General features: G+C 47.1%; 4 protein-coding genes across 11 annotated transcripts; 1 reads left to right on the top strand and 3 right to left on the bottom strand.

Annotated features, from left to right (window-relative positions):
• The first annotated feature begins 67,879 nt into the window (after window positions 1-67,879).
• Window positions 67,880-98,207, top strand: LOC111848818 (lutropin-choriogonadotropic hormone receptor-like). 4 transcript variants are annotated; one of them, XM_072709751.1, is made up of 12 exons: window positions 67,880-68,201; window positions 68,450-68,521; window positions 79,720-79,857; window positions 80,531-80,605; window positions 81,113-81,187; window positions 81,999-82,073; window positions 83,537-83,614; window positions 83,835-83,903; window positions 84,642-84,716; window positions 94,811-94,999; window positions 95,084-95,155; window positions 96,980-98,207. In XM_072709751.1, the coding sequence occupies exons 1-12, from the start codon at window positions 68,032-68,034 to the stop codon at window positions 98,148-98,150; spliced, it is 2,259 nt and encodes a 752-aa protein (XP_072565852.1). In that variant the 5' UTR covers window positions 67,880-68,031; the 3' UTR covers window positions 98,151-98,207. The 4 variants fall into 4 exon arrangements, with proteins under 4 accessions (XP_072565852.1, XP_072565853.1, XP_023676904.2 ...); XM_072709752.1 differs by lacking the exon at window positions 79,720-79,857 and having other exon boundaries at window positions 67,881-68,201; window positions 68,453-68,521; XM_023821136.2 differs by lacking the exon at window positions 79,720-79,857 and having other exon boundaries at window positions 67,882-68,201.
• A 725-nt stretch (window positions 98,208-98,932) lies between these two features.
• On the bottom strand, window positions 98,933-106,724 carry gtf2a1l (general transcription factor IIA, 1-like). The gene is made up of 9 exons (XM_023821144.2): window positions 106,614-106,724; window positions 105,965-106,066; window positions 105,464-105,587; window positions 105,212-105,264; window positions 103,891-103,984; window positions 102,299-102,885; window positions 101,654-101,917; window positions 100,601-100,690; window positions 98,933-99,558 (listed from the first exon to the last, which is right to left on the bottom strand). Exons 1-9 carry the CDS (start codon window positions 106,635-106,637, stop codon window positions 99,451-99,453), a joined length of 1,446 nt encoding a protein of 481 aa, XP_023676912.2. The 5' UTR covers window positions 106,638-106,724; the 3' UTR covers window positions 98,933-99,450.
• ston1 (stonin 1) lies at window positions 106,094-120,018 on the bottom strand. 5 transcript variants are annotated; one of them, XM_023821143.2, is made up of 5 exons: window positions 119,644-120,018; window positions 119,297-119,436; window positions 109,352-111,297; window positions 108,544-108,746; window positions 106,094-108,259 (listed from the first exon to the last, which is right to left on the bottom strand). In XM_023821143.2, the coding sequence occupies exons 3-5, from the start codon at window positions 111,225-111,227 to the stop codon at window positions 108,194-108,196; spliced, it is 2,145 nt and encodes a 714-aa protein (XP_023676911.1). In that variant the 5' UTR covers window positions 111,228-111,297; window positions 119,297-119,436; window positions 119,644-120,018; the 3' UTR covers window positions 106,094-108,193. The 5 variants fall into 5 exon arrangements, with proteins under 5 accessions (XP_023676911.1, XP_023676909.1, XP_023676907.1 ...); XM_023821141.2 differs by lacking the exon at window positions 119,297-119,436 and adding an exon at window positions 115,367-115,553; XM_023821139.2 differs by lacking the exon at window positions 119,297-119,436.
• A 2,759-nt stretch (window positions 120,019-122,777) lies between these two features.
• ppp1r21 (protein phosphatase 1, regulatory subunit 21) lies at window positions 122,778-139,665 on the bottom strand. The gene is made up of 22 exons (XM_072709750.1): window positions 139,173-139,665; window positions 138,296-138,364; window positions 137,709-137,855; window positions 137,479-137,580; window positions 136,896-137,060; window positions 135,853-135,911; window positions 135,602-135,696; window positions 134,972-135,024; window positions 134,242-134,391; window positions 133,953-134,054; window positions 133,685-133,773; window positions 133,389-133,525; window positions 132,411-132,503; window positions 131,635-131,762; window positions 130,894-131,046; window positions 130,230-130,322; window positions 129,885-130,145; window positions 127,434-127,469; window positions 127,006-127,122; window positions 126,007-126,105; window positions 125,800-125,928; window positions 122,778-124,527 (listed from the first exon to the last, which is right to left on the bottom strand). The coding sequence occupies exons 1-22, from the start codon at window positions 139,224-139,226 to the stop codon at window positions 124,498-124,500; spliced, it is 2,361 nt and encodes a 786-aa protein (XP_072565851.1). The 5' UTR covers window positions 139,227-139,665; the 3' UTR covers window positions 122,778-124,497.
• Between the last annotated feature and the right edge of the window lie 4,047 nt (window positions 139,666-143,712).

Genomic DNA, 143,712 nt, shown 5'->3' with positions numbered 1-143,712 from the left:
CCCCCAACCCAGTCTCTGACCTGGGGGAAGTGGATCAGCACCAGACTGCATTGTCCTCTGGGAAAATGATCCATTGGGCTTTTCTCTGTCAGACTGGAGCCCTAGAGAGGTCAGAACAAGCTGCTTGGCAGGATGTCTGTGTATGTGTACCCTGCACACATGTCTGTGTGTGGCTCTGCACACGTCTGTGGGTGCGTGTGCTCTGACATGCGTGTGTCTGTGTGTACCTGTGCCCCTGCAGCCAAATCTGTGTCTTTGCGTGTGCCTCTGTAGGCATATGTGTGTGTGCTCTCCTGCAAGTGTGTGTGACCCTGTGCACGTGCGTCTGTGACCCTGTGCACACGTGTCTGTGTGTGTGTGCTCCTGTGGGTGTGTCTGTGTCTGTGTGTGCGCTCCTGTGTATGTCTGTATGTGTATGCGTGCCCCTGTGGGTGTGTGTGTGTGTCTGTGTGTGTGTCTGCTCCTGTGTATGTCTGTATGTGTATGCGTGCCCCTGTGGGTGTGTGTGTGTGTCTGTGTGTACCTGCGTCTGTGCACACCCCTGCATGTCTGTGTGTGTATGTGTGTGTTTGTGCTTCTCCACACAGGTCTGTGTGCATTTGCATGCCCTGTATGCGCTTATGTGTGTGAATGTGCTCTTGCACGTGTGTGTGTGTGTGTCTGTGTGCCCCTGTTCACGCATGTGTGTGTGCTCCCGTGCACATGTATTTGTGTGTGTCCCCTTGTGCACGTGTGCGTGTGTAAGTGCGTGCCCCTGTGTTCTTGTGTGTGCATCTGTGTGTGTGCATGTGTGTGTGCCCCATGGAAATATGTCTGTGTGTGTGCATGTGTGTGTGCCCTGTGGAAGCATGTCTGTGTGTGTGTGTGCATGTGTGTGTGCCCTGTGGAAGCATGTCTGTGTGTGCATGTGTGTGTGCCCTGTGGAAGCATGTCTGTGTGTGTGCATGTGTGTGTGTGTGCATGTGTGTGTGCCCTGTGGAAGCATGTCTGTGTGTGTGCATGTGCCCTGTGTGCATTTTTGTGTTTGCATGCACTTTTCTGTACAGGTTTCATTGTGTTGCTGACATTTTGACAAAATGCTCACACAAACAGATGCACAGACGTCCCCATAAGTTCCCATTTATGATTTAATCTGTCTTGTTTTTCTGACGGAGATAGCAGTGCCAAAAATGAGGGGTTGGGGGAAGACTTGGTAAAGATGAGGGTTGACATAATGTAGACATATGGACAGTGCATTACAGAATGCCATCTCCAGCTGCAGCATTTAATACAGCAAATGAAGAGACGTACTTCTTAAAAATGGATCATTTGCATCCCTATGCATGTTGCCATAAAACATCAGTCTTGCAGTGAAAGCTTCAGGTCACTGGGGGACTATTCCATTATTGTTTGTTTTTTTGCAATTTTTTTTCCAGGTCAGTGATTCTAACTGGCAATAGTCTTGACACTGGTCACATATTTTTCCACTTTAAAAGAAGCGGCCAGACCCTGTAGCTCGGACTCTGTGTTAAATGGAAGGGCTTCAGATTGCGGGTCCCAGCAGCTGCGTTGCATTCTCACACATCCCTATTGCAGTCCGTGCGTCTGCCGAACAGCTGGAGCAGCTGGAGCAGAAGCCCACCCTCCGCAGCTCCCCCGTCCCCCCGCTGCTGCTCGCTGCTGTTCACTTTTTTGGGGATTTTTCTCCCAGGGTATTAGCAGGGTATCCTGGCCCATCAGTGAACCACGGGGGGGGGGGGATATTTCAGGACCCAGTCAGATAGTCGCCACCGTTCATGTTAGCGACCGGTGCAGGAGGTACTGCAGCCCTTCAGCCCTCTGCCTTGACAGCAACTGCCACCATGTGGCCCCACACAAAATGAACTTGGTCCCACGGCCTAGGCCACACTGGGAGGTGTACACCATCCTCCCCAGGCCTGGAGGTGCCCTTACTGCCTTTTAACTAGAATGGCAATATGCAGGTGAGGTATGTTCACTGAGACACTGAGAGGTTCACTATGGAGCTGCTGTTGTCATTGGCTGCTGTATATTGTCAGTGTCCTGTGTTTACTCTTGCCTTCTCCAGTGTTGCTGCTGTTTGTGTGCTTGCCACTGTTTGCCTTTTTTGTTGCCTTGTTTGGTTACATTGTTTTCTGCTTGTCTGGAGTCCATAGTTACACTTTCACTCTGGACTACTTAATTAGCATCATCATTGTCATCTTTTTTATTTTGAACTATAATCCTTTTGGTGACAACCTTCTAGATTCTAGATTGCCTGCCCATGCTGATTATTCCCCGTGCTGCCCCCATAGCTTCTGCGATTGGCTCTGGATTCCTACAGCCCACCATAAGACAAGTGGGTATGGAAGATGGATATATGGATGGATTCTAGATTGTACCTTTCTGAAAGCCTTTTGGATTACCATCACTTAGACTTTGAGTACTTGTGGCTCTCTCATTTTGGTTTGTAATTATGCATATATTCTTGTCACTGTTAATGTTAGCATTTGCATAATACAGTTTTTTACATGCCCCAAGGGTTCTTTGCACCATTGTGTCACTTGCTGTGGTGATTTGTGCATGTATTGTGAGCCATTTATGTACTTGGCCAACGCACACCTGTTACTGCAGTGATGTTCAGACACTACAAATGGCCAACAGGTCCTGCAGCTCCTTTCCCAGTGGTATCCGCTTTGTGGAATGCTCCAGTCTCCAGGAGTCTGTTGCCTGTTCCCCGCGTTTTCGTGTCCGAGGTCAATGAGAGTGAGCTCAACTCCAGCGACGCTGTCAACGTTGGCTACACGGAGCGGCGAGATGTGGGAATCTTTTGATGTGATATTTGCATCCCTTAATGTGAAATATAAGTGACAGTTTCAGAGCAATGAATATTTATCAGGCCAGTGGTCCCTCAAGGATAGTTATAGCAGCCCTTGAATAATGTTCTTACAACTGGCTGACAATAAGATTAGGCACTGTTTACAAATAGGCCACACAGACTCCATCCCAGCTACTGCTCTGCCCTCAGCCGTACTCTACGAAAATGACCGTCTGGGGAGCAAGTGGTAGCTTGGATGGGAAGCGTACTGACCTGAAGAGCCTTTGAAGAGACAGCGCGCCCATTTAATGGCGTATGATAAGTTGTGAGAGCGCACTCAGCCCATCTCTCGCTCTAACAGTGACTCGTGTAACCTTTACATATTACTAAATCAGGCAGGTAATGAAGCGTTTACCTCATTAGCCTTTGTGAGAAATTGTCAGTCTCTGAGAAGATTTTCCCTTTTAAGAAGTCGTCTACCTTCTATGCACTGGCTTCAGAACACACAAACGCAATTCAATTATCCTTCAATAGGAGGCGAATAAAAAACAAACCGACAAATGTTGGGTGGGAGGTCATATAGTCTCTTCTGCAATGATGGATCAGGAAGTCAGCCTGCCGTTTTGACTGAAGCTTTGTGGATAGACATCACCAATTGTGTTATACGCACCTGCCATGGAACAGACTTTCTGTCCCATTGACTCACACTTGACCTAACAAACTGTACTTGCCCCCCACATTGAAAACACAGTACAGTTTCAGATAGTAAGGACACGGCTGGCCACAACACTGGCCCTTATATGGGTGGGGGGCTCTTTTCAGAAATTTTTCAAAATCTGCACGTTGCTGGGGGTGAAAAAACTCTGATAAGGCAAAGACATAGCATGCCTTTGTGGATCAAATCCATCAGCGCTCACGCTCTGATCCTTGCTGAAAATTTTAAGCCCTAAAGTAAATAATGCATGCAGCTCTTCTCATTTGGAATGTCCTTACCGGGCAGGGATGGTGTCTGAGGTGGTCTCAACCCCTGCTGGTTGGGGGTGGGCTTGAATAAACACTAGCCACTTAGAAGAGCTATCTATCATGGAGCCGCTTGCAGTGGTCAAACCTCAGACTGACAATAAACTCCCATTTGAAAGTCTAACGCATGACAGTGCCCAGAGCAAATACCTCCAGTGTTTTAGGAGGGGAGGGAGCTGGTTCCTGGCTATTTAGAGTCCTTGATGAACGAGGAGAGGCCGTGACTTTGCATGGAGCACCAGGCATTGAGAAGGGTACTTGTTCAGCTATCAGATAAGTGACAGGTCCGCCTCCTATCTGTTCTGCTTCTTTTGGTTGACATTAGGCTTCCTTTAGTGGAAGCTTATGGTAATGAATGCCATGAAAGCTAATAGTTTGTGTTTTAACATGCTAATTTCCCAATTTGCACATCAGTGATTCTCAGAAGCAAATGTGAAGAGTCAAGAATATACAAGGAGCCCGATTTAGGCATCCGTTCAAGATTCTGCTTGATTCAGTTCTGCAAAAATATCACCAACAATAAACTTCAGACGTTTATTGTTCCAACCTTTATCCACTGTTTGTTCACCAGGGAGCCAAGATCACTGTAGGCACGCAAAGCACACTGGGAATACTTATCTTTATTGTCAGGTATTGTTATGTCTTCTCCGTTCACTTCATCTACTGCTGGACTCCAATACTTGTGTCTCCCGACATGAACTTAACCTCAAAATACACAAGATGCACAGGGATGCAACCATCTGTGACTTTGTGGCATGGTGGAAAGACGAACCACAGCAGCTCTCAGGGAAAAGGGGTTTTTATTTCACAAACTGAACACAAAACGGAAAAACCAGAAAACAAAGGAACCATGAGAAGTCAAAATAAAGCAGGAAGAAAAACATTAACTCAGCATATGGGGAACAGGTAGAATACAAGGCAATCAAGACACATAAGAACCAGAGGCAAAGCACGCTGTGAACCAGAGGCAAAGCACGCTGTGAACCAGAGGCAAAGCTCGCTGTGAACCAGAGGCAAAGCACGCTGTGAACCAGAGGCAAAGCTCGCTGTGAACCAGAGGCAAAGCACGCTGTGAACCAGAGGCAAAGCACGCTGTGAACCAGAGGCAAAGCACGCTGTGAACCAGAGGCAAAGCTCGCTGTGAACCAGAGGCAAAGCACGCTGTGAACCAGAGGCAAAGCACGCTGTGAACCAGAGGCAAAGCACGCTGTGAACCAGAGGCAAAGCTCGCTGTGAACCAGAGGCAAAGCACGCTGTGAACCAGAGGCAAAGCACGCTGTGAACCAGAGGCAAAGCACGCTGTGAACCAGAGGCAAAGCACGCTGTGAACCAGCAACAAACCCAAACAAACTCAATGATCAACTAAAGACTAAAGAATGGGCAGGCACTTATATACACAGATAATTAGATTCAACTAGAGATCGATGGGGGCAGTTAACAATCATTAGAAACTAAGAACACTGAGGAACAGGTGTGGGCAATCAGGGACCAATGGCTGAAACACCAAGGGAAACTAGAACAACAAGGGTAACCAAACATTATTGCAAACAGGGAAGTAACAAAAAAAAACAAAACAAGGAACAGTACAGAAATACACCAAAACCAAAATAAACCAAGAACAAAAAACGTGAAATACTGAATATGAACCCACAATAACATGGCAGCCTGGATGACACAGTCACCTGCTTAGCCCATTAAGCCACACAGCAGCCGGCAAGAAGGGAGAACTCAGTGGGAGCTAAGAAAAATTGAGATGGCCAATGATACCTGCTGGCCAAATGGGGAACTAACATATAAGGCGCTTTTCCACTGCACCAGGTACCGTACTTTCGGTACTCCCATAAAGTACCAAAAGTATGGTACTTCTTTTGTGCCGGTTTTCCACTGCCGTAAAAACTGGTACCGGCACCAAATGACATCATCAGTGATCATCCCTGACTGACATCATCACAAAGCGCAACGCTGTATTTCTTTCGCTGAATTCAAACTTGTTATTATGATCCTTCAATTTCCTGTAGTCCTGCTTAAGTTTTTTGATTTTCAATCGGCATTGTTCGGTGTTTCGCGTGTGCCCCATTTCTTCCAAGCGGCTTGGTATTATGACAAATACTTTTTTATTCCGAGTCATGTCATCCAAATCCCGCTGGATCTGTTCATCCGACCATATGGTGATTAAAGCCTGTGTTTCCTCGTTTGTCCATCCTTCTGTCTTACTTTTTTTTATATTTTTGTTTCTACTGCTTTTTATTTAGTTTCTCGCTGTTCGCTGTGTGTATTTTGTGTTTCAGCGCCAGGCTATTTGCATAACCAATCGACAGCAAATAAGTTTGTAAGTCCCACCCCAAAGTACCGAAGTACCAAAGAAGTACCCCAGCTGGTTTGGCACTTTCGGTACTCAAACTTTCGGTACTGGTACTCAACCAGATCAATGGAAAAGCCAAAGTACCGAAAGTATCGTACTTTGTGCGGTGGAAAAGGGCAGGAAAGGGACCGATCCGGACAACATCGCCCTACCATCACACAAAACCATTTGTGATATGAAAGAGCAGATTTTTTTGTGAGTTTTGTGTGATTCCATTACCTGTTTACATTCAGCCATGACTTGTGTGATGTTCTGGTGTGTCAAGTGAAATGTTCCCATCGGTGAATTTGGCACAGTGACCCTTCACAAATGACGGCGCCATTTCCGTTACCACTCAATCACACAGCGTCGGGATGCAGCAGCAGCCAATGGCGGCTCGGCATTCTAATCGCTTTACGACCTTCTGTTTCTGTTTTGTTACAGCGCTCGTCTCATCATCTGTCAAACGCGTCTCATTACAGGGGCTCTTTCTTCACTCATCACGTGTCAAGTTCATTGCAGGCATTTTCTTTCATTTGCAGCCAGCCTTCCTCTGTGAAGATGACACTAATAAACTGAGATATGGAGCTAATATGGTTGATCTGTCTGAAGGTGCAGGAAATGGGCTGCAAAAAGAGGAAGTGACATTATCTGTTCTGTTCCCATTTCCTGTTTTTTGAGTGTGGGGACAAACCACCTACATCTTTAGCATATTATCATTGTGAGAGACTGTGTGTGTGTGTGTGTGTGTGTGTGTGTGAATGATGTTTGCTTGTGTGTTCATATTAAAACAGAAGGAAAAACAGAAGGAAAAGTTTTGGTGATTGTTCTTTCCGGCACAGAATTTATTGCTATGCTGCTTATGAATTATGCGTTTCTAATTTTTCATACTCTGTCATCAATTAGATGTAGTGTCTTCAAAAAAATGAATAGGTTAATAAATAATTGAATAATGTTGTTGAGAGGAAATGATGAAGGGCACCCCCCCCCCCCTGCCCCCCACAGGTCTGGCGAAAGTGAATGGCAGAGCAAATGATTAGATTTAAATGCAAGTTTTAATGCAACCAGCAGCCTCATTATCTGTAGAAGGCCAACATGGTCTTGGCAGATGATTCACAATCAGAGGCGCATGGAGAGAATTTAAAAAGGACTTTATGTCACGCCCCGCTCCGTCCGCTCCCGATGTGTGCCACGCCCACCTCATTACCTTCTGTTTCGCCCTAATTGTTCCCACCTGTAGCTCGTTCTGTTACCTAGTCTTGTGTATTTAGTCCGAGTCTCAGTCTGTATTCCCCAGATCTGTCATCGTTGTATGGTCCGTCGTTGTCTGCACCTGTCCTTTTACCTATAATAAACCCTGCACTGGACCTTCTGGCTTCATTCGCCTGCTTCCGTGCTCGCGTTCCATCCCGAAGCTGACAGAATGACAGATCTCCGCAAGAAAGGATCCCCCCTAGCCGAGGAAGAGTACCTCGGCTTGGTAGACGAGGTCCTATACTGGCTGGCCCAACCCGAGATCCGAGAGGATCCCGCAGCACTCCGGTTAGCTCACCGAAGCCGGGATATCCTGGAGAGGATATCTGTCCCCGGCGACGCGCACCACGCGGACGTGGTGCGCGAAAGCCTCCAGCAGCTTCGGGAGGTAGCGGCTGCAGCCCTGCAAAGGCAGGTGGAGCGGGACAGCGGGCTGATGTACCGCTCACCACCCGCTGATGCGACCCCACTGCTGCCTTCCGGATCCAGAAGGAGAAAGAAGAGGCGAAAGGGAAAGGCTGAAGAAGCCGCCCCAACTCTCTTCTTGGGAGCGTGCTCCCTTCGCCCCGCCTGGGAGGACGCCTGGGTGATAGGTGGGCCCCAAGACGCGGAGGACCTGCCTGCTTTGGAGACTGGGGATGCCTGGCCAGAGCGCTGTCCTGGGAGAGGGAACAGCGCTGTTAGAGACGCCAGTCCCCGGGTCCCTAAAGCGCGAAAAGGGAGGGCGCATACGCGCTCAGCACCCCTCCTTCCTGCACCGGACCGGTTCGGTCCGGACCTGCCGGCGGTTGATGCCGCCGCTCTGCCCGCGGCACCGCCGGCTGCTGACGTCTCCTCTCTGCCAGCGACGTCGCCTGCTGCAGCTGCCGCCGCCCTGCCTGCGGCACCGCTTGCTGCAGCTTCCGCCGATCAGCCAGCAGCACAACCTCTCCGGTCTGCTGCCTCCGTCGATCCGCCTGCGGCTGCGCTGCCTGCTGCCTCCGCCGATCCGCCTGCGGCTGCGCTGCCTGCTGCCTCCGCCGATCCGCCCGCGGCTGCGCTGCCTGCTGCCGCCGCCGATCTGCCTGCGGCTGCGCTGCCTGCTGCCGCCGCCGATCTGCCTGCGGCTGCGCTACCTGCTGCCGCCGCCGATCCGCCCGCGGCTGCGCTGCCTGCTGCCGCCGCCGATCCGCCCGCGGCTGCGCTGCCTGCTGCCGCCGCCGATCTGCCCGCGGCTGAGCTGCCTACAGCCCCGCCTGCTGCAGCCGCCGCGATGCCGGCAGCACCGCTCGACCCGCCAGTCCTGCCTGTCTTCCCTGCTGCAGCTGCCGCCGCTCTGCCTGCGGCACCGCCTGTTGCAGCTTCCGCCGCTTCGTCAGCGGCACCGCCCGTCCTGCCTGTCTACCCTGCTGCAGCTACCGCCGCTCTGCCTGCGGCACCGCCTGTTGCAGCTTCCGCCGCCTTGTCAGCGGCACCTCCTGACCTGCCTGACCCGTCTGTCCCATTGGACCCGCTTGCCCTGCCTGGCTTGCCTACAGTCCCGGTGGCTAGCCACGGGGTGACAGCGCCCGCCGAGGCGCCCCCTGCTGGCCGCGTGGAGGCTGCGCCCGCCGAGGCGCCCCCTGCTGGCCGCGTGCCGGTGGCGTCCGCCGAGGCGCCCCCTGCTGGCCGCGTGCTGGTGGCGCCCGCCGGGGTGTCCCTGTCTGGCGCGCCCGGAGTGCGCGCCTTTGGGGGGGGGTTCTGCCCCGCGGCAGCGCCCCCTGCTGGCCGCGGGAGGGCAGCGCCCAACCTGCCAGCATCTGAACTGCCTGTCCTGCCGGCATCTGAACTGTTTGTCCTGCCGGCACCTGAACTGCCTGTCCTGCCGGCATCTGACCTACCTGTCCTACCGGCACCTGAACTGCCTCAGGTTGCCGCGGTTACGCCCCCTGCTGCCCGCGTGCTGGTGGCGCGCAATGAAGCGCCCCCTGCGGGCCGCACACCCGAGCCCGATTCACCTGACCTGCTCGTCTCGCCTGTCCAGCCGGCCCAGCCCTGCTCGCCTGTCCAGCCGGCCTTCGTTCCAGTCCTGCCCGCGGCGCCGCCTGAGGCCGCCGTTCCGGTCCTGCCCGTGGCCCCGCCTGAGGCCGCCGCTCTGCCTGCGGCCACACCTGAGGCTCCGGCTGCCCCGCCTGTTGCCTCTTTAGAGGCCAAGACACTTGTTTATCCAGACCTGACCTCCCTTGAGACTCCCTCGCCCTTACCCCAGCCAGACCAGCACCGCCCAGGACCCCGCCTGTCAGTGTCCCGTAAGGGACGGGGACACAGGCGTCGGGCCTGGGTCCCGCCCGCCATGCCCCCTGGCTCGCCCGTTCGGCCCCTAGCTCTGGCTCGGTGGCTGCCTGCGGGTCCTGCGCCTCGGGGTCGGCGGTCGCCGCCGGGCCCCCCCCTGGTCCCTGGGTGCCGGTCCTCGGTCCCGCCTCCGGCTCCCGGTCGGCCGCCTCCGGGCCCCCCTGCTCCGGCTTGGCGTCGGACGGCGCCTTCGCTGGCTGCGGCTGCGCCTCCGCCTGCCGCGGCTTCCCCCTCCTGCCTGCCTTCCCTGGTGTTCCCTCCTGCTCCCTCCTGGTCCCCTCCGTCACTCCCTCGTCCCGTCCCCTTGGTCCCTGGGTGGTCCCCTCCTGCTCCCTTCTCCCTCTCCCCTGCGGCCCCTCCGGCCGCTGCCCGTCGCCCGCCTGGGCCTTTTCGTGCTCCCCTTGTTCCTCCTCCCTTTCCGTTCGTCCCGCCTGTTTCTCCTTCTGGTCCCTTTGTCCCTCCTTTTGGCACCCCTGGCCCTTTCGTGTCGCCTGTGGGTGTTCCCCCTGTGTCTCCCTTCTGGGTCTGTCTCTCCGCCTTCCCTGTTCTCTGTCAGGTCCTGTCCTTCGTTTCGTCCCTGTTCGTCTTTTGCGTCTCCGTCCTGTTCCCTGGGTTTGGTTGACGTTCTGTTTTGTCTTTCAGGTCCTGTTCCCTCGTCCCGTCCGTCGCCTCCTCCCTGGCGCGCCCGGTGTGCGCGCCTTTGGGGGGGGGTTATGTCACGCCCCGCTCCGTCCGCTCCCGATGTGTGCCACGCCCACCTCATTACCTTCTGTTTCGCCCTAATTGTTCCCACCTGTAGCTCGTTCTGTTACCTAGTCTTGTGTATTTAGTCCGAGTCTCAGTCTGTATTCCCCAGATCTGTCATCGTTGTATGGTCCGTCGTTGTCTGCACCTGTCCTTTTACCTATAATAAACCCTGCACTGGACCTTCTGGCTTCATTCGCCTGCTTCCGTGCTCGCGTTCCATCCCGAAGCTGACACTTTATAATTGGGGCGAGATTTCAATAAACTTCGGTCTGATACACTGAACAGTACCTGTTTAACCGCCAACTTCCTGCTGTTTGTTTGCTTAGTGTGTAAATAAATAATTGTTAGTGATAATTATGAGGTAACAGACAGAGGAGCATATCATGGAATGAGGGTAGATCTGTTGCATGTATATATAGTGGCATTGTGTGACAACCTGTGCAAATCAAAAACTGAAAACATCATATCTGGACACTTGAACTGGTTAAACCATTCATAAGAAACTTGCCAAAGAATGCTCAAAATATGAAATTGTACCTCCTTACTACTTAAAGATCATTCTAATCCCTTCTAAGTTAATTAATTTAAATCCAGTAATCTTATTCTTAATTAACAAGAAACAGACAACAGATAAGACTTGTCTGAAAATACATTTGAAATGATTATAACGGTAGGAGGTAGTTTTAACACAATACAGTCAGTCCCCACTCTTCTTAATTTCATCCACAGAAGTTCCATTTAAAATGTCTTATAAATTGGCTGCTCACACATTTTTATATTGAGACCTTGTATGTGGTAAAGACAGGTACAAGTTCTAAGTATTATACAAAAGTCTATAGTTTTTTTTTCAGACGTATAAAATATTGAAATTCTGGTTGCCCTGTTAGCAGTGTGAACATTGCCTTACAATTAAATTAATTTGTACTACTCAAAATTTAATCTATAGTAAATTTGCTGCGTATTTAAACCCCTAATCCATTGTGGATTCTTAAACCTGGCAACCTAGTTAATTATATTTTGTTATTTTTGCATTGAGAACTTGATGGCAATTCTTGGTATTTTCACCTGCTATGCAGCCAGTTTAATTAGGAAAACAGAGCCAGCAAAAAACATTCTTTGGTCGTGAGCTGGCGTTGCGTAATCAGCGCTAGAGTGTCAGCATAGCTTCAGCCTGTGGCGATGTCTTTGTTACCTCGCGCTTGTGCGTCAACCAGAAACAAGGGAGGCCTTTCATCCAGCGCCAGGCCCTGTCGACACCTTCAGTTTGCGACGCAGTGCGTCGAATTACACAGTAAATTAACAAAGTCACAGAAAAACAAAGCAAAATAAACAAAGGGTGCTTTATAGATCGGTCCCTTGATCAGCATTCGCTGTACAGGATTAAACCTGCTCACCCAAGCGGTCTTGTCCCACTGGCAGCAGAGACGGTGGCAGGGGACGGGCATGCCGATAAGGTGATAACGAGAAAACGGGCAGTGGCGAAGGAACGGAGACGCACGCGGATGGCCGTCACACGGCAAGGGATTAGGACGACACGTGTCCTGTTTTTGTGACGTTCAGCCACAGGCGGAGGGCAGGGGGGTATCCCCGAGTTTAACGGTGACTAAACGTAAGCGAAGCTGTCGATGTCCCCCCCGAAAATCTGCCGCAATGAGATGCTGCGTCGCCACGCTGCACAGTCTTTCAATTCACTGCAGTGGTTGGAGTTTTTATTTTTTTCCATCCCCATCTGTCTACCTGGTTATTCATGCCACCTTTTGATTCCCCCCAACCGCCACCCCCACCCCCCCCCACCCCCCCATACGCCTTGCTATTTCCGTCGACCCTGGTGCCACCTACCCTCAGCTAGCTAGTTATTTTTTGTGACGAGGGGCTGTGTGAAGGGAAGGAGAGAGCGGAAGAATGAAGCTCGGCCGGGCGATCCGGCAATCAGCAAATCCTCCCTGCTGCAGCAGCTGCCTCGTCAGCGGCGTTTCCTGCGCCCGTTGCATCAGAGCCATGCAAATGGGAGATAAGAGGTCCCCCGTCACCCACCCTCTTCCAAGTCCCTGCCGAATCCGATCTGTTTTTGTTTGGCTTAAATAAAGAAAAAAAAATGCAGTCAAAAGAACAATTTCACCAGTGACCATATGATTGTGGCGCTCCGGGAGTATTGGGACCTCGGGCGTATGGCCAGGGGGGCATGTTGCAGGGGGGGGACCATACCCTGCCTGCGCATTGAGGCTGCTCTGTCGAGTGATGTAATTCCCCTCGGGCTGCTGGGTGTTCCCGCACAGCTGGATTTAAGCAATTTTATTGAACTCATAAAGATGTGAAATTGCTGAAAGCGCCTGCTCTGCCCCCACAGGTCAGCAGAGGAATGACCAGGTAATGGATGAATAGCAAAGTGCAGTGCGTACCAAATGCAGCACCATGCACAGAAAAATACAGACCAATTGCCAGAGATAACTACTTTTACCAACAAACGATTTCACTTTCTGAGAGACATATGTAATTTTTGGCTGCCTAGTAATTCCTTTCACTGGGTGAATGTTGCACTGATCTTACAGTATCTTGATATCTTAATTTGTTTAGCCAGAAAATTATTTTTTGTCACCATTCTGGTTTCCAGCACTGGAATGACTGTGTTATCACTGAAAACGTGGTTATATGTTCATGGTTGATAACAACATGTTTGCATGTATAAATGATGCAGTTTAAGAATCCCTGTATTTTGCATCTTATTTACAGCTTCTAACAAACACACTAAGTCTCTCCACTCATCTTGTGGGGGAAGACGGTTTATTTACTCAAATCATCTTAAGTGGGAGGGAAACTACCAGGGTGTATAATCTCGTTTTCCAGTGTTGGGGAGGCTTGGGGTGATGGGAATGCGTACAGGAGGAGTTTACGTGAGCGCGTGCGTGTGCAAAATGCACACCAGCCAAAAGCGGCCAATGCACCCCGACATGGCGGTCATGCTGTTTACCACTTACTTGGTTGGGTAAGATAAAGCTGTCCTTCATTTCAAAGAGTCACCCCATTAAATCAGCCGCATGGTTGATGACACACTGCAGGTTTTTCCTTTAGAAAGTGTGTCTCTTAAGTGCCTTGCTGAATGATATGCGTTGGCCTTCACTGGGCCCTCTGTGTAACGCAGAGTGCTCTCTGTGCCTGATTTCCCTTCATTTTACTCTTTAGCCTGTTAGCTGTGCCACTTGACTCATCCCTTCCACTGCTGTCTGTGGGGTCGTTTCCCTGGTCTTGGCGCCGGAGGAATCTCAGCAGAAACACTGACGTACATAAGGAAGCCGTTTCCCGCGTCCTCCACGTGCTCCTCCATCTGTCACCGCCGACTGATGTGCGTTATGTGCACGTGTACATTGCTTTAATAAGCCTATGAATGATTTAATTCCTGCAAATCTCTCTAGAATATGAAAAAAACTGAAAATCTATACATCAAGTGTATGCCTATGTCTCCTTGTAGCCACATTTAATGTGTCCTAATATTTCAATGCTGTTTGCGCGTCTCTGTTGATATTTGTCTTTGTCTGTGTCTGCTTGCCCATTCTGTGGCGTAACGTGGAGCTTCTCAGCAGCCTGTGGCTTCTCCCTCCAGCTGCTTGGACTCCCGTCATGTGATGTTGTTTGCATGCCAGAGCCACCGAGGCTCGGGGGATGGGGTCCATGCTCCTTGGGACCAGGGCCAGCCTCCTGCCGGCCGTCTGCTTTGTTTCCAGTGCCCTCAGGGGCTCTGAAAACCATTAGAAACCACTTTGACTATTAGGCTCCTAAATAGCAGGGAAACACACAGGTCACTCTTTGACTGTATTACTAGTACTTATCCCACAGGGTGAAAAATTGGGTAAAATACCTATTTATAATTTATATGGTGGATTATTGAGTTGGAATACATATAATTTAATAACAGCTTGGTTTTTAAACCAAGGTTAGTTTTTAAAAAACCTGTTTTCATTTGAAAGCATGCCTGCAGAGTTTCAAGTACTGTTCTATTTATTCTCTGCTCTGGCAGAAGGTCGGCCTATGTGTTGTATTTTAAGATTATTTTAGGTTTTGTTGTGCTTATTTGGCAAACCTTAAATAAAAAAGGACGTTTTTGTAAATACTGTACAGTTAGCAGTTGTGTCCCAATTAATTCTGGATGGTTGCTCTTCATAAATCGCGGAAAAGTCGTAGATCAAAGACGGCGGACTTGGACGGGTGGATCCCTGATTTAGTGGCTAGCCAGCTGGCCGCAGCAAAGTCGGCCGATGCTCTGGAGAAGTGGGGTGGGGGGGGGGGCGTTTATGTGATGAACGACTCCCACCTTTCGATGGAGACGCACAGTCCCGTGCTCATCTCACTAAACTGGAAGCCTGTCGCTGTGATTAACATTCCCTAATCTTCAGACTGACCCACAGTCCTGGCAAAGGTACGGAATCAATCAGCCGCCAGGAGCAATCGCTCTCCCCGAAGAGGTACAGGAACAGCCGCACGCACACATCTTTCCAAATGGTTTAATAGGTGGGTGTGACGGGCGGCTTTCAGCGCACGCGACGAGGGCCAGCCAGATACTCACATGCTCACCAATGCCATTCTGCTGGCACTTTGCATCGGCAGGAAAGGTGCACCTCGTAGCGGAGAAGCAAAAAGATTTTCAGAGGCACAAGGAGCAGGAGTAGGGGAGGGGAGGGGAGGTGTTACTTACGCATTAGCTGCAGGTGTGTTACTTTTACTGCTGGAGTACTTTGTCATGTGCCGGCCTCTGGGGGGGTCATTGGTGCGGGGAGGTGGGAGGCGACTGATGGAGGATTTGGAAAGTGTCCTGAAGGTTTACCGTGGGGATCCTCTACAGGACCACGGCCGGACAGTTAACATTTTTCAAGCGTAATGGCAAATTGGGTCGTGTATCTTGTGTCAGGCTTTTACCAGGTGTGTGAGTCGTGTGGGTGCGCACACACGCTGGTAGGCAACGCAGAACTACCTGATTTTTTGGAAAGGGCCACATTCATGCCCTCTAGCCTCCCAGAGGAGTGTAGTAACATGGAGAACAGGGTTTAAGATGGGGAGGGGGGGAAGCAGGTGGGACGCGGTGAGCATCTCACAGGAGGCTGCAAGGGTTATGAATGCCATCCTGCAGCTTTGGCGAAAACTCAGCGGCAACTTCTGACTAACAGTGTAGGACCCGTCTAGTAGAGAGCACCGTCTGCTTTTTTCACGGATCCTGTAAGAAGAGGACGGTCTTCCCTCCAAACTGTCAGAGCTGGTCGTCACCACAGAGCCGCTTTAGGGGAGAGGTCGAGCCGGCTGGGGCACTCGCTGTCCTTGGAGCAAGCAGCGGGTGAAAGGGCCCCGATCGATTGACAGACTGCGGCCCAGAAACTGGCCTCGCGTCAGAGCTGCTCCATGAAGATGGGGCTCATGGGAAAGAGAGGAAAAAGAGGTAAAAGAAAAGCCAGAGATTTATCAGGAAGATGGAGTGAGTGGAGGGAGGTTAGTTTAATGTGTAACATGGACTGATATAGAGAGGAGAGAAATTACTATTGATCGTGGGTGTTTTTAATGAAGTCCAAAGGCTCAGCTGAAACCTCTGCCGACTTCATTATTCATTTTCTCATGATGCTACATGTTCTCATATATTTATTTTTCCTGGAGAAATACTAGTTCGGAGGGACACAAATAGAAAACAAGGGGGCTGGTTTTAATCCGGTCAGGAGATTCTCTGGTTGCGATTAATCATGTCTGGCAGGAAGCTTGGTCTAAGCCAGTGGACTACAACTCTTTAACTCGGCTGTTGAGGTTGGTCAGGATATTGCTGGAGCTCCGCAGTGACTCCTCCCTCCACACACATATACACCCGTTCATCAGCTGCAATGCTGTCATATTGCCTGCTAAATACTCGCTTAATTTTAGCTGCACTGTGCAATATCTGAGTATAAATCGCACCTGCCATGCGCCGGCATGTTATTAAAAATTATAAAGGTATTTATTAAAAAAAACCTCTGCTGTGTGATTTTTTTAATCTACCCCAGAATTCTTCAACCCTTTAGAGTTTCTAAAGTTCCTGAGTCCTTTTTCAAAGGAAGGAAATCAAAGTTCAAAAAGTTGTGTAAATCGCACATTAGAAGCAGCCGACGTGAATGATTTAACACATGGTAATAACGTCCATTCTGCTTACGCGGCCGGCTCGGGCTAGCAGAAGGCTCGTAAAAAGAAGATAAATCTGGGCACAGTGATGGTTTCCTTAAAGGTTTGTCCTTAAACTGTTTTGCTCCCTGCATGATATCACAATGTGCCATGGCTTGGCAGACATATCGCAGCATTGCGATAGTGTCAGCCATCTAAGTGTCCTGTGATAAGGTCGCTGAAAATGGACTCGTGAAACAAAAGCTCTGAATGTCCCTTAGCACCATCTCAGAAGTACCTGGAGCTTATACTGCTGTCCCTAACGAAAGTCTTTCTGTCTTATTTATCTGGTATATTTTAGACTTTCTTAACAGTGCCATGGCTTGGCATTTTTAAAATCCAGTTTTTGAGTTTTAAACTGGAAATGGGGGAACAACAGCACTTTCAGATGCGTTCCTCTGGAGATTGCAGGTGCTGATCTCACCCTTCAAACCTCTGTCAACCTCCTGAATTTAATTAAAGAGGATTTTTGAGGCCGCAGATGGTTCAAATATACATTGCTCAGAGAAAGTCTTGGAATACTTGCTTGATTCAGTGAAAATATTGCAAATATATTGGATTCATAACAGAAATCATTATTTTACTCCAAGGGAGTATTTAGACCTATTTTAGGAGGGTTTTGGCCACCCCCCCCCCAAGTAAAGACTCAGACCCCTTTCCGTTCCTCTTTAACTGTACCCCTGCTTTATTCATTTGTTTACAAAAATATATATCACATTAGAAACAACCAGTAGTTTTAAGTAAAACATTAATTTCAAGCAGCAATAAATTGAAACTAAAACTATGCATCTAAAAGAGCTGTTCTGTGTTAAAAAGTCCATTGACAAGCAGTCTCATTGGGTGGTTTTTAATTAGTAACACCTTTGCACTAACATAAAACACCAAATATTTGTGTTTAGTATCCCTTTGGGAGCCAGTAACTACAACTGCAATAAAGCAAAATGGCAAGAACAGAACTGGATGAGTCAGTCAAAAAATTATGACACCAGAGTCAAGGCAAGAAAAGGAGAAGATGGGAAGTACACCTACTCAAGTGCCAGCCCCATAGAAAGTAGATAAATGGTCCAAGGAGCTCCCACAGTCGAAATTGGGGGGGCCTAAAGACGTGGCTGTGCTCCTTCCTGGGACTGTGTGAGTTCAACACGACATGGGTGATCTACTGAAAGCAGGAAAGACTCCAAAGATTATGTCAAGATGAATGAATTCCTGCTGAAGGCATTCCAAGAGCTGGAGGAGTCCAGACACAGGCCAGCCTTTCGTCTTGAGTGTTCACGAGAAGCGCAGTTCTAACACCAGATCACGGTGGCCTTCAGCAACCAGTAGGCTACTATTCGGCGAAATTGGACAACATGTCACTCAGATGGGGGCCATGCCTGAGAGCCATTTGGGCAACATACATGACAGTCATCATTGTGTGCAGCCAGGTATGGTGAGATGCCTACATGCTGTCCACACTCTTCTGACATTAAACACAGCATCACAAGTCACAGCAGCCCAATGGGCTAATTGGTCAACAGTCTTGGAAACACCCAACATTGTGATTGTGATCCAAGCAACCCTGCCACCCTGTTGCCAGAGTGCACAGAAGGGACTGATCACGACTGAGTAGAGTAACTGGCATGGCAGAAGCTGTCAGGTCTGGGAATACTGACACTAAAATTAGTGGCGCCCACTTTGCCTGTCCCCTTTCCCCATCTTCAGCTGGACTACATCACTCTGCTGAAAAGTTACAGTTACTCCTCATCACTGTGGGCAAATTCTCAAGGTGGGTGGAAGCTTTCCCTGCTGAAAAGCCACAGCCGCTCACACCGCAAAGACAATGGTCAAAGACTACATTCCGTGCTGGGATCTACCAATGGCAAATTGACTCTGATCATGGTAGACGCTTCCTCGGAGCAGTCAGGTGGTCGTTCCACTGCTTCCATCATCCGCAGCCATCGGGACAAGTGGAAAGAATGAACAGAGTCATCAAAAACAGGCTGTCCAGATATCGTCAGGAAGGAAAGCGATGACCTCAGATACGGCCAGTCAGTCTCTGCAGCACCAGAGTGACGACCAACAAAAAGTCTGGTCTGAGCTTGTTCGAGATCATCATCCTATGCATCTCACTGACAGCATAGACCTGAAAAAAGCAGACCTCCACCTTGCTAGTGATAGCCCGGTTGATTATCGCATTTAGCTCACCAATACCTTGCAGTCTGCCTTTCAGCCAGTCTCCGATGCATGGGAACAGCCGGTGGACGGAGCTCATACTCTGGTTCCTGGCGAGTGGGTGCTGATCAAGAAACCTCAGAAAGAACCGCTTGGGGTAAGTGGGAGGGCCCTTATCGGGGACTGTTAACCACGAATGCAGCAAAGTGTGTGGTAAAGCAGACAGATTCGTGCTGGCCACTGCGAAGGCCTCTACGGCACTCCCGAGACCTGACGCGCTATGGTGATGTAGGTACCTCTCCCTTAGTAGCCTACGCTGGGTGACAAAGTCACAGACTTACACCAGCCAGAAGATCGACAACAAGACTACGGATTGCCGAAAGACGAGCACACACACACGTATTGTCGATTGTGAGGCTTTTCATTTGTTTTTCTGCTAGAGTGCGAATCTGTTCTTGTCGACATTGTTACCAAATATGACATTTATGGTCCTCGTTATTTTCTGTGATATTTTCCAATGAGAGTGATTGATTAATTTTGGTTGATATTATGATTTGGTCTTTTGCTACCTTTTGCAAAGTACCTCACATGGTTTTTAGGACCTACAGTAGATTCAAGGCTTTGTGCTGAATATATTATTCATAATGGCTCAATATGTTTTGTTTTCCACAGAATCGTAGGGGAGACCCCTGGCTCCAGGAGTCTGTGCGAAGACCATAGATAAAGGGCCTGCTGCCCTCAGGGGGGGCAGAGACAGACACAGACAGACACTGAACCGGCCGTGTGACAACATTGTCATTCTGTCTTAATAAACTACTTAAGCTTAAGGAACCTGCCTCATCATTCGACTCAGAAAGAACCAGAGGTTTCACTGAAGAAATCTATCATTAATAAAAACAACATGTCTGTGTGGAAAACACATGCAGAAATGTTAAACGTTGCTTATAAATGGACTTTTGTTATGCAACCAATAAATTTGCTACTGTGACAAAATTAAGCAAGACTTTCTGTGCGCACTGTATATTTTGAAAAAATATGTAAAGATAAAAAAATGAAAGTAATAGTGATACAATCTGTAATACTTAACATAAAAATGTAATGTAGTATTACTAAAGGATACTGGATCTGGATGGATACGTGCTATGAAATTACTTAATCAGTGTCAGTATGCCAGAGATACATGAAATTTGCCCGCTGGTCCTGCCTAGATCTGAATGGAGTAAAGTTTGAGGAACATGGTAAGTCCTGTATCCCTCAGGCCATTTCAGTCTTCTTGTTCCCACTTATTCAAAGATGTCTTCGCAGATGACAGTAAAACAGCATTGGTAAGTCACATGTGGTACGGTGACTCTGCGGGTAGCACAGGTGGTACAGTGACTCTGCGGGTAGTACAGGTGGTACGGTGACTCTGCAGGTTGCATAGGTGGTATGGTGACTCTGCGGGTAGCATAGGTGGTACAGTGACTCTGCGGGTAGTACAGGTGGTACGGTGACTCTGCAGGTTGCATAGGTGGTATGGTGACTCTGCGGGTAGCACAGGTGGTACGGTGACTCTGCGGGTAGTACAGGTGGTACGGTGACTCTGCAGGTTGCATAGGTGGTACGGTGACTCTGCGGGTAGCATAGGTGGTACAGTGACTCTGCGGGTAGTACAGGTGGTACGGTGACTCTGCAGGTTGCATAGGTGGTATGGTGACTCTGCGGGTAGCACAGGTGGTACGGTGACTCTGTGGGTAGCATAGGTGGTACGGTGACTCTGCGGGTAGTACAGGTGGTACGGTGACTCTGCAGGTTGCATAGGTGGTACAGTGACTCTGCGGGTAGCACAGGTGATACGGTGACTCTGCGGGTAGCACAGGTGGTACAGTGACTCTGCGGGTAGCACAGGTGGTACAGTGACTCTGTGGGTTTGATTCACAGCTTAGTTCTGTGCATGGGGTATGCATGTCCTCCTCTTGTGTCCATGTGTGTTTCCCCTGGGTTCTCCTTGTGTCAGAGTCTGCCCTGCCAGGGACCAACATCCAATCTAGGCTTTCGCTGCCTTCTCTATTGTCTAAACACAGAATGTGTGACCTGTGGTTTACTGTTTAGTTAATGAACTGCACAGTTTAAATCACATTAAACCAACTCACTATAATTTCAGATTGAACTTGATTTAATTATGGAACACTTTTAATATTTCTGTTTTTGCCTTTTAAATGAATCATTTGTGTTTACTGTTTACAGTAATCAATGATTTCTAATTCATCAAATCAGTTATAGCAAAAATATAACCTCTGTGCTTCATATCTGACTGAGGGGAGCAGTTTAATTTGGACCTTAAATGCTGATTGAGTACATGAAGAACTGAGCCGGGCTGATCGCACAGCAGGTTTCGATCTGAATCATGGCGATGTGTCTCACCCAGCGCAGTCAGTCAAGGCTGATTAATCTGGAAGTCCATCAAACCCTCCACATGCAGGGGCTGCCTGTATGGAGACTGGAGACTGAGGTTGGGGGGGTGCATTTTCTAGCCAAACGTAGTGGTCTTACAAGGAGAGGGCTGTGATTGAGGTTGGGTATGGGATGTAGCCGCTGGTTTTGCAGTGGAGTTGCAGTGTTGCAGTACCTTCAACCAAGGTGCTTCAGCAAAAACATGCTACCATTTAAATCAACTCTTGGAATCGAAGCAGGGCAGTTGAGTGACCCAATGACATGACTATGACTAAACTCACCAGGAGACAAACACTGCCGATCCACCACGGAGCGCAGAGAAATGGCTCCGTTCCTCTCCCATCATGGAATGGCACCCGTGAGCGAGGCCCGGAAGGGCAGCTGACTGCGCTTAGCCGTCAAGTGCAATGAGATATCGGCACAAGCCTGCCGTCGCTGTCTGTCATGCCGACAGCATAGAGCCGTGCGAGCGGGCGGCGTTTAATTTAATGCGTTTGGTCAGCAGATGGGAAAATCCAAGCGCGATCGCCTCAAGTGAATGATTTCATTTCAGGATAGGATCAGAAGGATAGAGTAAAATGGCTTATTAAGAGATTTAAAGCAACAGGAATGCGCTTGTAAGTGGCAAAATGGAATGATTCTGTGTCCTGCTTCACATTGGAGCGTTTTTGCACTAGTATAAGGGGGATTCTGGTTGTTGTTTTTTTTTTTTGGAGGCAGAGTGATCCCAGCAGGCCTCAGACGCACAGAAAAGCAGCCCTGTAGGATAATCGTATCTTTTCTCAGCTTTCGGTATGTGCACCCACAGTAGAAGTGTTTGTTTCCTTTTGCCTCCTGTGGAAAAACGTAATAAAGATGGTGAAGAACAGGCTCCTGAAAATTGCGCTGATCATAGGGGCCACGGTGGAAAGAATTGTGCGCACTCCCCAGGACGGTGAACAGGGAGGCCACACAGGCAGAAAATCCAGGCTACCAGAGTCCCAGACTATGGACTCAACTGCCATTTATCCACCAAACAGCAGCGACGGGGACAAGACAAGCGTAAGGACCCTACAACTTGAATGGTCAATGCAGATGTGTGCAACGTGTCGGGCTACACATGGAGGGGAAGTGGCCCGGTCAGGTTGATTGGAGATGAAATGTCAGCTGATGAAGGCTTCAGAAAAGCATATTTTTGGCACTGGGGGTTTCTGACAGGAGACGGAACCACAGCCTGGGGTCACCGACCCTCTTAAATGAGGGGGGGGTGAGTGTCTCTCAGGCTACATTTCTCTCTGATCGATTCTCAAACACACCTGCCAAAGAGACTCTGCCTGTTGTGTGAAGAGGATTCAATCTGCTCTCCTCCCCTCCAAAGCTTTCCATCCCTTTTCAAATAAGCATCTTTACATCACAGAGGGGCAGCGCCCAGGCCCAAAGGAATGGAACTGGCTTCTCTTTCTGATTATCTTTATAACCAAGAGCCGTCTCTGTCTCGGCGGAGTGCTGTGCAATGAGCAAGTGGGGGCCTGGCCATAGCCTTTCCAAGGTCAAAGGTCAAACCACTATGTGTCGACATAGTGACATCAAAAAATAACGGTCTCTAATAATATCCCGGTCACGTGGTTTTCAAAGGGCAGCATATTTCCCGTTTAAAATCTGGAGTGTGTCTGCACAGACCTGAGCGCCTAGCTGTCGGAACATTTCAGTAAACGAGCAACCAGAGAAACAATTCAAAATGTCCTGCACACCTCAGACAACAAACCCTACAGGTAACTTCACAAAGTCCCATCGTGCAACTAACACCCTTGTTTAACTGGCACTCAATAAATGTCAATGTCCCAGACTAAACGGAGCAGCCCATTCCCAGCATGACTCGAGCTACACCCCTGAAGGACAGCCTCACTGAGGGGGGGAGGGGGGGGGGGGGGGGATTACAGCACACAGGCGTGTTTTACAGCTTTGTCAATATACCCAAGAGCAGCACGCTTGCTGTGATTGTAACAACCTCAAAGCCATTACACACCACTTATTGATTTATTTTTGAATAATATAATAAAATTAAAACTTGCGAAATTACTGAACCAGTGATTTAGGGCGAAAATAATATCTGAATAAAAAAGGCAGGCGAATTCACGCAGGCACTCAGGCCAATGCCTGAGGCAAACCCGCCTGTTTCAGGCACGCTGAAATTACGCGTCACAGAGCTGTCACGGCCGCTCGCGTTGCAGCATCTCATGTTTTTCCCACTAAATGTCCTCCGGGGACATTAAGGTAGATCCTTGGGTTCAGAAAACGGACGCGGTTTTCAGAGACGTAGCTGAAGGATTCTGAAGGTTTTCTGTTTACTTTTTGCATCTCCAGCATCATCGCAAAGAGCTTGCAGTGTACAAATCACTCATATTTTATAAATATTATCTCATTCCATAGCATGTATTCCTCCAGTTTATCTCATTTTCATTGATTTGTTTTGTGTGTTGTGAACGTTATATAAGACATTCAAAGTTCGAAGCCAGAAGTAATCTCTAAAAAAGTATTCTTCAGTTTCACTGTAAAAATAGATCTAAGGGAAGACTTTTTTCTTTATTTTTGCAAGCCAGAATTCAAAATAAAGGACTCTAGCTTTTTCTGTAACATCACCCTATTCCATGAGAAAGTAGAGCAGAAGAAATGTGGATCCGAGGCTGATTCGGGGGGGGGGGGGGGGTTAAATCGCGCATGCTGCGGAGTGGGCCAGACAGGGGGGCGGGGGGTCATAAGAAAAGAGCAAGGGTCAGGAATTTACTGTGCTCCTCCTGTGCACCGCCCCCTTTGTGGCACGGCGTTCAGGTTCCTCCCGTCGCCCCGACGCCTCCGGTCCCCACTGCTCCGACGCGGACCGTCAGGGAGGGTGAGCGCCAGCCGTTAGCGCTGCACCATCAACACCATAATTACAGCGACAATGCAATTGCATGTATTTAGCATCTGTTTCTTTGTTTATCAGTTGTCTCCCCCCACCCCCCGTTAACCCCGCAGCCCAGACACCCGGATCCCATGCAGTCGAGCCAAGCTGCTCGCACCCCGCATGTTACCATGGAAACGCCTTCGCATAAAAATAGACCGGGATGATGAAGCGTGAGGGACACTTCATCTGGCAGAGGCAAGTCGCACTTACGGTTGTGACCAGTAGGGGACAGCGATTGGCAGAGGTGTAAAGAGTTCAATTTTGGTAACCCCACCCCCCCCCCCTACCGAAGTAGCACATCCTGCCATTTCCTATCCAATTATAATTGAGTGACAGCAGGGAAACGGCAGGCGTCAGTGGGAAGTGAGCCTGAGGGGCTGCACCGGCGTTCCGCTTGTGACGGAGGACGCTTGTCGTTCTCCTGTAATCAAGTGGAGGTGAAGCCTGCGGGGGGTCCTTCACCAGAGACTCTGCCCCACGAAGCATACCCCAGCACCAGAAGAGCCTAACATGATTATCCTCATTTTGGAATTTACTTAACATAACTATGGTTTCAGAAACATCTGCATTGCCCCATTCCACCCTCATTCTCCCATCTCAGTCAGCCTTGGAATTTTCCAGATTTTGGCGGTTTTTTTTTGCCTGAATAAGGCAAAATACAGCATATTTATCGACGAGGACCTTAATTATCCGCCTCCTTCCCCCCTTAATCTTCTCTCTCCTCGCTCCATGCGGCCGTGAGGGTCGAGAGGAATGTCCTGGCACACAGCACCGCTTGCTGTGTTTTCCCCTGCAGTTTGGGAAAGAGCGCTTCGTCAATAAAGTCGATCGCGTCTGATAGAAACGCACATCATGCCGTCTTGATGATGGATCACATGACCTTGCGTGTAATCTGTCGGCCACATAAAAATGGAGCGGCCCTCATTTGTAAAGGGATCGATCGACAGCGCACTGGGCCGCGGGGCTCGGGGGGGCAGAGGCTTGCCCCAACATCTCACGCAGCCCTGGTGACTGCAGGACCGTAGCCATGTGATGCTTCTGGTCTTTTGTTGAGGCAAAAGGTGGGGCAACTGGGTTTAACTAAAAAGGTTCTGATCATGAGAATAATTGAAGTCAAAGTGGGTCCAGATTAAGAGAAGCCAAATGACCTAACAAAAATAATTTCCCTAAAACTCAAAGGAACAGGAAAACGCAGAAGTCCCACAGAACAGCCCTCCATGCTGCGCCCCCCCCCCCCCCCGCCCCAGATCTCCACAAGCACTCATCTGCACCCCTTCCCCTCCAGCTGACCCTATAACACCCAAACCAGGTAATTAGCACACCCAGAGTCAGCTGGGTTGTGTTAATTGGGTTACCTGTTGGATCTAGTGATCAGTCATGCTGGAAATGCCAGAGATCACCGGAACGAGGCCCCGGTGCCGTCGCCATGCCCACCCCTGCGGCACCCGCCGACTTGCACTGCCGATGGTTTCCGTCCCCTGCAGGTGTGCACCCCTGCCTTTCACTGCCGTCGTGAGGGTGGTTTCCACGGGAGGGTACCACTGGAAATTTGACCCTGATTCACCAGATCTCCATCCTTCCGGAAGCTCAGAAGAGAGTCAAGCAGACTAGGCCGTGTGTAAGAACCCGGCCAGGGGTCTCATAGCCGGGAGACTCCGGTGAAATCGGTGCAGACTGATAGGCGTCGTGGAGAGGAACGGTAGCTCACTGAAACTCCCAGCTAGTTAGAATAGAATTAGGTGATCAGTGTTGACACACAACAACAAAATGCGTCCTCTATTTTTAACCCATATGTGACACAGCAGGGGGCAGCTAATCCAGCGCACAGTGCTTGGGGAGGGGGAGGGGGGTATCTTTCTCAGGGTACCTCAGTGGTGCCTTGCTGATCAGGGATTCAAACTACCAATCTTTCAATTACAAGTGCGCTTCCCTAACCATTAAGCCACCATTACTCACCAGTTGGGGGCCACATGTACAGTAGACAGCCCTGACACTGCCGGAGCTCACCGATGGCGTGGTCAACATGACTGTCTGACCTAAAGGTAACCAGGTTAGGCTGAGGCTACATGGGGACCATCTGCACACATCCAGCTCCCTGTCCCTCTTCTTCCACGTCTGGGCTATTGTCCAAGGCGCCACACACTCGCTGGTGTCCTGGGCCACCGCTGCTAAACTGTCTATTGACCGTGTTTCGACCAGCGACAAATCACACTCTCCTTATTTAGAACAGCTAATCACGGTTAAATGCGGTCGAATGTGGTCAACATCCCGCGGGGGGACCTCCGATCACGTCCTCGCACCCGGGAGGCTGTGGGAAAGAACAGAAACATGGGAGGGGCAGCCGGCGTGAGACGGACCTTTCGGGATGCGTGCGATTCACGCCCCCGTAACGCACAAGCACGCCGCGCGGCCGGCAGGGTGCGGGAGATGGGTCTGTGTCTCCATCGTACGTGAAAACTGAATGACAGGACAGTGCCCCAAATTTCAGCCTTGTTTTCTTTGGGGGGGAATGTGAGCCTGGCAGACAGGACTGAAATGGAAAAACCTCATCACACTCGATCTTTGGCTAATTGACGTATATATACATATGTATACAGCGCCTTTCCCAGGGTGCTTGGACCTTGTAGTGGGTGATGCATCACTCCCCCTAAAGAATGATTATATACTGTACGTACTAGTTTTGAGATACCAGGTTGCACTTGTTGGGGATTCTGCCATAACATCACTGCTCAAACGTTTCCCTTGGTATACCATAGCATTAAGTGGAAAAAAAAAAACAAATTACTTGTTGACTTTGGCTATTTGTTCATGCAAAGGCAGCACTGTTGTCCCTCCCCCCCCCCCCCACCCCCGCCCCTGAGACTCCACACTGAATAAATAGGCCAACAGCTTGGAATTCTGGTCTACTTTGCAATACAACACATCACCCCCCCGCCCCCCCTATCTTCCCCCATCTCTTCCTCAAGGTGCGCCCGCAGGTCGTTAGTATTATTTTGACATTTTTTTTTTTTTCATAAAGTGATTTTCGATATTGAGGAATGTAAGCAGCAGCAAGCGTCTCCGAAGGAATTCAGGTCAGCCACCTCCCTCACCCACCACTCTCAGGGAACTGCGACCTTCATGTGACATCCTTAAATGCCACGCCCCCTGCTGGCTTGTGTAGGGGTAGGTAAAGGCCTCAGCAGGGGTCCATGCACACGTTTGATGGGGACATAGATGGCACAAGATGGATCGGCATCAGGTGCAACGAGTACGTCAGTGGATGGGGGGAGTCGGGGTCCATCACCCAGGTCTCTCTGTCATCACAGGGATTACCCCACCCTCTTCCCATGATGCACCTGGCTCCACGGCTCTCCACAGGTCTTCCTGTGAAATATGCATAATGTATATTGCATGTATTGTACATTGCTCAGAATGACTGACGCTAATGAATAAGCAATGGTTTGCTTAGAAGGCATGTTTGAATATTCGGGGGCTGATTATTTATTAATGGCGCGAGCCCTACCAGCCGCGCCGGCCTGCTGATTAGGTGCATCCTCCATTTGGGTCCAGTCACTAGTGTATTAGCTTCTGGGCCAACCCCCCCCCCCCCCCCCCCCACATACTCACACACCCTTTTTTCTCATTTCCAGCCTTTTTCTATATAAATATAATGCCCTCCATGTAAATGCCCACAGAGTCGAACCAGCATCAGATCGAACCAGTGGATTCCCCCCCCCCCCCATGCTGACGCACGTCCGGAGTTTCTCTGATAGCCCTGATAAAACCCCACATGCAGCCAGGTGCTGCTGCCTCTTTAACAGGCCGCTGCTTCTAGCTGCCCTGCCGCTTGCTAAATCTTTTCTGTTTGGTCACCTTGGGGTGTCTCCCAGTCACCAGGATCCACATGAATGACACCTGGCCGTCTCCTTGTCCCTTAAACAGTGTGTGATTTATTACCTCACACTGGCCCGGTTCGGAGTGCCGTCCAGCTACAGCAAACCGGTTCCGCGGGCCTCAGCCCGTTTGGGCATTATACATCCCAGGTTTGCCAGGTCTCCAGTGGTTTGGGATTAGGCACGTCCCAGAACCACAGCCCACGAGCCTCGACTCGACACAGTGGGTCGCTCTTGCGCCATCTTGCACAGCCACAATAACCTTGAGCACTGTATTTCCTCATCCCCCCCCCCCCCCCCCCCATCCACCCCACCCCCCATCAGGCAAGCGGCATGAAAGCTGTTTGCCCTCTGAAAGCCTCCTCAGGGGCACACGATACGCTGCTCCAAAATTCAGGGGTGGGGGGACAAAGAGAGAGGGGAAAGCAGGCAGCCAGTTCAAAAGGATGTGAAAGTTCTGGAAGATTCTGAAAACGAAAAGAAAAGTTTTATTCCCCCAATACAGTCTCTCGTTTTTGTTTTTTTTAATTAGGAGGAAAAGGAGTTTCTAGTCTCAGGTTGTTTTTTCTGTCTAGGAAATATTTTAGGATATAATTCCTGTGGCTATTAGACATTGTCATCAGACGTGTTTTTGAAACCTGACCTCTTTCCTGTAGCAGCATCTGACATGTTCACGAAAGCCCTCAGTGACACGTTGGGAGGGGGGGGGTGCTACCTCCGGCTCCCGGGACAGAGAGTGACATCCTGTGAGGGCGCCGAGGTGGAAAAAGCGATCTCCCTCACGTCGCCGCGAAGTGCGGTTTATTTGGCCACTGTTAATTAGCGGGGTCAATCGATGCGGTAAAGAGCAGCGGCTCGTGAAAGAATTCTCCTCGGATGTCGATATTTACGGCCCTCTGGCTCTCACGGCCGAGGATCCCGCAGAACCGGCACCACGCAAATCCACGCTCCAGGGCTGTGGCGTCTCCCTGATGAAATTTCACGAGAGTTTGTAGAACGAAATAACAAATGTCTGCAACATTTTCCTCAGACGAAGGAGGAAACGAGAAAATGGTTTACCGCGGTTCGGAGGGGTTGGATGTCTTTGATGGCCGCAGTCAGGCCGTCAGAGACTTCAAAGGTGCATTTTTTTACCCTGTGGAAAAAAAAACATGACAAGTACGGAGTTAAAGGTCAGGCATTGTTTCCACAAGCAGAATTCATGAATACTATCCCAGCTCTTTGAACTGCATTTTGTGTCAGCGGCTTACACGTCTCGTTGCCAGGAATCAGGCGCTGTTATGGGGTCTACGGATTGCCGCTGGCGGAGACTGACAGCCCGGCATGCCGTGGTCGACACTGCAATCCGGCCCGAACCCGAGCTTGGAAGTTCCGGGGCGAATTGCGGTCAGAACATCTCCTCCTCTGTCATGATGGAATGGTGCACAATAGCACAGGGTCTCTGGGTCTCTGCCGGAGATGAGTGCAGCATCTTCAATGGCACATAGGTCACTAATGAAGCCCAAAAGCAGGCCAACTTGCTATTAATTTTGTCGAGTTTTATTCATTGCTACGTAAATGACTTTCAACTGGAAATTGTTTATTTAAATGGCCCCTGGCTCTTTAAGGAGGAGAGACCTTACTTTGTACTTACTTTGTAACTTAAACGTTCAATTTGCAGGTGTTATCCCCCACAGATGCATTGTGGGAAACCTCTATCTGCCGTCAACTTCCCTGACAAAACTCCTGATTTTCGTACCTCTGAGGAGTCAGCTATGGATCACAAGACACGGGTAAAATTAAAAAGGCCTCATCGTTAAGTGCGCACACACTGGAAATAGTGTGATTACCACTGTATCTGTGCGCTGTCTACCGATCTTTGCGCTCCGACTGCGTTGCGTGTGAGTGCGTCTCCCACTGGATTTCCCGCCCTCTGCACCATTTTCCCGTATCCAGTTTTAAATCTCCTTTCCTGCTCCACGTGCGATTTTCCTCGCGAACGTTCCAGCCGCAGAGTCACCTCTTCTAATTCAGCTGAAGGTTTGATATTTATATATGTCGGCGCAGTGTCGAGTAGCCGCCTCGGCGAGGGGCCTGTGCCGTCAACGCCCAGGCCCCCTCCTGAGGGAATTCAGCTGCGCTTCACTCGCCAGACATATGGCACCGCAGAGCTGGAGGTTTCGCAAACGGCAAAAGTTTACGGGAATCTGTTGTAAAAGCCAGCTCTTTAAAAAGCGCATCGACGTGCGTGGCTCCCGTCTCTGCCGTAATCGCCCCTACGTACCATAAAATGAACGATTTGTGCTGTTTTCTTAAGAAGCGTGTAAAGGTTACAATGTTCATTAAAATAGCAAGAATTGCCATTTCCGGAATGCTGTTTTCCTGTGAAAAATGTATAATATATATAGTTGTAAATACAACTTCATTTACATTGCAAACTCTTGGGAAAACTGCAGTAGCTGTATTTTTAAAGACATAGTTAATATTCATTATTCTGGCCCTATTCCTATATTCACTGTTACTGCTGCTCGCTTAGGCAAAGTAAGCACAAACTCCTTAAGTCTGTATTATCAGGCATATAAAATGAAAGGCGTGCTTGCTGGGGACTCTACTTCAGAGTGATGTCACACGGAGCCTGCGTTGTTATAATGTTCCCCAAAAAGGCAGCGCGGTACCTTTTTACGATTCGAAGTGAAAGGTTAACAGTATGTGATGTTTTTCCGTCTCGATAGGCGCGTGTACAGTATAACTACTGCGGACTTAGGGGTTTGATATGTCCCTCGGAGGATGGAGAACTCTGTCAGATGAAACCATCCAGCAAAGCGACCGGCGCTATGTGAAGCGCCGAGTTCAGAACTGAATATTCTCTATGAAGTTAGCGGCAGGTCGTCCGGAATATTTCTCCCCCATTAAATCTAACGATTGCCGCTCCTACACAAGGGACATTTCCTCTGGAAGAAAGGAGAGAGCGCAGCTGGGAAGGAGGCCGCACCGGGCTCCGAAGGGAGGTCCTTGGAACGAGAAGCTTTGGTGCCGTCAGCCAATCAGCTTCTAGCCTGGGTGAGAGCGTGCTATTCACCTGCGGCTGTGTCACATTTCCGGGCGCGATAAGGCTCCTTCCCACCTGTCGCCGCTTTTAGCTTATAGGGCTAATGGGCTGTTTGATCCAGAAGCAGTGGCTTTCAGACTCTCACACTGATGCAAGAAATCTTATGGCAAATCTATATTATTTCATTATAAACCTAAAATCAGCTACATCAAAAACATTTGGGTAGTTTGCAAACCCAAGCAGAGCATTTACCAGGTAATAAAATGGTTGCATACATGCAAATGAGTGTGCAGACCTGTCTCCATTAGAAAATCTCATGCCAGCCAGCTGATCAAAGTTGGTGACACTGGAACGGGTACGGCACATGGTGAGATGTAAACAAATATACAAGCACTGTGGATTTAAGCAAGGGAGGATGCATCCGGGAAAGGGGACAGCCACAGAATGACAATGGGAGAGGGGTGCAGAAACACCCTGGGGTGCAGATAGCTGGCTGGGGGGGGGGGGGGGCAGGATTCAGCAAGACCTGCAAACCCAACCCCTCCCACACATACAGACATCCACACTTATCAACATACATCCCCTCTGACTATCTCTCACACACATAGGTTTATAATTATATCTTTGTGGGGACTCCCTGTTCATTTCTATGGGAAAACTAATCCCAACATGACGACCTTAACTCCCCACCCAGCCCTAACCTTAACCATAAGGAACCAAACAAAATATGAGACTTTTGCCATTTTCACTTTTTTGGTTTATATTCCTAGATCATTGTGTTGACCTGAAAAATGATTCCCAGAACATCAAAATAATCAGTTTTTATTACATGTACATGTCCCCACAATGTAACACAGACACACACACACACACACGACAGCTGTAGCTTGCATATGCGTAGCTGAGCACCTTCTCTAACTGTTTAAACTGCCCCGTCAGTGTTTAGCTCGGTCTTCCTCTCTGACAGCTTCCTGATAGCAGCGACCGCAGTCGGCCTCAATCATCATCGCTGTTTCTGCCAGCGTGACTCCAGTTTAACTCCATCAACATGTGCGTACCTTCCGTACACTTGCATATTTTACACTTTAATGCTGCTGGGTATGTTTACTGAAGCAGTAATGTTACCAAGTACCGAATCTAAATAATCACTGCAAAATATTTTTATCGCAAAGTAAATAGGATCCCAGCTGATACATAGTCAATATCACATTCAACGTCTTGAATGGCAAAGTAATGATAATTACTTACTAAGCTGTCACATTGTGTAATAAACATACGGATGTATTTAATTTGAGGAATAACTTCAGTTATGTAAGCACAGTATTTTTCCAGTGCACAAGTTCTATCGATATTGACCTGAAAATGACAACATACATTTGCGTTGGTGTTTCGTTATGCATATTGATCCAAAGTGTCTTAACCTCCGTCTTCCTGCAAACAGAGGGGGGCGATGTTCTCTAAAGCTACTGCCCAATACTCTCAATGCTCTCATTGTCCTCCTGACTCCAGTGTCCCAGCAGTTGAAAACACAAACAGCGGCTCCTTCAGCGGATATCTAAAGCAGTCTAACTTATATATAGTGCACTATCCTTCTGAGTAACTTGTTTATGTCATTTTCCTGCTCTCTGGTTTTCTCACGCAGATGTAAATGGAGCTAGTTTGGGCTAAGGATGGCTGCTCCTGGACAGCAGCCCGTCCACACGTGGCTGAATTAGCCTCAGTACACAGAAGAGGCCTTTCACCAGACCCCAACATGATTTGATGCTGTAGTCTGTTATTCTGATTCTCATCCGGCCATTTGCACGCCTGTCTGGTACGGGGTCATGAGTGCAGAGCACAAGGCAGAGAAGACCCCAGATGGCATGCTGGTCCATTACAGTGTAGGATGCTAACACATTCATGGAAGCCAGTCTGCCTCACTACATGTCTTTGGACTGCAGGAGGAAGCCCGTGTGACATGGGGGGTGAACATACAAACCCCCCCCAACACACACACACAAACATACACAGAGCAGAAGTGGGATCCAAACCCACAACCTACTGAGCCACCTCACTGCTTGTTATTGCTGTTCTTGCAGCCTTGTTTGTTGTATGTTAAACTCTCTTTGGTCCTTGCCTGTCCTTGCATTGGTTGCTAGCACTAAAGCCACCTTAGCATTGGCTGCCTTGATTGTCTGTTCCCACCCTACTCGCCCTTTTCGGTTTGTGATTGTCTCTCATCGTATCCCAGTGGTCCTCTCTACTCTCACGGCGTTACTGTGTGTGTCTATGTGTTGTATCTGGGAGTGAACACCTTTGGGTTTTCAGTCTCCTATATATGCACTCTGCTTCCAAAGACGTCCCGCGAGGCGGCGCCCATTCACTCACATTCCCGTTGCTGTTAATGTTGTTTTTTGCCAGCGAATTCCTCGTTGAAGAGCAGCTAACTCACGGAGCAGGGAAAAAGGGGGGAAAAAAACACAAATGCTTCCTTTGAACACGAGCCGTGCTCCGAACATCCGAGAAATCCCAAACCCAGGTTTCAATCACAGAAGGAACAGTGGATGAGGCAGGAGGAGGGGTGTCGGAGAGGATGCGATACTTCTGACAGCATATCACTTCTCAAACGGTGTCAGAATCTCCATGAAAAATTGCTCCTGCTGATGCAATGAAATCATGTTAAAAAAAGAAAAACAACACACTTTTTAGACCGTTACTCCAGTTGTTAGAGACTCCATTTCTTTAAACCCTGGATGCCACTGGTACAGGAGACAGGCGGCTGTGTTTTCTTGCCGTGGCTGGAGTTTTAGCGCCCTTTTGATGTTGCCTGGTAGCTATCTTCAGGTACGTGGCTGGGGCGTTTTGTCGAGCTGGCACTTAGCAAGGGGGTGTGCATGCTGACGCTGAGGATCTGTCAGGAGAGTCAACGGTGCACTTTGAGAAGTAACGCGCTGGGTCCGCGTTGATCTTGGAGACTGCAGAGCCATTCTGAGCAGGAGCTCAGTCGCCTGATGCTTCACTTTCAGGTCTTCGAGATCACGTTGTCCGTGTGATCGGAGTTTCGATGCTGCACGGATAGTTTGTGATTTTGGTGGGTGGTTCTTGTCTCGATCGGTCTTCCCTGGGATAAACATCGCTTTTATGCCAGAAAGGGTCACACATTGAATTGGGTGGGCAAATGCCTTTTTCGCTATAATTTCTGACATCTACTTCGGCTTCCAAGTTAACAGACATTTAGCTAAGCTCCAAACCATCGAGCAAAACACCTATATAACCATTTTTTTTTAATTTTCATTTATGTCCAAAGCAATATACAAGTGAGGCAAACATCACATTACAAACATACGGTTGTTGATGATCCAACTAAATATAAGTGCATCTGAGCTGAGCTGACAATCAATGCCCAGGAACAACTGTAAGTAGGATTGGAGCAGGAGCTACTCAACAGCTTCTGACAAAGCAAGAACTTTTAAGGACCAGAAGTGTGAACAACAAGAAACACAGAGAGGCATCAGGTTAGTAACCAGACAAACACCAAAACATTCCTGAAGAGTGGACAGAGATTCATTGGTCAGAAAAATTTGAGCCTCTGGTTACTCAGGTAACCGACTGAATGAGCCCATGCTAATCAGAACTCATGAAGCACACCTCTCTCTTTCACCTCGGCCAGTCGGCTGGATAAGCCGCCTGTCGGGTACATAAATGAAAATGATTTTCCTGGAGTATGAGATGCCTCTGTGTTGCCCCTGGATTTGACATCTGCAAAAAAGTTAACAGTGAGTTAAGGATTTAGCAGAGGTGTCGTGAGTAATGATGGCAAGCACAGGTCTGATAGTTTACATAACATGCATGTTCCATGAGGAGTAGCACAGGTGATTCGGAGCTGACAGCTGGCTTACACATGCTCATCCTCATCCTCAGTGATCTGTGCTCCAGCCTTTACTATAAACACTGCAGGCTGGTTTAGATAACCCCTCAGGGTGGCTGCAGTAATGGGAGGTTATTGCCCTCTTTGCTGTGTGGGGGGTATTGCCTTTTTTGCTATATGGATCTACCGTATTGACACTAATAGCAGGTCAGTGCAATTCCATTTCCTGAAATGAACTTCATTTGCCTCTTGCTTGAAATGGCTTCAGGGGACCCAGATGGCCTCTCAATGACCTTCTCCTTCTCTCTCTCTCCCTCCCTCCCTCTATTTTTCTTGCATTTACTGACACGCAGATTGTTACTTGCCAGTCGGCACCAATCAGTTCCACGACACACATGTGATCCTTCAGGCCATGAAATATTCCTCTGTCATCCTGAGCCATCCGTCATTAAAAGTCACCAGAACCAACGGCACCTCATTTGGCCCAAAACCCAGCCCCTGCTCCTTACCACGAGACCGGGAGCCGGTGGCCAGTGTTCTCCTTATTATATAAACAGTCCATGTCCAAGGACTCACGGAAACATGCTTCTTAGACATATACAGCAAACTAGCAGTAGAACGCGCCCACAGTATGTGTTCCCCCCTGCGGACTGGTGTTCTATCCATGGCGGCCCTCTTCCCGGCAGAGGTTCCAGGTTCATCATGTTCCGATAAAATATTATAAATGCTGTCATTTGTTTCATTAGCAATTTATTGCCAGCATCAGAGACGTTATTAATGTTAATATATAGGCAGCACCCTCCCCAGTCTCCGCATCGCCACAGGACTGTCAGCCGCAGTGTAAGTCCCCGGTGAACATACATCGCCCTGACCGGGACAGGCGCTCTCTCTGAATAATGGAAAATAATGCCCTTCCCTGCGGTGGACAGCACTAGATTAATGACGGGGGGGGGGGGGGGTTGCATGGACACGCTTGGCTTGGCGGCCTGCGTGTAATTAACACCAAACTGTCAGGCCCGCTGCCGCTGCCGCCCCAGGCTCACGCGCACTCCAAAGATTGGCGAATCACCGAGCCCAGGCAGCGTAATTAAAATTTAGCCTTAAACCGATCGCTTCTGACGGAGATTTAATCCAGACCGCCATGACTGAGGGGGCTCCCCGCTCCTTCTGGCCCGGAGAACTGGCTGTCGCTCTGAGGAAGATTCACCCCACAACTCATCACCTATTGAGTGTGCATTTCACCTACATATTGGCTTCCAGCCTTAACTTGCTCCTCCCCCCATACCTGTGTAGCTTATTGAAACCACGAACAGACCATCCACTCCGTCTAAGCCCACACCTGACGGTATGTCAGGAAGGTGAGGATATGTGAAGCAATAATCGGTCCTTCTGCCCCCCTCCCAGAGCGACCCCCCCCCCCTCCCCCGCTCCGCCACATGCAATGAACTGAGGCTTAGCCTTTCTCGCTAATTAGCAGACTCCACACAAAGCCGCCTCTGGTTCCTGCAGAGGACAATGTGGCACCTTATTCTGGATAACATTTCCATCTCTGACCTGCATGTCTCTGTAAATCTCCCATTCAAGCAGAGCCGGAAAACCAGGAGGTGACTCACTACGCCCCTCCTCCACCCCCCGTGCTCAGCTGGCCCGTGTTTCGGGTGGAGTGTACCTCCCACTCCGCGTTGCATCTGTAAATCTGCTTTCCCCACTTTCAATCCCCCTGCTGGACCAGTTCCATTCAGCCCAGAAGGTCCACCTTTTGGCACCAGTTCTGTTGCATCGTGTCACGTGAGTGTCTCTGAGGTACAGCTCCGTTTGTGTGCCCTACAGGGGAGAGGGACCCTTACTGCCCCCCCTCACACACAGATAACACCAAAATCCTTTCTCCAGCTGCCCATCCTCTCTGGGTCTTGCGGTCACCAGTCGGGAGTCTTGCTTCAATCGGCAATGCTGCATCTCATGCCGGCGGGCTGGAGGAGAGCTATCACTGCGTGCAGTGCATTGTGGGTATCCACATGCGCACTGTCCAGGTAAAGTGAGTCCATCAAAGAGAATCCTTTATTTGCCTGCAACAAATGCAGATGGATGACAGAAGGCGTTAAAACGTAGATGGCTTGCAAGGAAAGCGCTGAGTAATTAAAACGGGGAGCGGGCGCTCTATCTCGTGCAGCATGTGGCCCTCCTTTGGGATCCCGGCATTTTGCAGCCCTGCCTCTCTGTCCTGCAGCAGCGACTTTAAAGGGCCATGCTCGCGTTTGGGAACACGGGGATGCAATCAGGGCTCCACAAACCCCAGTCACATCCCATTCACTCCTGGGTCTTACCATATTCCAGAGCTTCATTGCCATGGTAACTGAGGACAGTGATATGTCTGTATTTTTTTTTTTTTTGCCAAAATAGCACACCTCCCACCACACACACACACACACACCTCTCCCTGTATCCGATCAGGCTTATATAGAAAGACCTGTTGTTTTTCTGGAATGTGAGTGAGAGAACTGGGCGGGGGGGGGGAGGGGGAATTCAGATGTGTGGAGCAAAAAGAAGGGAAGGTGATGAAGCTTGCCCTGGGGCCGTTTACCTCCCTCCCTGTGTCTCTGGACATGTGGGTGTTTGCATGTGGGGGCTGGATTGCTGAGCTCATGATTACCACTCCAACACATGATCTGGGAGGGACCACAGATGGGGGGTGAGGTTAATATCCCTCTCTCATAATTTGGGCAGGTACACCTGAATGTCCACACACACACACCTCTGCGCGTGCGGCATGGAGATGTTCCGATGAGGCAAGAGACATCAAAGAAAACGTGTCCAACACCTTGCGTTTGAAACAGTCCGCGAGGCAGCGCGTCGAGAGCGAGATCGTGCCTCACGTTGTGTAATCGTCCTCCCGAAAAAGTGCGCCTGGACCAGCAGAGCACGTCTGACCCCTGCTGGTCATCTAGTGCTGGTGCAGCCGCAGGAGAGGTGTAGCCATCGCTTGGGGTCCAGTGAGGTCACCTATTTATTCCGGAGCGAGTCGATGCATGTGCTGTACGACGCACGTGCCAGAATTGGTGCAGCTTTACACCACAACGCGGGCTCACGTCGAGGTGGTGAGGGAATGGATCGGTGACTGTGCTTCTACTTCTACTCAATCCCGCAAAATAAATAAATAAAAATCCCTGTCAGGGAACTTGACGGCGAGCGATATTTTTTTTTCCTGCTTATTTATTTATTTTTTTGTCAGGTAGACCGGCATCGGGGAGGATCGGATTATTAATAGCGGCAGGACACATTCTTTGCTGTGGCCCATACCTTACACCCCCCCACCCCCCAGCCCCGGCTCTCCAGACCTCCCCCTGCTGCCTGTAAAAACGATAGGTTAACAAAGGGAGCACATGCGATGAGGAGGACAGAGCGGGGGGGGGTACGGATGGACGGTGGTCAGCAGTAGGCGGGTGAAGAAACGCCCCTGAAAGGAGGGGCCTTAAGGGGGCATCCCGAAGCTTTATTTTGAGGGAGGGGTCAGTTTGGCATGAAGAGATTTTGAATCCAGCTCTCTCTCCCTCCTTTTCTTTCCCCTCCCACTCCAGACAAAAGCAACGTAATTTCTCCCGCCCCTCCTGTGTGACGGCAGCCAGGTAATCCAGTCCCAGGGATGGCAGTGGTGGGGGAGGGGTTAGGATATTGTAAAAATGCAGAATGAACCAGAGAAGGCTCAGATGTGCCATCCTCACTGGATTATAAGCGCGCATGAGCAAAGTGTCCCCTTAAAATTAATTAACGTTCAGTTAAATAGCCATACATGGACATGATAACAAAGGCATACATGAAGAGAGGTCCGCAGGGCAACAATGGAATTTTCTGTAAGTGTTAAGAAATCTCTACCCGTGTACTGCCCGAGACTCCATTCATGCTCGCAAATTGAACCTTGATTGAAAGGTTTATTATTAAGAGACTCAGACAAGGTTTTGCCAAAGGAGGAGCTGAGATCACGAAGTTCTAATAATAGGGGTTGTGAATGGAATTAATTTAGCGTCAGGTGGGTGGGGAAGAGACAAGAGAAGGAGGTATGTGTTTGAAAAGGGTTAGTAGGGGAGCAAGGCAGGTTTCTTTACTGAAAGTGACACTTCCACTGCAGGTAGCCGAGGCTATGTGCCCCCCCCCCCCCCCCCAAGCACGCCGATCCTGCCCCTTCCCTGTCGCACCCAGGGTCGCTTAAAGAAAAACATCCACGGCTGGGGGGTGGGCTGCTGATGAATTGATAAGTATCGCTGTCATGTGAGATGGCACAGTACACTCCGGCATCCCATAATTTGGGTCACATCCGTTAGATGGTGGTGGGGGGGGGGGGAGCAACTCGTGACAGCTGGATGCCAAATTGCATTTCCAGCTGCTACGTGTCAGGCAGACACGCCGGAAAGCGGCGAGGCGGCCGCCCCAGCACTTTTCTACCACATGTCTCACACCCCCCCCCCCCACCCCGCCCCCCCCAACTCAGTGCACCTGACTAAGGAGGTGACGCACTGAGACCAAGGCCTGAAGCATCCTTTAATGCACACAGCCGTCTCAGTCCTATGCACCAGCTTTCTGGTGGCTCTGCGCAAACCGGGGCTATAAGAATCGCTTCGCCCGCAGCCCCCCAGGAAACGCCGCTCTCTCCGAATGGGAGTTCGGTTAGGTAGCTCCTGTATCATTTCCTGCACTGGGTAATGTTGGATCAGCAGAGCTCGCTTTATAGAATTTATGGCATTTGTTTGGAGCTGGTAGTGTGATAAATCAAACAAATGAAAACGGACCACATGGGGAGCAGCGGAACTGATTCCCCCCTCCCCGCAAGAACTTCTTCATGTGGTTCTGGGGACAATAAGGGCGGGCAGAGCTTCAGAGGTGCCACCGGGGACAACTGGCATGTCCAATAAGGGTTTATATAATCCATCAATGTCCAGCTGCAAGTGAAAGCAGCCTCCCCGTTCTTTCCAGATGTTTCTTTATGTTTATGCCAACAGCTCGGCCGAGCAGACCATGCCGTCGCTTGCTCCCGGTCAACCGCAGCAAGATGTGGCCGGGGGTAACTCCCATCTTTTACCCTCACTCCACTCGGAGCATAGTCCTGGCGCCCTTTTGTAAGGATTTGCGTCCAGAATGCCAGATGGGATTTGCAGTTTGTAGAGTCGTGAGCCTCGAGTCGTGAACCTCGGAGCGGGAACTTCACTCGGCCCACCAGAGGGGAAGGGGCATGGAAACCAGGGACAGCCTGTGCCCCAACCCACATGGGGTGTGATCAGGGTGGGCTGGCTTAGAAGGGACTGGTGGGTTGTTACATTACAGGTTTCGCTGTCCCCACAACTTCATAGCGGAAGCAGAGCGGCAGGCTGAATCATGCTGAATCCTCGCCCTAGACAGCGTGGCGGCCCGGATGTCTGCGAGCTCCAGGGGCCCAGATGGTACTGGAGTTAGTGTCATTCCCAGGATCCGGGTGGCTGCTGTCGGCGCTTTTGCTCGGAGGCAGTGCAAAAGGGCCAAAAATGGACGTGAGACATTTTCGCAAAAAGAAAAAACAACATTAAGGGCAGGAAAGTAACTGAGCGCTTCACAGGAAGCCTGCTGTCACAGAGCAGATCCTCCCTGCATGGGCCGAACCTGTGTGCCTATCAGGGGAGCTCTGCTGCTTCCTTGAGGAATAATGATCGACTTCCTGCAGCAGGATAGCTACTCTTTCCCATTACATGGGCACATTTAAACCTTTACATTTCACGTAATGCCCATTACTGGGAGAATGACCGAGATGTTAACCCGGGGGCTAGATGTCATTACTGAGCCTCACACAGCAGCACAGCGACATGAGGAGCTGAACGGCTACAATGCACAGAGATCCACAGACTGACCAAAGAGCTTTAGACTGTAAGGAACTCCGATCAGAGTGCAGTACCGGCCCGGTCAGCCGCTTTCCTCCTCGATTGCGGCGCTACGCAGGAGTGTCGTTAAAGACGTGACGCGTGACATGGGCTGTGAAACAGAGCAACGCCCCTGACCACTCAGACGCCCTACGTGCGCTGCTCAATTTCGAGCTTTGGAGGGGACCAGAGGAAGTGGGGGACATCAAGCCACCAGCGCCGCCCCAGTGGTTTAATCCGTCTTATCTGAGACAGCGGCCCTCTCACAGGGAGCCTACGATCGATGGCACTGGACGGCTGTGGACGCCCCTAACGCCGTCCCCCATCCCATCTGCCCTCGGAGCACAATCGATGCGGCCAGCCCAAGATTCCATGCGGGGGGGGGGGGGGGGGCATCCAATACCCCTCATCTTCATTAATATTAAGAATTATGGGGCCACTCATTAGCAGGATGGCCAACATATCAAGCTCTCTGTCAGTCCCAACCGGTGTCCTGTGCACCGGGAAGCCGAATTGTCTTCGTTAAGCACCCAGACAGGTATTAGGAAATATTACAAAATGAATATGATATAATTTATGTGTTAGAGTGAGAGCAGTTATCTTATTAGCCTGCCTCTGGCTGTAATGTCTGCTCTGGTGCATTGTGGGAGATTTTCTTTTTGGTAGGAAGCTGGTGGTATTCTGCCCCATTGCTCCCTTTAAGTGCGGCTGAGCTCCCCAGTCGGGAAGGAGCCATTTTGGCTCTGCCTTGTTTCCATGCTCCAGTTCGCCCAGACCCCTTGAGGCTGTGATTCTGTAACAGAAACTGCGGCGTTGTCTGTAAATCAGAAGACGAGCCTTCTTCAAAGCCCGGCCCGTCACAGGGGCATCCCCCGACTTTATATCCTCGTCAGTGTTTTACTCGCAGCTGAAATAGGCGACTTGCTGGGTAAACAATGACTTAAATGTATCTCCTGAGGGTTGAGGTTGAATGAATGTCAGAGACTCAACAGAAAATCTCCATGGGATACGAACCCCAGATGGATGCAGGTCTATCATGGGAACTCATGGTCATGCACATGGATCCCATGTAAAATGGCAGCGGTGAGATTAATTTTTCAGTTATGGAGCATGATTAAGGTATTAAACCAGACCCTTGGTGCGACACGTCTCCCTTTGTCTGCCGATCGACTGCCAGCAGCTACGATGTGCTCAGTGTTCATCATCGAAGGAGAAATCAATACGCCCCACCAATTAAGCCTCCGTGTATTCACTCCCGGTAATCGTTTCATGGAAGCCGACCGTGCCAGAATCCATGTCCGATCGATCGCCCGGGGGGCAAGTCGCTATCTCCCCCCCCCCCCCCCACCTTTTACCCAGAGCCTTCTTAACCACCCACTCTGCTGTCTTTATTCCTCCTGTATATTCCTGGGCATTTACTTGATATTACCTCTGGATGATATGATGGAAATATTACAATGGCTGAATTTGCCCCCCTGCTTGTCTGTTTTCATTATTATTCATTTTAAACGGCATGTGCATGGACCAATTTTCTCCTGCAGAGTTTTTCTGGCGAGGGGCAAAATGTGTTTTGTTACGTACCCACAACTTTTCTGCATCATTACCAGTGCATTAATTACACTTAGGAAGCCTTGAGCTGTCGGAGGGCTGAGATGGGCAGCGAGCCAGACAGCTGCATCAGGCACTTTTCTGCATAGTACGACGTGTGTGTCTGCATGTCTGTCTGTCTGTGTGCATCTGTGCATGTTTCTATGAGTGTGACTGTGTGCGTGTGTGCATGCATGTCTTTTTATAGGTGTACAGCAATTACTATCTTCGTGAGGACACATTAAAAAAAACCTTTTTCTCGCCTTTTGTAACAAAAACAATTCTTTGATGTCCATTTCTTAATTCAGCTTTGCAGTAGTCCTGTAATATGGGAGTCAGCATGAAACCACAAACTGTTTGTGTGTGTGGTCCAGGTATGCCTTACCTTGTGGGGACCAAATGTCCCCGCAACGTGATGAATACCCATTTTTTTTACCTTATGGGGACCAGTGTCCTGGCGCTGGATGGCTGTAGACGGTTACTTATGGTTATGGTTAGGGGTGGTTGTCATAGTTAGCATTAGCATTTTTCCCATAGAAATGAATGAGCAGTCCCCAAAAACATGTTTACCCGACAAGTGCATGCTTGTGTGTATGTGTGTGCATGCATATGTGTGTGTGCATGTGCGTGTGTTCATGCATATGTGTGTGTGTGTGCATGCCTGTGTGTGTGTGTATGTGTTCATGCCTGTGCGTGTGTGTGTGTGAGTGAGTGTCTGTGTGTGCGGGTGCCTTTCTGCACCTGTGCCTAATTTCCTCCGCAAGCCCGTTAGTGGCAGGAGTAGCTGTGAGCTGCTAAGTGCAGCCCAGCTGCTTAAGGAGAAGCCGACTTACAGAGCTTCTCTGTTCCTGGCCGTTACCTCCAACAGCAGCAATGTGCCTCATTAAACCCCCGGGGCTGCTGAACGCCGGCACCCATGCAGCACCATCGCATGTGACATCCTGCTTCGGGCCGGGGCATCAAGAGTCGTGGCCATTTGCACACGTACCTCCAGAACTACCGCCCCCCTCTCTGCTTCTCTGGACCGGAACCTCCCGTCACGGGCGACGATAATTAAGCGAATTGTATGCAGACGGCCCGGCACAATTATCTTCTCACAGTAGGGGCCAATGGGAGATCCAGTAAACAGCGAGGGCTCCGCTTTGACGGTGTGGGATCAAAGTTAATGGTGTTTAATGCGCAAACGTTACTTTTCAATTTCATCCCATTATGGTATGCCTGGGGGAATCGCCACTTTTTTCCCGCATCTATTATACAAACAAACAACTTCTTCTGAAACAAAGGCTATTTTTTTAAGATCTGCAATTCGATTTCTGTTCAAGGAGTTTGGGGGGCAGGGAGAGACCCTCTTGTATTGGCACTTCTTTGGTTATTTTTTCATAATGGAAACCAGAAAAATGGCATCATGGGTAGTTTGCTAATTTCGTGCCCCAGTTCCGGTTTGTGAATGGGCACCCTGACCCCCCTCAGCTCATTGGCTGCTTCGGGCCGCGCACTCAGTGGTGCATTTAGATTCACACCCAGAGCCTGCGAGCATTATGCTCCCCAGCATCACCATGACGACACTGCGGCGCTTCTCTGACCGCCTGGCGCGGCTCTCTGCTTCTGCTCCAGTTCCAGAGGTTGTAGTTTTCTCAAACCACCTTTTCCCCGTGTCTCCCAAGCTACCGAGGATCTTGGGGGAGGGGATCCAGGGGTCGGCTTGTTAGCACCCTTCCCATGGTTCCACACCCCCACCCGGCAACCCCCAATACCCCCACCATACCACCCCCCCAAAAAAAGAGCACGAGTGCCGCTGTTGCTTTAAGAGGTTGTAACTAGGCAACCACTTCAGCTCCCCAACAAGGGGGGGGGGGGGGGAGGCAAGACAGCCGCTAACCGCGGAGTTACACAGCAGCCAGAACTGCAGCTCACCTCACCACCATGTGACTTGCGCTGCTCCATGTTCAGTACTGGCCCCTTGAGGGCTTCATGAGCAAACCAGCTCACAAACTGGCCTTCGTTCTGAACTGGGGACATGAAATCCAATAACGGCATCCACTCGTCACCCCTGTTCTGTAATCTGACTGTGTTGGTGCCCCCCGGAGCTGCCATGGCAACTAGCACCGTGTAATGACGTGTCCCCTGGGCCCGCGGGTGGGGTCGCTTCTCATTTACACTCGCGCACTACTGTGCACATATACACCGAGATGCTAAGCATGAAAGCTGCAAGTGAATTTATTAGCCTTTACTGCTAAGTTTAACCTATAGCTGCAATAGGGTTCAATGGGGGTTGGGGACTATTTTATGGATGATGTGACAGCAGCCTCCACTCGCTGGGGTCCAGCAGCACAGAACCGAGCCTGACTTGTCAGTCAAAGTCCGTCTGCAGCGTGTCCGGGATTGGCAGAGATTAACCCCCCCCCCCCCCCCGATGCTGTCAGAAGACAAGGTGACTCTCAGGTGATAACGGGCATGCCTGACAGGCCAATCAGGAGGCCTAACCTGTCCAATTTGGGATTAGGGGAGACGGGGATGGAGCGCTTTAAGCATTGAGAGATTGGAGATCAGAGCACTGCTATTTCCACTGGCTCTCCACATTATCGCTTGAGTCAGCAGAGTTGGGGTCTGGCTGGAGAAAGGGGGGCCGTGTCGTGTGGCCACCAGAGGAACATACACTCAGAGGAAACGGGCAGCCTCAAATCCCCAGGTGGGGGCCCGCAGAATGAGAGGATTGCTCTGCTGATACTCCCATCATCAGCAAAGGCACTTCCTGGCCGCTATACGAGCCACGGTTGATTAAGCTTGTTTATTTTAGCACGTCGTTTAAGAGATTAATTTTTATGGTCCTCATAAGGGCAGGCCAGCGGCCCTCACTGCAGGAAGCCTGGTAGATAGCATACAGAGAGCCAGTGGGGGGGGGGGGGATACACCACGGTCCACTTGACATTTAGTTTCACCATTATATTCATTATGCTCATCTTAAATCCAGTTACATAATTGTAATTGTATCTAATTACATCTGCAATAACAGGCATCAGGGTCTTCTGAATATCTTGCCAGTTTCAGTGAGCACACTGACCTACCTGGTGCCACCACATGCTCTTAGACGGTGGTCATTCAGTATGGTCATGGAGTCATAGGATTGGTGCTTACAGGAGGCGTGCCGTCTGAAACCCCGCCCACCTCCCGTTGTGCTGGGGCGAGGTCTCCTTGAGCAGCTTGCAGACGACTAGGTGAGGATGACTTCCCCCAATGGCTGAAGCTGTCTGGTGATGTAGCGGAGAAGAAGCCAATAGCAACAGGGACATCCCCATCAGTAATTGTTGGTTAATGGAGGCTACACGGAGGCTGCTCTGTAGCACTAGAGCTGTAGGGCTGAGTTCCAGGCTCCTTGACCTGAACTTCTTCAGTAGAACATCTTTCAATTTGTTTGTATTCGGGGTTTAGCAGAAAAATACCAATGATTGACCATTTGTGCTCCCCCCTCACAAGTATTTAGTTGTTTCAGTTTATTTTAATGGCACCATTTGCAGTAGGTGTCCCGATGTAACATGGGGGCAGTTAAGTGCAATAAGGGGCTTTCACAGAAACCAGGGCCTGACCTCAGCTAGCTGCGCCTCACAGGCGTAGGTCCTGTGTCTTTAAGAGCCTCGCTTTCACATCTGTGTCTCAAAGTTCTTCTACATGCTTTCAAGATGTCTGACGTGGCTTGGATGCAGTGAAAGAAAAAAAAAAACATCAGTCAAAGAGTTTTGGGATGCAAGACATCGCTCAAAGCTGCGTCACTCTAATCCTGTGCCAGTCGTTGGGCCGTTGCAGGTTTTTGGAAACAACTGCGCAGCAAGAAAGGCGGGGAGATTGGTACACTGTGCAGTCTGCCTTCAGGAGAGCTCCTCACACTGTCTGAGCTGGGGATGCGAGTGACATGACCCCCCCCCCTGCCCCCCCTGCCCCTCCCCACCTCGGATTTCCCTAGCAGCCCTCAGGGTGTGGAGGTGATTTACGAGCTCCTACTCCCAATCTCTGACAAGCACGCACCCCCTCCGCCTCGGTGATAAACCGGCACCTAAATTGAATTCTTTCATTCGATATAATCGCGGGCTGGCTCCCCTCCCCCCGCCCGCCGTCAGCGGGCATCTCTCGAAACACATATATTCTCTGCGTTCGAGAGAAGCGAGACCTCATTTGCAGGTTTCCTTCAATCGTTGATCCAGGTGCCAGTGTTAAGGAAGGCACAGGGCTGAAGCATGCGGGTAATTAATATTGCACCAGCTCTGGTGCAGCATGGCATGTAAGGGGGCCATCCCCGTGACTGGCGGGCAAGGTCTATCTCCTTATGTCTCGCTGAATTATATGCAAAGGTGAGAAGAAATATGAGTCACGCGTGTAGGGAGAGGTAGCTGGAGGGACGACAGCGCTGAGAGTTTGTAGCGGAATAGGCTCTCAGGCGATGACCCGCCCACACCCTTTGCCCATCTCCCTTGGCATGCGGCAGCAGCACGCCAGTGGAGGAGCCCGTGGCTATCTGGCCCACATTGGCGCCCTGCATCCTGTACCCCATCATTCATCACGCACAGGGGTCAGGCAAGGTGCCCCCCCCACTGCGCTCACCGCTGCCCCTCCCTGTCAGTCTCTGCTTCTCTCCTCACCTCTCTCCCTCTCCTCCACTCCCTCCTCTGGCTTCCTGCCATCTTCTGGGTGCCCCCCCCCCCCTCCTTCTCTATAAATGGCCATTAAAATGGACACACGGATATTCATAAGACGCTGTTAAACACTCACTGACTGCGTCGTCGACGCGTTATGGTTTTTCCGCTTATATTGTTTCCAACCAATGGGGCATTGAAGTCAACATAGAGAGGAAGTGACTTAACAAAAGGGTCAGTTGGGGGGGGGGGGTTGCATGAAAACTGAAAGTTTAGCACCCAATTATAACGTGTGTATGCTTGTTGCGTTGAATACTTAGTCTTTACTCTGCTCCCTTGCCCTTGTGATTCTGTCATCATGACAGCTTTATAAGTAAAGGCATTAGCAATGAAATATTAGCCAAATATCCATTCGGTGCATGGCGTGACTCGCTGTGACTGCCCTGAATTGTAACTCTGAATGGGTAAAAGTCGTTAGCATGGCTGAATATCTCCTGCAGTGGCCACACAGCCACACGTGCTATAACTAATAATACCAGCTTTTATTCTAGCTGTTATTTACACATCTATTACAGAAAGCTGCCAACAGCCAAGAAGAGGTCCCCAGCAGTGCTCCGGAAATTTCTTTATTTGTTTCCATACTGTTAGTAGGCAGGTCTTTGGGTTATCACTACAATGGTATGTAATTGAGCTCGCTTATGAATGAGTTTGCTGGCTAACATAACGGCAGGGTGGGGGAATCTGTCTGAAATCTTATTCTCCCTGACAGGGGGGAGCGGATTTGAGACGAGCGTGTGTGCAGAGCATGCGGGGAGCTAATCAGTTAAAAAGCCAATGTATAGCGTTTACCATTCAAGGCAAATCCAGGGATCAATTAGGATTAAATGGAATTGCAGCATGCTTCAGTAACTTGAGTTATTGGCTAATGTTGTTGTGTGTGGCAGTATGTTTTTAGAGTATCCTCAAAAACAATTCACTTTTCTCCAAGAGCCAATCCAAGAACAAGAAAGAATTCCCTATTTTATTCCATTTTTAACTTCCCTCCATCATCCATAACCAGTTATGGGGAGTAATCAGGCTTGGGACACCCTGGATAGGATGCTGGTCTAACATAGGGTATTCACTCACGATGGGCAAGTCAAAGGGGAAACGAGGGATGGTTCACATGTATGTATCTATGACATCATTAGTATTGTATGACATCATTAGTATTGTTTGGCAGTCATATTTACCACCCCACCTATCCAAACAAAGGCATGAGGGAGGGCTTTGTTTTTTATAGATCTGAGTCAAGAATGTGCGCATAACTGGTCTTAGAGCATCTGGGCGTAGATGTGTGAATGATGAAGAGTGCATCATCCCTCTTACGGGTAACAATTTACACAATCACAGCTATGCAATGGAGCAGTACTTTCCAGGGGCAATTATTCGGTATGAATTCTGGGCTTCATGTTGTCCAATCATTCTGAAAAACAACAATAATTCTGAACTATTGTGTTTTTTTAACATATGTGAAAGGTCAGTGGAGCTGTACGTTTGTAAAGATCTGATGGCCGATAGCGAGTATTGTGACCCCTCTGAGTACAGATAACTCCCAGGTTATGAATGAGATCCGTTCCCTAAGTCTAATCTGTACGCAAGTTGGAAAAATAAGAATACAGTACATAATAATAATAATAATAATAATAATAATAATAATAATCAGTCATACAGTGATAATTAAAGTACCTTCATACAGTACTGCATTGTATCTCGAGCTGGCAAACCGATGAAGCCACACAATGTTTTCATTAGCGTCACAAAGCAGTGCGTGTGTTTATCACAAACCACTGAATTTAACCCAAATTTTTTATATAATGGGCTTAATGGCGGTCCGTTCATAAGTACGAGTTGTCTGTAAATCAGATGTTCTTAACCTGGGGACTGCCTGTACTCAGTTTATTGATCATAATACGAAACATATAACATCATAAACATGACAGAAGTGCAAAAATTAGCGTTTAGCTTCATGTCAGAAACAGTTAATCACAATGATGCGCCGGTGCAGGGTAATTAATGGACTGCTGAGTGAGCCCTTTCATCATTACTGAATCTACAGTCATACAGACAATGAACCCATTTGTTCTAGCTCATCCCGCAACTTGTCAGTAATATAAAGATATATTTATAGTTTAAAATGCACTTTTGTGTGTTTTAAGAGGAAGCCGTCATGTGAAGAAGCACCTTGCTGGAAAGTGCCACAGCATCTCACTCGAGAATTCAACCGCAAAAATCTGAAAATATATACGTTATAATTTGTATGCATGATAGGCAAGTAAAAAATGAAGCATTATTTTGGTGCCGATATAGAATAATGCTAGTCTTGCTGTGCCGAGCTTTGGCGGCCGTGATTTATCACACCCAATCTGGTCTCTGGTGCATTTGGAGTGACCAGGCCATGGGAGGGGTCCTCTGTGAGGGAAGAAAATTGGTCCCACAGGCAGCAATAATGATAATTTTTCAGTGGAATGTACGTAATTAGTTTTAGATCCTGTGCACCGGCAATTGTACTCTGATAACCGTATAGCAGAAATACTATTAAAGAATAATGGGCTCCATTCAGCAGGGTAACAAGGCTTTGGAAGCGGGGCTCTTGTGAGGACATCCGTCTGTAGGCCGTGTGAAGATCTGGCCGTCCGCGATCCCACTCTGACTAATACACTGTGACACAAAGACTGCGGCACTTCAACACAACTGTCCCTCTTTGCTTCCCCATCCAATAGGGCTTTGCAAAAAAATCACCATAGACGGCGAGCGAGATGTCTCCCCACCCTCGGCTCGTCTGGCCCTCGTGGAAACCAGTGTTCTTGGAGATGGAGTGTAGCGTTTGCTCCCAAAGTTCAGCTGTGCCTAATGAAATCGCTGTGATGGCGATGATGCTCCGAGTCGGGACCAGCTGAATGTGATCCTGGCCATTTGGAGAGGGTTTGTGTCTGTAGCTGATGGGGAGACTCATGTTCTTTCAGTGCTGATAGGGTAACAGGGTGTAAATATGAGCACAGTAGAGAAGCCAAACACACTTCAGAGGAAATACAAATTTCCAACTATCCAGCACAAGGACAAGAGATACCCTGGACAGGTAGCAGTTCATCACGTCCTAAGGGCAAGAATGGGGCACCAGTTCAGCCCAGTGTATACATTTGGACTTCAGATGGAAACCAGAGAACCTGGGAAAAACCCATATAAAAACATCAATGCAATGCAAACTCCACATGCTGATCCAGAAGTGGGATTCAAACCCACAGAGGCCACATCATCCACTCCGATCACAGAATGCAAGTTTCCTTGTCGTTTCACATAAATGAAGTGACAGTGGGCGGTAAAGCATTCTGCTACAGGGCCCCTATATTGTGGAATGGTTTACCAGCCTGAGTTCGGGATGCGGATTCGGTCTCGGTCTTTAAATATCGACTGAAGACCTATTATTCAGTTTACCTGCAACCTAATACACCGTAACCATGGCTGCTGCTGCTGCTGTAGATGCCATTTTAATCTACTATGCTTGTCCATTTATGTGTCAATGCATGTTCTGACCATCCATGCTCTCTGCCGTCCCACATGTCCGGGTGGTACCCTGGGTGGGCACCATCTGAGCTGGAGTCCAGGTTCAGCCCCATGGAGGGGTGACATAGCAATTGGGACCTACGAACTGTATCATTGTGGGTGCAGCCTTCAGTGCCACCCGACACAGGCCAGCGTGGAGGACAGACTTAGTGATGGACCTTGGCCACCCGACACAGGCCAACGTGGATAACGGACTCATTGATGTACTTTGTCTTGATCCTTAATCACAGCTTATACCTGCCTTTTAGCAAGCAAGTCCACTCTGTTCTGTTTTCAGTAATGTTAGTATGCCCAGGGGGGTTGGGCAGCCAGTCGACACCCAGAGGTTTTGTTTCTCCTTACTAGAGAGTTTTTGGTTCCTCTCCTACGTTGTCATCTGGTTTTCTTTATTTAATCTCTTTCCTTCCTTTTTCCCATTCTATATTACTCTCCCTAATGAGACATCGCAACAAATCCATGTATAGTGCCTTGGAACGACTATATAAAAGGCGCTATATAAAAATAAATTTAATTGAATTGAACTGAATTGAACAAGGTCGTCATCTTAATTTTGATATATAGAACTTGCCAGGGAGGGCTGTGACATGTCCAGGTTGTTCCTAATTTTTTCCCACAATGCAATTCTGGAAAAACATAAAGGCATCAAATAATTGGGCAGTTTCCCAAGCCAAGAGAACATCAGTATTTAATAATCCGATAATGGAGATTCTTTTCCTCCTTGATTTTAAAGAGTTTAAAACTCTGCTCTAACCTTCTGTGTTTTTTATAAGTGGATTTTGTGGTGAAAACACTATCTTCATCTAATAAGGGATGGATTTATGGCCTGCGGGGTGCGGGTGAGGGGGAGGGGGCTTGCCAGTAATGTACAAATGCGACTGACATCTTGTCTCAGGTCAATTTTCCTGCCTGTTGTCTGGCTGACAGTTAATTGCGTTCTTTTCTTCCTGTTCAGCCGCATTCGTTAAAGGTGAGGCGTGTTTTGTGGAATCCCGTACAGGGCAGCGAGGACGGCCGCTCTCGCGAGGGAAACGACCTTGAGCGTAGCATTTCAGCAAGCGAGGAATCAGTCCCGGTGATGACCCCTTCATCTCGGTGCCAACATTACACATTGTTAAACGCTATATTATTCATTCACAACCCACCCCCTCCACTGCAAAAACCCAGCTTTATAGAGTCGTCTGACATGTTCAGAAGCATCTGTGGAAGACGCCTTGAAAGGTACAAGAACATATAATAATTTCAAGCACATGTGGCTGTTCTCTGGCCGGGTGAGATTTTACGATACTGCCTGTGTAAAGTGATATTTCTTCCTGGAAGTCAGTGATAAATGTTGGTTTAGTCTTCTGGAGTGCTGAACCTTCTTCATGGTAGCTGGCTGTGCGCCACCGTGGGATTCACTGTAATATAGTAATATTCTGCTCTGCCTGCCTCTAATTCCCTCTTGGTTTAGACAGAATCAGGTAGATGTGTTTCTGAAACGTAATGTTAAGGTTAAGTAATGAAAACAGAGACAGGGGATGGGCAGGTGCACAAACATTGCCCCTTGTATGAGACACCATCACCACTGGCAACAGTAGTCAGTAGTATTAGGGGCTTTAGGGGAGATCTTGGGAGGTGGGGGTCCTTGTACCCTTCAGAAAGGCTGGTTGCCAGATTACAATCTGGAAATATGAGTTGTACAGATGGACAACAGGTGGCGCTGTAGAGGCCATTCTGGATAATCACACGCCATTAATATAGCGACAATCTATGTGAAGCTACGTCGAGTCCAGAGCTGTTACCTTGGAAATAATGCTGATGAATCAGATTTGATGTCCTGATTTAGGTGTCAAATTATCCAATATAAACAAAGCAGATTTTATTTAGAACCATTTCCCCAACCCCCCCCCCCCCCCAAAAAAAAATAAATAAATACAAAAATTCCGTTTAAATTATATATGAACACATACAACAGCATGTACCTCCCCAGAAGGGCTATAGGTGCCAGCAAATGTTCTTAGACTGAGGAGGGGAAAGCGAAAAAGGGGGAGAATGCAACAGTGACCCTTTTGAAAACTCAATCTCCTCTCCCACAATGCTGCCTTTAAGGGACGCCAACCATCTGTCAGATGCAGTTCAAGCCCCCTGTGCCAACTCTTTCTCCCCGGCCGCGTCACTCAAACGGGGCCTTTCTTCGGCACCTCTGCGGCCCTTGGCTGAGGAAATAAGGCGACGTGCCACGGCCGACCTGAGCTTCCCGAGACAATGGACGCCGCCGCCGCCTCCCCGCCCCCCCGACACAGCCGGCAACCTCATTCCATCCCTGTGCGATAAGGATGTCACTGGTAATTATGGGGAACAGTCAGTAAAGGTTGCTGTGGCGTTATCGCTTATTTTGAATCATTCTGTAGTATTAATGGACTGATTAGATTTGGTTTCCAATAATATCAAGTTCTTTTTTTTTGAGAAGGAACGATCCTTCCTCTCTCTTAGGTACTCATGCAAGGAACCTATAAAATCCATCCATCCAAGCATTCTCTGTAACTGCTCGTACTTTTCAGGGTCATGGGGAGTCTGGACCCTATCCCAGAGGCTAGAGGTGGAAGGCAGGGAACAACCCAGGATGGGGCATCAACCCATCACAGGGCACAAAGCAGGGAACAACCCAGGATGGGGTGCCAACCCATCGCAGGGCACACTCACACATGCACACCTATGGGCAATTAGGTAACTCTAATTAACCTCAGCATGTTTTTGGACTGTGGGGGGAAACCCGAAGGAAACCCCACAATGACAGAAAACATGCAAACTCCAAACACATGGAGCCACGGTGAAGACTCAAACCTCGAACCCTGCTGCAGAGGAATGAGACAATGATGCTAAACTGTATGCCATGTACAAAATTTTAAATAAAGTTAAGTGCACAGTCATTTTCTTTCTGTTCCAATACATTTCTCTCTCTCTATATATATATATATATATACATATATACTGTATATATATATTTACACAGACATACATACACACACACACACACATATAATGAGAAAATGAGAAACTCATCCCTGGTACAGACTCTGGATACCAGAGACAGTGTCTAACCTGTAATTAAAATGCCAACAAAGGGTCAGTTGCATCTTAAAGTGTTGGCATTCATGGTGGCAGCAGCAGGAATGAAGCACATTAAAACCCACAATGGTCTGGTGTCACGCAGCCTGCGCCCATGGCTGGCTTCACCTCTATCTTCACAGGACATACACAGACTTTCCCATTTCCAACAAACTGAGGTCTGCATCCTTCGAGGTGAATCCGACTTTAACACGGTTTAAAATAATATCACGCGTTTTGGATTTGGAAAGGAAAGCTGATGAACTAGAACTGGCAGTGATCTGAGTCTCGACAGAAAAGTTTCCAGTGCTTTTACTGCCAGAGCTCTGAATTCAAGCCAGTACACAAATGAAAGGGCAGATCATCATGAGAAATCACTTTTAACGACCATTAGTTCATTACTATTGTAATCTTACTGCAGGCAAAAAGCTGATGTATCGTCAATTAAATGCTTCTACTCCTATAAACAGCCGGCTTTTCGCTGACTGTTTCAATGGTTTAATAAATCTACGCTCATCTCGTCCCTCAAATGCAGGCCTACTTTTAATGAGAAAAATCACTGAGCTAAATGCTAATGGGAGTTTACAAATTGTGTTTGCATGAAGACAATGTTGTTTCTTCTTTTCCAAAATCTCCTGCTATGTAGATGCCGATGGGGTCGGGTTTCGGGTCCTGGCCATCGCTCTGTGTGTGGGTCAGTGGCGTGCACAGACATTTTGGGGGGCAAGTGCTCCAGGGGGAAAAAAGGGCACTTTTTGCATATGTGGAAAACCTTTTCTTTTTATAATAAAAAAAACGCACAGGTTAAATGCAATTTGACTTTTATTTCAAAACATTCTCTAAAAATAGACCAAAATGTATGAGAACGAATAAGACTGACTGTGGTCATTACAAGAACAGGGCAGAATGGTCGTTTTCACAGGCAATTGGGAACTGCCTATTTTTCCTTTAGCAAATTAATGTGTTAATGTTGCCAATATGTTACACCAAAAAAAATTAACATGTCTAACCAGTGCTTCTCAAAACTTTTAACATGCACCCCCAACACCGTACCCTTCAAACTACCAATAACAACGTCACTGTTCTGTCACAATCAGGTCACAACACAGTGCGTAAATGTCTGCGAGCATCGCTGAGTCAGTAACAACCAGTTAGGCTAAAGACTGCATCTTTAGACAGTTGGACGGTGTTCTAACTTTCTCACAGGAGACACCTACTAAAGACAGTCAAAGACATTAATTTCAATCTTACCAAAGTAGGACAGTAGTTGACGTTAGTTATGGAAAGGCTAATCCACAAAAACGGAGAAACGTCCATAATTCTATTATTCATAATCATGTCAAGGTTTTAGGTTTTTCTGCAGTTCCATCTCTAAAAAGTGTGATGTCTTCCCGTCACTGACTTCAGTTTGAAAACTTTGTATTTATTCACAGATTTCCGTGAGATCATCCTAAAATTTGTAACGAAAAATGGGCTCAAAAGAGCCCTCTGCCTAACGGCATGTAGCCTATAGCATAACGTGATATTTTCAGTAGTGTATGCAAAAAGGTCGGAATTGATGGAGAGTGGGGTTGCCTAAATGGTTTAGGTTACATTTTAAATGTGTCGTTTTTTTGTTTATCCATATGGATGGATGGAGGGGGCAAGCTGGCCAAGTTTGTCATGTGCAGTTTCTGACAGGCTACTTCACAACAAAACAATTGCAGGTTGGTCTTAGAGGGCAAACAGAATAATTTCACTCGATTCATGGGTTACCTGACTGGTTGGGAAGGGAAAGAGCTGCCGTGTTGTCCGCCGTGGCTCCCAGTCGCTATAGTTAGCCTACTATGCCTACTCCAAGTAGTCCTATGTCATGCCGCTGCTACACGCCTCACAACAAATGAACTGCAAGCGTGTTCACGTGACACGGTGACAGTGAAAAAGCGACAGGGTTCGGGTGTCTTTGAAGAAGGGGCACAAATCAAGCCATTATTTTCACACCTTTTTAAATCGCGCAGCTTTAAAAAAAATAAAAAATCACGTCTTTCAAAAGGGCACTTTTTTGGACTGAGGGCAAAAGGGCAAGTGCTTCAGCACCACCTCGTCTCTATCTGTGCACGCCAGTGGTGTGGGTTATGTATATATTACATTGTGGGGACCAAATGTCTCCACAATATAATCTACTGTATAATATCCCCACAATGTGAAAAAAAAACTGTAATTTTTACGTTGTGGGGACCACTTTTTTGAGAAACTCAATTTTATAAAAATCTGTGACTGCAATCAAAAAACTAAAAATGTTTTGTTTCGTTACTTATGGTTAAGGTTAGGGCTGGGTAGGGGTTAAGGTCATCATGTCAAATTAGAGTTTTCCCCAAAGAAATGAATGGAGAGTCCCCACAAAGATATAATTACATACCTGTGTGTGTGTGTGTGTGTGTGTGTGTGTGTGCGTAGTTTTCATTTTCTCCCTGTGACTAGGTTTGTAGAATGGCCGTTATGGAAAATGGATGGATGGATGGATGGTACCCTTACACGGGCGTCATTAATAACAGCGCAGATACGTTCGCGTTATGTCCTTCACGTTTGGCTTTTCATTAAAAGCCTATCGTGAGTGCGCGCCAGTCGCATTGCGGGATCATATACTGTAGTGTTAAAGTAAGTATACAGCGATACACGAAATTGCCGTCAGCCATCTGTTTTTTCGGGATCGAGAATATTATAAAATAATACCTTGACTGAGCAATTTGCATATTTCCCAACAATCTGTTCTTATTTCTTCATAATATTAGTTGAGGGTAATGGTGCGTGCGAGAGACGGGAGGGGCCGTGACAAAGAATGATATAATGAAACATCCCTTCAAAAGTTCACAGCAACTTTCAGACTTGCTAGAGATATTTTTAATTAAACAATCCAATTATCAAGTTAATAAAGAATATGATGATTCTTACATTTGGACCTCTGACAATATTGCGACCTACAACGTGACGACCGACGTTTTGATATTTTTATGAAAAGCATAGAATATAAAGGTAAAACATCAATAACATAATCCACGTGTGTCTTCATTAACGTTTATGTTGCGACACTTCATTAGGAGTTAAAATCAATTAATCGCTGCCGGTGTTCAAGTATGGTTTAGTTAATCATAGATACATTAGATAATCCTACAGTCAATGTTGTTTGGTTTGTGTTGCCAACTTACTTTTTTTTTATTTAAATGTACATTTACGTCCAAACAGTAAATCAGCAGTTAACTGCGTTAATGAAGCCCAGTTATGCACTTCTAAAGGCGCCGATGATGCTGTTCTTTTGTGGGTCCTTACGACTGATTCCCAGCGGTTAACTGTTCACTGTCTGCCCTCCGAGGGATGAAAAATTGGAAATGTGAACTTTGTATCAGTTCCCTTACCACATACTGATTTCCGATCAGATCACGACCATCACGTTTTCCACACCGAACGAGATGGTGGGAATCATTCCCGATGTGGTGGTTGAACAACCGCATTTCCTTCCCAAAGCCTCCATACCAGCACAGTCCTCTTTGTAGTTTTTCTCTCAATTCACATTAGCCTGGCAGAGACATTTATGGAAGTGACATCACTGGCTGATCACATCACCTTAAGAATCATAAAATCATGGTAGAAGTCTTCCTATAGTGAATCGTGTGTGACAGTATGTAACAGCCTATGACACTTCTGAACCTGCTTAATAAACATAATAATAATAATTATTATTATTATTTGACTTCACTCAAACTGTTTAATTCTGGAAAGTATTCAAAGAATCGGGTGTTACAAATGGGTGATCTGTGATTAATTTCTGTGGGCCTAATACTCAATAAATGCTTTTGTTTTGTTTAAGATTTAAGATTTATTTTTTTTAACATGCGCACTGAGGAAGTATATGGAAAGAACATTTGCTTTACTTGCATGGAACATGGGCGTGCTAGAAGTTACCAAAAGCTTTCAAAGCTTTTTAACTTTTTAACCCCCTTTGGTTAACATTTTAACCAAAGTAAAGAGTTGAAATGTTGTGAAATATGACAGATTAAACGGTTTTGGCCAGTAAAACTTTCTCATGATGACTGTCAAGGAAATTTATTCGTATTTTGATTCCAGAAAGCATACCAGCGAATGCGACAGCCCCAAGCTCAGTGGAAAGAGTGCATCCCCTCTTTGGGAGCAGGACAAGGCCAACCTTGATGTTGTGAGTATGCTTGACACTTGTGGTTTGGTTTGATCCAGTTGTAATAAAAAAATGCTGTTGAAGATCTACTGTCCCCCTGCTCCCTGTTTTCATGGATACTTTCAGGTCTGTCTCTTCTTCTCTTTGCAGAATCACTCAAGGTTGTTGCGCTAACCCAGTTAACACAGAAAAAGCCTCCATGCATTCAGAGGATGTCATGCACACAGGCTGTCTTGTTGTGCAGTTATAGTAAAGCTGGCATTTTTCATCATGATTTACCAGTTGGTATTAAAGCCATCTTTCATTATTTTTCTCCTTTAAGTAAGTGGTCTGTTTGTGATCATATCCTTCAAGAACACCAATCAGCTAATCCCTGAGAAGCGTGAGCATTCGTGTAGTTTGAGAATTTTCAGTGTCGCTCATGCATCAAAAAGGATAATGAAGAATGAGTTTTTATTCCTGTCTGATATTCTTTATCTCTGGCCACATCTGTGTAATATAAGGAGTCCAGTGTCATAAGCTGAGGATGTTGCATGGTCGTGTTAATATATCTTTGCTGGTTTGAACTTTTCTGATAACTTTGATTGAGAAGGAGGTAAAAGGTAATCGCAGCCATTTAACTGTTTAATCACAGTTGTCCGCGACAATAGCACTGCTCAGCACTGGAAGCTGCGAACAAAGGTATTGGCACCAGGTTGTGTTCTCTTGATAAATCTCCCATTAATACACTGGCCTAGCCGATACCCCCTGCACCCTAAGGGGTGCCCATGCCGTATCCCCCATTAAGAGAAATAAATTGTGCCTTCCTCCCTGCAAAGGTGAATTGCCTACTTTGAGCATCATCTGTGATTTAATCGGCTTATCCTGGCCTGTTTTCCCACTGAGCATTGTTATTCATATTTGTGCACAGAGTGAGCTCTCTGTGATCTAAATGGCTCATGGGAAATTTTATTTACACAAAAATATTCTGAGGACATAACGAAAAATGATTGGTCTAGAGAGATAGCGTATCAGATTGTAGAGGCGGTGAGTCCAAGCAACTAGAGGAGGCAGGACCAACCAATCTGATGTCTTGGTCCTGTCCCATCTACAATCTGATTGGTCATCTCTCTGAACCAGTCATTTTTCATTCTGCCCTCAGAACATTTTTGTTTAAGTAAAACTCACACTAGGATGCAAATAGTGGAAGATTCTTTGTCTCACCTGCATTCCTACCAGATTGGTGAGGCTGCTTGTTATTGGATACTGTGGTGTTGGGCAAAGTAAAGACAGAGTCACCACTCGTAAGCTTTTCAGGGGGACAGAGGTGTTCGGGTCATGAGGTTATGTGACGTTACTGCTGTCATGGATGCCTCCTGCTGCCACCAGCTACACTGTAATTGCTGTATTTCTTTGTGCATTTGAGCCCCACCCATCGTGCATCAGGCAGTTTTTCACTGTGCTTCTCTCCCAGGTCACACACACTCCACATCAATCCCATCTTATATGACTGAGTTTCCAAACTTGAATCTGTAGTTCGGATCAACTTACATGGGTATCCGGCCAATGTAGTAAATGGGATTATAGTACTCCGATAGATCTCATTAAGAATGCTGATTTGACCTGTTCTGGGCTTTACAATGTGACTTTTCTTGGATTTAATGACACATTGTGCTTTTATATTAGTTATGAATTCTGCAGGTTCTGGTGTGTGTGTGTGTGTGTGTGTGCGTGTGTGTGTGTGTGCGCGTGCGTGTATGCGTGTATGTGTGTGTGTGTGTGTGGGTATGGTCATGTATATATTATGTTGTGGTGACCAAATGTTCCCACAATGTGATTAAACCCTGTTTTTTTGACCTTATGGGGACATTTTTCCCCACAAGGGGAAATTCAACCTTTTAAAAATCCATTAATGCAATGAAAAAATTAAAAGAAGTATTTTGCTTGGTTACTTATGGTTAAGGTTAGGACTAGGTTGGAGTTAAGGTTGTCATTGTTGGGATTAGGGTTTTTAGAAATGAAGGGAAGGTCCCCACAAAGATATGAATACAAACGTGTGTGTGTTGGTCTGTTTCCTGGGGTAATTAAATCAAATTTGTGAGCTGAATTTATGACCTACATAGACAGCAATGATTTTCTAATCTGGGTATTAGTGTCTGAATCCTTAGTTCTGCTGGGTCATTCTAACGTACATGAAAGGGATCAAAGTGGGTATATTTGCTCTAACAGACCGTTTTTTTCAATGGGAATTTTCCTCATGTTAATCAATTCCGTAATACTTGTCAAAAGCTTACAAAATTCATGCTTGAAATGTGGCAAATGCAGCATAGAGAAATGTATGGCTGCGCTCTGAATTTAAGGTGAGGTTTCGTTTCCAGTTTCAGAACATCGCTGTGTAATTAACAGTCGTCCGTGAGAGCGGTAAACAAATGCATGTCCCATTTTCCGAGCATTTATTATTCTTTAGCTCTGGATCAGAATGAATAAGTGATCAAAGACCAGATGGCAATTCACCGCAGGAATCCAAACGCGGAAATGTGCGCACATATCAGCGTAGCGCCTGACATCTGGTGGTGAGATTGGTGAATTGCATCAACTGCAAGGAAAAAATATTTGTACATTTGTATCAAATACATAAAAGGGTTATTCTTGAAAACAAAAAAGTTCAAATTTCAAAAGCAATTTGGCTTACTGCCTGTACATGCATTCGTGATCGGGGGCAGAAAACGTTTAGAGCCTTCCCTGTAGCATATGTGTATCCGACGTGAATTGGGCAAATCTCGGTACTATCTCTACTGCCATCAATAATCATTCGTCTTCCATTTTCTCAAACTCTTGTTGCAAAGTGCACATTTTACATGCAGTGGTTTCTAAAATTCCTTGACGACTTGACACTTTGGGGCAGATAAAATGTGCCTTTCAATTCCGATTCTTTTGTTTGATTGTAATGTGCACGTATCTCACTTATTTATGATGTTATTTTATTCCTGTCCACTGGTGGCAAGGGTAAGTTGTTCTTGCCCGCGCATGTTGGGAGTCTCAAGGACTCAGACATTCCTTGAGATAAGGCGTTATTGACGCCGCCCCGCTTCCTTCATTATCCGTAGAGCTGTGCCCCCGCCGTGAGCGCCTGCCAGCCCCTCAAGGTTTCTCCTCTCTAAAACAGGAATGTGCAGACCCATAATTCATAACGATAACCTCTGCCCATGTGTGCTCCTCTTATCTGCCTTACATTAAAACGCCGGACGTCGTTGTTTGCTGCTGCGCACTGAGTAGTTCAAGTCTGACAGCAGTTATTAATTACAGCGGACGAGGTTTCTAGTATCCAGAGAAAGACACGGGGCATGATGTTGGGACATCTCTCTGCTTAGATTAAATTGCTGTGCTCCTCTTGCAAATCTTTCGACTTCCTTTGTTGGTGCATTGATTTATTGGCTTAGTATTTAGTATTGGGACATGCAGCTTTTCAGAGCACCCTGTCTTTGTGACAAGTTTACTTTCTTCATGTTCAATTTAGAAACTGAGCAGTTTCAGGTTGATTTCTGGTTGACTGATCATTCTGGACTCTCGCTTTGTTATTCTGCTTAATTAAACCTCAGACGTCATAAGCAACAATGAAGATGCTCTTCCATAGCTTTAATAACTCAAATATCTTGTCCACGATCTGACAGTGTCTGAAATCTTGCAGCTGACATTTATCTGAACAAACTAAAGGCAGATATATCATGGAGAAATCAATGACAAATAACGATGACATCCAACAGCCGAGTCAATGGGATATGGGGAATTCAGGAGATGGGGTGCATCACATAGCAAACGTTTAATGGAAGATAGGATGGGTCTGATGCAACATTGCACATGAATTAGTTCTCTAATCGTGCCGATTATGGGGGAAAATTGCAGTGTATGTTCAATAGTTCACTGATTACTTGGGATGAACTGCGGGTACATTTAACCGGCCTCGTCCATCTTAAAACATTCAACAAATTGAATGTGATAGAACGAATGGGAATGTTTTGTGTGACAAAAGAACAACAACTGCTTGTGACGCAGCTGATCTTTTTTAATGTGATGTGGACTGGGCTGTTGTAGGGTGGATGGACATATGCCGATGTCCAGTGTCTTTATCTCATGGGACAAATGGATGAAATGGGACAATACTGGCATCATGGATTCCTAGGTCTCACGTGACAGATGGTTGGCCTGCTAATCTCATATTGGTCATATTGAGGTCTGCCTGTTATGTACAGATAATTCATTCATAAGATCATTAGCACATTTTTCCAGCTGCTAATGTTCCATTTTCATTTGAGGGCTTTGGCAGATTTATTTGGAACTGTCTCATTTTTTTGGAATCAGTAACAAATTTCATTGTTAAGGTTCCTTAGAAGTATCTTTATTGATCAGGACCAGCTAATTCCTGTATTCCTCATAGTATAAAATTGCTTAGACTGCTTCCGGTTTCAGTGGCAAATAATTGGTCCTTTGTGACAACGTGTTCTAAGCATCAGCGGTTAATATAATCATGGCAGATAGGAAGCCTCTCTGAGTCGGTGTGTTCAGCAAGAACCTGCTTTGTGTGCATCTGAGAGCAGTGCTTCTGCTAGCTGAGCTGCCAAGTCTGTCATTTTTTGCCATCTGTGTGGATTATGCTTGTTTTTGTGTGTTTATTCTTGTGATGCCCCAAATAGCTGATAACATAGTCTGTGTACTTGTATGTCCTGCTTATGTCTCTCCCGGGTGTGCATTCAGTATGTCCTGGAACCTGAGTCCACTCAGGCATGTGTAAATGGCCGTGTGAGTGTCCCATACTGAGGCTGGCAGCCCTCATCAGGACAGCTGGTGATGTGTTGACAGGTATGAATATTAAGGACAAAGTAGCACCAAGTCAGACTCACAGGGTGCATGAGTAGCTGAAGGTGATGGAGCACATGGAGGATGGTAAAGCGGGCAGAAGCAGGATATTGATTTTTCATTAATCATCACAGGGAAATTCTCTCTTTACTTACCCCATCTTGCTCTCCGTAAGACACACGCACACTGGTGAGAACAAGCTTGGGGGTCATACTGCAGGGTCAGCCAGCATGCCACACCCGCGGATGTGGGGGTCAAGGGCCCCTAGTCATGTAACTATATTACCAAGGGCGGGGTTCAAACTGGTGACCCCCCCCCGATCTCAGGCACAGAGGCGTATCCCACTGCGCCACACACCATCCCCAGACAGTAACAGACACTAAACCTAAAACTGGGAGCCTTTCTTCCATAGCCCCATTACATTTTATCTGTCACTCCCCCCCACCTTGCCCAGTGCTCAGATACACAAATAGGCTGCCCGGACACGTCTCTGGCAAGCAAGTCAGGCCGTCCCCTTAAAACAACTAACCCTGTCTGCAAGACACGACCCTTTATTGGGACGGTAACTGGCTCGTTTCCGCGGCACACGCTGGATTCCCCCCACATCCACCACCCTAATGAAGATGGTCGTAAGAGCCGTAATGATGGCTGACTGCCTTCTCCTGGTAGCGCTGGTGACCCCAATGGTTGGATCAAAGCCATCGTTTGAACCTCTGGTCAGGTCTGTATCTCCTGCTGCCTGTAAATTGCATTTGAGGGTTAGGGGGCGACGTGGCAGAGAGGCTTAACCAGGCCAAAAATCCCTCATTGAGCTGTGAAATCACAATCTGTTGTGTATTCATCGGCAACACCTTAGCTGGACTGGAGAGTGACACGCGGATGCTTTAACGTCTCCTCGTCCCCACTCGCCTCTTCTGTCCCTTTCCTGCACTCTTTCCCCTCGTTCCTCGCTTGGAATCAGTGCCTCCCTAGCCACTCTTTCTCTCATCCTTCGCTTCCTGACAGGCTCTTAGCATGACCGATGCCTTCTGACGGGATGCAAATTAATGACTTCCTCCTCGTGCTTTGCCTCCATCCATCCTCCCTTCTTTGAGATGAGAAATGGGCCAGTGCCATCTGATGCTCACTACCAATTGTTTATAGACTTTGGACAGTACCATTACTCTCTCTCTCCCTCTCTCTCTCTCTCTCTCTCTCTCCCTGCTTCCTTCTCTCTCTATCCAAAAAATACATACTCTCCTGTTCATTCCTCTCCCTCCATCCAACACTCAGTCCCGTTGATTGGAGCTTTACTTTAATTGTGTTTGTGTACCTGTTTTTGTCAGTGTCCAGATGGAGAGAGTACCTGGCTCAGCAGAAGACAGAAATGAATTGGAGTTTCCCCTGACCTGGAAGTAAATGCCCTGACCTTGCATTGCTGAGGCTTACTGCTAAATTATGCTCATATTTTATGTATGTAGTGGGAATTAAATAATTAGCTTCATCCAGTGTGAGGCAGGCTTTGCCATTGTGCATTTGTATAGCCGTGTTTGTCAGTTTGTGTTCTTTGCGCAGTGACAATAGCAAGCTCCGATTTAATTTCTTGAATTTTTTTGCTAGCAAATGAACCGTTATCCCCAGTCCCGTGTTGACGTTACCTTTCTAAACACGAAGCCGTAATGACTTGCCAAATGCTATAATTAAATATTGAGCAGCTGGAGTCCAATTAACAGACCTGAAAATGCAAAAAGCAATCAGTGAATCCTCTTCGCGGTAAAGCCGTCTTCTCCTGGAACCCCAGCAAAGCACTGTGACCTACAAGCTCAGAGGAGAACAGTTTACGGGCCTCCAATAAGACTGACGTGGAGTCTTACGTCAGCCAGCCAGCATACAAGGCAACATACTCAAATAGGCCACAGCACCTTTAATTAACTTTCTGAGATGGTTCCATCCCTAGTTCCAGGTCTAACCTTTATTAAAGTTACCTTTCTGTTCAGACTCTAGAGAATAGGACCTTTTTTCAAATCAAGTGTTCCTCTTTTAAGGTGTTACTTTGGTACCTTAGGTGTGCATAGTTCAAAATTATAATTATGTTCTTGTTCCATGCAAAAGGGTTGACAGTCAGGCACAACCCATATCAATATGGCCAGCAGCGCTGGTTTTTACACAAACAGAAAAGCATTGCTGAGATTTTGTATATGTTTAATTATATCTGTATAAACTCATCTGGTGCTAGCTTGCTGGCTAGTTAGGGTGGCGAATCGTTAACTGTTTTTCCCTTTAGAAACTGTCTTTAGTGGAAAATTGCTAGCTGGCTAGTGTCCTAACACTGATTGTTTTTCCCATTTAAAACAAAAGTTGATTAATTGTTCGTGGTCCATGGAATTTGTGGATTGTAAATTTGTTCATTATTAATGTGCAACAATGATGGTATAATACTTTATTATTACAGACATCTTACAGTTTATTAGTTTTATAAGCTGGACCAATCTTCTGAAAATGTGGGGAGAGTGTTTTAGTTCCATGACAGAGACGTTGCATAAATAGGACAAGGGTGGCAGAGCCTTAGCAGCGAAGATATGGAAATGAAGGGGAATGTGTGTACAGAGCAGGAAGGCGGCGGAAAGGAAAGGAACTGCAAGTGTCACCGGTTTGGCTTTAGCTGAATCAGCCTGTAAACCAGCGCAGGACTGGGATAGGCAGATGGGGGCCGGGGGTGGGGGGGGAGTTATCAAAGCGTGCTGAAAGCGGGGGCTGCGGTGCAGAGCTGGCGATAAAGTCCCAGTGTTTGAGGTTAGAGCAGCAGGGTGACCGAATCCTGTACGCGACTTGTCACAAACAAGCGGCTCCCCAACCGCCATTCAGATTAGCTACCCAGAGCTTTGCAAGACATAGGCCTGTGTTTTCCTCTAAGGGAAAAAGACAAAAAAGACAGTTCTCTGTTGTTTTATCTACTCTTGATGTTTTAAGTCTCTGTGTATTGCTCAAATATACCTTTTAAATTCCACTACTTTGAGCAAAATACAGGTACAAATTTTGCAATTGTGATAAACTGGAACCTATAAACTTGGATAAACTTGGTCATTATTAGACTTATATATCCTCCTGAGACCCCACCCATTCATTTATGTCCATTGCAGTGGACATTTTGTTTTTGCATATATCTTTTCACTAATGTAAGGAAACATATTTATTCCTGTTGTTCACTAAAGAGGACATGCTGTGAAATTAAAAATAAAAATAAATTTGAAAAAAGATGGCTTATTTCCTCCAGACATAGAAAATCACAATTAACCCAAAACTGAAGGACACTTTTTTTCCTTAGGTCTCAGGAGGATATATCTACTGCATTTCTGCAACATTAAAGCCACGATGATCCTTTCAGTGTAACTCATCAATTTAATAATTACATAAAGTAGAACCTTTGACTCAACTTTCTGTTTAGTTTTGGGCAGGAAAATTAATCGGGGACCATCAACACAATGGGTAACGCTTTACATTAACTGTACCCTCATAATGCCTTTATAATGCATTCGTAGAATATTCATAAGCAGCTTGTAACTACATCCTAACACACCTTAACAGCTTCAATGTACACTAATAACAAACATAATATGATAATAGGATGTCAAGGTAGACTCAAATGCTGCGTATGAATTTTCGATGAATGCAACGTAGATGCATTATGAAGGTGCACTGAATGTTCAATGAACACATAATTAAATCATTATGAACATGCAGTTAATGTGAAGCGTTACCGCACAAAATATTAATGATTCACATACTATAATTTGATGGCCCAAATAACAAAACTTACTGAAAATCCAAATGTTGTATGGTGTATGTCAGCCCTATAAAGCAAAGATCATATTTATCATTAAACCGAAGTAAACAAAGTGAATATAACCACTCTACATTTTAAAAACTGTTTCAAAGTTGTTTGTGTCTATGCAAGTTAACAATCAATCAAGGCTCATCTTTAAAGATTCTGCCCGTGCACTAAACATTCTCCATAATGTATAATACAATTACTATAAGCGAAGCTGTGTTGAGACTTCAAGGGGCAGGTGCTCAAAGGTTTATCTTTAAAGCTTACGCTCAAGTTCACATTAAGTAGTTTATTATAATAATAATAATAATAATAATAACGACAACAATAATAATAATAATAATAATAATAATAATGATAATGTTGGTGGTGATGATGTGGGTTTATTGTTTGTTTAATCATCATCTCTCCTGTATAAATTCCTAATGACGTGGTTTCATGTCAAAAATCATAGTCTAAAAAAGCAAAACAGTCATAAAGTTAGACAATTATAATCCTGAATCTTTGTTTAAAGCAGCATCATGTATCCCTGCCTTCACAGTTATTTTTCTCAGCTTTTCGCTAACAGCCTGAGATTAAACCCATACACATATTGTAGAGTATCACTAATAAGGCAAGCGCTGTTTTTAAACAGTCTCCACCTGAACAACACACTGAGTGAGAGAAGACTGACTGAACGCCAAATGAACAGCTTCCTTCAGTGGCACCAACCCCAGGTTCCTTCTGCCCCCTAGGGAGACCTCCAGGAGCAACAACAAAAATAGCCAGAATAATAAACTATACCCCTTCCAAAGACTAGAACACTACACTATGAAAGTTAAACTTCTGAAAATGTGCAGGCATTCTGAACTGTATTAATCACCATGCGAATACTAGATGCTGGACAACATGTTCTGTGCTTGTTAAGGTACGAACATGGACGTGAACCCTCACTTTGGTGATGAAATCAACGTCAAGTTCTGTTACCATCTTAGATAACCCCAGCAATTCTGGTACCAACCTGTGCAGCATAATAGGAAAAGGTAAATACACTATATATTTTAAACGTTATAACATAAATTATTATGCATGTTGATGAATAAAGATATGGTGAAAAGGGACTGTATGTAAAGTTCAGCCCCTGTACACTAGAAAATAATGCCAATCTCCTGTCTGAAGCGTTATTAGTCCAACGTCTCAGTCTGTCCTGCAGGGGTTTGATCTAAAAAGTGCACGCTGATGTGATTGGAAAACCCTTTTAACGATGATCCGAATTTTATTCCGGCTATGCAGACCCCTTAAGCGCTGAAGTATATGCTTGGCTGCCTAATTTACAGTATTTCTAATAGCGTCTCCATCCCTGTCACCGCGTGTCGTGGCTAGTGACGTGGAATCAGAGATCGCAGTATTACCCAGATTGGGCGGTAGGAGCGCACACCGTGCGCAAGAAGCCACTTCCAATTGGTCTTGTCAAGCACCGTATCTAAAGTGACAGCAACTGGCAACTTTATTTATTTAACCACCCTCCCCCCACCCCCAGCTGATCGAAGAGCAGAAAAGGGAAGGTTATCGGTATGGGGCTGCAAGCAGTGTGCCGATTAGTCGCCCTGAGTTGCCTTCTCCAGATATCTGTTTGCTGGACCTCTCCATGCCCGGGCATTTGCAGGTGCACCGAAGAAAGTATTCGCTGCACCAAGGAAACTCAACTCAGCTCTCGGTCCCAATCGGCGTTCCCTACCAGTCTGTAAGTACTCTGTACATGCAAAAAGATCGTAAACTGCACATCATGCCGATTAAAGTCAGCTATGGATTGAAGTGAAACCACTGAAATCTATATAAAACTACAACTTGTAATAACTGATTATCTGTATTTGAAATACACCGCCAGCCACTTTTTCCGCCAATCTCTTGATAAACAACGCGATACAGGAAATGTTTTTATTATGAGCCTTTATCTTGTGAATTAATGTATTTTCTCGTGTTTTGATGTAGAAGATTCATCCACCTGCCCTTTAAAGAAGTTAAGAGCGGGTCTTTCAGAGGACTACTTAACGTGTCCAGAATGTAAGTTAATAAAACAGATTGGAACGCTTTCACAAAGTTTTCAGGTCTGAATAAGGCAATAATAATAATAATTAATAATAATAATTAATAATTGTAATGTTTCTGTTTTTGTGCTTTGTAAACATTGTAGTGGTGGACTTGTATTTATTTCAGCTATACCATTTAAAAAAATTAATTCATTTAAAAATGAATTACTGATGTGGAACAGTGCAAAACAAAGTTGGTCTGCCTTACATAACCATACTGAATGTGTTGTGTGTGTGTGTGTGTCTTGGATAGGTAAATCTGCACAATAGAAATGAATGTTATATAGGTTTGCTGGTTTGATTTTGCGCATTGCCCATTGATCTTGGCTGATTTGGTCTATGGCAGGGTAACAAAAAGTAGATCCATTGGTTTGACAACCTTCCTTCCGGGCAATTCTGATGCATAATGGTTAATGAGGCTTGTTTATCACCACATGGCAAGGTGGTCAAGTAGCAAACCACAGAAGCATCAACGCCTATGGTGCCTGCATTTTGTGCCACAGTAGGAAGTAAGCTCTGTTTTGTAGCCCCGCCCAGCGCTCACTCACACCCTTATCAAATTCACAGATCTGCAGTTTAATCATCTTTTACAGCTCGATGCTAACTGGTGCAGTTGCCAGTCTAGAGAAAAACAATACTTTTAGGCTACAAATTGACATCCGTTTCCACCTCTTGTAGCGTGAGCGTAATTATAGCATAACTTTTATTACAGCCGTACTGAACATGCCTCTTGCTCTGGCTGTACAGGAAGATTTTCTCCGGTCAGGGTGCCCACGTAGCAGTAGGACATCTGACAAATTTTTAATCTTATGCTTCCAAAGGGAGGATCGCTCAGCTATGGAGATGTGGATGTTCATTCTCCGAGGGTAGGAGTGATCTGGCATCTTCTCAGGAATTTCAAAGCATTTTTCTTCTTTCCATTAACTTACCAATATAGTGGTAATTTCACTGTACCTCTCAGATTACTATTATAAAACCATGCACTAGACAGGTCAGCTTGTCCTCTCAGGTTGGTTTTGTGTGATGTTTGCCATCTGTAGTGTCATTTAATGAAATATTCATGTTGCCGTCATTGAAAAAGTATGCTCCCCTAAGCATTAAGGCTTTATTTGGCCTTTTAATTGCTTTTTCATATTATTCCTCAGTGGCTTGTTCTCTTCATTATGGGTTTCCTTCCAGTCGCGTGTTTGAAATTGTCCCCATCGGGTTTTACACTGAGGACAGTGGATTCAGATCCCAAATTCCCACACACAGTGAGTACAGATGTGTGCCTAAAGTTCTTGTGGTGCTTTTTCTAGGGATTTACAGTTCACAGAGAATAGTCTTACGTAAAACAAGGTTGTGGGAAATTGGCCATGAAAAAAATGAATGTTTCACAACAATTGCTATAGAATAGTACAGTCTTTCCACCAGATCATGGCTGAGATACAATGCATTTGTGGTAAACTGAAGTCCAGGTTTAGCTATTACAAAGCAATATGTCAATTCAAGTCACTGGACAGAATTGAAATGGTAATTTAACGTTTTTTGATACACAATATGAATTGCTGTTATAACCAACGGGTGAGCAGGGGAATTGCTGAGCAAGGAATCAAGGTCGGCAAACAAAGATTCAGGAAACGGGGTTTATTCCAGGCAAACAGGCAGACAGGTACCAAATGGTAAACAGACATGAACGTGGACTTAAATATACAGGACTACTCAGAAATAACACGAAACAGCTGGCTACAATCGGGGTTTCACATGAGGTAAATGAGGGGGCGTGGCACGCAGGAGGATTGGATGAGCAGGGCATCACAGACCCCCCCCCCCCCCCCCCAAAGGCACGCACATGAGGCGCGCCTGAAGGGGAGCAATGGACGACATGAGACCGGGAACTGCACAGGACTTGGAGAAAACAAAACCAAGAACATTAACGAGGGACCAAGAACAGAACGGACACACAAAACAGGCACAAGGGCAAAAACCAGGACAAAACCTGACACAGAACGGGAAACGCAGACAGGCACACCAACAAAGGCACCAAACAAAGAGGCAGGAAGGCAGAGGACGGGGGGAAATGGGGAGCCCGAGGGAACCCCAGCGGACAAGAGGCGGCCGTTGCAGGTGCAGCAGGTGACCACGAGGTTGGAGACGAAGGGGACCTCATAGGGGGCGTGGAGGCCAATGGAGGGACAGGCAGAGGAGGCGAGGAGGGAGTCAGAGCGGCCACCAGGGGAGGCGAGGAGGAAGTCGGAGGGGAATCCAGCGTAGGCAAGGGGCGAGGTGGTGCCGTGGCAGGCGGAGTAGGGGGACCCGCAGGCGACCGAGGAGTTGACGTAGGAGAACCTGTAGGCGACCGACGAGGCATCGGAGAGGGACCTGCAGGCGACAGTTAAGCCGGAGCCGGAGGACCCGCAGGCGCCCCTCGAGTCACAGCCAGGGAGACCAAGGGTGAGCCAGGGGGCAGGGTGGGCGGGACACGGGTGACCAACAGGTGGGGTCCTGGCCAGAATCACCCACGGAGGTGGAGGAGTCAGTCCCCTGGAGGGGTCCATTGGGGCCATCAAAGAAATCCCCAAGGGGTCCCATTCAAGCTCCTCCTCCCCCAAGGGGAAAGGAGCGGTGGTCGGGCAGTCTGGGACCACTTCGGGGACAGAGACTGGAGTCCTGGGAGCTGGTGGTGCTGGAGCTGGGTCAGGAACTGGGGGGACTGGAGCAGGAGGTACAGTTGGCGGATCAGGGATGGGCGGAGCAGGAGGGGGAGGCGCCGAAACCTCGAGCGGAGCAGGAGGTGGAGGCGCAGGGACCTCAGGCATGGGTGGAGTTGGGACCGGAGCCTCTGCGGGCAGCGTGTTGGCTGCTGGGACCAGAGCCTCTGCAGGGGGCGCGTTGGCCACCTGGAATAGCAGGTCAGGAATATCAGACAAGTCAGAAACATCGCGCACCGGCAGGTCAAGCACAGTGGAAGGCGGAGCATCGGGCGGAGGCGCAGGAACCTCGGGCGGCGGCAAAGGTGCAGGGACCTCGGGCCGCGGCAAAGGTGCAGGGATTTCGGGCGGCGGCGGAGGTGCAGGGACCTCGGGCGGAGGTGCAGGGACCTCGGGCGGCGCCGCAGGTGCAGGGACCTCAGGTGGCGCTGCATCAGCCGCAGGCACAAGAACCACAGGGGGCGCTGCATCAGCCGCCAGGACAGGAACCACAGGGGGCGCTGTATCAGCCGCCAGGACAGGAACCACAGGGGGCGCTGCATCAGCCGCTGGTATGGCTGGGGTTTGCGCCTTGGCAGCGGGTGTTGCCCCTTTAAGGATTTTGTGGGGTGCCTCAGGAACCGCCTGCACAGGAAAGGTCGGGGATGGAGCCAGGGTTGGCGTCCAGGTAGCCGGTGTTGTTCCTTTAAGAGACTTGGGGATTCGCAGAATGTCATCCCATACTGACCTGGCCCCTTGAAGAGCCAGACGCATCCTGGTGAAGGGGCGTGCTGTGAGTACCGGCAGGGAAACTGCAGGAAAGCACTCCAAGGCAGCAGAGGTAGTTTCCTGCGCGAACCCCACGGGTTTAAAATCGGGAGGGGCTCTTCCCGAGACCCGGCGGGGAAAGAAGCGGCGGAGATGGAGATGGCCCACCAGGAAGATTGTTAGCGTCTCCATCTTTTCTACTTGACCCTTCGGGCAATTCAGCTGGTGGATCTATAAGCAATCCGCTGTCTAAGGCTAACTGCTGCAGGTTTGCCTTCGCCGCCATGCTTCTGAGCTGCCGCAAGTTCAGCCGCACTTCTTCCACCAAGAAGGTGTCCGTGGTCGGCGATATCCTGGTTAAAATATCCCCCATGTGTGCAACAAGGGCGCTAGCTGCGGGGTTCTCCTGAATCTCGGATTGCTGAAGCCAGTCCCCGGCCTCAGTAATAAGCCACTGTATTCAGCTGGGGTAAGCTGAGCTGTTTTCTTCCGGGGTCCGGTCATTCTGTTATAACCAATGGACAAGCAGGAGAATTGCTAAGCGAGGAATCAAGACAGACAAGGCAGACAAAGATCCAGGAAATGGGGTTTATTCCGGGCAAACAGGCAGACAGGTACAGAACGGTAAACAACGTCAATGACTGGACTGGGGAAACAGACGTGAACATGGACTTAAATACACAGGACTACTCAGAAATAACACGTATCAGCTGGTTACAATCGGGGTTTCACACGAGGTAAATGAGGGGGCGTGACACACATACAGTATAGAGTTTTAATCAGCGTTGTTGCTTCAGTGTATTATCACGTATAAAGTTAATTTGTGTTCTTGCGTGTTCTTGCTTCCATTCTGTCTGACGTTGCTGGAGGACCCAGAGACCCTGAGTGTTTTGCCTTGGATCTTGCGATATTTCAATCATCAATCATCAATTACACCAATCATATGATGTAATATGCTAATTAGGGTGCACATATTTGCATAATAACTATACCTGTTTTTTGGGAGCCTACAGAAAACCCACTACGATGATGTTGCATAGATCATCTTTCTATCATCTATCTATTATATCTATATAATTCTAATGTATGTAAAGGTTTGCCATCTGCCCTGCTGAAAGAGCCACTGGGCGCTCTTTCCTGGGCGGAGGCCGGACTTGGGTGGGTCTGTTTTTCCACCGTCAGTAACCTTCCCCCTCTACCCCTAAATCAGAAACACTCATCAAATCCCCACAGTCTCCCAGCTGCTCCAGGGCTTAAGGGGACTGAAGGACGACCCAGAAAGCCCTCCCAAATCTGTGCATCCTAATTTGCATTTGTTGAGCTGAGCACAGTTACCAGCTTCACCCTAGGGAAGGCGCCCATCCCTCCCGGACGGTACGTCCTGAACATAGCACACCGACTGTGTCCCGCCTTCCTCTGAGTCCTGTTTGATTAATTAACATCCTTCCACCCTCTTTGGCTCACACTGACTCCTCTTGTAAAATAATCCATTGTGCTGACTGCCTGTAATGGGGGAGACCATTGAAGCACAGAGAGGAAGTTCAGCCTCTGCTTATAAACCCCGTCCACTGAACATGGCACACCAACTGCGTCCCAGGGACAAACTCCTCCCTCCCCTCCCCTTTCCAACAGCACAAATTTTGTTTACAAAACCCTACAGGACTGAAGAAACACACTAATCCTCTGTGTTCAGGGTCTCTGGGTTCTTCTGTGTCAGCTGGAACATAAGCAGAAACATGCATTGACTTTTATACCTGGTAAGAAATGCATTCAGTAAAATACTGCAATTTATTTCATTAGTAAGCTTAGCACTATAGCTGAAGTAATGAAATGATTCAGACTTAAAGTCCTGAAATGAGAGCGATCATGAGTTTCACATAATCAGAATCAAGCAGCCCCTAACTTCCGTTTACATATCGCACTTACCATGTGTCCGGTCTTTCAGTGCCTTCCACTGCAGAAGGGTCACATTGTATTGCTCATAAAAAAGTCATCACTGCACCCATGACAGATGAATAAACAAACCTCATGTTCCACTTAACTACAGTATACCATAATGTTAGTACTCCACCATGCACAGCCATTTCCGCTGCCCTATATTAAGATTTCAGATCCACAATTCAATGTTTTGTTGGCTATATGCAATGCCTGCATGGAAACACTAATTCATTCACCCAGTACAAAGAACAACAGTATTCAAAGAACAGTAAATAGATGATTTGTTGAATTTGTAGCGAGTGAAACGGCACACTTGCTTTTCCTAAATCCAGCAAATGCACTTCTATATGTAACGGGTTTCTTAAAAGCTATTTTCCTTTCCCGCTGCTTCACGTCACTCCATTCCTGTCGTGCCGTAGCCCTGGTGTCACAGAGTGATTAGGTACAGGGTCTGTACTTCACCTTCACGGCCGGAGAGGGAAACATACACACCTTCAGGACATTTTCCAGTCTTCCATCCATCCATCCATCCACCTTCTAAGCACTCACACTGGTCTTGGTCATGGCCGGGGACAGGAGTAGGGCTGGAGGTGCCCTGGACAGGATGCCAGTCCATCACACTGCACCTACACTGACATGCAGTCAGGCACAGAGATAATTCAGGGAGCCCAGTAATCCTAAGTGCATGACTTTGCATTGTGGGGGGAAATGGCGAATATGCAGACCCCGTACTCACAGAGGAGGAGACAGGGAGAATATGCAGACCCCGTACTCACAGAGGAGGAGACAGGGAGAATATGCAGACCCCGTACTCGCAGAGGAGGAGAGAGGGAGAATATGCAGACCCCGTACTCGCAGAGGAGGAGACAGGGAGAATATGCAGACCCCGTACTCGCAGAGGAGGAGACAGGGAGAATATGCAGACCCCGTACTCGCAGAGGAGGAGACAGGGCGAATATGCAGACCCCGTAATCGCAGAGGAGGAGACAGGGAGAATATGCAGACCCCGTACTCACAGAGGAGGAGACAGGGCGAATATGCAGACCCCGTAATCACAGAGGAGGAGACAGGGAGAATATGCAGACCCCGTACTCACAGAGGAGGAGACAGGGCGAATATGCAGACCCCGTAATCACAGAGGAGGAGACAGGGAGAATATGCAGACCCCGTACTCACAGAGGAGGAGACAGGGAGAATATGCAGACCCCGTACTCACAGAGGAGGAGACAGGGAGAATATGCAGACCCCGTACTCACAGAGGAGGAGACAGGGCGAATATGCAGACCCCGTACTCACAGAGGAGGACACAGGGCGAATATGCAGACCCCGTACTCACAGAGGAGGAGACAGGGAGAATATGCAGACCCCGTACTCTCAGAGGAGGAGGCAGGGAGAATATGCAGACCCCGTACTCACAGAGGAGGAGACAGGGAGAATATGCAGACCCCGTACTCACAGAGGAGGAGAGAGGGAGAATATGCAGACCCCGTACTCGCAGAGGAGGAGAGAGGGAGAATATGCAGACCCCGTACTCGCAGAGGAGGAGACAGGGAGAATATGCAGACCCCGTACTCGCAGAGGAGGAGAAAGGGAGAATATGCAGACCCTGTTCTCGCAGAGGAGGAGACAGGGAGAATATGCAGACCCTGTACTCGCAGAGGAGGAGACAGGGAGAATATGCAGACCCTGTACTCGCAGAGGAGGAGACAGGGAGAATATGCAGACCCTGTACTCGCAGAGGAGGAGAAAGGGAGAATATGCAGACCCTGTACTCACAGAGGAGGAGAAAGGGAGAATATGCAGACCCTGTACTCGCAGAGGAGGAGACAGGGAGAATATGCAGACCCTGTACTCGCAGAGGAGGAGACAGGGAGAATATGCAGACCCTGTACTCGCAGAGGAGGAGACAGGGAGAATATGCAGACCCTGTACTCGCAGAGGAGGAGACAGGGAGAATATGCAGACCCTGTACTCGCAGAGGAGGAGATAGGGAGAATATGCAGACCCTGTACTCGCAGAGGAGGAGACAGGGAGAATATGCAGACCCTGTACTCGCAGAGGAGGAGACAGGGAGAATATGCAGACCCTGTACTTGCAGAGGAGGAGACAGGGAGAATATGCAGACCCTGTACTTGCAGAGGAGGAGAGAGGGAGAATATGCAGACCCCGTACTCTCAGAGGAGGAGACAGGGAGAATATGCAGACCCCGCAAACACAGGGACGAAAACAGGGCAGTGTGTGGCTCAGTGAGCTAAGCCTCTGTGCCTGTAATCAGAAGGTCACTGGTTCAAACCAAGTGTCTGCAGGTTTTTGTGCAAGACCCTTAACCCCCAGCTCCCTGGGCACCCCAACAGGTGGCTGCCCTTTGCGGACAGCTTACTCTACAGAGAGCAAGTTGAGGGAGGTGAAAAAAGACAATTTCCCCACGGGGATCAATAAAAGTATCAATTATTAATATGCAAACCCACGGACTGAGAGGTCTCAGACAACAGTGCTACTCACTGAATCACCATGCTGCATAACATTATTTTAAAACATTTTACATGATAATTCTGATATGAATCTCCTTTTCTGGTTCTGAACCTTCAGTGCATTTGAAGTCAAATTTATTATTTTACTTCATTATTGATACCCCGGGAAGGTTCCTCCGGGAAATTCAGTTTCTAGTAGCAACATAGCACCATGCAACATACAAACAACATACTGTACAGTTTTACATTGTACAATTATGAAATCTAAGATAAAAGTATAGGGAGAAGAATGAAAGATATGTTCAGAATGATTGATGGATTCTTTCTTGTCCCCCTTGTTTTAAAATGCATTAAATGCATGTATTAAATTGCAATTTTATGTTCTATTAAAATTAATACGTATTTAAATAATTAAAATGTTATACGTTTCTTACAGGCCACTTGGTGGCGCAGTGGTTAATACTCCTACCTTCACCTCTGGGACCATGACTCCATGTGTGTGGAGTTTGCATGTTCTCCCCATGTCATCGCCGGCTTTCCTCTGGGTATTCCAGTTTCCCCCCACAGTCCAAGAATATGCTAAAGTGAATTGGCATTACCAAATTGCCTGTAGGCGTGAATGGCGTGTGAGTGTGCCTTGTGATGGGTTGGCGCCCCGTTCTGGGTTGTTCCCTGCCTTGTGCCCTTAGTCTCTGAGATAGGATCCTACTCCCGTGTGACCTTAAATAATACAAGCAGTTTCAGAAAATGGATGGATATATTTCATGTACTTGCTCTTGTAGCTTCTGGGATAGACTCTGGACACCCACAACCCTGAATTGGACAAGTGGGTATAGAAGATGGATGGATGGATATTTCTTAAATATAGACTATACAATATGGACAAACTGAAAGGAATCAGTGCAGTAACCAAGAATATTGTTGACTTAAAATACTTGTTGAAAAATTTCAAATCATTCATGAAGGACATATATCTTATACCATCTGCATCGTACCGGATGGCCGTCCACTTTACACCCACAAATACTGCACAAAGAGGGCTGATTAAATAGTTCAGTTATAATGTTACAGATGGACTCTTGATTGATGTGTATGGGTTTCAGAATAATGGTACCATGTGCGCACACTATGCAGGATTTCATTCCGTAATCCCCGAATGAGTAGCTGGCTCCTTTAAGCGGAGCCGTTTTGAACAAACGGCGTTAAAAACATCGGTTTTCGTAGTGGGAATTTGACTTAGCGTAATACGCAGTTAAACTTATTGCCTTCGGCGATTAGAATTGCTTTGACAACACTCCAGCGAGCAGCTAGTGGGAGCGGATTCAGGTTTTCATAACACCCATGTGCTTGAAGTAGATGGAACATTCAACCATCTGGAAAGCAGAACATAAACATAGCATTTTATTTCCTGTGCTGCGTTCGTGTTTTGATGACTCCTCTAACATTGGTTTTAAATGAACTTTCAATTGCTGTTTTTTAGTACTAATGAAACACTTCAGGGTAGGAATTTCATTCACGCTTCCCGTACTTTCCCTAGAAAGGTCCGGCATGCATTCTGTCCATGACACCATCCAGAGTCCTTTTTCTTTCCATTTTCTACCCATAATTTGCGTCAACATTTGTCACCACTGCCTAAAATCAGGCTCTTGTTCCCAGCCTGGTCCCCGGTCCACAGACAGTCCATGTTTTTGCTCCCTTTCAGTTCCTGGTAGGGAGCAAAATTGTGGTCTGCTGGTCACTGAGGGCCAGATTGGGAAACACTGACTTAAGGGGCTGGAAGATGAATGGATTCATCATACTATTCTAACACGGTAATGTCATTTTTTTAAACACATTTATTTAAAAACATCATTTAAGCAATTCGTTTCTTTGTGGTGAAAGTACAGGGGGATTTCAGTGAAAATTGAACATTGCTGACTCTGTCAGGCATATTTAAATTAGGCGAGTATTATATAGATTGGTTATATAATTTGTGCGTAAGACATTTTGCAGTAAATTTACCATATCAGGTGACACAATAGGCAGCAGTGTTGCATCACACCTCCTGGGTTGGGGGTTGAATTCCCACCCCCGCTCTGTGTGTGTGACATTCGTCTGGGTGCTCCAGTTTCCTCACAATCCAAAGGCATGCAGGTAAGTGAACTGGAGCCCACACACTGTGTGAATGTTTGCCCTGTCCAGTGTGTCACCCTGCCTAGCGAGTGGAGTCACTCAGCATGCCAGTGATGTCCTCTGAGGGCAGAGCTGAAACGAAAGTCCATCTGCAGGACTGGGACCTGGGATGGCCGGTCTTGGGTCTACGTTGCAAATGTTACTGTGTGGCAAAGAGAGCAACAGAGGATTTCACATCCCTGTTTCAGGAAAACGACTCTAAATTGTTGAACACTGGTCACAGACTATGCACCTCCGCCTACCAAGCTGGTCTGGTACCCTAATCACTGACATTTTGTCAGTCCTACCTTCCTCATGTTCATTCCCAGTAGATTCACAGCAGATGTTCAAAGAATGAGAATTCCCTTTCAAGTCTGGAAAATTTTACAGTGCTTTTGCAACAGTTTGCTAAAGTTTGTGTTCATAAACTAAACTCTCTATCCTCTTCTGAAGTGTCAGCCAGTGATGCTCTGTTAGTAGGATTTATAACTTTCTGATCCTTCTCCTAAAACCTGTCAGGGTCTGGTAGATATATTTTTAAGTCTACATTTGAACTACTAATATCAACGCCATTACAATGTGATAAACAATGCTACTTAGCATGTGCTAGTTTCCTGTGTTCACTTGGATTATAATCATAGTCATAACAAATTCATTTTACAAGTGATTCTTACCTGGATATGATCATTTCAGATCCAGCAGCTACAAATCCAGAACAGGATTTTGTTTCTACTAACCAATTGAGCATAAAAAGTAATAGTCACAGTACTCTGTGTACACAGTACTCAGCTGGTTGGTAGAAACAAAATATTGGTCTGGATCTGTAGCTACTAGATCTGAAATGCCCAACACTGGATATGGTGCCCAGTCCAATTTTACATCACTCCTTAAAGAGATGCTAAAAGAGAGCAGAATCATTTTTTTGACTAAGTATGTTCACACACCAAGGGAATTTGACTCTGGCTGTGATGCATACAGTAGATATACACACACAGTTAAGTCAAGACAGTGGTCACAAATAGTCCGGTTCATATACAACATGCATGCGTGGTTGAGAATGGCATCCAAAATTTCAGGTCCCACATTTCTAGGGTTTTCATGCCAAGGGTAAAATGCACTATGTTGAACCTTTTAGCTGAAAGATATTTAGGCTTTGTCACTGTATTCTTACGCAGTACTGTGAGCTCATCAGAGATGACCGAATGCTCGAAGAAACTCATCCGGAACCTGTTCTGTGTGCAGTGTATGCCACACACCAGAGTCATAACAAAGTTACCTTGGCTGAGATCACTTGTAACATTTTACATGGGAAGGTATGAATCGGATTGCTTAACATCCGCCAGTTTAGCTAAAAAACATTCAGCAAAACATAGCATGAGCAGGGGGTCTTTAAGTGGTATATCTATAATCAAATATAAATCAAATAGAGAGCAAATATTAATAACAAAGAAGTGGGAGAGGAAATGGGGGGGGGGGTGGGGGGGGGTGGGTAATGACAAATAACCGTCAAGGAGACACCAGATTTCTTTCTTTTTTTTTAAGAACCTTGTGTGAAGTTTTATTTTGCTCATTCATGCATTAAAGCCACTTTGACTTTTGATTAAATGCAAATCCTCTCATGTGCCAAGAGGTAAATTATTACAGCGGGTCTTTCGACCATCCCTGTTAAGGGATCTGTTTCAGGAGACACTTTCAAACTAACTCATTTGACACATGGGAGAGAGTGATACAGAAATATTATTACATTATTGTTCCGGTAACTTTAAATAAATATTCTAGAGTGATTGAAGTTAAATAAGAAAAGCACTGAGGACACTCAATCCCAGGTACTGCTGTTATAGATGTTCACAGTATCAAGCAAGTAATTAAACACGCGGCCTTGTGACTTGAATTTTGCTAATTTTAGGAAAGCCGATCAAGCCACCGTTAAATTATACCTCCGCTGGAGCTCACAGTAACAATGATTGCTGTTTGTCCCCACGACAGCGAGATACTGCAGAGCGCCTCTCTCAGGAGAATAAAGGGCAAAGCTTTTCTGTCACTGCACAGTCTCTCAGAAATGTAAGTATGCCCTGCATCACAATCACTCACCATCTTGACATTATTCCAGCAAAGCATTACCTTGGATCTTAGCATTTTAGCACAGCTAGGTTGTGTGTGAGAAAGCTTTTCATTGGCCCCTTAGAAGCTGTAGTCATTAGTCCATGTATCTGTTAGCTCAGCATGTCTATTAAAATTGAACAGATTCATGCTTATGGGTGTTTAATTTACATAAAAATGTTCTGAGGGCAGAATGAAAAATGATCGGTTCTTCCTCTGAACCAATCAGATTGAAGTGGAGGTGAGTTCAAGCAACCAGGGGAGGTGGAACCAACCAATCAAATGTCTTTGTCCTGCCTTTTCTAGTTGCTAGGACCCGCCTCCTCTACAATCTGATTGGATCTCTCTCTGAACCAATAATTTTTCGTTCTACCTTCAGTACATTTTTTGTGTAAGTAAAACTGCGAGGCAGATTCATCGAAAGCTGTTGGTTTAAGGGTTCAATCCCTGTCACTATCTCTCTTTCAGGCTGATACAGAATGTCTACAACTTGGAGGCCATAGAAAGAGGCGCCTTCACTGACCTACCCAAGCTAAAGTACTTGTAAGAGTTTGTCACTGTTTTTAAATTTGGCCCATTTGTGTCCAAAGTGGAGTTACTGTAAAATGATGAAAAGGATGTGCTCCTGGCGTAGGACAGTGGGCTTATTTTATAAGCCATCTCAGCTCACTAATCAACCGATTATGCTCAAACATTAGATTTAAATAATTTTTGATATTCCAACTTTTCCAGTATATGTTGTTACATGAGGAATATACAGGGCATTAGGATTTTGTCCAAATAACTCAATTTCAGGGGGATTTGATGTCAAAGATGTCTGTAACAGACTAGCAGGCCCTTGTTACTGTGCTTTAACCTCTAATCCAGGGGTGGACAGTCTTATCCGCAGAGGGCCACTGTGTGTGCGGGTTTTCACCGCATCTCCCTGATTAGATTGCTAATTTGAGGACTGATTGGCTGAAGAGTCCTGACACCTGGGTTTGAACAGCCGAGCTAAAGGTTATCCCAAAAACCTGCATACACACCGGCCCTTTGCGGATAAGATTGCCCACCCCCGGTCAAATCTATTACACATGTCAGTGTTTAAAGGGGAATTGCACTGACATCCCATAAATTCCACATTCAACTTCATTGTTTGCTGGATATATATACCAAATAAGACATTTTCTTATTTTCAGAAGTATTTCTTAACTTGGATTACTCAGAAATTTCAAATCTGGTAGCATTTACTATCAGTGGCGTGTACAGTTCCCTTTGGACACTGAGGACCTCAGCTGGTAAAGAACATTAAGGAATGAATGTGATGGTAGTGGTGAAGCTGAGTACATGTCTTTCCTGTTCTCTCTTTGTCCAGGAGCATCTGTAACACAGGCCTGAGGTACTTTCCTGATCTCACCACTATTGCCTCTATAGAGTCATACTTCTTTCTGTGAGTAGAAGGAACAGCCCGAAGAGATTGCCATTTCAGCTCAGAGTCACATAGCCTTTAGAAATAATTGCTCCACCAGCCTTCTGTTAAACACGGTGCACGATTAATGCACAATTCATTCAAATATCTGTGTGTCTCGTGAGAAATGTGAGAGAATGACTTGCTGAATGTCCTGTGTGTGAATAACAACGCGGGTGAGTCAGCACTCAGGGGAGGGCCATGTCACTGCTTAAGGCATGACCATCTATCAGCTTCGTTAACATCGTTAATTATCCGAACACCTCGCGTGTTCATTAAAAAGGAACCAAAGGCGATACCTGTAACTGACCAGCTCAATGACGTAATAACAGATGCTGAGGGGAGTTTCTTACAAAAGTCCAACGCAAGCCTTTCCTTCCCAGGATCAATGGGTTGCTGTACCTCATGTATGAAAACGTTGTTGCAGCAGACTGGTTGGGTCCTTTATTTCTCAAACGCAATTTCCAGCTTAAAATACAGCCTCAGTGTTTGCAGAATGCTGACTCAGCCTCTCTATAACTTAAAATACCAAGTGATTTTATGCAGAGCCAGGGATTTTACAGCCATAGTCGGAGTATAGGCAGCCTCTCTATCTCTCCTAAACCAACAGGAATACACTGAAGTTAGGAACTGATACTTAATAGTTGATGTCTACATATTGAAGTCTCTGGAAGTTTCAGTTGTATATGTTTTTAGCAACATCATTTTCCAGAATTTTTTTCTTGGAAAAAACAGCACATATACACTCCTGACAGCCTCACGGTGCCACTTTACAATAAGGCTACCCTTATAAAGGGATTATGAATGGTTTATAAGCAGGTTATTAATTAAGTTGTAACTCTTTGTAAATCATTACTAGACAATTATAAACAAGTTATAACACACTTTTCTGCTTATTAATGAGTTACTACCATTTATAAGTGGCAAAAGGGAGCCTTATTGTAAAGTGGTACCAGCCTCACTACTGGCCAGGTGACTTCATTCAAATCATGTGTCCAGCTGATAGCTTAAGATCTTAGGTGGAAGGGCATTGGCTGTCAGCCATTGGGCCCAATTTCAATCGGTCACTTCATTGGCCCTCATTGACTGGAAGCGAACTGTGATTGGCACCCACATCTCAAGGCCTGCTTCCTCAGACCCTGACGTAAAGTGACATACAGCATGTTAGCTCTCTGCCACAGAAATTTCCAGCCAGCTTCTCATCTTCTCATCTACGCAAGATGCTGTGACTCACGGGTCATAAGCTGACCGTCTCAGAAGCTCCCGTGGGCCTGCATTAGCAGATTCCTAAGTAAACATTGTTCCTTTTCCCAAAAATAAGCCTATTATAGAAAACCAATATCCACTCGATTCAAATGGAGTTTGAAACCCGAAAACACCATTTGTTAAACGGGCCGAAACAATGGGGCTCCATAAATAATCTTGTTGCAATCTTGTGTCTGCAGGGAGCTGGCAGATAACATGGAAATCGACACGATTCCTTCCAACGCCTTCCTGGGCATGACAGATGAGTACACGCACATGTGAGTGAGGGGCAGGAGAGTAACGCACGCCCACCTGCTCTTCCAAAGCCTTCCGAGACGAGCACAATGTTTACAATTAATAAATGCATTTGCTAACCCCGCAGAAAGTCACGGCAAACAAGCTAATGGAGATGCAAGATTATACGAATGGAAATCCGGTGCTCGAGGTAGCTCATTAACCGCTCGCCTCCTTTCCCCTATTTTGTTTTTCAAACTCCAGGAACCTTTTCCGAAATGGGTTTAAAGACATACAGAATCACGCCTTCAATGGAACCAAGCTGGATAAACTGTAGGTACCCTGACCGATTTTCATCACGTCTGCTTAGGGCTGGAAAGTGGCCGTTAAGGCACTGCTCAGCTTCCTCTTATGTCACCTCTCCACCATTACTGTTGCATCCAAGGCAACCATTGTTATTCGCAAAGGCACGTTATTGGGGGCAGCAGGTTGTGTAATCAAAAAGACCCAGTGTACCAGCAAATAAACGCCTTCGAGACAAAACAAGTGATTGGAGGGATTTGTTGTTTATCATATGTACTTTTCTGCCAGTGCATCTCTGATCTGAAAGTCCAAACAGACAAACTCCATTGTTAGTCTGCATCATGCTCGTGTCTGGTCTGAGTAAAGCCCACTGCAATGAGCAGAAACAAAAACAGGCACTTCAATTTGGCTGAGGAAATGGGTCAAACCTTCACAGGAGAATCGTTCAAGAATTCTGCCCCAACTACCCCTCTAAATGTCAGAAAGACTAGAGCAGCGATTCTTAACCTGGTCCTTGGGGACCCGCAGGGGAGGCCCGCGTTTTTGGACCCTCCCATCTCCCTAAGAACCGGGTTGAGATACACTGGACTAAAATGTTGTTCAGCTAAGATCAAGTTAGGCTTACAGGTAGTGGTTTTTTTATCATTATTCTGTGACATTTTTGTAACACGAGCAATATTTCTTAGCCAGAGTTAATCAAGGCAGCCTTCATTGAATGCTGAGCTTGTCTGTATTTATGTTGTGTCTCCTGCTTGGTTTCTGTCTTAGAGTTCTAAAGGGCAACAGCCATCTCAGGAACATACACACCGCCGCCCTGGAGGGAGCAGTTGGCCCGAGCATGCTGTAAGTGGGGTTAGGGCAGGAGCCCATTACAAATCGCCTCCATTATTCCATTCCCCACAACATATGCCAGATCTGCGGCCTGGTTCCCAGCTTTTCAACATTCAATGTAATGCAAAGAACTGTGAAATGAATATTTCCACTGAGAGAATTAGTACATAAAATCTGTAGAGTAATACAGACGCTTTTTTGAAAGTAGAATTGAACTGAATGTTATTTAATGGACAGCAAAACATCATCTGAAATACCCACTTTTGTTTACCAATATTAGTTGAATTATAATTTGGCAGAAAAACCTCTTCAAGAAGTGAGAAGATTCAAGGTATACAATATTTATGTAGCCCATAGGGGGCGCTGCAATCTGCTGCCACCTTACCTGTAACCACCCCACTCTAATAACCTTACTGGGATAAGAACATAAGAAATTTACAAAGGAGAGGGGGCCATTTGGACCATCAAGCTCATTTGGGGAGAACTAATAGCTCAGAGTTCTTAAAACCTTACCTAGCTCTGATTTAAAGGAACCCAGGGTTTTAGCTTCCGCTACACTAGCAGGAAGACTATTCCATACTCTAACTACACGCTGTGTAAAGAAGTGCTTCCTCAAATTTGTTTTAAAATGTCCTCCCGCTAATTTCTACTTATGAGTTCTAGTATTTAAACTAATATTGAAATAGCCATTTGGCTGAGCAGCATCCAGACCTGTTAGAATCTTATACACCTGGATCATGTCCCCCCTTAGTCTCCTTTGCTCAAGGGGTGGCTGTTTATTTCTATTTATTGTTCTTATTTCGGTCAGCGTGAGTGCTTGTCTGTCCTGTCTGTTAATCAACAGCGCGATTATTACCGACAGAGAGCTGCGGGTGTCGCGTGCGCGGCGTTTTTCTGTCCGCGTTTAAACTCCGTAACAAACACCCGCGGGGCGATTATAACTAATAACATCTAACGTCGGTATCGCTACCAAGCGTCGGAAAAGGACAGTTGCTCCTGAGCTTTGCTCGGTCGCCAGTCGGGGCCGGGAGGACATTTTCCACTTTTTTCCCGCTCCGGCAGTAGCCTGCTGTGAGGGGGTTTTTGTGGTTTTTCGACCTCCCAAGAGCAACTTCGATTTCGCCTTGTTTTTAGTTCATACTTGGTTCAGGCAGAAGTTCTTCTGGTAAGTAGTAGTAAGTTTATCAGGTTTAAAATTTTTAATAAAATAATAATAAAGTTCCGTTTTAACACAAGTAATAACTTATTTTAGTGTACTCCGCACGTTACTGCATTTATTGTTACGCAAATTAATCTTTATAGTTAAATACACTATATAAATTTACTGGGCTGGGAGTACGGGGTCATAGTGAGTTAGTTAATTATGGGGCCAGCTCAGTGTTGCGTTTGCAAGATGTTTGCCCTTCTGGACGTTAGTGTCCAGTCGGACTTCATCTGCGAGCGATGTAAGCTAGTGGACTCACTCATGGTCAAGGTTCGCGACCTTGAGGAGCAACTGGCTCGCATCCAATGCAACAGTGAGTTAGATGAGCTAGTTGATACGCCGTTTAGGGAGACGGTGTGTACGCCACTAACGGGGGGGAGGGAGAATGAAGAGCAGAGAGGTCGAGAGAGCTGGGTGACCGTAGGTCGTAGACGCAGGAAAAGGCGTACACACGTTACAGAGGCGGCATCACCTGAGGTGTCTGTGTCTAACAGGTTTCAGGTGCTTCCAGCTTTAGAGCCGGAAGGGACTGGGGAAGCAGGTGGGCCCTTGGGCACTGAGGAGCCCCCTCCCCCCAGAAAGAGGGAGGTTGTGGTAGTGGGGGATTCAATTATTAGGGGAGTAGACAGTTATGTGTGCACGCGTGATAGAGGGTCCCGTACGGTGTCTTGCCTGCCTGGTGCCCAGGTAGGAGACCTTCCAGATCGTGTGGACAAGCTTTTGGCCCCAGCTGGGGTGGATCCAGTTGTTGTGGTGCATGTTGGCACCAACGACATAGGCAAGGGTAGAAGGGCTGTTCTGCAGGATAAATTTATAGAAGTCGCCAATAAGCTTAGAAGCAGAACGTCCATGGTGGTATTTTCCGAAATACTCCCCGTGCCACGCGCAAGTGAGGCTAAGTTAGCTGAGATAAGGAGATTAAATGCGTGGCTAAAAGGATGGTGTAGGAAAGAGGGGTTTAGGTTTATGGGGCACTGGAGGACCTTCTGGAACAGGTGGGACCTGTTCAAGCCGGATGGGTTGCATCTGAACCGGAGGGGAACCAGTGTACTGGGAAGGCGTATTTGTAGAGTAGTTGAGGAATGTTTAAACTAGGGACTGGGGGGGCAGGGAGGTTAGTTAAGTATGTAACTGGGGGGAAACGGAAAGCCCAAAAAAATCATATTATAAGTAGGCACTGTAATAAGCCTACCCTTTGTTGTCTGTATTTAAACGCCAGGAGTATTAGGAATAAAATTCATGATTTAGAGGCTCTTATCTCATCGGACTCTTATGATAGTATAGCAATAACTGAAACGTGGTTGAGTGATAAGGATGGACAAGAATATAATATGGATGGTTACACATTGTTCCGTAAAGACCGTATAGGTAAGAAGGGAGGTGGTGTTGCAGTATATGTAAAGGAAATCTTGCAGGCAAGGGAGCTTACTGATATAAGTAAAAGTACGGAAGCTATATGGGTAAAATTAGATGCTACAAACTCAAATAGCCTAATTGTCGGTGTTTGTTACAGAGCACCCAATGTAGCTGCTGAGGAAAGCAGATTGTTATACAGTGATATTAGGATTATGAGCAATAAAAATGATGTGGTAGTTATGGGTGATTTTAATCTACCGGGGATACAGTGGGACATTGTTGCTGGCTCTTCTGAAAATGAACTTGAGATGGTGGAATTAGTACAGGATTGTTTTTTTACTCAGTTTGTTAACACCCCTACCAGGGGAGATGCCATTCTTGATCTTGTTTTGTCTAATAACCAGGACAGGATTGGTAAATTAGATGTTTTAGAACCACTTGACAGTAGCGATCATAACATGGTTAAATTTGAGGTTAAGTTTAGTGCCCGAAGAGCAAAGTCCAAATCAAAAATATATAATGTTAGGAAGGCTAACTTCAATTGTATGAGATTAAAACTAGAAACCGTGAACTGGATGGAGTTAAATAACAAAACTGTTGAAGAGGCATGGGAATTTTTTAAAAGCACATTATTGCAAGTACAAGAGGACTTCATACCTGTTTCTAGCAAGAATAAATCTAGGAAATTGCAACCTAGGTGGTTTAATAGGGACATAAAGTATAAAGTAAGGAGGAAAAGGGCTTTGTTCCAGAGATGGAAAATAACTGATGATGACATAATAAAGCAAGAGTATCTAAATCTACAGGCTGAATTAAAAAATGACATTAGACGAGCTAAAAGGAATGTCGAAAGGAAGATCGCATTGGAGGCTAAGGATGACGTTAAAAGTTTCTTCCAGTATTTTAACTCTAAAAGAGCTCTAAAAGCTGAAATTACTAATCTGCAGGATAGTAAGGGTCTTATAATTGAAAACGACATTGACATAGTAAATGAGTTCAATGATAGTTTTGCACGGGTATTCACTGTCGAGGACACTAGTAACTTACCAGTTCTTATTACTAATTCAACATCGTCTATAACTAATATATATATAACTGAAGCTGATGTTTTGCAAAGCCTAGCTAAGCTCAAAATAAATAAATCACAGGGCCCTGTTGGCATCTTACCTATAGTGTTAAAAGAGATGAGGGATATTATTTGCCGACCCTTAACATTACTGTTTCAAAAATCCTTATCTGAAGGTGTGGTACCTTCTGATTGGAAGCATGCCAACATAACGCCCATTTTCAAAAAAGGGGATAGAAGTAATTTGTCAAACTATAGGCCAATCAGTCTAACTTGTATAACTGGTAAAGTTATGGAGGCTATAATCAAAGAGAAAATGGTAGATTACCTGGACTCAAATAACATTTTGAGGGATAGCCAGCATGGATTTAGGAGAGGTAGATCCTGTTTAACAAATCTGTTGGAGTTTTTTGAGGAAGCTACTCAGGAAGTTGATGATAAGAAGGCCTATGATGTCATCTATTTAGATTTCCAAAAGGCTTTTGATGTTGTTCCCCACAAGAGGCTCTCACTTAAACTCAAAGCGACAGGTATTTTAGGAACTGTAGCGACTTGGATTGATAACTGGTTAACGGATAGGAAGCAGCGAGTAGTTATAAGAGGCTCGATGTCACAGTGGGCCTGCGTTCATAGTGGGGTACCGCAGGGTTCAATTTTAGGACCACTTTTGTTCCTAATTTACATAAATGATATAGACACCAATATATACAGTAAACTGGTGAAATTTGCAGATGACACCAAGGTGGGTGGTGTAGCAGATACTGAACTAGCGGCTCAGCAGCTACAGCGGGATCTTAATTTAATTAGTGACTGGGCTGACACCTGGCAGATGAAATTTAACATAGACAAATGTAAGGTACTCCATGTAGGGAGCAGAAATATAAAGTACAGGTATTTTATGGGACCTACTGAAATAAAGGTAGCTGATTATGAGAAAGACCTTGGTGTGTATGTTGATGCTTCCATGTCTCATTCTCGCCAGTGTGGGGAAGCAATAAAAAAGGCCAATAGGATGTTGGGGTACATCTCCAGGTGTGTGGAGTTTAAGTCAAGGGAGGTAATGCTAAGATTATACAATTCCTTGGTGAGACCTCACCTAGAATATTGTGTACAGGTTTGGTCACCATATCTTAAAAAGGACATAGCGGCCTTAGAAAAGGTGCAGCGTAGGGCCACAAGAATGATTCCTGGTCTTAGAGGAATGTCATACGAGGAAAGGTTATTTGAGCTAAATCTGTTCAGCCTCAAGCAAAGGAGACTGAGGGGGGACATGATCCAGGTCTATAAGATTCTAACAGGTTTGGATGCTGTTCAACCGAATAGTTACTTCAGCATTAGTTCAAATACAAGAACTCGTGGCCATAGGTGGAAATTAGCGGGAGAACATTTCAAACTGGATTTAAGGAAGCACTTCTTTACACAGCGTGTAGTCAGAGTATGGAATAGTCTTCCTGATAACGTAGTGCAAGCTGAATCCTTGGGTTCCTTTAAATCAGAGCTAGATAAGATTTTAACAACTCTGAGCTATTAGTTAAGTTCTCCCCAAGCGAGCTCGATGGGCCGAATGGCCTCCTCTCGTTTGTATAGTTCTTATGTTCTTATGTTCTTATGTTCTTAAGGCTAAACAGATTCAGCTCAGCTAACCTCTCCTCATAAGACATTCCTCTAAGACTAGGAATCATTCTCGTAGCCCTCCGTTGCACCTTTTCCAAGGCAGCAATGTCCTTCTTAAGGTATCGTGACCAAACCTGCACACAATATTCTAGGTGGGGTCTTACCAAGGAATTATATAAATGTAACATCACCTCCCTTGAGTTAAACTCCACACACCTAGAGATGTGACCCAACATTCTATTGGCCTTTTTTATTGCTTCCCCACACTGGCGAGACTGGGACATAGAAGCATCAACATACACACCGAGATCTTTCTCGTAATCAGCTACCTTTATTTCAGTGGAACCCATAAAATATCTGTACTTTATATTTCTGCTCCTTGCATGGATTACCTTACATTTATCTGTGTTAAATTTCATCTGCCAAGTATCAGCCCAGTCGCTAATTAAATCCAGATCCCGTTGTAGCCTCTCTGCTGTTAGATCAGTATCTGCTACATGACCCACCTTGGTGTCGTCTGCAAATTTAACCAGTTTACTGTATGTATTGGTGTCAATATCATTAATGCAAATTAGGAACAATAGTGGTCCTAAAATTGAACCCTGCGGTACCCCACTATGAACGCAGGCCCACTGTGACATTGTGCCTCTAATAACTACTCGCTGCTTCCTGTCAGTTAACCAGTTTTCAATCCAAGCTGCCACAGTTCCTAAAATCCCTGCAGCTTTGAGCTTTAGCAAGAGCCATTTGTGGGGGACAACATCAAAGGCCTTCTGGAAATCTAAGTAGATCACATCGTAGGCCTTTTTGTGATCAATTTCACTTGTATCTCCCTCAAAGGACTCAAGTAGATTCGTTAAACAGGATCTACCTCTCCTAAATCCATGTTGGCTATCCCTCAGAATGTTATTTGCATCCAGGTAATCTACCATTTTCACTTGGATTATAGCTTCCATTATTTTTCCAGTAATGCTAGTTAAACTGATTGGCCTATAGTTTGCTGGATTACTTCTATCCCTTTTTTGAATATGGGTGTTATATTAGCATGCTTCCAATCTAAAGGTACCACACCCGCAGATAACGAGTTCTGGAATATTAAAGTTAAAGTTTGGCTAATAATATCCCTCATCTCTTTTAAAACTATAGGTAAGATGCCATCAGGGCCCTGCGATTTATTTATTTTGAGTTTAGCTAGGCTTAGTACCACATCAGCCTCAGTTATACATATATTGGTCATAGACGACGCTGTATTCGTACTAATTGGTGGTAAGTTACTTGTGTTCTCTACTGTGAACACCTGTGAAAAATAATCATTATACTCATTTACTATATCAATTTCATTTTCAATTATAAGGCCCTTACTATCCTGCAATTTAGTGATTTCAGCTTTTAGAGCTCTTTTGGAGTTAAAATATTGGAAGAAACTTTTATTGTTAACCTTAGCCTCCAATGCAATTTTTCTTTCTACATCCCTCTTGGACAGTCTAATGTTATTTTTTAACTCTACCTGTAGACTTAGATACTCCTGCTTAATTTTGAAATCATTAGTTATTTTCCAATTGTGGAACAGAGCCCTTTTCCTCCTGACGTTATTCTTAATTTCCTTAGTAAACTACCTTGGTTGTCGTTTCCTAGATTTAGTTTTGCTGGAAACAGGTATAAAGTCCTCTTGCACTTGCAACAATGTGCTTTTAAAAAATTCCCATGCCTCTTCAACTGTTTTGCTATTTAACTCCGTCCAGTTTACAGTTTCTAGTTTCCGTCTCATAGCATTAAAGTTAGCCTTCCTGACATTGTATACTTTTAATTTCGACTTTGCTCTTCTGAAACTAAAATTAACCATGAATTTATCCATGTTATGATCACTACCGTCCAATGGTTCTAAAACCTCTAATTTTCCAATCCTATCCTGGATAAGCTCCATGTCACGTGACCAGATAAGCAGTTACTGAAAATGTAGGGAGCAAAGTAAAGTAAGGTTTTTGCCCATTTTGGTGAATGGTGGTTGCCGGAAGTAAACGCTTTTTTATGGGGATGTACACCATTATTTGGTACAAATAAAGATGGATACACATGTTGTATTCATTTTGTTCATTTCAGAAAATGTATTGTAGGTGGGCTATCCCACCTCTGTGTGATGTCTCCTGTAAATTGACAGTAGCAGTGATGTGCAATCTCTACCCCGGGTCCACAACTTTTACAGTCATCTCTCCCTCTGGTCGATCCCCACCACTGACCACCCCCCCCCCCCCCCCCCCCCACCATCCAGCTCCTTCAAATCAGTATACCTGGGATGTTTGGTATTGAATGAACAGATTGACTTTAATATTACCCAAGAAAAAAGCTAGTTTATATTTAAGAAATATTTTATCCAGTATAGCTGAAATACCAATTGGATATTACACCTCCGGAGAGAGCAGACCTTTTGTCAGCATATTTCTGTTATTTTTTAAAAATTATTAAATATTATGGAAAACTCACTCATTACCTACAAACCATGCCTTTTCCCTAGATAACCAGTTTTATTTAATACCACGTTTATACTCAGATCAATATCTACCATGTTGCTGCTGTATATAAAGGATGTATTTTGCTCAGAAAATAAGGAAACTACCGTCTGTAAATAAACTCTACAAAAGGAACAGGACAGTGTTATGAATAGATAATCCTAATCCCTGACTTTTGGTCCTTTTTGCTTGAAATAGGCCTAATTCTTTCCGTATACTTCTTTTATCAAAAACGCTATGATTTCCTTTTATTATGCATGAAGATGTACAGTAAGAACATGCTACAACACGCTACTACAAATAAATTCCACTTGTCAAGTCAGTCGCAGAAATCTGTCGTGCAGTCAGATATCTCAGATACGTGGTTGTGGTTGTATTGTTGATGTTGGCAGAACTGCAAATTAAGTCACCACAGCGTAAAATTAGACTGTACTACGTTAAAAAAAACATCCTTCTAACTTTGATCAAGTGTTTTAATTACTAGGCTATTGAATGGCATAATTAATTTCATAGTTGTAAAGGTCGTGGTGTAGTCTCTGCATTATACAAATAATCGATTAGCTAATGGTCATTTAATAATGTACTTAATGATGTCAGCCTTTAATAGGAATCAGTGGGCAGCGTGGTGGTGGTGGTGGGGGGGGGGGGATTACAGTATCTCAACCTACTTATGGGTCGATCTGTAGAATTAGATGGGAAACAGGGAGGCGGGTCGCTAGCTTTGTGAGCTGCGATCCGCTGCGGGAGCGAAAAACAGCTGCACTCCGCTCATGATTTAGAAGCTTCGGGCAGGTCAGTCAGGCTTACAGCTGGAGTAAATAGCACTAAAATGGGACAGAAGAAAGCCGGTAATGAGATACAGCCAATTATTGTGTGTATTTGGGAGACTTATATGACCCTGTAGTAAAGTTCCTGTTTTGGAAGCCAAGTAGAGAAGTAAGTAGAGGTGATTTCCAAGGTAAAAGTCTATTAACCGGGTTAAACTAGAGCATTCTAAGATATTGCAGTCAGTGTCCTGACTTTTCCGAAACCTGGACAACACTGGCCGTTTGAAGAAGACTGTAGTTGATACTTTATTATTAGTTTACAGATCGATTCGAAAGTATGAATTGTATAATTGTTTTATATATCTCAACCCTGGATAACAGGTCCCGTTCAGCTTATTAACTCTCTATATTAAAAATAAGCACATAACAGAATTTTCTTTCAACAGTCATTAAAAATAATTGGGTAGAGTGAAAGCATGCCTGATCTCCAATAACAGACAGCAGGAGTTCGCTCTGCCCTTCTTTATCATGTTTTTTAATGAAATATCCCGTGATGTACGTGTGAATTCCTTGGTTGGTGGTGTGCGGATCTAGTCGACTCTGCAAGATTTTTAGTATTGCAAGCCTGTATATTAAAAGCATTCATAAATTATTGCCTTTTCTAATCTTTTCTGTAAATTAAATCTCCAGGGGCCTGTATCATGAAGCAAGATTTGTTGGTTATCTAGATAACTTGTAGGATTTAAGGAACCCCAGTTTAAATGGACTTTATATTCGTTCACTTACATATAGCCCTGACTACACTACCTTTGATCTGATACAGGCCCCAGGAGTTAATGAAAAACCAAAATTCAAGCTACGCAGTCAAATTTCCTTATATGTTGTAATTAGTTGATAGATCTCTTACAAAATATTGTGATAAGTCACATCACACCCTAATCTTTAATTAATAACCACCAAGACTCATCTCGTGCTTCATCTGTCACAAGCGGGTCATCGGCTGTCTTTCTTCCGCCATTGGAGTTTGGATGTACAAAAAGGAATTAAAACCTCACCACAGCTTTTGAAACATCAAAGTAGTATTTTTTGTTGAAAAAAGCCAGAGTGGTCAGTATCATATGTACACACTGTAGAGACCAAATATAATCTGATTTGTTTTAATAAGGATTAACCCCCCGCCTCAAAGGTATCTAATTACACCGTTTGGCGATCCATTACAAGTTAATGAAGTGTATCAAAGACTTTTTCAGTTTCATAACCTCTAATTAAAAACATCCTTTCCGGACTATATCCCTATTCAATGTTTTAGATGTTAAATACACCCAGTAAAGCACAGTAAGAGACTGTGAATGGATGAATGTACTTGTCCAAAATCAATACAAGCATGGAGTTTCCTGTATTTAGAAGTGACTGACTTTCCAGAACACTACATTAGGCAAGATGCAGCATGATTGATGTTAAACTGCCTTGACGTTTATGGTTTATGGGAGGATTAAAACATCTCTTTCATGAAATAAAAGCAAGCGACAGGAGAGGGATTAGTAAACACAGTTAAACCATGTCAATGGTCCCATCGCATGCTTGCCCCTCAGGGATGTGTCCTCCACGCCTCTCCGCATGCTCCCGGCCCATGGGTTGCTGGAGGTGAGGGTGCTGGCTGCCCGCTCGACCCCCGCCTTGAAGACCCTACCACCCCTGGAGAGCCTGGCCAATCTGCAGGAGGCCCAGCTCACATACCCCAGCCATTGCTGTGCCTTCCACACCTGGAAACGACATCACAGGTACCACAGGGGTGTCTGCGGAGTCCTGGCTGCCGCTCACATGACTTCCCGCTCTTCAATGCCTCTCAACCACTTTTTTTGTAGAGACAACGCTTTCCTGCGGGAGTTTGGGAAGCTGGCCATCCCGTTCAGCAGCGACAGCCTGCAGGGAGTCATGTAAGACTTCATCTTCCTCACAGAGTCACGTTTTCAAGCTTTAGGAGCAACATCCAGACCTCAGAGGAGCTCAGAAAGCTTCCCCGGGCAGCACGGCACAGAGCAACACTCTGCCCAGCCTTCACCCTGCCCAACACACGTCACCGGCAGTCAGCTGTTCATTATAAAATGTACCCAATGCATTAACAACATACTTAGTAACATTATTTATAAGCATTAATTCTTGCAATTGCTTGCCTGAGTGTACAGTCGTGGCCAAAAGTTTTCAGAATGACACAAGTATTGGTTTTCACAAAGTTTGCTGCTTCAGTGTTTGTGGATCCTTTCGTCAGATGTTTCTATGGTACACTGAAGTATAATTACAAGCATTTCATAAGTGTCAAAGGCTTTTATTGACAATTACATTACGTTTATGCAACGAGTCATTATTTGACTCCTACAGTTCGCCCTGGCGTGCTGTCAATCAACTTCAGGCCAAATTCTGACTGATGGCAGCCCATTCTTGCATAATCAGTGCTTGGAGTTTGTCAGAATTTGTGGGTTTTTGTTTGTCCACCCGCCTCTTGAAGATTGACCACAAATTCTCAATGGGATGAAGGTCTTGGGAGTTTCCTGGCCATGGACCCAAAATGTTGATGTTTTGTTCCCAGAGCCACTTAGTTATCATTTTTGCCTTATGGAACGGTGCTCTATCATGCTGGATAACCAATCACCAAACTGTTCTTAGATGATTGGGAGAAGTTGCTTTCAGAGGATGTTTTGGTACCATTCTTTATTCATGGCTGTGTTCTTAGGTAAAATTGTGAGTGATTCCACTCCCATGGCTGAGAAGCAACCCCACACATGAATGGTCTCAGGATGCTTTACTGTTGGCATGACACAGGACTCACCTTTTCTTCTCCAGACAATCTTTTTTCTGGATACCCCAAACAATTGGAAATGGGATTCATAAGAGAAAACGACTTTACCCCAGTTCTCAGCAATCCAATCCCTGTACCTTTTGCAGAATATCAGTCTGTCCCTGATGTTTTTCTTGGAGAGACATGGCTTCTTTGCTGCCCTTCTTGACACCAGACCATCCACCAAGAGTCTTCACCTCACTGTGCGTGCAGATGCACTCACACCTGCTTGCTGGCACTCCTGAGCAAGCTCTGCCCTGGTGCTGCCCTGATCCCACAGCTGAATCACCTTTAACGAGATGGTCCTGGCTTCCTGGACTTTCTTGGGAGCCCTGAAGCCTTCTTCACAACAACTGAACTTCCCTCCTTGAGGTTCTTGATGATGATAAATGGTTGATTTAGGTGCAATCTTACTAGCAGCAATATTCTTGCCTGTGAAGCCCTTTTCGTGCAAAATAATGATGACTGCACGTGTTTCCTTGTCGGTAACCATGGTTAACAGAAGAAGAACAATGATTTCAAGCACCACCCTCCTTTTAAAGCATCCAGTCTGCTATTCTCAGTCAGCATAACAAAGTGATCTCTAGCCTTATCCTCGTCAACACACTCCCCTGTGTTAACGAGAGACTCACTGAAATGTCAGTAGGCCCTTTTGTGGCAGGGCTGAAATGCAGTGGAAATGGGTTTTCTGGGATTAAGTTCATTTTCATGGCAAAGAGGGACTTTGCAATTAATTGCAATTCATCTGATCACTCTTCCTAACATTTAGGAGTATATGCAAATTGCCATCATAAAAACTGAGGCAGCAGACTTTGTGAAAATTACTATTGTGTCATTCACTAAACTTTTGGCCACGGCTGTATTAGCAAGAGGACTTTATCTGAACTATTGTGCAATTTTCTAATTTTCTTTCCAACTTCTGTAGCTACCCCTCTGACAGCATTCCGGTATTCATGGGGGGCGACAGCAATCTTGACACTGACCCCGACGATGTGGAGTTTCAGTATTCAGACCTGGTGCTAGGCATTGGTACCACCATGAAGTGTACCCCAGAGCCAGACGCCTTCAACCCCTGCGAGGACCTTCTAGGCTCTGCCTTTCTGCGTACGGCCACGTGGGCCATCACCGTGCTGGCGATCGCGGGGAACCTGACGGTGCTGGGGGTCCTTCTGGCCAGCCACCGCAAGCTCACCGTCTCCCGCTTCCTCATGTGCAACCTGGCCTTTGCAGACCTCTGCATGGGCATCTACCTCCTGCTCATCGCCACGGCTGACCACCAATCCCAGCGCGAGTACTACAATCACGCCACCCAATGGCAGACGGGGCCAGGCTGCGGCGTGGCCGGCTTTCTCACAGTATTCGCCAGCGAGCTGTCCGTCTACACGCTGACCACGATCACCTTAGAGCGTTGGCACACCATCAACTACGCCATGCAGCTGGAGCGGAGGCTGAGGCTACGGCATGTGGTGGCCACAATGGCGGGCGGCTGGGCCTTCTCTCTGCTGGCCGCGCTGCTCCCGCTGCTCGGCGTCAGCAGCTACACCAAGGTCAGCATCTGCCTGCCCATGGACATCGAGACGACGGCCGCCCAGGGCTACGTGGTTACGTTGCTGCTCCTCAACGTGGCCGCCTTCCTGGTGGTCTGCACCTGCTACAGTCGCATCTACCTGATGGTCCGGCAGCCGCAGCGCGCCGCCTGCCACGCCGACGCCAAGATCGCCAAGCGCATGGCCGTGCTGGTCTTCACCGACTTCCTCTGCATGGCTCCCATCTCCTTCTTCGCCATCTCCGCCGCCCTACGCGCTCCGCTCATCACTGTGTCGCACGCCAAAGTCCTCCTTGTGCTCTTCTACCCCCTCAACTCACTCTGCAACCCCTTCCTCTACACCATATTCACCAGGGCCTTCCGGCGGGACGTCCGGCTTCTGGCTGCTCGCTGGGGCCGCTGTCACACCTGGACTGATGGCTCCAGGACTCAGAGCCACTGTCCGCACAGGGGCCCCAAGGCGGCAGCCCCACAGAAACCTGGCTCTGCGCCATTCTACGTCGATCACATCAAGATGCATGGCTGGTTCCTCAAGCGAGGCCCCAAGTGACAGAAGGATATAGACTGAGACTGGCATTTCCATGGTGCTCACTTCCTTAATGTACATTCTGTCCAATATTTTTTTAATAAAAAAAGTACAAAAATACCACAATCCTCCCAAGCAAAGTATTATTGATGCAAGTTCACCCTTCAGCCTTCCCATCTACTGTATCTTCACTACTTTGGCAATTCTCTCTTTTTCCTCCCCCCCACTATTCCGTTCATGTCATGATCCTGATTGTTCCAAGATGGCGGGCAGCCAGAATTGTGTTCCCTTCACATAATGAGTTTGCGGCTCAGTGTTCCTTCGGTGATGGCCCGATTGGGACGTCGTGGTGGGCACCCTGGTGGACGAGGGGTGGGCGGCGGGCGGCTGCCTTTTGGCAATTACCACAGAACACAGGGAGCCCTTGACCCAGCCCCGTGCCACCGAGCCCCAGCCCTCAAAGACAGTGAGAATTGAAACTGGAGAGTCAGGCGTGTAGATTCACACTGTCGTCACGGAGCGTCAATTGGCACTCCATGTAGGGCAGACATGCGCTCTGGGCGACACCCCCCATCCTGGCAGGCTGAGTGCACTCTCCACTTGGATTGGATTTCTGGCATTCGACTCAAACCCCATCCCCACCCCACAGGTGCTAACAGCAGAATTAGCCTCCCACAGTGTACCATTAACAGGTAAAGGGAATGGATCCTGTCTGTACAAGCAGGATCTCACAGTCACAAGAGACACAGAAACACAGTATAGGAGCACATGTACATACGTGAACAGCCATTTCCAAAGATACAATGGCGATGATAAAGGTGCAATATTTACCAGGCAAAAGCTTTGTCAGGCATCAGGAAAAAGATCCCCATTTTCAAACATTTCAGAGCTTAATTTAGAACAAAACAGTAGGAAGCAAGCTGTGTTTGTCAATGTTATTTTTTGCACAAAAACCATTGAAACAGGCACTTGAAAATGCTGACAGCCGATCCTGAAACAATCCTATACAGTGCAGTTTCAGATCTAAGCCACTCTGTCAGCCATCACCGCACACATTTTGTGCAAGAGCTCAAAATGATCACAAACAGAAATCTGGCAGCCTAATGCCAAAGAATTTACCTACATTTTCAAACTTTACAGAGAACAGAAATTTCACTGCAAAACCTAATTATACAAAAGCTGATGGTCCTTTTCTTAGTTTACCACCTTTAATGGTATAATTCCTACACATTTCACTCTCTAACCATTAAATATTTTCACATGGCATCTGAGGCATTGCTCCTCTCTTCAAATGCAGCTCAGCCGTCACTTTTTCCCTCCGTCTTCACCACTCAGCCTCTCCTACCGCTTTGGAGAAAACGTAGTCTTTTCCCCCAAAACACATCACCCCATCCTTCAGGTAGAACTTCCACCTGTTCTTGCTGCGATGGATCTGAAAAAGAGCCATGTGAGGTTTTCATGAGGTTTCCATGGAGACCTTCACACACAGAGCCTGGGCTGCACATGCTCACAAGCGTCTTCCAGGTAATTTCATCGGTGTATGCATGTCTGCTCCTCTGGTGACCATACAGAAAACCATCTACACACATAAGAATTAGCTTCCAGATCTCTGGGGTAATATACATCTTTTAGTAATTTGAAGTGTAACTGAGAATGGAAGCTGATCATCACTCCTTGCCACTTACTAAATCAGCTAAAAACACCCTTGTGCAACACATGACATGCATGCAGTGGCCTGGGACCTACTGGTTTGCACAGCCAACAGGGCAGAGAGTACGCCGAGTGGATGGACAGAGGAGGCATTGTGCCCGCAGACTGGCAGGCCTGCTCGGGTGGGGTTAGAGCTGGGTGGTATGACCGAGTGGATGGACAGAGGAGCCCACAGACTGGCAGGCCTGCTCGGGTGGGGTTAGAGTTGGGTGGTATGACCGAGTGGATGGACAGAGGAGGCCACAGACTGGCAGGTACTTCAGCCATCCATGTACGTTTCAAGTGAATGCCTTGGGGTTCAGATGCCTCCCCGTGTCATTGAGGGGTTTCCCCTAAGTTCTCTGGTTTCCCTTCAGAGAGCAAAACATGCTGAGGTTGGCATGAATGGTGTGTGCGCCCTGCAATGGCCTAGTGCCCCATCCTGGTTTATTTACACACATTCGCCTGGTTTTAAATCCGGAGCCAAGGCAATAAGTATGAATTAATGAGACTGTGATGTCCATCTTAACTGCAGTCATTCTGTCTGCATATAGACGTGACAACTCACTTCAATTAATTTGCACAAGGGTGTAAATGATATAAAGTGATGCTTCTGAAACCCTTCCGTAGGGATTGCCAGTCTTCAAACATACCCTAACAAGAGCATGAGATCCAAAGTAATTCACTGCTCATCACACCCTTGCATATTTGCACCAGGCGTGCCAGCAGAGGACCATCTGAATCTTACAATGCAAAACATCACACTCGCAAACGGCGCCCCCTACCTTGTCATACTGACACACAACAACATTGTCAGTGTCAAAGAGATCCGGGACATCCTGCTCGCTCACGTCGTCGCCCGAGTTAAGGGGGTCCTGCGTGAATGACAGCATCATGAGAATAACAAACATGTCTCCCCCAACGAGGACACAAACCCCACTGTACAGGAAGAAACCCAGGAAACAGGGAAGTCAACTCAACGCAACACAGCATCAAGGCTCACTAATAAACTTTAAAGATTATTAAAAATGTTAACAGTCAAAACACATTCCTCATGGAATAGAAATTTGGGTCTTAAACAGAATTAAAATGAATTTTTAAAAACTCCTTTCAAGAGACACTGAAGGAGAGGTCACTATCCAAGTAAGGACAACCTTCTGACAGAAGTAGGAGTTAATCTTCCGTAAATAAACTGGCAGTGACCCACAGGAAAGATAGAATATTGGTGGTCGGTTCACTATTTACGAAGTGAAATTTTCAGTTAACCCTCAAAGGAAGAGGACCACACCTACACCAGGCCCGTCTGGCTCCCATAATCCTCTGAGGGCCCTGCCTGATAACGGCCAGCTTCGCGAGACCATCAAAGCACTTCAAAGGCACTCAAGATGGCCTTCAAACTTCAAACGGCTTGCTAGAATGTTTCATAAAGTCACGGTAGTGCGTTTGTGCTGGTATACAGGTTTAACGTCGTTAGGACAACAGACACAAAACGTCTATGTGAGAGCGGGAGAGAGGACTTTGGGTACTTTGAAAACGATACAGCAGTCCCATCTTCAGCAGCATCACGGCAGACATGCCATCACGAGTCTCAGGCTCGCCGCCCTGCTGTTCCACGCCAGTACAGACAGTGTCTTTCATCACGTCATTCCTAAATACCGTCACGTACATTTTATGGATGCCTTGCATGGGACAAAGGCTGAAAATGAAGGATATGACCTGCTTCTAACTGCTGGGATACAGAAGTGGGGCTGTGGGAAATCACTGATCATCTGGGGGGGTCATGGAGTCATGGAGATCTTTCACGCCCACGCCCCCCCCCCCCCCCCCAAGGCGCTCACCTCCTCCACTTCCTCCACAGCATCGTCCAAGGCGTCGCTGTCGCTGCTGGAGCCGTCGTCCTCGCTGCTGCCCTCGGCCTCTTGCAGGGCCTTGAGCGCCTCTGCGTTGATCATGCCCAGAAACTCATCTTCGTCGGCCCCTGCCCCCCCCTCCACCTCCTCCTCCTCAGCCTCCTCCTCCGAGGTGCTGTCACAAGCCCCGTCCAGTTGCTGCAGGGCCTCCAGGTCGTTGTAGTTGAAGTCCCTCATTAAGTCCATCTCCAGCTAATAGGGGAAAATGGAAAAATATCCTCTTAAAGTTAATATTCTGTACATGCTTCAGACAGACAAGTACAAAAGGTTTATGGAGCCACATAGGGGGACTTCAGAATCGGTACTTATGAACGCATACATTATGAATGTGCTTCAACAACCTTCACAAGGACAGGCGGAAGGTGAGGTCCTTCTCAGATGAAAAGGCAGGGCAACAGCCGATCTTACCAGCCGGTTCTAACTAGGACAAACTGTGTACATCACTCACCAGAAAATCATACTGGTACCAGTACAGGTATTAACAACCTAACTTAGCTAGCAATGTCACATTCAGGGTAGTTGATGGAGAATGTGTGTGTGTGTTGGGGGGGGGGGGGGGGGGAATGGAGTTACCTTGGCAGGCTCCACAAGCTGAGCTTTTGCCTCCCCAGCATTTACAGGCAAGGAGCCCCCCCCATCCTGGCCCACTTCCTCCCGTCCAGCTCCCAGCTGCCCCCCGCATGCCTGCCCCGAGGACAGCTGGGCAGCGAAGGGTGACGGCTGGCTCATGTCGAGAGGCTGGGGGCTGAACTCGATTCCATCCAGCGTGAACTCATCGTCCCCAGGGCTGTCTGGAGTGACCGGGGCAGGGGTAGGCAACGGTGGGGGCTGGGGCACAGCAGGCAGAGTCAGCTGGGGCTGCAGGGCACCCGGAGGCTGCAGGGCACCACCCTGGCCAAGGAAGAGGTGCTGTTGGTGTGGGACAGGCTGTGGCTCGGACGGGTGGAGGAGGGTCGTGCTGGGGGCAGCAGGGGTATAAGTGTCAGCTGCCGGGGGAGGGATCGTCTGCAGGACAGCGGTGGGGGCGACACTGGCCACGGCACCCTGGGGAGCCACCTGCTCTCTCGGCTCCATGACGTGTTGGATCGGCTGCGGGAGGATACGGTTGCTGGCTGGGGCCTGAGTCACCATCACCGGAACGTTGACCTTGTACAGGTGGCCTGGCATCAGACAGTCAGTCTGTCATGTTGGTGGGGGTTTCATGCAACATAAACTCTTCTCCAACAGGTTTTTCCAAATATTTCTCCCAAATGTTAAATCGGTGCGTGATTTACAATGCACAACAGCGCCCCCTACTGTGGGGTTTGAAGCCAGATTTTCATCATCATTATCAAAAGCCAAATCAACCAATGCTAATCCATTACACAATCACAGGAAAACTAGAGCCTCCCAGGCAGCAAGGCCTGTTAATCAAAAACATGAAGCCAAGTATTTTTTCCTGAATATAAACCACTGGGGGTTTAATTCTATAACAAATCATGTGGAATCTTGACGGTACGTTGATTTTCAGTCTTTCCTGCATGCAGATGCCTGAATCTCACTCGGAGATCAGTGGTGTCTTTCGTTCTCTAAAGAGCTCATAATCAATTACACAAGACTCTCCGAAACCATGCGATGTATTGGAAGATTTAAAATTGTTTTTTTTTTCCCCAGATCGCTTAGCCAGGGCAAGCTGTAGATCTTTAAAGTAAAGCTTGTCGGATTTAGAGCACAGTGCAATCATGGCAAATAACAGAATATAATGGCAAGATTCTAGTATGATCTGGTCTAAAATAATCACAGAGTAGGATTAAGCTGATTGCAAGAGACAGTGTAAAAACAGAAGGAAGAAAATGTTTTAAAATGCAGTTTTGAGCAGATTCTATTTAGTTGCTGATTGTTTCAGAAGTCTTTTAATTACCATCCACTGGTGCTGAAGTGTGGTGCTCCGGGGGAAGGGAGAAAAAGCATAATCACAAGGGTCTGACGATTACTGGCAATTTGAGACAAATTGAGTGGCCAGACCTTCACCCCAAAGTAGCATCCAGAGAGAGGGTGTGAAATGATGAGCTTGATGCACACTGCCTGCTCTCAAGGTAATATCGTGATGGGAAAGCGACAGGCACCAACCCGCCACTCGTCTCGGGGCGAGATATCTGTCTGCATCTCTCCGCACGTCGCCTTACCTGACGAGGTCTGCAGAGTGACTCCAGCTGGGATCTGGACGGGGTAGCTCACTCCAGGAGGGAGAGAAAATGTCGCGAGTGCACCAGAGCCGTTCTGACAGAGTGAGAAGAATGGGTACTTTAGAAGCACAGTTTACCGCCTCCTGCTGGCCTATTCTGTGCTAGCGCAGTTAGGTCACACTGTACTGAACAGATGGGAAAATACACAAGGATTCGATTATTTCAAATATTACCAGGAAAAAAAAAAAACTCACCCCTGTAACTAAAGTCATGATGACATGGAACCTCAAGTTATTACCTCAAGCATATTACTGGTAAAGAGTGGATTTATGCTTGTAAGGTAATGTGAGAAGACGACTAAGAGGACGGAGAACATTATGACCAAGCCGCATGTGAAAAAAGAAAATTAAAATCTAGTGTTTACGTCTTATAGAGCAAAAGGAATATAGTCGACAGTTTGTGACTTATCACCCCTTCAAAGTTATAAGTATTACCCTGAAAAATTAAACTAACAATTTTGGGAAGCCAAACCCTTGGCACCATTCTAAAAATTATTTTCTTTGTTCCCATCCATGTTAAAATTGCTCTCTGCCTCAGGCAATGAACACGTGTCACAATGACCTGGCGTGTCCCCCACCAAAACAGACCCTGGCAGACGATTTCAGACACTAAGCCAGTGATGATTCTCCGCCTCCTCGCTTTGCATCAGACATACGCATTTTGTAATAAAATAAAAATAGACATTTACATGGCCTAAAAATAAACACACACCCAAATAAGTGTTATAACCATACTACATATAACAAAGGGATTTTATCATTTTTCATTATCTCAGGCATCTTTGCCATATTTTATATTATATTATATAAATAAACACACACACACACACACACGAGAACAATAAGGCATCTAATACAACTAATTGGAACGTTCTGGAACATGTTCTGGGAATTTTTCATATATCTAAGCATAACTACACTGCATGTACATTTGCTTACAGTGTAATCATCAAGGAGCCGGCATAGGGAAATAGCTTCAATAAAGCCGTGTAGAAAGCTCTGAGGTCGTCTACATCCCATCCTTCTCCATTTTTGACACAGCGTGGCCAGGGAGCAAAGTGCGTGTTCCGAGACGCTCCCTGGCAATAAGGCTAACAACTGGAATTTCAAATAAGTTACACCCTTCAGTGTCAGAGGTATATGCTCAGTCTCCAAGGAGGCGCAAGCTGGTAATGTGCCACATGCTGCAACGGACAAGTCCAAAAGCCACACTTCACCTTCCGCTTTCCTAGCCTGTCTGACTCGTCCCGAGAATTACTTACTGCTTTGGTGGTGAAATTCTGAAGAGTCTGCCCAGCAGGAATGACGATTGAGGCTAGAGAAGAGAGACAGGACAACATCAACTGTGTCTTTGCAGGGATTTATAATAATTAATCAAATCTACCGAATACCAAGGCTAAGATTATGCTGGGAATTTCCTGTAATAGATAAGTCTTATGAAGGACATGTTGAGACTACAATTAATACAGGGATGTAGTAAATTATCTGGAGATGACTTTAGACACGTGGCTGACCTGTGGGTTTATGGAGGGTCTGAGCATAATTTGCAGGAAGCTGTAGCACAAAGTTGTTTGGGTTGATGGGACCTTTCATAAAACCTTCCACTGCTTTTGACTGCATGACCTTAGACTCCCAGAGCTACACAAAAGAAACACATCACAGCCTGGAATAGCCGATCTGCTGGTCTCTCAGCTCCACCTGTTTTTTTCCAGACATCTGACAAGTTTTATTATACTACTGTAAACTGTATAAGAACGGGTGGCACAAATAAAAATACATCATCATATGCTGTCAGTCAGCCACCAACTTAAGCCACATCTCATTGGTTGCTGCGTGGGTTCTCAGGCGGTGATTGACAGAGCATAATCCGGCCTCCCTCCCTTCATTTCTAACTCCGTCGTTGCATACATATTGAATGACCCTATAATTGAATTCAACTAGGCCAGTGTTACCCAATCCGATCCCACAGCAGTTCACGTTCTTGCTCCCTCCCGGTAGGCACAGAGGGGTCTCACCTGCCTGAGGTCCTCAAGCACCCGATCCTCGATCCCTTCGTCCTGAAACAGCTCCCTGACGCTCTCTATCACATCGTCAATGACTGACATGTATAGTTTGGACTGGAAGAGGGCGCGTTGCAAAAATACGGGGAGGGGGGGAACAACGCCGTGTTTTATTGTGGTTCATAACACTATACAATCACGCTGTCCCAACACGTTTCCATGCGCGTTACTTAGGCGCTCTTATTACATAAAGATGTACGCACCGATGCGCGTATCACAAATGTAAGCTGATAAATTGTGACTCACTGGTACATTGATATTACCGTGCAAAAAGCGAAATTCATCGGACCATAAGCTCAACATAATTAATAACCAAAATAATTCAATAAACTGGCAGCTTTTAAAATGTTTTACGGACTGTGTCTAAGCTTCCTAGGAACTCTTTACGGTGAATACACGAGTTAGCTAGAGAACTTGCTAATTGGCAAGCGGGAACCGAACAGATTGATAATAATAACTGTGTAGGTTTTTGATCGAAGAAATACTCATTTGTGTTTTGTAACCTAACAGTTGGTGATAAATATCGGCTACCATACTTCACCGGGTTGTTAGTAAGGCGGGTCACAAATGTCACCAGATTTAGCCGCTTTATGTAGGTACTTACAACTGTGTTGGAGTTTGACAGCATTGTAATTACTACGACCCGTCACTATTTCTTTTAAACCTTACATCTCTCACGAAATCAGTTATTTTACATGTTGTCTACTCTCGCCCCGTCTCAGAGTAAAATGCCTCTAAGACACAAAGTGACTTAATGGGCTTAATTTATATGACGAGCGGCAGCTTTGTCTGTTTTCAGGATAATCAGAGTATATGTCTAAATGACGAGGCTTAGTTTATTGTATTGTTCCTTTAACCTGACGTTTCGGAATAATTTAAATGCCATTGCGACGTATGATGGTGTTATTTTTGGATCTAGTGTGAAATATTGTCATCCATTAATTCATTGTATCGTTTCATTCATATAAAGCAGCTACATGTTGTGTCTTCTCGGCTTTGTATGTCAGTAACTCTGATACGTTTCATAGTAAATCGGTATTTTGTTTTATTGCAGTATTGCGGCTACAGAACAAAACAAAACCCCGCTTAGGTCGTGCTCTTTCGCTGCGTTGTACCACGGCTCTCTCTATCCCACATTAACGGCGGAGCTGGTTATTTGTCGTGCATGCCAAAGTTATTAATGCACCCGTGACTCGGTGAATGCAGAGCAGATGTTAAAGAACATGCGCCTTCGTCGTGCCCTTGTAAGAGCTTTGTAACTATGCGTTGTGTACAAAGATCAGGACGAGAGCCCCGTCGCAGTTACTATTACAAGTCAAATTAGGTTCACTCATCTACAACAGTTAGATGACTGAATCTAAGGCATCAAGCACGTACGATTGACTTTTTAACTTGAGGGAACTGCACCCACAACTGCTTTTAAATTGTTACATATTTCCAGTCCTTCTTTCTGCTTCACTATCTACTGATGCCGCTCATAGATACTCTCTTTATACATTCCTAAATCATTTATGTATATCTTTTTTTCACTTGAGTTTTGAAACGAACTCAAGAAACAGCAGTATTCTCACCAAAGACTTAAATCCACATAGCCCGAATCCAGTGCTCTGGCCACTACACTACATACTCTAAATTTGCAATCTGGACATTAAGCTTAACTAGTACCAATACAATATGAGTGCAATTTATTGCAGTTTTGGAGGAAGCCTGGTTGTGTGCAGTATTCCTGGGAAGAAACAAAATGCTGATGTTAGTATATCTATCATTTTGCTAAAAAGGGGACATTTTCTCTGCCCTACAAAAGGGCAGCACCTCTGTTTTTGCCGCCAGCAAGCAGGAGAAAGTGCAGTATGGTTATTTGAATGTCATGTGCTCTTGATTCCCAGTTTTACTAGATCACACAACTCAAGAGAAATATTCTGTCACTGTAGTTTAGCTAAACTGTTATAAAAACAACAAAAATGGATATATTGGAATGTAAATGTGACACGAATTAAATAGCACACAATATACTGAAAGTACACAAGTTCAGAAATTCATACGGGCTCTTCCAAATACATTCTCTTCTGACAAATTCTTCTTTTTTCGTCTTTGTTTGGTGAAAAGAATATTCAGCAAGGTGTCCAGGGTGCATTTCTTAAGGAGGGGAAAGTGTTCTTTTATTTTTCGGGACGTTGAGGAAGATCACTGTGTTGTGCAGTCAGATTGCCTCTGAGATTCTGTCTCTATCCACTTCTTTTCAATCTCCACCTGAAAGGCAGACAAGAGAATTTAGAAACTCACAGTTGCGTAGCTGTCAGAGGGTCCTTCTGAGCCCGAGCGTTCGGTTGTGTACTCGTTTACAGATGACAAGGTATAGCTGGAAAAACTGTGCTATGTCACTCGATCTAGGTGTGCAGCATAACAATGTAATTTAGAACAAGAGTGGGTGTAGCTGATCTTTCAGTTCTATTGCTCTCCTATTTTATTTGCCCAGTTATGGTTTTTGAATGTATAGCTGCATGTAGATGTCATGCATGAAACCCCGCTTTTACCTGACAGTGGTAATACGCCTTTGTCCCTATGTGCTTCTGGGGCTGAATGTCACTCTCCGTGCCAAGCGACTTCACCCTTGTGTGGGACACCACGGTGTCAGCCAGCTCGAACTCCACGGTGACGAACGGATACCAGTCATTTGGGATCTCCTGATCCGAACCCAGCTCGAGCTTGCAGGAGAAGGAGTGTGGCTGGTCCATTGCTGGGGTGTGTAGAACATACAGTTACATCCTAAACAATCCAAATTCAGTTACAACAACAAACCCTACAGTTGACTTTCTGCTCGGCGAGGGGGGGGAGGGGGCAAAAGAACACTGTTGACACAGTGATGACACTTACGACGGGCATACTGACAAGATGTATGTAAAGTTCAGTCTCTTCCGCATGTGATATTAATTCTAGGACTTTGTAACTGAACAAGTGAATAAGCAGCAGGGAAAGTACTGATTCAGTATAAAAGTTCATAACCTAAGTCTTCCTGGTCCAAATCCCAGGAGGACCTTGGTAGTATCTTTAAGAGACGTAGCCTGTAAGAACCTTAAGAGAGGTAATTACTTGATTAATACATTCAGGTACAAAAAAGTTGAGATTGAAATTAGCTGTGAATAAAATCATTAGCAAAGTAGTTTAATGTGGTTAAAGTGGAGAAGGGAGAGTTTTAAAAGGAAGGTTTTGTCCTGGAACTATGTGCCAGCCTTCCAGTCTGGGCTATAATATTCGTCGATTCTGGGTGTGGCAGTTGAGGAGCATCTCACATGCAGGTAGAAAGTGGACAGGTATTTGCTGTGGTTACTGAGATGCACTTACCGGTGTTCTTTGCGGGTAGCCTGTCGATCCTCCACACGATGGCACGGTACACGTTCTCGTACTTGACGGTGCCCACGGACACCTGCATGACAGGCTGGGTGTCTGTGGCATTGATGGATCCCAGGCAAGCGTTGCGGTTCATTCGGGCCTTCAGGTACTTCTGCCTCAGTAGGGCAACCGTGCGCGACACCTTCACCCAATCTTCCGGCACCGGGACCCGGAGAAGAACATTCTCGCAAGGCAGCGACAAATCAAGGTTGCTCCCGGATGAGGAGATGAAGGAGGGCGTCATGGTGAGGAAGGCCTGGAGCTCCACGTAGGCGCCTTGCACAGTGACCACGGCCTTGACAGAGAAGGGCGGCTCTCCAGAACCAATAGACACAGTCTTATATCGCATCACCTCCACGCTGCAGGCATCCGGTGGTGAGAACTTCACCAGCCGGGACTTCTGGAACTCAGCTTTGTTGACACAGGCATGGAAGTAGCAGTCTGTGATCTCCATCCATGAGCCTTCCTCCTCACCCTCCGAGCCGTACTCAGGGTTCCTGTGAAGCAGTTGTTGGTCATTTAGCGCCATGAAACATTCTCCAGCCCCATTCAGGAAGGCGAGGCAGTAGATGTGGCTGATGGCCGTCCGCTCCAGCAGATTCCCGTCCTTGTCCAGCCTCACCCAGAGGTGGTCGACGATCCTCAGCGACATCTCCTGCTCCTCGTAGTGCCGACGCGTCTGGGCAACCGCGGGCAACTTCATCAGCTCCTCCTCCACAGACGCCACCAGGTCCTCCATGTCCCTGTGCTCGGTGGTGCCGAACTTCAGCAGCTGCTCTGCCTCTGCCTCATGCGTCACTTCCGGCCTGGGGTGGTAGCGCCGGCGCTCAGTGTAGCACACGTGTTCCAGCTTCACCGTGTAGATCTTACGTGGCTCGTGGTAGCCCTCCAGCTTGGGGAGGGATAGCTGGCAGTGGGAATGCAGCTGGAGCTCCTTGAAGGGCTTCTCCAGACCTTTCTCATAGTACATCTGCAACACCCCCCCTGGCAGCAGCCGGAGGTAGATGGGCCCCCACTGCCGGGAGGACATGCGGTTTTTCCGCTCAGGGATGCGGAGCATCATGGGCCAGCCATGTCTCTGCTGGCTGCGGCACAGTCCCTGCGGTACAAAGCTGGGATTTCCCTCTACCTCCTCGGCTCTTAGTCTTTCCATACGTTCTCCCTCATCTCCCTCTCTGCCTCCTTCCTTACCATCCTCACCCTCGGCACGTAACCGCTCGAGCTTTTGGCAGATGTAGGAGTAGGAGTTCTGTATCTGGTCCGGCGGCGGCCCGTAACCATCCTTGGTCCTGATAAAGAAGCGAGGCAGGCTGGACCCCGAGTCTGAGTCTGAGGAGGAGCCCCCAGACTCGGCATTCCCCTCACTCCAGAATGGGCTGAAGTGGTCCCGGTCATCCCGGGATGCCGGAAATGGGTTCCACCCCTCGGACGAGTTCCCTGTGGACTGAGGCGTGTGCTGCTCTGGGACTGGCGAGGGCAGAGTGGCTGTGGACGCATTGGAGAAGCTTTGGGCAGCACTCTGATCTCCGGGGGGGGCACATTGGAAGAAGGAAAAGCTGGTGGGCATCTCCCTTACGGGCGTGCACAAGGGGGTGTTGCTGGGCACGCAGGAGCCGCCGTCGTAGCTAAAGTGCATTTGTGGTGAGTCCAGTGGACTGGAAGAACCCCAGGAGGAGCCGCTCAGAGAAGGCAGAATCAGTCTGAGCCCATTGGGCCTGGGAACTGACCCCAAGCTGGCAGTCGGAGACTGAAGGGGCTTCTGGGAAGGAGAGCGTGCAGCCTCCTCATCCTCAAAGGTCACCCAGTTTGGATGGTTGGTGGAACACATGGTTGTGGGATGCCAGCACCAAACACACAGGACAGGGGCCCGGCTGCATGCGCCACACAGGACAGCACTGCTGTTGGTATGCGAAAAAAAAAAAGAGATCTCAGTGAATTTGTACATTTTTATTGGAATTATGGATTTATTCATAGCCTAGGAAAGATAACTTACAGAAACAATGGGTAAATATCAGGTTAATAGTATTACATTTGAAAATGCAACATCTACAACTGAACGGAAAATTCTATAGGACTGACCTCAATGATACTTGATACTCAGCACATTACACACAGTGCTTTAGGGTCCCTTTTTCCTGATTCATGATTTCCTATCGCCATCTAGTGGTAAGTACTGGAACTGCAAATTCCACAATACCAACGCTTACATTTTCCCTTATTTACAAAAACACACTGTTTAAAATGCTAAATTAAATCATTTTGTGAAAATAAGTAATATAGACAAGGACTTTGGCCTGTTGACATTGAGCACACATACACAGGTTTAGTGATGCAGGCCAACAACAGCCTCTAAGATAACAGTGTTTATGGAACTGTTAAATTAGCCAACTGTGTTAAATTTCATAAAGGACTGTCTTGTCAAACACACAGAGGGGAAGAAAACCTGAGTGCAGCAGTTTAAATATCAGTCACTGTACACAGTGATAATTAACACTTTCCAGTGGATTTTCATTTCATTGCTGGAATGCAGACAATGTGTGAGATCAGATCAATAGCAGCATCTCTGTGCTGTCTAATCACATTATGTGCTGGAATAGGCAGCTTCACCCAGACCAGCTTCACACAGCCTGCTCAGTTTTCCACTCTCCCTAACAGTCACACCCGCTGACCTTGGGTACCATCCTAAAATCACTGAGGTAAAGCGAACGGCAGCACAACCTGCCCCAGGGATCCCATCAGCTACCGTAATAGTTTGGAGAGGATTAGGGATGCAAGCATAACCCTGGACCGAAAGATGACAGCAAGGGGTGACTTGGGTTGGGGCAGAGAAGACGATGCGGAGAGGGGAACAAATTCAGACCCAGGTTTGGTTCTTGATCCCTTGTAAATATAGAGACGTCGATCTGTCTGCTTCCCACGTTCCCCCAGGGTAGGGCTGCTTGATTATGGCAAAAATCATAATCACAATTTTTGTTTTTTTTTTAATTGAATTGACGATTATTTAACATGTATCAAATTGGAGTGCATGTGTAAGTGAATGGTGTGTGAGTGAATGGTGTGTGAGTGGTGTGTGAGTGAGTGAATGGTGTGTGAGTGAATGGTGTGTGAGTGTGTGTGTGTGTGTGAGTGAATGGTGTGTGAGTATGTGTGTGTGAGTGAATGGTGTGTGTGTGTGTGTGTGTGTGTGTGTGTGAGTGAATGGTGTGTGTGTGTGTGTGAGTGAATGGTGTGTGAGTATGTGTGTGTGAGTGAATGGTGTGTGAGTGTGTGTGTGTGAGTGAGTGAATGGTGTGTGAGTATGTGTGTGTGTGTGTGTGAGTGAGTGAATGTTGTGTATGTGTGTGTGAGTGTGTGTGTGAGTGAGTGAATGGTGTGTGAGTGAATGGTGTGTGTGTGTGTGTGTGTGTGCGTGTGTGTGAGTGAATGGTGTGTGAGTATGTGTGTGTGAGTGAATGGTGTGTGAGTATGTGTGTGTGTGTGTGAGTGAATGGTGTGTGAGTATGTGTGTGTGTGTGTGTGTGTGAGTGAATGGTGTGTGAGTATGTGTGTGTGTGTGTGTGTGAGTGAGTGAATGGTGTGTGAGTATGTGTGTGTGAGTGAGTGAATGGTGTGTGTGTGTGTGAGTGAGTGAGTGAATGGTGTGTGAGTGTGTGTGAGTGAATGGTGTGTGTGTGTGTGTGTGAGTGAGTGAATGGTGTGTGAGTGTGTGTGTGACTGAATGATGTGTGTGTGTGTGAGTGAATAGTGTGTGTGTGTGTGTGAGTGAGTGAATGGTGTGTGAGTGTGTGTGTGAGAGTGTATGGTGTGTGAGTGAATGGTGTGTGTGTGTGTGTGTGTGTGAGTGTATGGTGTGTGAGTGTGTGTGTGTGTGAGAGAGTGTATGGTGTGTGAGTGAATGGTGTGTGAGTGTGTGGTGTGTGAGTGAGTGAATGGTGTGTGAGTATGTGTGTGAGTGAATGGTGTGTGTGTGTGTGTGTGAGTGAATGGTGTGTGTGTGTGTGTGTGTGAGTGAATGGTGTGTGTGTGTGTGTGTGAGTGAGTGAATGGTGTGTGAGTGTGTGTGTGTGTGTGAGTGAATGGTGTGTGTGTGTGTGTGTGTGTGAGTGAGTGAATGGTGTGTGTGTGTGTGTGTGTGTGTGAGTGTATGGTGTGTGAGTGTGTGAGAGAGTGTATGGTGTGTGAGTGAATGGTGTGTGAGTGTGTGGTGTGTGAGTGAGTGAATGGTGTGTGAGTATGTGTGTGAGTGAATGGTGTGTGTGTGTGTGTGAGTGAATGGTGTGTGTGTGTGTGTGTGTGAGTGAATGGTGTGTGTGTGTGTGTGTGTGTGAGTGAATGGTGTGTGAGTATGTGTGTGTGTGTGTGTGTGAGTGAGTGAATGGTGTGTGAGTATGTGTGTGTGAGTGAGTGAATGGTGTGTGTGTGTGTGAGTGAGTGAGTGAATGGTGTGTGAGTGTGTGTGAGTGAATGGTGTGTGTGTGTGTGTGTGAGTGAGTGAATGGTGTGTGAGTGTGTGTGTGACTGAATGATGTGTGTGTGTGTGAGTGAATAGTGTGTGTGTGTGTGTGAGTGAGTGAATGGTGTGTGAGTGTGTGTGTGTGTGTGTGAGAGAGTGTATGGTGTGTGAGTGAATGGTGTGTGTGTGTGTGTGTGTGTGTGAGTGTATGGTGTGTGAGTGTGTGTGTGTGTGAGAGAGTGTATGGTGTGTGAGTGAATGGTGTGTGAGTGTGTGGTGTGTGAGTGAGTGAATGGTGTGTGAGTGAATGGTGTGTGTGTGTGTGTGTGAGTGAATGGTGTGTGTGTGTGTGTGTGTGAGTGAATGGTGTGTGTGTGTGTGAGTGAGTGAATGGTGTGTGAGTGTGTGTGTGAGTGAATGATGTGTGTGTGTGTGAGTGAGTGAGTGAATGGTGTGTGAGTGTGTGTGTGTGAGAGTGTATGGTGTGTGAGTGAATGGTGTGTGAGTGTGTGTGTGAGTGAATGGTGTGTGAGTGTGTGTGTGTGTGTGAGTGAATGGTGTGTGAGTGTGTGTGTGTGAGAGTGAATGGTGTGTGAGTGTGTGTGTGTGTGTGAGTGAATGGTGTGTGAGTGTGTGTGTGTGTGTGAGTGAATGGTGTGTGAGTGTGTGTGTGTGTGAGTGTATGGTGTGTGAGTGTGTGTGTGTGTGTGAGTGAATGGTGTGTGAGTGTGTGTGTGTGTGAGTGTATGGTGTGTGAGTGAGTGTATGGTGTGTGAGTGAATGGTGTGTGAGTGTGTGTGTGTGTGTGTGAGTGTGTGTGTGTGAGTGTATGGTGTGTGAGTGTGTGTGTGAGTGAATGGTGTGTGAGTATGTGTGTGTGTGAGTGTGCCCTGTGTATAAGTTACTTCCCCATCCTAGGTTAATCCCTGCTTTGTGCCTGTAACTTCCAGGATGGGCTCCAGACCCCACGTGACCCTGAATAGGATAAGTGGTATTGGAAAATGGATGGATACATTCTTTCCACCCATCTCATTTCTGAAACCACTTGTCCTATTCAGAGTTGCGGAGGGTCCAGAGCCTATCCCAGAGGCTACAGGCGCAAAGCAGGGAATTCGCAGGGCACACTCTCACACCATTCGCTCACATTCTCACACCATTCGCTCACACTCACACACCTACGGACAATTTGGTAACTCCAATTCACCTCAGCATGTTCTTGGACTGTGGGGGGGAAGCTCATAGTGACACGGGGAGAACATGCAAACTCCACTCACATGGAGAACTCCACTCACATGGAGCCACCGCAGAGACGCAAACCCTGGACCCAGAGGTATGAGGCAACAGTGCACCATGGAGCCATGAATTCTAAATATAATTCAACTGAGAAACAATTTAAATGGGCCTGAAAGGGATGATCTGGATATATAATAAGAAAAAATGGGAGCATCAATGCAAAACAAAATCAAGCCAAAATTGTAATTGAAATTAAAATTCAATTAATTGCCCAGACCTACCCTAGGGGAAGTGCCAGGCCATAGAAGCAACACAAGAACTTCAGAACCGAGAGCTATGGTGAGTGATACCAGAGAACCAGGAAGCACAAGAATCCTGGCACTACGGCACCCTGTGCTGACTCTGCTGGCTTCAGGAAGTGCAGGGTCACGTCCAGGTGACAGGGCAGGTCACCACCAGGTTCATCGCCTGCATGAAGAACACTGTCAGCATTTCCCAGACACTCCTGAGATTTCCTCCCAATAAAATTACATCTGGACAGGTGACTGGGGAGCTTAAATTATTTAAAGGCACGGTGCAGTGCATTAGGAGTTCCATCACATTTTTGCATGTATTTGTAGCAGTCTCTCTCCCCCCTGAGTACTTGCAGTGGAAACATCTGGAAGAACACAAAACCTCACTTTGTGGGAGCCCTCATAAAATTAAAGTGTGTGTGTGGGGGGGGGGGGGGGGGGTGACTCATTCTCTGCAGTGTTTCAGAGCCACATTCCATATATTAACCACTAGCAGTGAAGGAGGGGGGGAACATCTGGAGGGAATGAGCGTGAGGTATAAATAGCAGCTAAATCAGCTGATTGCTGCCGAGTAATGCCTGTCATTTTTAAAATCACGAGGCTCATCCTGTTAAAAGCCTGTATGTCAGTGTAGCAAATGGTACCGTTTATCCTTGGCACAGATATTCACTATAATTTAACTTAGACCGCTCTGAATCTATTTATAACAGGGGTATGGCAAAACACAGACATGTCTAAATAGTACGCCTTTTCGGTCGAGAGCGTTCTGCCCATAGATAGAATAACAGAAACACAGGTCAGTTTCAGAGGGCCAGGTATGCCAGGAATCCCATGTTTAAGTGTAATTAACAGTTACAAATGGAGGATGATCAGTCATCTGGAAAACTCTGGCAGTGAAGTCAGTGAAAAAAGAAAGCAACTCTGTAACCAATTAGAATAAAAAAGAGACACGGTTGCCTTCCATGTTGTGAAAAAGCCAGTCTCTCCAGGGGCGTACGGTCCTGCCAGCAGAGCGATGAGCTGTAAGCAACCCAGAGCAGCGACGCTGAGTTAAATACAGAGTCTGAGCCAGGGGTCAGCCAGGCCTGTCTGCTTGGCTCCCAGGCTGTAATCATCACTTCTTCTCTGCCCTGATTTGTCCCCCCCAAACACCGCTCCGGTCCCACCAGCCGCACAGCTTGGAAAGACCGATCCCGACTTAAAGCCACGGCCAGATAAGATTCCCAGTGTCTGCCACTAGGGGGCTCGTCGCTCCGGTATAAATAATCAGGACCTTGGAGGAGAGAGACTGGTGGCCTCGGGGCTGGAAACCACAAATCTGCGACGATAATCTTAGCAGATAGATGAGTCTTGTTTTTCCTCCAACGACTCGCCGTTGTTTCCACTGAGGAAGAAAAAATTCGAATTCACAGACACCGTGATTGTGAGGTATAACTTTCAGCGGGAAATGGAAGTGTCACCTTCCCGATATGGAGTAGCAACTCGAGCTTTGTGAATTTTTTTAAGTTTAAAAAAGCAAAACAAAAACTTAAACACCAATCCACCTCAGGCAGACATCCATGTCCCGGAGCCACATCCTGATCCCCTCTGCCCCTCGCAGATCTAGATCTGGGGGGGGGCAGCAAACTGCCTAGACCATGGGGGACCTAACCAGAGGCATGACATACTGAGCATTCCTTCAGTGGATCCCAAATGCATGCAAGAAATACTAGGCTTCCTTTCCACACAGAGAATCACAATCTGGATCCAAATAAACACACAGACAAAATGAATGAAACATGAACAGCAGCCATGAAACATCCAGCGTGCCCTTTAACGGACTGCCTCAGTCGCTCCTTCGTGGAACTCAAAACCCTCTCAGCCAAATCAATTCTCTTAAAATTAGTTTTAACGTGTCATAATGAATCCAATCCTTCTGTTGTTAGTAAATAATGTCTGTGGCTTGCCTTTCAGCAGCAAGTACACAACAAATATATTTACATAAATACAATTTTTTTGGGTCAGTGTATATTATGGTATTGAAACTTACTACTATCGCAATAGAAGAGATTTCCATGACATAAACAGCTTTTCATATTAGTGAAACCAGCAAAAACAGAACTATTAGACTATTAGACTAGAGACACAGTGTCACTCAAACTGGACTGGTATGGCTCCAGTTCTGACCCACTGATTATTCCTAAGTGCTGCTGCTGAGCGTTGCAGGAAGGAAAAAGAACATTCCAGAACATGCCAGAGGAATAAAATCTCCCACTGAGCCTTTAAAAATGACTGTGCTCTTAGCTACTCAAACATTGTTATTTTTGCAGCGAGATCCCAAAACTAATCATATAAACCATCACAGTTCTTCATATACTTAAAAATTCCCACATTCCATATGCAGAAAGTTGTGTACTTAAGGTCAACATTTAACATCTGTTATTCTTGCAGCATAAAAATGTGCATCGGGCTTTATTAAAAGCCAAAACAATAAATTCAGTATATTGAATTTTCATAATGAATATATTCAATATACTCATCCTTTACCTTACAGTCACAGTCAGGACAGTAACTATTCATCCCTTGTCCTGATGAGAGAACCAGTTCAGAACTGAGTCAGCAAGCCGCTATACCATGGTTAGGTTACCTGCTGCAGCCCAAAAAAGCAGGTATATCCCATGTAGACTCTGCACGACCATTCACCAGTTTTTTTCCTTATATACCTATTAAAGTGATTCGGGATGAGTGCTTTATTCGATGATTAAATAAACAAACAACCACCTCAGGCTCTTGGCATTTCCAAACCACGACCTGCTCGTTAATCGCAGTGCAGTCTGCTTCACTAATAATGACATGACTAGGACTTCCAGTAGTCAATGATTAGGAGATATCCGAAATCTACCGGACTACGCCAATGCAGAAATTGGGTCGCCAAGCTGCCCCTGGCACTGTGCCCCCACACGACGCAAACCGACACCACAAAGGGGGGCGAGGGGAGCGCAACACGCATTAGCGATTTTAACTGGCCGTTCGGGCGCCCGGCTGTTTGCATTGTGGTCGCTTGTCGGGATTTCGGCTCGCTGACATATTTCCACTGCAGAAATCTCAGCATTTGAACTCCGGATCGACATAAAATTATTCATTATACTGTTATATTGATGAGTATATTTAATTATTGAGGATTGCTGAACTTAGTCGTGTGGTACTACGTTAATTACAAATTCATGAAGTTAACATCAAGATCATTTGCCAATTTGATGCATACCAAGTGTTTGTCAGTCCACTCTGAAAGACCAATGTCAAGAATCAAAAATAATTATATTTTCAGTTAATGCCAGGGTTTGAGCAATCTCAGGTGCAATTAAAACATTGTTTAAATTAAATATGTCGTACGGCATATCCAAATATCAGTTTTCTCTAATAGGAGGGGGGGGAATCATTTTTAAAACTACTTTTAACCAGTCTAACTGCGAAACGATGACAATGGGCTCCAAATTTTGATTAATCAATCCCCTACTGAATTTCCACAGAGCGACAGCCCTCAGTTATTCTGTATAAAATAACTCCACCCAGACTTTACAAACACAACGGAAAACACACATAGTGGCACTTGTGTTATGCAAATAACTTTCGCAAGAAGCAATAAAAACCCATTCCTACACGCATTCAACGATCGGTGTTTATGGTCTTGTGTAAATGATGTAATCCCAAGGAAAAACATTTCAGGAAAATTCATCAAAAATTCATGCGTATTTAAACGGCAGACTGCGCGAAGACCGTGGGGCAGCCCGTCGGCCGGCCGGGGAGACACTGCGGTTCCGAGTCTTTCAAACGTAGGATGATTGTCACCGACTTGATGCGCCGGTAATGACCGGGTCTCCCCTCAGCATCGGGGCGATGCAGCAGGATAGTGTTGCTGGGGAGGAGGGGGGGGCTTACCGAGACAAAATTTCTTCCCCCTTTACCAAACTGAAACCATGCTGAAAACTGGGCAAACTGAATACGGGGTAATAATCCCTTGGCAGATTCCGTGGAGGAATTGAAGGTCACAAATCCAGTGTTTCAATCTTAGTTTCATTCTGTATAGGTTTAAAGTAAACGACACAGACAACTTTTCAAGTCTAATTGATAAAATGTATGCGAACAAACGTGGTGAACATATTCAAAAGAAACAAACGTATCTCTAAATTTAATAAAATATTTAGCGTGGAAAGTACAATATTTAGGCTAATATTTGCATAACGTGGTTACAGCTTACCAAAAACAAACAGTACATCCAAACTTACCCCTGAAGAGCGATGGCTGTGAAGTTTAACTAGAGCGAGTTTGTAAACAAGCAACTAGTTTTTTTTCCACCAAAAATAAATATATATTCAGTTTGTTGTTTAAGCCTGGATCTCAGCCAACATCAGCTCATTGTCGACGCAAATTTTCCTTCGTTTTCTCAATCTTGAATCAGTAGGAATCCAGACAAAATGGCAGAACTCGGAGAGTCTTACGGATCCCTCTCCTCTTCTTTTTTTCTCCCTCCTTCGCTCTCTCTCTCTCTCTCTCCCCCTCTCTCTCCGATGAGCGCATCTAACGGGAAGGACCGCGCTCTGCAGGCTTAGGAGGCTGCGCTGTCTGCGTGGGCTGCGCCGTCTGCGCAGGCGACAGTCCGCAGCGGAGGGAGAGAGAAGTCCCGCAGACCTTCTCTTCCGTAGCCGAAATCTGATGGTGACGACGCAGCCAGGCGTTTCCTCCGGGGATCTACCGTCTGCGTGTGACAGCCAGCCTGGCATGGGGATCGGGGCCAGGGCAGACTTTGCGGCGAAATACGAGATTCCATTACTTTGCTTTCCTGCGCTCATTTGATGCATGGAGGAAGTTAGTATATAAGTTGTCGGAGTTAAAAAAAAAACACATTCAATTTTAACAGGTTACAGCTTTATAATAATTAAGATATCTTGAGAATATAAGGCCATTTACTCACTGCCAGAATTTGAAACAGTTCCCAAAACCGAGGCGAACAACACTAAGCTTGGGACAAACATTTACATTTTTAAATGTAAATGTCTTTTACCCATGTTGAAATCTGTACTAATGATCCAAATCTTGAACACGTACTAACCAGTCTAATTACGCGATCAAAGATTTAAAATTTAAACACGACACCCGTGACTTTGTATTCCAAACAAAAGTGTCACTCACAGCTAATTTATTTTAATGTTTAAATATTTATAACAATTAGCCCAAGGGGAAACAGTGTTGTGCTGCTTTTACGTTTTTGACCGTACTAATTGTTTATCCTGAATAATTTGTTTCGGTTTCCCGCAGACTGGCGCCAGGGGCTGGAAATGGTGTGGGATATATCAAACCTCCATGCTAAACAGGGTGCAGGCTTGGTGTCGTGTCGTCTTGTTCGTTCTCCGTTTGTTATGGACAGTAATTTCCTGCTAACATGTTGTACCTTCGGAGTTCATCATCAATTCTTTGTAAACAGCCGAACGCGGCACCAGCATTGCAGCGTTTTTCTCCCGGATATGAAAGGCAATGGCGTGCATTGAGCTGAAAGCCTGCCGTTTGCCATAAACATTTTCTGATCCCCAACTACCTTTCCACTTCCCGTTACAGCAGAAATTCGCAGAATGAAGCGAGATATTTAACGTTATGCCATTTTAGGGAATGTTTATTTCTGTTTCTAGCAGAAGATTTTTTGCTTCCTAGATCAGTACTAATGATGCATTTAAGTAGGCATAAACAAGAACTTCAAAATACCAAACTGTATTTAGAAAAAGCGAATTGGCGAAGTGTCGAGCCCGTTGCCATTGTTTTAAAACTGCTGTGCAAGAAGAGGTGGCATTATACCTCAGTATAATGACATTAAAGATCTTATCCCTTTCGAAATCTTTGTTCTTAACTTCGTACTTACTAAAAACCCCTTCCTGTAAACAATTTTTTCTAACCATTATACTTATTTTTTAGGATCAATCTGAATTACGTTCGCCGAAACTTATTTCCCGCTGTCTTTATTCCTCTCCCTTTGTTCACATGTTCTGCCAGTGACTCATGGAGAAATTAGCGCCTGCAAAAGGGATGCACCCAAGCCGGTCTTCTCACTGAATATCTCCCTCCACCCCCACACCTTTTATTCAAAGTCACGGCGGTAATTACAGAGGACTAGTGAAGGAGAGAAACTATCAATTATGTGCAATGAAATGTGCCCAGAGAGGCGCGTGGGGGGCCGTGAGACCATATTGCATAGCTGCCCTGGAGGCCGGAAGACAGACAGTGAAAGCTGATCAGAGATCTAAGGGTGCTGCTTACTGTCATGGTTTGTGTAGAGTGGAGGTGGGTGGGAATGCCATCACACAGTGTTCTCAGGAGACAACTTACCCATGAAGGGTGCTGGGGGGGAAACAGGAACCCCCAACACCTGTTACTGTATGCAACTCTTAGGTATTGGCACTACACAATCCCCCCCCTCAATATAGAGCCTCTCCTCAGGATCCCATCAACAGATGAGAACATCTCCACCATCCACACGTGAGTAAGCTGTCAGACAGCTGTGCTCGTCCTACTGGAAAACCACAGATTGACTCCCGCTGGGACCGGCTCGCTCATGATGCGTAGCATCTTTTTTTCATTTCTTAGGATTCCCGACACAGTCTGAGACTCAAAGTAGTTGTGCTGAAGCCTTTTAATTCTTCACGAGCAGGAAGACGTGATGGATCTCAGGACAGGAAGTGATGACCAGGAGAGCCTGGGTGGCCTCAGTTTCCCTGTTTGGCTCCTCCATCTCCAAATGGGACCCCCCTCCCATCACTCGTGTTTCATTTCATTTGCCGGTTCGAGGCCAGCCTCTGCACGTCTGTGGGTCCTTGAGCAACATCCTTAACCCCCAGCTTCCTGGGCGCCACTATGGGTGGCTGCCCATCACAGCCAGCTCACGCTTATCTACAGAGAGCATGTTTGGGGGTGGAGTGAAAAGTAGTTCTCCACAGGGATCAATAAAAATATCTATTATTATTATACAACCTTTATGTGTTAAAAGACCGAACAAACTCAGTTTGAATCATGAGTGAAAGGGCACAGCTGATACTTGGGCAAAAACAAGCCAAGTGACTTGGAGCAAGCTGGATTGCTATTGGTTAAGAGGTAGGAAAAAATCCCACCAATGCTGTGGCCTCCAGCCAGGAGGCAGCAGGACCAGGCAGGGAAACAGTCTAGGGTCCCTTATTACACTGCCCTCATCGAGATGCCATATTATCCTGGTAGTAAAATTGTTTGTCGTTTTGGTTATAAAAAAAAAAATCCAGAAGAACTTTGCTCTAGGGTACATCAGTGGGCTGCAGCGCCTTCCTGTTCATGTTCTGTGATGGCCGTGGCACCTACTGGTATGACAGTGGGGCTGGGAAGAGTCTGGGTAAATCATACAACCTTCTGATGCACAGACTTTATTGGCCCATCGACACTGGAAGGTGAACAAATTGGAGAGGCATCCCATTGGCTTAAAACAGTATTTTCACATGGACCAATCACAGATACACAATTACAAAAAAAGAAAACAGACTTTTAACTCAGCCCTACCCTACATACACCCTCTAACTGAGCTTAAAACTCGAAAATGGAAACATCCGAATGTTTGAATGATAAATATTTTCATGAAAGATCAATAAACTAAAACTTCAACATCAAAAAACCCTTTTCTCAGAAACACAATGTCCAGCCCTTCACCTTTTCACTCCACAAACTTCCGTACTGATTGTGTTTAAAGATTGCCGACACAAACCAAGACCTTTTCAAAGACAGACCCAATCATTTATGCCATGAAGGGGGAAAAGACAGAACAGATACAAATATCCCCAACAAGTGGTATATTATCTAAACACATTCCTTTGGAAGTCAAGTAATTTAATAAGCATAACGTACCAGGAAAGCCAGTAAGTAACAAGTTTTGAACTGTGATTATATATATATATTTTTAAAACTGTTTAATAAATGCATGTCTCAGCAAAAGCACAAGTCATAAGGGCAGTAATACTGAACACTAAACGAAGACCGAGTACACAAACCTGTCAAGGAGCTTAACAGCGCTGCTCTTCTGGTGGGGGTCTGAAAGCCCCCCCCCCCCAGGCATTACAGAACTGTTACATTAGTGGTTAGTTTCAGACTACATCACCGACCATGAACATCCCTAAAACACAGAACAGCACTGTCACAGACTTAATTACAGAGAACAGGTTTTGCAATATCAAATTAGATATCACAGTTTGTAAACACAGAGGTCATCTACAAGGTAGGCTGCTCACTGGGAGGAATCCGACTGCATATGAATAGTAAGTTCTTAAAAATCCATCTTCACTCCTACTTCATTGTTTCATTTTGTTTCTGTCTGATAAAACTACCATGAAACACAAACAAAGGCTCATTTTGTTAATGCGTTTTGATAAAAATGCTCCCCCCACCAATTCCGATTCTTCTCTGGCTCTCTTCAGCACCTGCATTCCCAGCCTGACCATAGCAGACTGGTGGGGTTCAAACGGGATGTCCTGTCATGGAAGGTAGTGCACCGAGGCAGGAGGTGTGGTGACATCCTGCAGCAGCCCCTGCGGGGGGAGGGGGTCCAGGCCCTGCTGCTGGGACAGGATCCCTTTTTTTATCAGAGGGCTTAAAGTTCAAAGTGAAGTTCATATGTATGCAGACACAGGAAATGTTTTCCAGGCTCCTCTGCGTGTTACAGTGTTAGTAGTGCCTCTGTCTGTCATACTGTCTCTCACATTCACTCAAACACACACACACACACACACACACACACACAAAAGCTTCCTGCCAGGCGTTAAAGATCCAGATCAAGTCAGTACTCCAGCCCGCAATGTCTCTGGCCCATACTCCCATTTCCCATTCCACTGGTGGGAAAACCCTATAACTCCTACAGGAAGCACTTTGCAAACAGTTTATAGCTGAACACAGAGATAGAAAACCAGTTTCTTCAGGCAGACAGCCCAGCGACTCCCTCCATGGGCACCGCTGCTGTGCGACAGTGACAGTCAAAGGTCATCTGCCCCACAGCATTCAGGGAGCAGTTTCAGAAAGGCGCTGGATGGTCCCGAAGTTCAGTGTGCATCCCTTCCCGCCCAGTGGGGGTGTACAAAGATGCCTTATCGTCCCTTGTTCTTTTTGGAGTTTCCCTGGGGGTGGAAGTAGAACAGCCTTATTATTTACTTCTCAACAGTGAAGGTCAGGCAGGAACCTCAAAGGATCACAGCTGCACCTCTGAGTAAGTGTGTGTGTGGGTGTTTGTCTGTCTGTCTGTCGAGGGGGGCGACTCTGGCTCAGCTGTGTCTGTATTTTGATTAAATATCACTGGCTTCGCTGACATCTGTAAATCACGGGTCTCACACAGCTGTGTAATCACCATCGCAGGTCCCCGCCTGGCCAGCCTCAAATTGGTTTTCGGCTCATAAGTGGCACCCAGAGATTTTAGGGGGTTAGGGGAGGGCAAGGCAGAACCCAGAGCAGAAGCTGGTCTAAAAGGGAATATCAGGGGAATCATGTGCCATATCACACGTCTGCCAGACACAGTAAGACCCTCACACACGCGCAAACACACGTCTGCCAGACACAGTAAGACCCTCACACACGCGCAGACGCATATCTGCCAGACACAGTAAGACCCTCACACACGCGCAAACACACGTCTGCCAGACACAGTAAGACCCTCACACACGCGCAGACGCATATCTGCCAGACACAGTAAGACCCTCACACACACGCAAACACACGTCTGCCAGACACAGTAAGACCCTCACACACACGCAAACACACGTCTGCCAGACACAGTAAGACCCTCACACACGCGCAGACGCATATCTGCCAGACACAGTAAGACCCTCACACACGCGCAGACGCATATCTGCCAGACACAGTAAGACCCTCACACACGTGCAGACGCATATCTGCCGGACACAGCAAGACCCTCACACACGCGCAGACGCATATCTGCCAGACACAGTAAGACCCTCACACACGCGCAGATGCATATCTGCCAGACACAGTAAGACCCTCACACATGCGCAGACACACGCGCAGACACCCTATTTTACAGGCCCTTCTGAATCCTCCCCAACAACTTTCCAGTCAGGTGTTTTCCCCATACAGCACCCCCCCCCCACCCCTGGACATGCTACACAGCTTAGCACTGCTCCTGGACCTGCTATACATTTCACTAAATCTGTTTTGTGAAACATTCCAGTGGTCAGTTGCAGACCTCCCACACAAACATCCCACTGCAACCACAATTTTAAAAATGACAGCTTACTGTGTCCCCATTAAACACGGTCTGGCCCTTTAAAAGAGCCCAGTTGATCCTCTGATATGAAACCTAATGCATCCCAACCGACACATGAAGGACTCCTGGACTTCATGCACAAACCATCGACAGGCACTAGGGGGCACCCTACCTTGCCTCCCAGCCTGAGCGTGTCTATCTCCTCCCGTTGCCTGCTCAGTGTCTCGTTCATACTGCACAGGTGGTCACTCATCATGCTCAGCTGGTCCTCATAGCTCCGCTTTGTGGTGGTCAGTTCATCCTAAATGGGGGAGGGGGGTGTTTGTCAGAGTGTGACAGGGATGATCTCTTATAATCCCCAGTGGTGTTAGGATTGTACCTGCAGACGGGAGGTGTTCTGACCGGCCTGCTTGAGGTCCTCCGTCAGGCTCTCCCGGGATTTCTCTGCCAGGGTAAGCCGCTTGGCCAGGGCACGGCACTGTGGGGGTGAGCAACAGCTGAGAGCTTTACTTCACGCACAGGGAAGCTGCATGCTGGGAACCAGTCCCAAACCCAATATTACCACAAGCACTGAAATCTGTTAGGTTATGAAGTTTTCTTCCACAGTAAACCATCCAGCAGGGAGTGACAATATAAAAAAAAGGGTGGGTCAGTGACATGTGACCAATCTGAGTCACAATCAGGCACCCTGTCACTCCCATGATGCATTGCCACAAACATGTGACTAATGGAACTAACAATCTATGCCGAGTGCTAATTTCATCTGAGGACATGCCTGAATAGGAGTGATGAAGAGGTCAAACTTCTGCACACTCGAAAGTAATCAACACCCCCCCAGTGATGTGAATGAGAGACGTTGGAAGAAAACAGAAAAGGGAGGGATGGGGATGGACTAAGAGCCCAAGGGGTGGGGGCCAGAGAATCCAGCTATGAATTCTGGCACGATGGTCACACCCCCATCTGTGAGGAATTAACGGGAAGAGTGTGTGTGTATGTGTGTGTGTGTGTGTGTGTGTGTGCGCGCGCGCGCGCGCAAGTATACACACGTGCAAAAAAAAAAAAAAAACACATTCTCTATGAGTGGTGAAACGATCAAGTGATTTGGGAGTCGGAAAGAAGGAATTCACAATGGAGGGGAGCAGGAACAAGTGTAGAGCCTACAGTTTATTAATATATATAGGAAGTGCAGGCAGCGAAGGAAATCAGACAGGAAGTGAAAATTTGGGCTTATTTATGGTGTATGAGCCTACTGTGAGCAAGCGAGTGCGCTTCATTGTTCATGGAAACTATGACTGTCATAAGGGCGCATCTGGGTTTCCCCCTGCCGGCTTCCATGTTCGGCTGCACACGTGTGCGTGTGCTCGCACCCGGCTCTCACCTCCGCGTTGAAGTGCACCGCCTTGCTGTCGGACACCTGCAGCTGCGCGGTCAGCTCCCCAATCCGGCCCATGTAGTGACTTTTTATCAGCTGCTCCCTGGACTGCTCATCTCCCACCTGCAGAGGGGGATTGTGGGTAAGGGCTGCCATGGCACGCCGCTCAGATTTATGCCCCATTTGCCTGGTGTTCCGGGGGGGGAAATATACTGCCACTGCAGACCCTTGGAGACTGGAGCGGAAAGCTATAAGCCGTCAGCGAGGCTAAGAAACGCCCTTTGCAGTATGAATGGAGGCAGGTGGACAGGGGAGAGGAATGGCCTGCAGGGCAGGACAGACTACGCAGGGCCTCAGAACGGCACTAAAGGAGCTGCTCAGTGAAGTACACGGTGCAGAAAGGGGTGCGGAGGGGTGGGGGGGGAGATACTTACATCTTCGCTGCTGGGGGTCGTGGTCAGCATGCCAATCTGTTATTGGAGAAAGACAGATGGAAGTTACCAATCACCAAATGGTAATGGGGGGGGATAATTGCACGGGAGGTCCATAAACTCTGAGGGGGGGGGGTTCACTGTGATTACGGGTTAACTAATTAACTGAGAAGATAATAACCTGAGCAACTTCAATAGCAAGTGTTTGTACTAATTAAGTGCTTCAGCATTTACCTTAATGACATCCAAGCTCATTAAAGACAAACCCCCCCCCCCCCCCCCCCCCAAAGGCTTTGGATCCCCCTGCTAGGTATGGCAGCCTTAAACGCAGCAGAGTATCACTGGTTGTGATCTGCCCAACATCCAGGATGAGTAGGTGCCTTAAAGCTACATCTATGCTCAAGGACGCCAGACATCCCTGCCAACTGGAGCATCGGCGCACGGAGAGACTCCGTAACAGCATCCACCCTCAGGCTGGCTACTCAATAGCTAATCAGGCTGTTAGCGCGGACAGAGACTCCGTAACAGCATCCACCCTCAGGCTGGCTACTCAATAGCTAATCAGGCTGTTAGCGTGGACAGAGACTCCGCAACAGCATCCACCCTCAGACTGGCTACTCAATAGCTAATCAGGCTGTTAGCGCGGACAGAGACTCCGTAACAGCATCCACCCTCAGGCTGGCTACTCAATAGCTAATCAGGCTGTTAGCGTGGACAGAGACTCCGCAACAGCATCCACCCTCAGACTGGCTACTCAATAGCTAATCAGGCTGTTAGCGCGGACAGAGACTCCGTAACAGCATCCACCCTCAGGCTGGCTACTCAATAGCTAATCAGGCTGTTAGCGCGGACAGAGACTCCGTAACAGCATCCACCCTCAGGCTGGCTACTCAATAGCTAATCAGGCTGTTAGCGCGGACAGAGACTCCGTAACAGCATCCACCCTCAGGCTGGCTACTCAATAGCTAATCAGGCTGTTAGCGCGGACAGAGACTCCGTAACAGCATCCACCCTCAGGCTGGCTACTCAATAGCTAATCAGGCTGTTAGCGCGGACAGAGACTCCGTAACAGCGTCCACCCTCAGGCTGGCTACTCAATAGCTAATGAGGCTGTTAGCGCGGACAGAGACTCCGTAACAGCGTCCACCCTCAGGCTGGCTACTCAATAGCTAATCAGGCTGTTAGCGCGGACAGAGACTCCGTAACAGCGTCCACCCTCAGGCTGGCTACTCAATAGCTAATGAGGCTGTTAGCACGGACAGAGACTCCGTAACAGCGTCCACCCTCAGGCTGGCTACTCAATAGCTAATCAGGCTGTTAGCACGGACAGAGACTCCGTAACAGCGTCCACCCTCAGGCTGGCTACTCAATAGCTAATCAGGCTGTTAGCGCGGACAGAGACTCCGTAACAGCGTCCACCCTCAGGCTGGCTACTCAATAGCTAATGAGGCTGTTAGCGCGGACAGAGACTCCGTAACAGCGTCCACCCTCAGACTGGCTACTCAATAGCTAATCAGGCTGTTAGCACGGACAGAGACTCCGTAACAGCGTCCACCCTCAGGCTGGCTACTCAATAGCTAATCAGGCTGTTAGCACGGACAGAGACTCCGTAACAGCGTCCACCCTCAGGCTGGCTACTCAATAGCTAATCAGGCTGTTAGCGCGGACAGAGACTCCGTAACAGCATCCACCCTCAGGCTGGCTACTCAATAGCTAATCAGGCTGTTAGCGCGGACAGAGACTCCGTAACAGCGTCCACCCTCAGACTGGTTACTCAGTAGCTAATCAGGCTGTTAGCATGGACACTTTGCATATTTACATTTTTTCCTTAATCTGTTCTATTTTATCTTTTTAAACATACATTTTATTTATTGACTTGTTTTTAAATACGTTTTATTTATACTTAATCCTACTTAGTCCACCGCAGGGAAACTCATTTCATGCCTGCATCTTTCACTGTCTGCCATACTGTTGTGCATTTGACAAACTTTGATTTGATTTGATTTGATTTTAAAAATGCATTGGAAGGCTTTGTTACACACACACACACACACACACATCAACATAAATCTTCACGCGACGCTTCCGTGGCTGTAGTATATACACTAGTGGCCAAAATAGTGGAAACGCCGCACATTTTTGGCATTACGCTTTAATAAATACTGGTGATAATGTTTATAAACAATCAAAGAATGGTACAAATATCATACATGGGAGATTAAATAAGTAACTGAGGTAAATGGAATAAAATTCCGCAATATCTAAAAATTGGAAGTGTTTCCACAATTTTGGCCACTAGCGTACAGTACTGGGGGTCAGGAATAAACGCAGCGCCTGTCTGTATAAGGCAGCCATGCGTGACTATAATCATTCCCTGGCAGAATGCAGTGTGTCCAACTTTAACTTCTGCTCAGTGAGATAACAGATGTACAGTGTGGATAGAGGTTTGCGAACCAGGCTTGCGGACTGTGAGAACTCCTTCCCAGCGCCCCTCTCCTCCAGCTCTGCCTCCTCCTGGCTGGCCGGGGTACCGCCTCCCTCGCCGGGGAGGGTTTGAGGGGCGGGCGCAGTGCCCAGGGCGGCAGAGAGCTGGGCCTCCAGCTGGGAGATGCGCTGGTTCTCCTTCTCCAGCCGTACCCGCCCCAACTGGGCCTCCAAAAGCCAGTGCTCCTTCTCTTGCTCCAGACGGGCGATCTTCTCTTGGCTCTGCTGGACCTGAGGTGGGGAGTGACGTGGTTAAGGAGAGATTTCACCCTAGAAGGGGTACCCAACATGGAACCCGGGTGAGCGGCAGGGTACCTGCTGGCTGAGGCCCTCCCGGCTCTCGGTGGAGCTGGTCAGGATGCGGCGATTGGACAGGGCCTCCTGGTATGGCACAGACTCGGGGCGGCGCTGTGACGGGTGAGGCAGGCAAGCACACAGACAGGAAGGGGTTAAATGTCACACCCTCCTCTCAGCTAAAATACAACGGTGTCCTTTATACACTTAATAGCAATTAAGAATAAAAAGGCGTGTTGTTTCCCAGCCGGTTCAAACTGGCTGCACTCGGAGACGGCTAATCAGATTCTGTCTGGGGTTTCGACAGGGCCACAGGGCACGGCCCGTAAGACGCCAGCGTTAAGGATTCCTCCGATTTCCATGTGACAACGAGCGATCATCATCATTGCTGTTAAACCATGGACAGTGAATTTATTTAATCTATTGCATATTTTCGGATTTTGTCAAATGCTAAACAGGAACAATGAAATCAGACCCCACTAGGCAAAGGATCATCTTACGTTCTTAGGGCTACAGGCCTGCAACACAATCACCTGGAAAAAAAAAATCGACCTTTGAAAAGTACAAACTGGAATCATTAAGCATCATTGACTTGCCAGCTGGTCACTCTCACTGCATTCATTAACTGGAATCTGGCATTACACATCCCCAGTGTCGGACAGATCCGGTCAGGCACTACACCGACCTTCTTGAGGACCCGCATGAAGGCCGCCGCCTGCTTCTTGCTCCTCAGCATGCTCTCAGCGTGCAGGGGGTTGAGGGTGTCTGTCCCGCCCCTAGGCCCGTAACCAGTCGACGACACGAAGAAATCTAGGTTGTTGCTGAAGAAGGTGGCTATCTGTATGCAGGGGACATGGAGACCGTCGAGTGAGGAGAGAAAAATCCATCATAAAATAATCACACCAACAAAGTGACGAGGTTATATCATGTGACCTAATAGATGTGTTTAAGTCTTAAAATGGTGATAGGACAATAAGACTAAAATCTACTCCAACAGACTCACTTTGGCCTGAAACATCCTCGCTACATGTCCCTCTGTAGAGGGAGTTGCAAATCTAGCCTCAATATCTTTACTTACACTTCTAGTACAAATGCATCATTCCAGAAGGTAACTGGTGCAATCAGACCCAGACGCGTTTCACACAGGAGCAGAAGAGGCCCATGTTTTGCAGCTCATTCAGTCCCCCGAACTACGGCGGCCTCTATTCAGCATAGTACGAGTTCCAAGGATCACTGGCCATTTCTTAGCTGACAAATGCGAGTCATTCTTCATTTGCAGGTCCCTCCCACTCCCTAGTGGTTTTCCTCATTTTCTCTGGTCTTGCACTCATCTCTAGTTCATTTACAGGTTCATTATTTGACAGCCCGATCCACCCTAGCCTCACCCAGCTGGAGTCACACAGTGCCCCCTGGGGTGCAGTACTACCTTTCCAGTGCAGTTGGAGAGGCAGCAAAGGGAAGAAATCAGGCACTCATTGGTGGTGCGAAGCTTCTCCGTCGCCGTGGGCAACTCCAGCTCCAGTGTGGCCTTCTGGGTGTAGTGTTTTGACGTCTCTGGGAGGGGGGGGAGGTTCGCACAGCACATCCATGTAAACTTTACAGTCATAAATCAAGCTGCTTCATCAACAAGTTCTAGGAAAGATTTAGGCTGGATTTACTTGTTGCTTGATTGCAACGCTTTTTACGAATCAAACAGATCAGACCAACAGAAAGTTAAAACAGGAAAAACTACTGAAAACAGTATTATCTGGAATTTTGCAGCTGGAATCCTCCACCATTCACCAAATACCCTAAAGCCCCCAAATTGCTCAGGTTGCAGCTCAGTAGCCCCTGTCTCTGGCTCAAAGAGCCCTGGCTTTGTCAGACACGCCGACTGTGTGAGCCAAGAACAAATATTCCACAGACACAGCGGCCATTAGACAGGCCAGGTCAAGGGCAGGCAGTGAAGCGCCACAAGCCGGAGCCATGATGGACCCCAAGGGGGACAGGGAGACTTCCAGTGGGAGCCGAAGGCGCACTGGGGCCTTCTGGTTCAAACCTTCACAATCAAACCTGTGGCGTTCTGCTATTATGGGATGCAAGATAAAACTATACGATGGCCATCGCAACAAACGAAAGCAGGCATGCCGGATCTACATCCTGATGGGTTGAGGCCAGGCAGTGCCACTGTACCCCCCCCCCCCTCTGTACCCCCCCCTTTACCTTTCACAGCATCCTGCAGGCCGTGCAGACAAGCTGCCAGCTGAGTGAAGACTGCAGTGGAGCTGCTCTGTGGCAGGGCGACCGGGCGGGCACCTGCGGGCAGGGCGGTGAAACGTGAGAGCTCCCCCTAGCGTCTGCATTTTACGCTACACTGCAAGCCACACGTGCAGAGAGACGCATTCCCCATAGACAAATAACTGCACAGGTTGCTAAACACAGTGCAGAAAGCTGCTCGGGAATAAACACTCCAGTTCAGTGAAATATTTACAAATAAACCCACAGGGACTGGTTTTTGATGATCGGCACACAGTAGAATGAATCCGAACCCATTTAGCTGACGAAGTGATACGTGAGACAATAAGGAAACACACACACAAAAAAGTACGAGTACGATTTCAAGTATTTTAGCCAATCAGTATCCAGGACCAGAGCCTAGAGGCTTATAACACAAGAAAGCAATCTCCCTACTCTCCTATACTCCTCTATCATCCCAGGATTCTCCATTATCTAGCCATTCTTCCACCCTCTCCCCCCTCCGGCCACGAAACTCCTCCTAAACGCAAAAGGAGAAGCGAAAATATTAATTCACTCTGCTCTGACAGCTGCCAGCTTCATCATGGAGAAACCAGAGCTGGCTAGTTTTAGGCAAAAACGGTGACCCGCCCGTTTCCGGAGGAATTAAATGATCACCAGTCATGACAGACTGAGCTGCTGTTCTCTGGTCTATTCCATGTGTCTGAGAAACTAAGCACACAAAACACAACACAACATACTCAAGGAAAGACGTGTATTATCATAAGGGCACTCAGGCAGGCCTCCAAGTTTTCTGGCTTAAGTGTTAATCATCACTGATATCAAGAGAAGCAGGAAAGAGACTCTTCAAAACTTGTCCCAGCCTGACTCACACAGCACTCCCTCTAGTGGAGGCTCACAATAGTGCATGCCAGACACCAGCCTCCTGCCTCTAGTTTCACTCACTGGGTAAGCCCAGCAGGCTGATGTAGGTCTGCAGCTTCTCAAACATGGCCGTCACCCTCTTCATATCCCCCTTCAGCTCCTCATTCTTGGCCTTGAGGGAGGGCATGCAGAGAGACACCTCGCATTCTTCTTCCAGACTACGGGAGGCCGGACACAGCAAAAAGAACGGTCAGAATTGAGGCGAGTGTCTGACACCACAGCAGCTATAGAAAGACACCACACACTCAGGATAGGGAAGCAGGAACAAACCAATGGAGGCAAAAAGATAAGACAAAAAAAACAAAACACCAACAGACCTTTTCAGCTGGTATGGCAGTATCTTCTGGAGGAAGCAGGTGTAGGAGGCAAAGTGGCGGGAGAAATCCTGAAGATTCACCGCCGTCTCCTTCAGACGAAGGCCACAAAATGGAGGGCGGGAGGGGCAATTAATGCTGTCCCACCAGTACCATTGAACTGCTAACCGCTAATAGTGACTGATTAACTGCTAATTAAAGTAAGGCCAAACCACCACGCTGGCGCATTAGCGTACCACTAATGATGGCTAATATGTACGGCAGGCCTCACCAGCGTGGTGACCGTGTCCTCAGTGATGCTCTGGTGCAGCTGCTGCAGGCCCTCCTCTAGGGGGCGCACATATGCTGCATTCTCGTGCAGGTACTGCGCAAACTGCGGGAGGGCGGAGATGCACAGATGTCACGAGTGAGAATGCGGACAGAAAAACAAACTACAGAAAAAACAAACGAGGAACCAAGAGACACACAGAACAAACTAATTTCAGAACAATGACAAAGCAGCATGTATGGTGGCAGCACGTGCATGCTGGGCGCAGGGTGGGGCGTCCCCTGGCTCCTACCCTCTGGTTGAGTGGGGACACGGGTTCGATGGAGGAGTCCAGCGGGTAGATGTGCACCCTCTGCTCCGTGTAGCTGTGGAAGTTCAGCAGCGCCGCCACCAGGTCCTGGATGAAGGCGAGAGCCTGCGCAGCCACATCACGCGCCTTCAGCTGAAAGAGGAGGCATGACCTGGTTAGGTTAGGGGCGGGGTCATGCCTAGTAGGGGCGGGGCCAAGCCTCAGAGGGGCGGAGTCTGACCTTAGAATAGGGTCTCTGAGGCTAAAACATGAGAGTCGTGGGTTTATGGAGACAATAAGTAACATCATGGAATATCATCATCCATCCATCTATCCGACTGCACATCCTGGTGCAAGACCAGTAGTGTAACCCAAGCTGAGGTACACAGTGGACAGGATGCCAGTCCAATGCCGGATGCACAATGATGCTAACTAAAATAACCATAACCCTACCCAGCCCTAACCTTAGCACATAAGTAACCTAAGAAACACAAGACTTTCGACATTTTTAGTGACAGGTTTTTAGCATGCAGAGGCACGCAGACATACAACAGGCAATTTAGAGACACCGATCAGCCTGCATGGCTTTGGACTGCAGGAGGAAAAATCGACGTGTGCGGCTACAGTGCCACCCCATAATAACAATTAAGAGGGGGGTTAAAAAGAAAGGTTGAAGGGGGGGGGGGGGGGATTAAGACGACATTTGGGAGAGAGTATGGCGATAGCTTCTCACCTGGTGTCTCCGGTTGTGCGGAGGGACGTTCAGGGAGTTGTAGTCATTTAATTCTGGGGGGGGGGGGGCAACGGCGTTACCAACATTCATCTCCCATGGTTACACATTTCTTAATATATTAAAAAACAAAAAGTTCAACAGCTCTCACTTTCAGTCATGAGACAACCAGCTCCTTCACAGGGGCTCTGAAGGCCAGAGACGTCGGGGGGGGGGGGGGGGGGGGCAAGGACAATTTCACTTCACTAAACTCTGAGGACACTGGGGGCAGACTTCCCCTTTCTGAGCCGGCTAGGAGGGGGGGGGGGGGATGTGCACAGTCCAGACAGCCTCCCTGAAGAGAGACTGCTTTATTCCTCCCTTAACCTATGGAGTGTCTCACATGGCCTGGGGCTTTGAAATGGAACGTTATAGATTCGTGACAAAAAAGGAGTCACCTACCCACCATGAAAAATTACAGTACAAATAAAAACTTGAAGAGAGGCCAACAGAATAAGTAAGGAGCTCTTGGGCAATAGTGCCTGGATTGCACTTGTGGAACATTAACCACGTAGTTGGTTTTTAATTTATGTCACTTGTGTCATGGGACCTCGTCCTAGAGCAGAGAGCTGCTGTGCTGCTTGCCTCACTCACTGGTGTCATTGAAAGGGACCTTCTCCTGGATCACACTGCTGCTCTGCTCCAGCTGCCTGCTGAGCTCCGTCTGGTACTTCTTCAGCTGCTGTTGGCTGCAGACAAGAGGCAGACACACCCCGGCCGGAGTCAACTGACCAATCAGTGACCCCGAAGCAAAACCAGCACCGACCAATCGCTACGTGACTGCTCAAAATCCTGTGTGTGTGTGACTGACAGGATGCCGATGAGGTCACTGGGCGGCTGCTCACCACTCGTCCGTTCGCAGGCGGCACTCCTTCGCCTCTCTCTCCAGTGTCTGCGCCTTCACCTGCAGGCAGGGGATCCAAACCAATTCATTGGAAGCATCATTACCGCCCCGCCCAGCCATCTGCCGCATCGCAGCAGCTCCTCCCAGGTGAATTCTTCTTCAGTCTCTTCCCATAAATCTCCCCCCACAGTGTCTAGCTGCCACTCTTCAGTGCCAAAAACCTCTAACACCCTTGCACCCCCCACAGAAATCCCTAATTTTAACACCTAGCCTACCTTAGTAAAACCATAAACCGTGAACCTAATCACTAGGACGGTTACTGTAATACGAGGTGACCAATCAGACGCTGCTCACTGCGGAACATTCAGCCAATCACTGAAGGAGCACCGGTGTGCACGGGGAGCGTCAGGTGACCTTACAGGTGTCGAATCATGCATTTTCAATTCTAAGGTTTTACGTGTCAGGATAATCTTCGGCATTTACCCCTTATTACCATATTACACACCTGAATGCTCCAGACCAGCAAACTGCCAAAAGTTCCGCTTTTACAGAGCTGGTCACAGTTGCTGATGATCAAGTAATCAAGTGCATTTGATTAGCAGCAGCTGGATGCTACTGACCCACTTAATTCCTACAGAAGCAGTAAGGGTTTATACTCAGATCCAGAAAGTAAAAATCCAAATCAATCAACCAGTTAAGTATAAAGAGTCAGTCACAGAGCACACAACTGGTTGGTCGAAACAAAATCTCAGTCTGGATTTTTACTTTCTGGACTTGAATTGTCCACCTCTAGGTGTACTTAATTTTTCCACACACTGCTTCTGCATTTTGGCTTAGTTGTATTGAATATATGATGACACGGTGTAACATGTCACGTGTTGCTGTTCGTCTGAGGTTATATTTACACCATTTTAAGGACCAGGACCAGATGATTTTTTATTATGTCCTGATACATAAAGCACAGAACTGAGAGAGGGTGCACTTTCTTTTTCACATGACTGTAAGTATGACTTGTTGGGCCACCGTGCTGTTACATCTCCTGACCTCCAGCCGGGTTTTGTCCCTCTGCAGCTTCTCGATGGTCTCTGTGTACTTCTGGTTGAGCCCGTCCACCACGCTCTGGTGCTGCTCCGATTCCTGCTCCAGCCCCTCCAGCCGGACCCGAAACTCTGCCTCCTGTCGACGGTGCTGCTCGTCCGCCTCGAAGAACTGCGGGGGGTGGGGAGGGGAGTAAATCTGCTTGCCTCTGTGGACTTTCGGTTATAGTCTAACCCAGTATTTCCCAACCCGGTCCTCAGGGACCCACAGTCGGTCCATGTTTTTGCTCCCTCCTGGCAGAGGCAGTAGGGAGCAAAAACGTGGATGTCTGTAAGTCCCCAAGGAACAGATTGGGAAATACTGGTTTAACCAGACACAGGTGCAGATCAAACAGGAGAACCTTGCATTATGACTGTCGGCAAACTCAAGGTCAGTGGGGGCCTGCAGCCCATCCCAGGAAGCACAGGACAAGGGAGGCAGTAGCACTGGTGGGGTGTGAGTCCACTGAAAAGCATGCAAGCACCCAACACCTGTACAGGATGTATCCCTCATCTTCAGGCTGGAGCGTGACTGTGCCGCTCGCCCTCACCTGGATGTGCAGCCTCTCGTTCTCCTGGATCTTGTTCTTCAGATCCTCGTTAATCACACTCTGGGCCTGCAGGCCCTGCTGAGAGGGCGAGTCGCCTTTGCTCTGTGCGGACAGGTGCGGGACGAGAAAGCCGTGGATCATTCCTCAGACTCCCTCAGACTCCCTCACCCGGCATGCCCTTAAGGTTTGCCCCCGCCCCCACAGCCACCACACACCCCCGGCCCTCATACCCGGCTCTTCTTGCCCTTGGCCTCGCTGGCAGCCAGTTCTCCCTGCAGAAGCTCCACACGCTTGGCCAGCTGCTGGTTTCGGAAGCTCAGGCTGTCCATCTCCTGCTCCAACTTGCGCAGACTCTGGTCCTTCTGCTTCAGCTGCTCCTGGAGGCGGGAAGGGCAGATGCTGGTGAGGAGTATGGTCACCCTGGGCCGAGGCTTCCTGCATCATTCTCCTCCCAGCTTTCAATCGTGCGATTATAATTATTTAAACATCAAGGCCAATTTTTCCTGAGAAGCTTTTGCAATTCATTCTATGCAATTAAAATGAACTAATGTCTGGCATTAAAATCCATCAAGATAAGGAACTGCACTGAACAGACATGCCCGCTGGGCGGGACTTCCTGTCTGCAGTGGTGCAGTCACAATTTCTTGATGCGCAGAGCTGGAAACATCCATACTGACATAATTGGATTTACCATGGCCTTCATTCCAGGCAGCAAAGACATTAATGGAAGTTCAGAAAGTACTGGAGTGGATATTTTTCAGAACAGCTGAATTTCCCTGGAGGCAGAACGACCAGAGTGAAGGTGATGGGTCAGTACCTTAAGAGTGGCTGAGGATGCTTGCTCATCCACAACCGCCTTCTTCAGGACCTGGTTCTGCGCCCGGAGCTGCAGGAAAAAAAGTTAATGCGCACACACATGCAGAAACTTTACGACGACTGCCATTACTCGTCTTCCCGGCACAGCAGGTGTGACTGCTGCCTGTTGACCAGAACCACTGTCTCATGACATGGGTGGGGGGGCACTCAAAGGTCTTGCGCACTTAAGTATTACGTGACAACTCACATTCTCATTAACTCACTCGACCCGCCCCACCCAGATCCGGCAGTTACAGCGAGCAAAGCAGATTCATAAATGAGTGAACATTAATCTCAGAAGCAGGGCTGCAGACTCTGGACTCGTGTTATAGATCTCAAATGCCTGCCCGTTCTTGTAGCCATAAACTACACCTTATAGAGACTACTCGCAAACCACATAAATAAACAAGATCTTGCTCAATGGGAGCTCAAATAACCAGTATTTAAAACGACACAAATCTAAACAGCTAAACCCTACTGCTTTTCAACAGTGTACAAAACGCAACAGCAACAAATAGGAACGCAATTCATAGGCAAAGAACACTGAATGATGGCTTAAACTACCAGAAGACTTCGCCTGCAGAACTTTACATGTTCTGCAAAAGTCCACTTCATGCACTGAACATGCACTATCAGTACCTGATATTATATGGCTATCAAAATTTCCATCTGTTGCTTTTATTTTGCTCGGCGTGCCTGCTCTCATTGGGAATAATTACCGCCTCGGCTCCTAATCACTGTCCACCCCTAATCCGCCTTAAGACCGCATGGCTTGGGGTGAATCCAGCAGTTCCAGCAGAGGACACAATCCCGTTTAACAGCCCCCAGCATCTCCTTACCTTTGAATACTCCTGGGCCAGCTTGCTGTATTTCGCTTGCAAGTCGGAAGCCATGGTTCCTCAGTCAGCAGAAACACCCTGGCTAAAGGCGCCCGAGCCCGTATGAGGGTGAATCTGTCCCAATCAGCTGCTACCCACCCTGGTACCGCTGTCAGGCGCGATCACTGCAGCCGACGTGCCCGATGCATTTCGCTAATTACGCGGACATCCTGATCGAGAACGGCGGCCTGCGATCTGAATGGAAATAGGCAGCGCCGATGCCAGACGGGAGGATAACACACCAGCCGAGTCAGCGGTGTGCAAAAATTATACCGTCACCCGTTACCAGTTTCTGTCAAAAGCCGCGAAGCGGTGCCTAACGAGACCGCGCCGAAGCACAGGGCATGTGGACACGGAGGGGAGAGGCGTCCGGCGGCGTAGCAGATCAGATTGGGGTTAAGAGACACCGGGCCGATGCGGCATCCTGCCCGGATCCAGGCGCTTCCGGTTAGTCGCTCCGAAGCCCATCAAAACAACCAGCGCGGGGGCGAGTCTTCAAACGTCATTCGTAGTGAAACGCTAATGTTATGTCGCCCTCCAATGTTTGGATGAGTAAACTACATATAATCGTTTTCTGATTCCGTCCATCTTTCAGCCGCTTATCCCTAAATCAGCATCGGGCTTGCGTAGTTCAAACCATACTGGTATCTCTACTGCTATATAAAGAATGTTAAATGTTTATTGAACAGAGGTAATTGAATTTGAAGGGAGGCTGCTGTATCTTCTGATCGAGGTGAGATGGTGTTTGTCCCCTAAAAAAGTAAACACTTTGATACAACTCAGTTAAAATGATATGGGATCACTTGCATTAAACAGAAATTTATCAACCACCTAAATTTCACAAGGAAGTGCAGGGATAAGAAAGTTGCAGGGGTAAATATGAATTTTAAATAGGATAGTGGGTCCAGCACTAGTCAATCATATATCCTCTGAGCTCATTGTAATTTCACACATCAGCCTGTCTAGTAGTCTAATTATATCTATGCTCCCTGACTGATTGTTCCTAGGAATTAAGTCATAAAAAGGACATGCAGTATATTGTTAGAGTCATGATTTCTCCAGCTAGCAGACACACATGATGTCTGTCCTACACATATCAGCACACACACACACACACACACACATATATTATATATTCTCTTACAAACTGTCTCCCCTTCCCATGTTCACACACACACACATACACACAGACAAACTCAAACCACCTCACTGCCAGGGGCCCTTGCGCCGTCTGGTCGCTTAGCAACTGTTGGCTTGGTGCTGTTGCCAGGGCGGCGGGAGCTTGGGGGGAAGGGGTGTTCTGGTTTCCAGCAGCACTGAGGCGTTCGCCAGGGAGAATGGGGCCCGGCTGTCTGACAAGGCAGATGAGATGCCAGGGGATTCGACTGAACAATCGAGGTCAGGAGAACGGATTCGGGGCGTTACCAAGCAACCTCTGTCCGGGTGTCGCTTTGTGTTGGAGTCGTCCTCTTGATTAATTTACAAACAAGGAGGCAGCAGCGGCATGTTAAGGGGGGTTCTGTGTGAGGGGAACACTCAGAAGAGCCCAAGTCAGACAAAGCAGGAGAGAGTCCCGGGGCATGCTACTCCCCAAGTCCCACGCCTCCCTCTGAAAGGGCCTTCTGCTGGCTCTCTGCCTTTAAAACACAGCACATTAATAAAACATCCTCTTTCAGCTCTTATTGTGCATCAAGGAGAGTAGCATCCTTTGCAAGGTTTAAGGGCAGCGGAAACTGACGCCTGCTTGTACAGTTGCTCTGCCCTGCAAATTCTGACCCCTTTTTGAAGCGGGACAAGTAGTGGAGGAGGGTGCGAGCGGCGGCCCAGGCAGCTCTGGGTCTGACTTCCATATCACTGGGGCTCCACGCAGGGATGCCAGATGCTTGACCTGGGTATCAGACCCGCTAAAGGCCATTTGCAGGAGAGTAGAGAGCAGAGCTGTTTCTGGACTTGCTGGCTGGCTGGAGGCTCACCCTCAGCAGGCAAGAAATAAGGTATAAAAATAGCAGGAACAGATTTAGAGCAAACCCCTACAGGTGAACGGCATCGAAATCGGAGGAGAGCAGGGGCTGCAAAGCCAACTGCAGCGCCTTTAATCCGTACCTATATGATTCCATCTAATCAGTTTGCCTACATGAAAATGTAAAATAAGCAATTACTATGCCTTTAAAAAAGGAAAGTGTGTTCTCTCCCTTTTGCATATTAAACACAGAGACAAGTAAATCACATAATGCGGGTATGGGGGAGGCGACTCCCATCATGTGACCATTCAGAGACAGTAATTCTTGCCACTGAAGAAAAGATTCAAAAGGCAGTTTGCAGTTTTCAACATTCTGGCCTCCACACAGCAGGTGGCAATGTTGCTCAACAACAAACAAAAGGTTCCTTTCCAGGCTTCCTCAGACTTCCATTTTAAATAATGCATTACTCTACCCTTGTTACATCAAAGGAACAAAATAACCGTAATCAACCCACAGCACATACAGTCACAAACACACTAATGTCCCCTTTAAAAGTTCAGCAACATAAAACAACAGTCTTTTACACAACCATGGTAAAACAAGAATTTTTTTATTCGGTAATACCATATATAATGCAATTGCATATCTTTGGCGAAAATAAACTTTATAAACATTTTATTAACAGAGGTTAGCGTACAAAAACCAAAGGTTTGTCTGTCTAACAGACATGGCAGACAACTGACACAAACTGATACTGGACTGGCAGCTTTAGTTAGTTAAACATGACAAAAATTGCCATAATAATAATAATAATAATAATAATAATAATAATAATAATTTTGAAACTGAATCATCATTATCTAGTAAGAGTTCTCAAAAAAAAAAAAAAAAAAAACCTTATTTAACTAAACTAGCCTGAACATATTACCAGGTGAAGACAGTCAAAGACACAGTCGATGACATGAGTCTCACACTCGAGAGCTTCCTTCGCTGTGGGCACGCCGGTGATTATTCCCACCTACCCGCTGACAAACGCACACGCACCCGCTCACGGAATCCTGTTGCCCAGACCATCTTAATAATGGCCTGTTCCAGGGCCCCTACAAGCTCTGACAGACCCGCCACATCGCCGCCTTCACAGGTAGCGCCGTCGGGAATTTCCGGCAGTGAATTTTGCCCACAATCGGCATAACCAGGAGGGGTGACAAGGGCAGCATCTGACCACTATCCCCCCCCCCCCCACTGTAAACCTGCATTCCCGTGTACATCAGTGTGCTTACATCCCAGCGGCCGTCACTAGCAGCTCGTGTTTGACGCCCTGCTTGTCGTCTCTCCTAGCTGCGGCTGCGATGTCCGTCACGGTGAAGGGCAGTTATGGTTTATGTAAATATCACGTGTTGTGGCAACTCAATTAATAACTAATACATTCCAGGCAGTACCACATTTTAACAGGGAGGATCTCCCAGACATCTGTCTGTCAGTGGAAGAACAGTGATTCCTGCTTATTTTCCCCTCCCCCAATCAATCTGTTAATTAATAAATTTATCCCTATCTGCTAGACAGACCCTAGGAGTTTGGCAATCATAAGGAAAAGAAGAAAGACAAAGACCTGATGCAGATGAATAACAATGAATATCAGGCAAAAATGATGGAGAACAGCATGAACGTTTCAAGCACATGCTCACCCAACACGAAGGTGGCAGTTTATGGCAGTGAAAAGATGGCGAGGTCAAAAGGTCAAACCTCAATGTCAGCTGACCGGATGAGGCCAGCGCACCCAATCGGTGACATAAACCACCCCCCCACCACCACCACCCCCACATCAGCACAAAGCATCCCCTCCCCAAGAAGAGCAGTGGATATGGTGAGCCTGAGGGGGTGGTCATACCTTTAGAGCAGAGGCAGTGAAGTTCTGTAAAACAGCAGGACCTGGTGGAGACATTTAACTTTGTCTCCTAATTGTGAAGTTCAAGTCATTATTGGGAATGAGGGGGAAAAAAAAACCTAATTTCAGGGGGTCCGGATGAACAACCAGCCACTAATTGGTAGCGCCCCCTGCTGGACAGTAACTCCAGTCCCCTGGGGCACCTGCACTCCTTATTAGGCAGCTACTGGCTGTCACTACGGCAAACCGCTCCGGTATCTCAAAGCCCTCCCATGAACAAGCAGGAGTCTGCCTCACAAGCTAATACTGTGGCTGGCAACCTATGGCACACAGAAACCCAGAAAATGCAACCCCCCCCACCCCACCCCAAAAAAAAAAAAAGAGCTGGCTGCTCCAAAAAAGGGAAAATGTGCAACAAGGGCAGGGCAGAAATCGCACCGGGGGACAGCGCTGGCCAGGGGGACGAGGCCAGATTCCAGGCGCCGTTTCCGCGCAGCCCGCCATTGGCTCTCCAGCTCCATACATGACCCGACCCAACCCCCTCATTTCCTGTCAATCATGGGAAAAACTCCAAGGGGCCGGTGACACAGTGGATGCCCCCCATGGTCAGGCTGCAGGGGGGGACAGCAGGTCTCTCTGGTCTGATTCAGTTAGC

The sequence above is a fragment of the Paramormyrops kingsleyae genome, chromosome 3 (assembly GCF_048594095.1).
Source record: "Paramormyrops kingsleyae isolate MSU_618 chromosome 3, PKINGS_0.4, whole genome shotgun sequence".
NCBI lineage: Eukaryota > Metazoa > Chordata > Actinopteri > Osteoglossiformes > Mormyridae > Paramormyrops > Paramormyrops kingsleyae.
The sequence above is the reverse complement of the archived record's forward strand: the minus strand, read 5'-3'. Positions and strand labels throughout refer to the sequence as shown.

Bases quoted from the DNA above. Each gene is read 5' to 3' on its own strand.
- LOC111848818 (XM_072709751.1), top strand. From the start codon at position 68,032: ATGGGGCTGCAAGCAGTGTGCCGATTAGTCGCCCTGAGTTGCCTTCTC. The intron at 68,522-79,719 runs GTAAGTTAATAA...ATTCTTACGCAG, and splicing joins CTACTTAACGTGTCCAGAAT to TACTGTGAGCTCATCAGAGA. The intron at 95,156-96,979 runs GTAAGACTTCAT...CAACTTCTGTAG, and splicing joins GACAGCCTGCAGGGAGTCAT to CTACCCCTCTGACAGCATTC.
- gtf2a1l (XM_023821144.2), bottom strand. From the start codon at position 106,637: ATGCTGTCAAACTCCAACACAGTT. The intron at 106,067-106,613 runs GTAAGTACCTAC...GCCCTCTTCCAG, and splicing joins TGTCAAACTCCAACACAGTT to TCCAAACTATACATGTCAGT. The intron at 105,588-105,964 runs GTGAGACCCCTC...TCTTTTGTGTAG, and splicing joins TGCTTGAGGACCTCAGGCAG to CTCTGGGAGTCTAAGGTCAT.
- ppp1r21 (XM_072709750.1), bottom strand. From the start codon at position 139,226: ATGGCTTCCGACTTGCAAGCGAAATACAGCAAGCTGGCCCAGGAGTAT. The intron at 135,025-135,601 runs GTGAGTGAGGCA...CCCCCCCCCCAG, and splicing joins GGTCCCTTTCAATGACACCA to AATTAAATGACTACAACTCC. The intron at 134,055-134,241 runs GTAGGAGCCAGG...GCCCTCCCGCAG, and splicing joins TGTCCCCACTCAACCAGAGG to TTTGCGCAGTACCTGCACGA.
- ston1 (XM_023821143.2), bottom strand. From the start codon at position 111,227: ATGTGTTCCACCAACCATCCAAACTGGGTGACCTTTGAGGATGAGGAG. The intron at 108,747-109,351 runs GTAAGTGCATCT...TACACACCCCAG, and splicing joins GCTACCCGCAAAGAACACCG to CAATGGACCAGCCACACTCC. The intron at 108,260-108,543 runs GTAAAAGCGGGG...TCTGCCTTTCAG, and splicing joins AGGCGTATTACCACTGTCAG to GTGGAGATTGAAAAGAAGTG.